Raw genomic sequence first — 116,376 nt, 5'->3', positions numbered from 1 at the left:
TCAAGTTTACTTAGTATTGAGGGTTTTGAAGGGTCTGAAAATACACATTAACATGAATCCAACATGAAACTGCAACATAACCAGGGGTTCTCAAACTTTTTCAAATCAAGGACCCCCAAATTGATATGCATTTGGCTGCGGACCCCCATCTGAAAAGGTTTTGTTCCAGGGACCCCCAGAAGAGAAGATTTGTGTTACATACATTCAAAATTGTTCCAACAATTCCCATACATTTTCAATTTTCTTCAAAGAAACTCAAAGATAGCAGATCGTGACGCGCTGCATGCGAGCTTGTGCATCTGCTATTTTTGAATAGCCAACATATAAATGGATAAAGTGGTTAAAATGATTGTGAAGCTATATTAACTATACTTTTGCTGGGGACCCCCTGGAGCCCCCCCCCCAAGGACCCCACTTTGAGAACCAATGCTGAATACAATGTAGTTAGTGGGGGGGGGGGGTCTCTCTCGGCTAAGGGGTCCTTGACCTGAAAAAAACGTTGAAGACCCCTGGATTAGAGTAAAAGCCTTGTTTTTAGGTCGTAGAGGCAAAGTCCTGGTTTCCATTGTGCCTCCGAAAACAAATCAGCCTGTGGAATGTCGTCTCAGTCAGAATAGCATTAACTTATTCAAGCCGGGAAAACGCAGAAGCGTCATTTTATAGATTTCTTTGGGCTATTCAAAAATAGCAGATCTACAAGCTCATAGCACGGAGTGCCACGCTATGAGCTTGTAGATCTGCTATTTTTGAAAAATCGTGAAAATTTGGTGCAAATCTTTGAATATACTGTATACATATTTAAAGCGAATATTTGTAACTCAAATCTGTGCTTCTGGGGGTCCCTGGAACAACATATTTTGAGATGGGGCTCCGCGGCCAAATACATATCTAAAAAGGTTTTCCAAATCCTAACAGTATGCTACTCCATCAGCTGTGGCCTGTGCCCGATACTGGCAGTACGACATCTAAGATTGCTATGGACTCGAAGAAGAAGAAGTGGCGCTCCAACTTTTCGAAGTAAAAAAATTTCACTTTAAAACATGTACTGTATATATATTCAAAGATTTGCACACATTTTCCACAGTTTTTTTTTTTTTTTGCAGATATACAAGCTCATAGCTTGTATATCTGCGCTATGAGCTTGTATATCTGCTATTTTTGAATAGCCAAAGAAATCTAAAAATTACAGAGATAATTTCCCGGTCTTAATGGGTTAAAAAAAGAGGATTGTTCGGGGCAAGCAGAGAATGTAGAATGTTGGCTTTTTTTTTTGTTCCTTCCAGATGAAAGAGGAGATAAAACTCTAAAGCTTCCATCATCCGACGAGGGACCTTCAACTGGTCCACAGAGGAGAAACCTCTTATCTCCATATTCTAACGTTTTGTGTTTTTTCATTGTAAATTAACGCCCTACTCGATCATACTACAGCGTCACACAAAAGCATCAAAAGTAGCAGATCTACAAGCTCGAAACGCGGCTCGAAACGCGGCGCGAAGCGACGCGTTTCGAGCTTGTAGATCTGCTACTTTTGATGCTTTTGAATTTGAATCCTGAAAAGTAACGGAACATATGAGGTTTCCACCCGACAGAGACGATTACAGTGCATTCCCTGGCAGCCAGCTCCTCAAACACTTTGAACCGGAGGTACACGGTTAACAGGATTGTGAGAAGAACTGAAAAGAGAAAAGAATGTTAGAATGCCGGTCATCCTGGATAAAGTTACCCTGTGGGCCCAAGAGTTCAACTTTGAATCCCCGCTATCCGAGTGGAGCAGATTTTTGGCCCGTTTTTTGGCCCCCCTCCTCAAAACAGGATCGGGATCGCTTTGATATCCTATCTGTTATTTGATTAATCAAATAACATTATCTTAAATGCCCCAAATACAAATCTGATCCACTCGGATAGAAATTAAATGTTTTGAACTCTTTGGCCCTGCTGAACTAGGATCAGATCTCGCTACGGCTCTCCTTTGGTGCAACTCCTACTATACTGTGTCCCTCTCAGCTGTCATACTGTCTGTCTCTCCTACACCGCCCCCCCCCCCCCCCAGAATAGGGACTCTAGGATTCCAGAAGTTAACAGTTAGTTAGGCCATTGACGACTGCAGAAGTCTGACATTTACACTTTGTTTGAAAGAAGAAAGATCCCAAGCTGATGATTAGAGACAGGATTTTCAAAGAAAGAAAGAAAGACATTTCAATGATCTATATCTTTATTTTCTGATTGACTGATCGATTGTACAGTTTCCTTGAATAGAACCTCTATAGTTAGGATAGAAGACTTAGTCATCAATGATACTGCCTGCTTGTTGAGTGTGTTGCATTTCTCTCGGTTGATGCCTGGCGCACGTTTTGTCTTTGTGACCACAAAAATTGTGCATAGTTTTCTTATCGTAAATCTGAAGTTTTGCCAAATTCTTGCATTTAATCCATTTCCGTTTTGTTCACATTTGTGAAGCGTCAAATGGCTTCAATAGAAATCGTATTTCCTCTAAAAACTGGGAGGCTTTCAAAATAAGTCTCTTATCTACACGATTGGAAAAGTGTAATGTGATTAGTCAACACAGGTTTTATTTTCAAAATCTACCTACTGAAATTTGGAAGTCGATCGATTAGTCTCGACTCACTTAGAAGTAGATGAAACGGATTGAGGGGTCTCGGACTGACGACTAGAATCGTTCATTTTCAGGTTACAATGGGCCCCCTTTGGCTCTAGGCACGAGCCCATTGTGCCCATTAATCCGTCATTGCTTGTCATGTTAACAGAAAACGACGTGTAACTTAAAGCTATAATCTGTAATTGTCACCGCCAGGCCGAAGGCGTGACAGAGACTATGTTTTGCACCCTGTCCATCCGTCCGTCCGCCCATGTGTGTGTGTCCATCCGTCCGTGTGTCTGTGACCAGCTAATCTCCGGCACCGTTGGCATGATGGCAGCGAAACTGTGCAAACACACTCCCTGGATGCCAGAGCAGAACCTCTGCCCCATATTTTTCACATGGGCCTGTTATAGCACCACCAGGAGGACCATTTTTGCAAAACTTGACTGTACAGATTTTGTTCAAACATCACGCAAATCGGTACACAGTATCTCTATAGTCATTAAACGAAACAGGTCTTTCGGATTTTTCATATTCCATCCTGATTGACAAAGATTGGCTTCCAAAGTTTGCAGGAGTGGCCCGTTTTGAACAAAATGCCTCAATTCATGAACACAGCGTGCGATTTCCGTGAAACTTTGCACGCACAGTCTCACTAGGCCGAGGAAGACATGCCACATGAATATTTACAAATCAGCCTCATGGTGGCACTATAACAGGCCGATAACACATTACTCAAACAGATTTTGTCCAAACATCACGCAAATCGGTACACATTATCTCTATAGTCATATGAACAAGATGCATCTGTCCGATTCTTCATATTCAATCAACATTGCTGTACAATAACCTACCTGACCTGGCGGAGACCCGTGCTCCGAGGAGCACTTTTTCTAGTTTCATGTCTGTCGTCTCCCTCTTCCAATGGAGTGAGATAACCGCAATGATGTCCCAACAACACAGATGGCGGTGGATCAAGTGTCCAATCCAATGTGCCTGTCTGCTTCAAATAACTTTATTGACATTGTCAACAAAGTAGGTGATCCACTCAGCACCACGGGGTCTAAATGTCTCAATAGAAGAGTAGGGAGACCGCCTCCAAGCACTGCAGATGTACTAGTTACTAATTATATTAACATATTCTACCATACAGATAGGATAAAATAAGGTTTTATTAATTCAAATACGTCTCTCATTGGTACGCTTTTAACCCATTTAGACCCGGAAAGCATCTTGTGTCATTTTAGATTTCTTTGGCTATTCAAAAATAGCAGATATACAAGCTCATAGCGCGGCACCGAGTGCCGCGCTATGAGCTTGTAGATCAGCTATTTTGGGGGGGAAAATCTTGAAAATGTGTGCAAATCTTTGAATATATATACACTTTTAACTCAAATCTTTGCTTCTGGGGGTCCCTGGAACTAAATGTTTTGAGATGGGGGTCCGCGACCAAGTACATATAATTTTGGGTGGTCCTTGACATGAAAAGGTTTGAAAACCACTGATTATAGCAACATAAGTGAATATATATAATTGAAAGATTTGCACAAATACTAAAAAAGAAATGCAGATATACAAGCTCATAACGCGGCACTCGGTACCGCACAATGAGCTTGTATATCTTAGCTTTGAATAGCCAAAGTATAAAAGAATAGTGGTTACACAGATGCGTTCCTGGTTTTAATGGGTTGAGTTCAACGATGGCTCTGTCTAAACTATAAAGATGACAGATAATAAAGTCGAAAAATAATGGAAAAAGTCACAAGGAGACATGTCACGCCTATTGAACACGTTCCCACAAAATGGCCGCCGTGGGAATGAGGTCTATCCACACTGGTTCTCAACGTGGGGTTTGGGGACCACCTGGGGGTCCAAATACACTGTTAACAGGGACTGCAACTCAGAGAGTGTACAAATGGGACCCTTATGAGGTCCATTTGGTTCCATTTGTACACTCTCAGAGTTAAATAAGCACTGAGGATTTTACAGAGTAGATTGGGGATCCAGTATTAGTTAAAGGAATACTACACCCCAAAAAATTACTTGAATTCATGGATTTTGTTTTTGTCGCATTCCTGACCCCGATAATCCAACATTTGACTAATTGAAGTTAATAGGAGACCAATCTTAACAAGAGCAACACCAAAACATTGCTTTTGAACCTGAATGATCAATAGGCTCATCACTGATGTGATTACAGAGTGAGAGTTGTTTTGGAGTTTATATTATTCTTTTACATGCTTTTGTCTCAATCCTAAGCCAATAATTTGATGACCGGCAGCGGTTCCGGTAGGAGACACAAAGAGTCTCCTTTGAGTCTCCTACCGGAACCGCTGCTTACCAGTCCGCCGGTCATCAAATTATTGGCTTAGGAATGCGACAAAAACAAAAAAAATATCCATGAATTCAAGTCTCCATGGAGTGACTAATCGATAGGAAAAAAGTGGGTGGACTATCCCTTTAAGTCGTCTTTTAAAATCTCTGGGGACCCCTAACCCCACACTGTAAAACACTCAGTGCTCATTTAACTAGTGGACCACTGTGTGGTCCCCCATGCCTGATGTTGAGAACCACTAGCTCTATATGGCCTGGCAGGTTGTGGGCTGAGCTGGCATCATGGCTATACGTCCATCATGGTCTACATCTCCGTCTCCACCGACGGGTGTCGTCTCTCCACCGGCTCCTCCCTCTCCCCCTCCTCTCCTCCTCCTATCTCCGTCTCCATTGGAGGACCCGTTGGCGCTCTGCTGCCGACAGGGCGGCTCCACGACGTGGTCTGGGTCACGTGACTAGAGCCACAAGCCGGGAGAGAGAAAACAGGGTTAATTGGGATCCGGAACCGGAAGGAACCAGATCCAATATGAACCCATTAAGAACGGAAACACATCTGTGTCATTTTAGATTTCTTTGGCTATTAAAAAAATAGCAGTAATAGCAGAAATAGATCAATTTTTTGAAAAATCTTGACAATTTGTGCAAATCTTTGAATATATATATATATTTAAAAATAATATATATATAGTATACACCTTGCAGCGTTCTCAGTCTCTAAACAATATTTTCAGTCTCTAAACTATATTCTGCAGTTAAACACAACTACAACACAGTTGTCAACAACAACTCAATGAATGCTCTAGTGTTTATATACTAACGGTATGTTATTATGTGTATTATCCGACAGCATTTCTGTTTGATTATGAGCTCAGATTATAATGGTTTGTAGGCAATTGCTTGATTCTGACATTAAGAATCAGGGGCTTTGTAGTTTGAAGGATCGTTTTTTGTGTTTAAAGTTTTTTTTTGTTTTTAGCAATTGTGAAAAACTGAAAACTTCAATCCCTTCTGTCCTGAGCAACCAGTCTCTTACTTGATGTAGTACTTCGCCCCTTCCATTGTGTACGCCTGTTCCCAACCATAAGGTAGACCTGAGGAGAGGAGAAAAGAGAAGAGAAGAGAAGTTTTGAGTTCTTTGATTGATTGAATACTTTACCAATCAACAATGTAAACGGCACAGAAGTACAGATAAAACACTTGGGCTAAAAGGATAACACACAAAAAGTCCCGTCGTCTTGTTTCCATTGTGGTCCTATGTATTCAATTACTCAACAGAGCATAAAATATAAACACATTAAAACATGTCATAAAAAAATACAAATAGCTATTATTTAGCCTGCAGAGGACAAAAAATTATCTTAAATACCAAGCCATCCCAAACTAGAAAAGTGAGTTGGTACGAGAAGAGAAGAGAAGAGAAGAGAAGAGAAGAGAAGAGAAGAGAAGAGTGTGAGATGTACAGCATGTAATTAAATCAACTAGAGGCGGTCATGTGTGACAGCCTTAATTGACAGAATGTGGAACATTGCGGTGAGTCGTGCCTGTAGTTTGAGAGACGGAACTTGGACCCCCGTCTACTGTGACCTCCAACTTTCCATTCCTTCCTCCTTCTCTCTCCGTCTCTGCCAGGGCAGGGGGGTGGGGGGAGGGGGGGGGGATCCTGCTAATTAGGCCACGGGATCTCAGATCATCGCCTTCCCTTGTATCACTTTTCCACTGACATCCCATGTTCCCAGGCCAGTGTTCTGCGCGTTGCCACGCCCAGGCTTAAACCCCCTATCACTCTGGGATTCCATGACCAGTTTCTCCGTCTTCTGTGGCGTACAGTAGTTTTCCACTTGTAACTCAGTCATAATATCTGAACTATACTAACTGTACCGCGTTGGGTGGCAACAGCTCGCTTAACCTTGTTCTGGACGAACAAAAGCGAACAGAGTTTCAAATGGCTCCCCGTGGGCATTTGTGAGGGTAAGGCGAGCCCATGGATTTCACACAATTACGGAAAACAGATTGGGGGTGGATGTCATATCAATGTCTAACAGGGATCTTGGCTTCCTCGTACACATTGGAGGCCCAGACCTTATTCTGAGGATAAACAAAGGTTTCAATCAACTTCTTCCCGAATAGGCTCTGCTCGGCGTCTTCCTTACTTCCTTCACAGGTGTTACCAATGATGAAAGCTCTGTTCCATTTGGTGTAGCACAGCGTGGTTCTCATACGTTTTAACTTCAAGGACCCCCATTACGGGTCCATTTGTACACTCTCAGAGTTACACACCCCGTAAGGGTCCATTTGTAACCCCCTCAAGGAACCATGAGGGTCCCTGGACCACACTTTGAGACCCACTGGTGTAGCAGAGTGTTTCCAATGAGCCAACATGCACAATATCAGCACCTTGACTCTGTTTGACCAGAATGGAACAGCGCCTTAATTAGCATAATTGGTAACACCTGTGAATTAAGGAAGTAAGGAAGAAGCCCAATTTCTTTCCAATATGGTGGCTGTGCATAGAGCCTATTAGACAGGTGTAGAAATGTGAGTTGAGTGATATTGAAGTGGTTCTTGTCACACCAGTGGTGATGCTCTCTACTGCCCCCTTGTTGTTGTTGGTGTTCTGCTCTTTGTGTTGGTTTTCGCAGAGGAATACATCTGGAGCTGAACGGTGGTGATTCATTCCAGAGTTGTTTTTAGAGACAATATGGCTCTGGGACGGGTTTACCAGCAGTCTTAAAAGAACAGTCCGCACTCACAAAATAAATGTTCTGAAGGTTTTTACTGTTTAATTTACGGACGCATTTCGTCTCCTCGTCTGCTATTCTTGGTTAATGTTCTACCCCAGAATATGGGCGCCGGGTTCAAGTGGTTTAATAAAATATACAAAAACTGTGCATTATACAGTGAGATTTTATCTTCTTCAGGTCATCCATAATTCTTCTTGTACATAAGGGAAGCCTGTCGCTTATTTGAATTTCAGGTTAGTTGTCAACCCTAACTCGGCTAGGGATTCAAAGCAACGTTACCATGTCCACTGACTTTCAGCTTATTTTTGGTAAAGTTGCTTAAAAATTTTGGTAGTTGCGGGTTGCGTTTTTTTGGGCTTGTTTCTTAGTGTTTTATTACTATTTAAACCAGTGGTTCTCAAATATGTCATGGACGCCCAACAGGGGTAATCGCTGGCTTGTGGTGGACATTTTGGTCAAAATTACATTTTTGCCATGACCATAATATGTTTGGTTATGACATTTGTGTACAAATGGAACATTTGGTTCCATTTGTACACTGGAACATTGTACAAACTGGAACATTTGGTTCCATTTGTACGCTCTCAGAGTTAAGGGGGTCCTTGCAAATAAAACATTTGAGAACTAGTCCTAGTGGACTCCTAATGAGCCATACATAGTGTCATGGTAAATCAGTGTCATACATATTCTGAGGAGACTTGACATTCAGTAATTGGCTCTTATGATCAAAATAAGAACATTATAATGGTGTAAAAAAGTCTTTGCCACGGACACATTTGTCCGTGTACGGACATATTGATGACCCCAATTTAATGTGTATTTGTCCGTAAACCACATGTGAAAATGTTTTGTGCCAGGGGAGCCCCGTACCAGATTTGAGTTGTTAGAATGTTTCAAAACTCTTCCAAATAGTCCACATTTTATTTCACGATTTTTTTGGAAAATAGCAGATCTACAAGCTCACAACGCGTTGCATCGCGACGCGTTGTGAGCTTGTAGATCGGCTATTTTCAAATAGCCGATGTATACAGTATAGCTACTGTAGGTTTTAAGTGCTCATGTGGCCTAGTCGCTTCTTTCGGCCTTGTTTTCCTATATTTCTCTCACAAAATCTGACAACACTGATTAAAAGTTTCAAACTCTTTGGGCTCCGGAAGATGGAGGAGCACGATTCCAAAAAACTCATGCCACCATGTCGGAGAGCAGTTGAATAGTTGTGGTGTTTCCACCTTCCATCTCCTCTTGTCACGGTATGATGTTGAACATCCTGACATGCCACGGAAACCAGGCATTTTATTTACTCAGTCCCGAGGAGGAGGAAAAAGGGACGTTATACCTAAACGATCCGTTTTCCTGTCCCGGATCCAACATGGCGGTGATCCTGTGTAAACCACTGCTTAAGTGCTTTGTGAGGATTCCGTGGCGAGGGCTTTGCATGACAGCCCCCTGCTCCACAGTGGTGGAAAGTAACTAAGTACATTTACTCAAGTGCTGAACAGGAGTAAAAATATTGCACTTTTTATTCCACTACAACTATTTTGAACTATTTTAACAAAAGTTGCTTTGTAGATTTAGATTATTATTACAAAACATACATTAACCAATTAAGCCCTGGACATCCCCCTATCAAAAATAGCTGATTTTCACATTGCGACGCTTTGAGAGCTTGTAGATCAGCTATGTTCTAAGTGAAATGGGCCATTCAAAGAGTACGTTTACTTTTGGTAATTTAAGTATATTTCCATCTAATGCCATTTATGACTTCAGTAAGATTTTGAACGCAGGACGTTGTAACTTTGTAACAAAGTATTTTTACCCTGTGGCATTGTTACTTTTACTTCGCTCCTTTCTTCCACCCATTGCATTGCATAACAGTTGATGCTCCGTGGAAAAAACCCATAAAGTGCGTTCCAGTTAAATCCCACCTTTTCTGGTGTGTCATTCCACTCTACATACGGGAAGGAGGGAGTCCCTCTTTGCACCCCCCCAAAATGTAAGTACTGTACACAAGCACGGACAATGGCGTTCTCACCCTCGCTAACAAAGACACACGATATGACACCGAGAGGTCTCCTTTGTGTCTCTCTCTCTGAATGTACAATGCTGTCGGGGCAGAAACCTCCTATCTCCATATTCTAACTGTAATATACTGGTGACTCTAAATAACCACACTTGGGTGAGCTGTCAAACATAGGTCTTTACTGGTAGACTTCGGTTGAAGTGACACCGACTGCACACTTCAAAAGCCTTTAACAGGTGCAGGGGATATCAGTAATCAGCACAGGTGCAAATAATGTTCCTAACGGTTCTTTCACCTAAAGACACTATCCTCCCATCCTCCTATAATTCGACAAAGCTCTGTGTGGGTGGTGAGGCCAAAATCTCTTCCGCCCGGTTCTCCTCAGTGGCTGGAGAAATTGATCTGAATTTGCACACAGCCATTGACTATTACCATGTGCATGGAACAGCGAAGCTCGTTTTTCGCTTTCCCCAAATGTCAGCTGTTTATTAGCGTTTTTGTGTTCGCTGCCTCCCGGGTTGCCAAATCATGTGCGCATATCCCCCCACAGGTATGGTCTAGTTACACTAATTGAATTAACGCCCTTGCTTGATCATACGACAGCGTCACACAAAAAGCACCAAAAGTAGCAGATCTACAAGCTCGAAACGCGGCGCGAAGCGGCGAGCTTGCAGATCTGCTACTTTTGCCGCTTTTTCATTTGAATCCTGAAAAGGGAACAGTTTTCTGGACATGTGAGGTTTCAACACCGACAAAGACGATCATACGATGTGTGTGTGCGATCTGCGATTACATTTCACCGGGCTGGGTTTCAAAGCTCGTCAATCTGAGTGTTGTTTGACAGGCGGCAGGCCCGGGCCGACGAGAAGGGCCGGGGGGTGTCGGGTTTGGTATAATGCAAACACAACCCTATAGTGTATATAGGCAAAGTGTACAGATACTGTACTGACTGACCTGAGTGCAGAGAGCGTACACAATGTAACCAAATGCAGTGGTCTAAAGTAACTAAGTACATTGTACTCAAGTACTGTACTTAAGTACAATTGTGAAGCTTTTTTTTTTTTACTTTACTGGAGTACTTCCAATTTTCAGTACTTTAACTTCTACTCCACCACATCTCGGGTCCAAATATTGTACTTTTACTCCACAACATTTATTTGAAAACTTTAGTTACTAGTAACTTTGCAGATTTTGATTATTATTACATTAACCGCTTCAGCACTTTATATACTTTGCAAGCTTGTAGATCGGCTTTTTTCAAAAGATTTCTATACATTTTGAAAACTTGTGAAATGGGACATTCTGCGCAATGAGTACTTTTACTTGTATATTTTGATGACAATACTTTTGTACTTTTACATAGTAAAAGTATGTTTTGAATACCGGACTTTTACTTGTAACAAGAGTATTTCTACATTGTGGTATTAATACTTTTATTGAAGTAAAACATTTTAGTACTTCTTCCAACACTGACCCTTATGGGTCCATTTGGTTACAGAACAGCCGTGGTCCATGATCCCTGTGACATCATACTGTTAACCTCATTGATTGATTGATTGATTGATTGATTGATTGATTGAACACTTCATTAACACGATGAGAACAGTATGGCATGTACAATTTAACGATGCTAAAAGGATAACACAAAGATTTTCCATTGTGGTCCTATGTACTCAATTCATCATCACGACAGAAAGACCAGGAAGACAGAAAGACACCATCAGCTTGCTGACAGAGTGCAATTGATGGTCAAGCTGGGGTCAAGCTGGGGCCAAGCTAGTAGGAGATAGAGTTATCTAAGTCCATAAGGCGGCGTGACTCCTGTGATAGTACAGATTATCTGCGCAAGCATGACACAGAATCGGAGATGACTAACCCCCCCTGAAGCAGAGCATAAGATACAGAGTTAATGCATAACATTGAACCCTTCAAGGGCTTAAGTTAATATACAGATTAACATAGAATCCACGGAAACAGAATCCACAGAAACTATTTAAAATTTAAATATTGATTATCAAAGGCATACGTTGAAACACACAGATATAACATCATACAACCCACAGAATCATACGTTTCATTAAGGCAGAGTCAGGGTTAGTTTAGCGCAGGGCTACTCAACTTAAGATGGCTCAGGGGCCACTCAGCAAAATACCAAAAGTCCAAGGGGCCGCCATAAAAATGACGGTCCTATTTTGGATTTTTCGATTTTGTTACACACAAGAAAATGTACATTTTGACATCATATTCTTTTCACTGTACCAGTTTATTTTGTGTTGTGTGTATGTCCAGTGGCAGACACCTATCCTGGGCGCGCGGCAAAGCCGCGCGTCCGGAAAAATTTGGGGGTCAAACCCCCCCAAAAACCCGAAATGCATAGAAAACTACTGTATGCATTATACCTGTAACAATTGACGCACCTGTATGTATGTCGGTCTGTTTTTGAAAAATGTTTTAGCAACCGATATATTTGAACGGAAACGTATATTTTTTATCCTGTGCTTAAAAAAAAGAAAAAAAAACTTTTTTTTTGGACCATGAGGGGGCCGCCAAGACGCTGCGATCGGGCCGCATGCGGCCCGCGGGCCGCGGGTTGAGTAGCGCTGGTTTAGCGTAATGGTTCTCAAAGTGGTCATTGAGGGGGTTCCAGGGGGTCCCCAGCTAAATTATTGATAGTTGGGAACCGAATGGACCCGTACAGGTCAGTAACTCTGAGAGCACAATTTGTTTTTAACCAAATGGACCCTTTCAGCGACTGGATCCGATCTTCAGACTGTTCTCAGAAAAATACACCGGCATTAAAGCTGCTTAAGATGAAAATCCACATCACAGGAAGAAGAGATTGCGATCAACGATTTAATTTAGTTTCTGTTGTTGAACATTAGAACATTATGAATAGAAATTACATTTCTGCTTGGCTTTTAGGTAGGCTTTATAAACGAAAGTTGGTTTTTTTCTAATTCTTTCAGCATGGAAATGATTATGACGATCATGACGATTATGAAAAAATAAAATTGCGACGATCTCAAATAATTGCGATTAGGCGATTATTATGTAATAATCGTGACAGGGCTATGTGTGTGTCCATATAGAGCACATGTAAAAAGGTACAGTGCCATCCCATGAGATTCCTCCCCTTCACCCGGAGGCGAGCAGAGAGAGGAGGCCTCTCTATCACACAATGCGATCGTCTACTCTACTGAGACCAGAGGCTGATACAACCTCTGTCTGAACACACACACACACACACACACACACACACACACACACACACACACACACACACACACACACACACACACACACACACACACACACACACACACACTGTACACTTTCTCACACATTATGTCACATGTCACCAGAAGTCCCCTCCCAAAAGCATGCAAGGTTCACCTGCACGTTTCACCTTTACCGTTTGCTCTGCACTTAACCCATTTTGGGCGGGAACCCCTATTTGTAACTCTACCTTTAAGGACGGGAACCCCATTTGGGGTTCTTGTTGCTATGTACTGTACAGTATATAGCAACGTATATATTTGTTGTATTTTTTTTAATACATATATGAAGTTTCTCAGAACACTTAGGTCAGGATTTAGAAGGTTTTTAGAATCGGCCTCAGATCTAAATGGGTTCATCCGTATTAGCGGGGAGGGCTTTCACAGGAAAATAGCAGATCGACAAGCTCACAACGACGCGTTGTGAGCTTGTCGATCCGCTATTTTCAGCGAAAGCTTTCCCCACAATAACAGAAAAGACCTGAGGGACTCTTCTCAACCAGATATGGGGTTTAAATGGTTTAGCCTAGTTCACACCAAAGATTCACAACAAGACGGAACCGTTTTAAGCCTGATTTATACTTATTTATATACTTTTTAACACATTTTTGAGCTTCTATATGTATTTTCGTCATTCGACGCCGTCGTACAACAAAGCCTAATTTAAAGGCATACTGTCTAACCGTTTCAATACAAGTTACTTCATCCTTCTTTCTTTTTTTATGCCCATTTCTCCCCAATTTAATCGTTTAATTCCTCCCCACACACATTTCTGTGCGCTGTCACTGCTGTTGTATCCCACGGACTCACCTGACAGCGAGGAGCCCCCACCGGGAGGACGTAGCGCCTCCGTCCTGCTCGTTCCCTGCTGACAGGTGCTGCCCAAGCCTGTAGGATTACATGCAGTGACAAATATGACCATCCCAACCCGGCTTCTCTGCCCCGAACACGGGCAAATGGCAGTGGTGTAGAGTAACAAAATATATATACTCAAGTACTGTACTTAAATACAATGTTGAGGTACTTTTACTTTACTGGAGTATTTCACAATTTTCAATACTTTTACTTCTACTCCACTACACCTCAGAGGCAAATATTGTACTTTTACTCCACTGCAAGCGAGGCGTTGTGAGCTTGTAGATCAGCTATTTTCACAATATTTATCTGTGGAACCGAGTCAAACTAAATGCAATGCATACAATTCCACGTGCTTATCAGGGTGGGGGGTCCCCAGTTCAAATATGATTATTTTCGGGGGTCGCTCTACAGCAAGCTATTACTTTTATTTCTTTGGATTCAATATCATTTTAGAGTTTCTTAAATGGTAAATGGTGCATTTAATTCATGCAATAATGTTTTCTAAAGACATCTGAATCTCATGAGAACCATACGGATTTGAAAAACGTGGTGTATTTCACATTGCACTGCACATAATATACAGTAGGCTACCATTAAAACCGGGAAAGCAGCTATGTCATTTTAGATTTTAGCTATACTGTACACTACAGTATATCGTTGCTGTCCGGCAGGAACCAGCTAACTCCGCTTTTCCGCTTTTGCATTTTTTCCCCCCATAAATCAGTGCTATTGAACACCCTTTACGTCTGTGTGTTGGTAAAACAAATATTGAACCAACAAAAATTATTAAAAAGCGCTTCTGACAAAAACAGCTAACTCCATTGGATCCTCAAACCTTCTGCTAAACCAGAGGCCTGTTCCTCAAAAGGTGAATTAGAGCTAAAGCCTGGCTTTTCCACCTATCCTGGCTTAATTTAGCCAGGATTAGAGCTGAGTCGGTTCCTCAAAAGGTGAATTATCTTGAAGATTAGTTTAGCCAGTTCACCCTGGCTAAGTTTAGCCTTATCCGATTCCTCAAAAGAGAATTGAAGCAAGCCTAGCTTAGTTACCATGGCAATTTAGCTGTGAAGTTAGCCTGGTCAGGAGCAGGCTAACAGCCAAGCTTACTTAAAGGAGAATACCGGACAAATTAAGTGTTGACTTTGATGTCTCGTTACTTACCGACCGACGTGAAAAGTGGCGTTCTTTTTTTCCATAGATTCCCGTGTCGTAATTTTTTAAACCCCCTCCGTTGTCAGAATGGGAGCGCGTGGGTCAGGGAGATTCGTCTATTATAACCGAGGCAAAGTTGTTTTTCTCTCTTCTCCTAGTCATTGTGGAGTCTCATGATAGTCAAACATGCGTTGAAATTTCCAGCGAGGCCACCGTCAATGGCGAACGAGTTAACACTGGTTGCTTGTTTCCAGAATCTGGCAACACGAGTTGCCAGGTTCTGGAAAGAAACAAGCATCTATGGAAAAAAAGAACGCCACTTTTCACGTCGGTCGGTAAGTAACGAGACATCAAAGTCAACACTTAATTTGTCCGGTATTCTCCTTTAATCTAGTGCCTTGTTCTTCAAGTTTTTCCACAGTTAATTCAAAACATGTGTTTGTATATGGACTCATTTTAATGACCCTGCATTCAAATAAAATGAAATAAATACAATAAGATATAATCAAATTAATTACTGAAATAGTGTGTGACCATGAATCATAATCATAATTGTTTCACAATGACTCATGTGATATGTAATTGTCACTCTGTTATAGTTAACACTATAGTTCATCTTGTTGTTAGATGTTTGATAATATATTACTTTTTTTTAAAAAATATTATAAAAAATGTCTGACACATACATACACACACATATACCCGTAACTAATCATTTATATATATATATATATATATATATATATATAAATTATTAGTTATGGGTTTAAAGGAGCCTCTTTGTAAGTCAATGAGGAGCATATTTTAAATTATCAATTTCTAGTCAATGGAGAAATTATTTTTTATTTCTTGTCCACCTTTGGAGTTACATCATGATGGCAAGGTAACTACACAACCCAAACCTCTACCAAAGTGGTCTTGCAAATGTGGGGTTATTTATTGCGTGTCTCGTCCCGTCCCGTCCCCCCCGCTCATTCCGTCACGGCCCCCTGTCGCGGTCAACCCCCCCCCCCGTCCCGTCCCCCGTCCCGTCCCGTTGTGGCCCCCGTCGCAGTACACCCCCCCGTCCCCCGTCCCCCCATCCCGTCCCCGTTCGTCCCGTTGCCCGTCCGTCTCAAACACACACACACACACACACACACACACACACACACACACACACACACACACACACACACACACACACACACACACACACACACACACACACACACACACACACACACACACACACACACACACACACACACACACACACACACACACACACACACACACACACACACACACTGTGTGTGCTTGCAATACTTTGCCATGCTTTCTCCCTGGATCTATTTATTGCGGTTGCGTTTCCTTTCTTGCTTAAATACATTTTACTTCCTTGTATGATTTCATGAGCTGCTGCAGTGCTGCTATTCAGCCACAGAGAAGAACGCTGCTCTGGTTTTGGACTCCGTGATTGGTCAAGTTCAAGGAATCTGCGCTCGAGTTCATGGTCTTTTATAGAAATACGTCGCCGGCGAGTCGCCGCCCATTCAGCCTGGCTTCATTATCCTGGCTGGACACAGCCTGTCTTGACATAGCCTAGCTCGACAAAGTTGCTCCTTTTCAGCCTGGCTTGGCGTCTGAGGAACGGAATAAACGAGGCTTTTCGGACCCGACTTTGTCAAGCCTGGATTTGGCTTAAGGCCAGGCTTTTTTAATTCACCTTTTGAGGAACAGGCCCCAGCTAAGTCCAGCAAAGGGGGGTGGAGTTAGCTGGTTTTGCTGACTCCAGGCTCCACCCCCTTTTGACCTCATTGTGAGCTTGGAGGTCCATTCAGCTGTACTTATCAATGATGAACAAAACCTCCTAACTCCATTTTTGTTTTGTTTTTTTCATTTCCTGAAAAATGAACATTTTGGAGTTAGCTGGTTCCTGCCAGACAGCAGAGATATAGCACATTGGTTGGCTATTAAAAAATAGCAGGTATACAAGCTCATAGCAAGTTCTTCTATTTTAGGAAAATTGTGAAATGTGTGCAAATCTTTGAATATATATATATATATTTATTTATTTTTTTATATATTTTTTACTTTTTTAATCTTTGCTTCTGGGGGTCCCTGGAACAAGACATTTTCAGATGGGGGTCGGAGGCCAAATACATATAATTTTGGGGGTCCTTGACATGAAACTATTGATCACAACATGCGTTTTTCAGAAAACTGTTTTAGAATCGGCATGTGTGCGTGTGTGTATGAACCATTTTAGAATCGGCCTCAGGTCTTAATGGGTTAACCAAAACACACTGAATGAAAACAAAACAAAAAGCAATGCACACAGAGCATAGAATTGCACGTCTAATTGGATAAAAACACGTTTTGTTTTTGTGCCATGTGATGTTCACATTATCCTGAGGACAGATGCATGTACTGTACTACGGGGATATCGGAGAAGACAGCATGTACGTGTGAGTGTGTGTGTGTGTGTGTATATGTGTGTACTGTATGTGTGTGTGTGTGTTGTGTGTGTATACGTGTTCTCGCGTGCGTGCGTACGTACATACATACGCAGATGCATATGTTTCCTAGCCTACTAACCACAACAACATATACAGCGTGTCTTGTTCCGGTCCCTAAAGACAGTGCTCACATGCATGTGTCTGTGTGTGTGTGTGTGTGTGTGTGTGTGTGTGTGTGTGTGTGTGTGTGTGTGTGTGTGTGTGTGTGTGTGTGTGTGTGTGTGTGTGTGTGTGTGTGTGTGTGTGTGTGTGTGTGTGTGTGTGCGTGAGTGTGTGTGATGCTCCGGTCCTGAGTCACTCTGGCCGGCACGTGGCTGACTGACAGTGCGCTTTAGTGCACAGCTGATCGCCTTGCTGCACCAAAACACAGCTGACACACGTGTGCGTGTGTGTGTGTGTGTGTGAGAGATAGAGAGAAAAGAGGGGGATTGGTTGTCGACCCCATGTGTTGTATTACTAGACTTGAGAGGGTCAAGTGTCCCCGCAAGTATAGTAGAATTTGACACAACAGAAATACATTGGGAATTTAAGGCCTGTACAAACCAGGAGTGTACTTTTTTTTTTGCGATTAATTCGCATTAAACTGAGTACATGCGCGTCGTTTTCTCTCTCGAAACGAGGTGACATTTTCGCAAATAAAATCCTCAACCTGTATGAATCACCGAAATAAAGGTTTGTCGTGAAATTATCGCGACACATTTTTTGCATTCTGTATTAGCGTCGCTCCTGGACGTGTAACGACCTTTAGGGTTAGGAAAACCGGTGGTGGTTAGAGTTAGTTTTTTTTTCTTCCTGAGCACAGCGCATGTTTTTCATTGTTTATATTATGACAATGGTAATCTCAACCTTTTCCGGCCGCGAACCCCCAAACTAATCACATTTTAAATGGGGACCCCCAAAAATAAACATATTTGAAATGGGGACCCCCGCCCCCTGACAAGCACATGTAGGAGTACTTGTGGGAGTTGAGGCATTATATATAGTTTGACTCGGTTCCACTGATACATTTTGTGAAAACAGCCAATCTACAATAAAATAAAAAAAAATCCTCTTTCTTATATTTGTTGACAATTTAGCCAACGTTTGACCAGTTTCTATAGTACAGTTTGTTTATTACTTTTGATACAGTAAGAATCTATTTTTTTGTATTAACTCTTTGACTGCGGACGACGCGATAACGCGTCAAGTGCTACTTTGTCCAGTTGGCCGTCGACGCGCTCGACGCGCTGGACGCGCTGGACGCGCGTTCATTGTTTAATCTCTGATTGCGCTATGCTGCTTAATATTCAATGTTATTCTCGAGTTCCACTTACTTCACGGACATCTGCATCCGGTTTCATGACCTGGATTCCGTTTCCGGTTTTTGATTCTTTTCCCCAGTCATTTTCGTCCAAAATAGGTAAATAAACGGTCTTTCACACGGTATGACGGACAAACGGACAGTTTCTCTTCTATAATCTATGGTCTGGGTGACGATCAGTCATCGCCGTCGTGTATCACGACGGCATTTTGGCGATCAAAACAATCTGGGACGACGTCACTTCCGTTTTCATGTTTTTCCTTGTCTAATCTATCAAGAAGGCTGAGAGAGACCCAACGACCTGATCAAGCAGTCATGTGCTGCACTCTAGTGGCGGATTTGTGCTGGGTCTTTACATTATGTCCCCTTAAATTATTTTCATGAGAAAAATTCAAAATATAAAAATAAAAAAACACGAAAATTGCTGGCACTGGGGGAGTACTTTATGAAAATACTCTGGCAGTCAAAGAGTTAAAAAGGTCTTATTAAGTCCTTAAATTGACACTTCACTGTCATCTGGGGACCCCCCTGGAGGTCCCGACCCACATGTTGAGAACCACTGGTTTATAACGGGAGTGCTGTGTTTTCCTTCAGGGTCGTGATTAAAGTTGACCAAAAATGTAAAAATGGCAATGATAAAATTGCCTTCCTAAAATGTTGATGTCCTCACATATGTAGTAATACAAACATATGTGTTTGTGTGTGTGTGTGTGTGTGTGTGTGTGTGTGTGTGTGTGTGTGTGTGTGTGTGTGTGTGTGTGTGTGTGTGTGTGTGTGTGTGTATATTCATGTCCAGTTGCTGACGAACAAATACAAATTATGACTCAGCCAGACTGTATTTATGCTCCAAGCGCCAATCTCTCTCACACACACACACACACAGACACACACAGTGGGAAGCACATGGTGAAAACGTGAGTGTGTGTTTTGCAGTGACACAAGGTGTGCACCACACGTTCTCAGACCCTATCTATGGCTGTCTAAATCCGTCTCCCAGCTTGCATTTCCTGTCCACTCTCTATTTCCTTCCTTCTCGTCTTTGCCTTGAATTAGCTTTCTTCAAATGTACCGTACGTATTGGTTCAATGAATAGTGTTTTATTCTCTCGCATCATTTCAGCCACGTAATCTCTCTCTCTCTCTCTCTCTCTCTCTCTCTCTCTCTCTCTCTCTCTCTCTCTCTCTCTCTCTCTCTCTCTCTCTCTCTCTCTCTCTCTCTCTCTCTCTCTCTCTCTCTCTCTCTCTCTCTCTCTCTCTCTCTCTCTCTCTCTCTCTCTCTCTCTCTCTCGCTCTCTCGCTCTCTCGCTCTCTCGCTCTCTCTCTGTGTATGGTATGTCTGAAAACTCCCTTTCTCTGTCTCCCTACTGTATATTGTATAAAAGATTACATTATTTTTCATAGATTTCATAGATAGTTTCATAGACTTGTTTGACAGCACTGTCATCAGTGCATGTGGATTCATGTTAATGTGCAGTTTCAGACATTGAACCACTTAAAACCTCAATACTTAGTAAACTTGACCTTTCACTCTGTACTTGGTCTGCTCTTTTTTCCCTCTACACCCAAACCTCTTTGCCGAAAATAGCTGATCTGCTATTTATTGGCTAATAGGGATACTATTTATTCAGAATAGGGATGCTAGGGTTCAAGTGGTTAATGTAAATAAAGTTCCTCTCACACCAAGATTTGGTGGACCCCCTGTAGTAACTCTGAGGACCGACCCCCTAGGGGTCCCGGACCCCCAGTTGAAGACACCTGATGTACTGTAGTGTCTTTATAGTATCTCTCTTTATTATATCAATTTGTCTGTCTGCCTGCCTGTCCTTTTCTCTGTCTTTCTGTCATTGTATCTTCTGTTATCTTGAGGTCACAGTGCAGTCCAGTGCAGTTGGTATAGGCGTGGAGGAAATGTGCTGTTGATACAGTAAACAACATGTTAATAAGCATCTGTTTACTCACGTATTCTATAGGAGGAGTCAATGTTCAGCAACGACACAAAACGACATCACAACGGAAAGACAGAAGAGCAGCTGGTCGTCTGTGTGTGTGTGTGTGTGTGTGTGTGTGTGTGTGTGTGTGTGTGTGTGTGTGTGTGTGTGTGTGTGTGTGTGTGTGTGTGTGTGTGTGTGTGTGTGTGTGTGTGCGTGCGTGCGTGCGTGCGTGCGTGCGTGCGTGCGTGCGTGCGTGCGTGCGTGCGTGCGTGCGTGCGTGCGTGCGTGCGTGCGTGCGTGCGTGCGTGCGTGTATGAATGCTTTTGTTGGTTTTATGGTTATAGAATATTTGGGGAGTTAGGCTAACAATTAGGAAAAGATTCTGGTTGGGGTTACGGGCTAGAATTTGGCATTCAGAGAATGTGTTGTGCATTATGTGTTGTAGCCTGTAGATTGGCTATTTTCAGCTTTAGGTATAGAGTTAAAAACGACCCCCCATGTTTACAATCGCATTCGTGTTTGCTGAAAATTGCCGTCCTTAAATGTTGATGCGTGTGTGTGTGTGTGTGTGTGTGTGTGTGTGTGTGTGTGTGTGTGTGTGTGTGTGTGTGTGTGTGTGTGTGTGTGTGTTTGTGTGTGTGTCTGTCTGTCTGTGTGCGACTGTGCGTGCAGTTATGCGAACAATGTTTAGAAAACATTTGTCAGCTTTTGTCAGTGTCTTGCTAAAAACAACAAGGTTAGCCAGGGGAGGATCATGTCAAACTAACTCAGTCTGCAGCTTCCAGGAGAGTGGTGAGAAGAAACGGAAAAGAACACAGTCATTTCATGACACACTTTGGCCATTACACAGTGATGGAAGAAGCTGTTTTACTGCTGCACTGCACTGTTTTACGCTGCACTGTTTTACGTCAAAATATCAATACTGCAATGTAGAAATACTCTGTTACAAGTAGAAGTCCCGTATTCAAAATGCACTTGAGTAAAAGTACAAAAGTATCGTCATCAAAATATACCGAAATACCAAAATACAGTATATACTATAGGGCTGAAGTGGTTAATGTAGGCTATGTTTTGTAATAATAATCTAAATCTACAAACAAACTAGTAACTAAAGTTTTTAAATAAATGTAGTGGAGTAAAGCATTCAATATGCATTTGAGACGTAGTGGAGTAGAAGTAATGGAGAGTAAAAAATCCTCCAAAGTGCACTTACAGTAAGTACAGTACTTGAGTAAATGTACTTAGTTACTTTACACCACTGCCATTCCTGTACATGACATGTATTTTTGGTTGCCACTTACTTACCAAGGCCGGAAAGTTTTTTCCGTGACCTCGTTTTCCTCCCTAGTGTGTGACTAACAAGGCTGCTTTTAATTAGCACGCTTCAAATCAAAATCAAAACGTATTTTTTAAAACAACCACAGATTGACCAAAGTGCTGCGCAAAGATAAAAACATCAACATCAACATAACATTACACTACATAACACACACATAAAATGAAATAAATACGATTAGATGTGATTAAAAGCCAGGGAAAAGAAGTGAGTCTTAAAGCTGTATTATGTAACTTTTTTTTGGGGTCCCATGTGTATGGTAGAGTATGTTAATACTTAACTTATACAATTGGGGTGGTTGTATTTGGTTTCCCTGCTCTTCTATTGAGACACTTACTGTAGATCCTGTGTCTATGACAATTTAATGACTTTAAAGAAGTTTTTAATACCAAATATTAAGTAAGAAAGAGGCACACATTGTGAAAAACAGCCGATCTACAAGCTCACAAGCTTGTAGTTCGGTTGTTTTCACAATATTTATCTGTGGAACCGAGTCAAACTAAACCTAATGTCTACAATTCCAAGTGCTTGTCAGGGTGGGGGGTCCCCAGTTCAAATATGATTATTTTGGGGGGTCTAAAACGTTTCGGAACCCTTGATTTTTAGAGGATATCAACATTGGAAGAAATAACATAATCCTCCAGTTAAACAAACAATCCCTATACAGCCTACTTTGTTGCACGACAAATAGTGAAAATGGTCGATCTACAGTACAAGCAATGTGACACGTTGTGAGCTTGTACATCTACTGTACGTATCATCTGCACAAAGAATAAGAAGAACACTTTCAGATGAGAAAAGCATTCTGAATACCACTGTTAGTGGAAACGCAGACAGACCATCCAACTCTACAGGCAGATGGACAGACAGACAGACGGACGGGCGCACGCACGCACAGCGTTTAGAAAATGTGCCACAAAAGACCAAACTGTCGCCTCTCTCTTAACCCCTGCCTGTTGCCTTGGAAACTGGATGTTACCAAGGACTGCAAAACTTTCTCTCTCTCCCTCTCTCTCTCTCATATTCATTTTATGAGATGTACCTGTATCCTGTCCTGGTAAACAGAGGAAGAGTTACAGTTATCATTTATTACAGACCAGAGGGGAAGTGACATTAACCACGTTCAACCTGGACACCCAAATTACGGCCTTGGCCCCTTAAAAAGTACCTCAAACTTGGACTTAAAGCTGCACTATGTAATTTTCCTCTTCTACCCCTGATTTGAACCCGGTTTCCTGCGCAAGTACTGACATTTTTAGTATTGAGGTAATAGAGCCTGCCTGCTTGCTCAGTGGCCTTGTGGTTAGAGTGTCCGCCCTGAGACAGGGAGGTGGGGGTTCGATCCCCGGCAGGGTCATATCAAAGACTATAAAAATGGAACCTCAGCATCAATGGTTGGATTAGGGGTAAGTCCCTGCGACTTACTAGCGTCATGTCCGGGACTGTCCTTGTACATCAAGCTGCCTCTAGCTAAGAACACAGGAGACAGGTTCCTGACCTATGGACTCGGCAAGGCTTACTTACTTGCTTGCTCAGGGGATAAATTGAATCTTGACCATGAAGTCAAAATTCGTGTCAGATCCTGTGCCTAGGTGAGACATGACCTTTGACACAATCTAAAAGTCTCAATAGAATACAAAATGCAACCACTTATGCCAGGGATAATTGTCAGCATGCTGGTTGTTGTTGAAAAATAACCGCCGACAGGATGATTAAACAATGATGATGAAAACAATGATCCTGAAGGTTTTTTTTAAAGGGGTTTTTAAACAACGACCAGCGCGCTGACGATTATCCCGCTTATTACACGGCTACTTAATAAATACATTAATAAATTGACCCAAAAGTAACAACAAAACGTAGTATGAAAGTATTTCCTTGCTTAAGGTAATGAAAGTATTCCATAAGTGTTGCGCTGGGCGGACACGTTCGCCTCGGAAAACAAGGAAGTGTAGTGGATCAATATAGAATACATTTTCGGTTACTGCATCGTCTATTTCTCGCTTCAAATGTTTTCAAAAACATTCTTGAGAGCAATGTTTAGCTGTAAATGACATTGTGTGTTTGTTTACATGGCTGTCATGTTGGATACAGCATACAATTCAAGCAGTGCAGCAGGTGCTCTGAGTATTTGATTAGACAGCGGTCTGTTATAGAACGGTCATTATCCAGAAATAACACACAGCTGAATTCAGCGATTGACCAATCAGAATCAAGCATTCAACCAAGCAGTGTAATAAATTGTATTAACATACTCTACCATACAGATTGGACAAAATTACATTTTATTCATAAAAAAGACATAGTGCCGCTTTAAGTACAGTACTTGAGTGCATGTTACTTTCCACCACTGTTCACAGAACAACGAGGTGCTGCGTTTGTGTTATTCCGGCAAGGCTGATAATCTTAGTTCTGCAGTGTGTGAGTGTGATGCCTCGTTAATTTAAAATCCTGTAGTGTGTGTACAGTACATATGTTTAAGATAATCGCATAAGAGAACCTTAGAAGATTATCCTTCAGTGTGTGATGCTAGCAGATTTCAGTTTAAGATTTTAAAAGTGCTGTAATCTGAGACCAGCTTCATCGCACAAGAAGAAACAAGAAGCCCGTCTGTATGCGTATCTTGTGTCCTTATGTGTGTATATTGGTGTGCATATACGCTTGTTGTGTCCATATGTGTGTATGTGGTGTCCATATGTGTATTATATTGGTGCCCAAAGATGAAAAAGAAAAAAAGAAATTGTCACTGTACATTTGTACATAATTTGTGAAAATGACATTGCATGTCTGTATGTCACTCGTCCCCGTATGTTTCCCCTGTCTCTCTCAACTGTCTCTATCGAACGAAGGCTTAAAAATGCCCCAATAAATAAATGACAGTTTAATAACCTCTATTCAATTGCCACACTTTTTAGCCATACTTTAACCACCTTAACCATTATTTTATACTTTGGCTATTCAAACATCGTGAAAATTGGCGCAAGTCTTAGAATTTACATGTATATTTTAAAGCGAACATTTTTAACTCAAATCTTTGCTTCTGGGGGTCCTTGGAACAAAATATTTTGAGATGGGGGTCCGCGGCTAAATAAATATAATTTTGCTGGGGTCCTTGACATGAAAAATCTGATCTTATATTAGTGTTTTTCCAATTATTTGGGGGCACACTTGCAATGTCCTCACGGCCCACCAGTGGGCCCCCGGACCACAGGTTGGGAATTGTTGGTGTAGAGGGGGAAAAAAGAGGAGGGGGGCGTAGGATAGACCCCTGTGGGACTCCGGCAAACAAAGTACATACTGTAGGGTTCAAGTGGTTTAAGGATGCTGAGACCCTTATCACATGTTGCTCCGTTGAATAACAGGTGGTGTGCCTGTGTGTGTGTGTGTGTGTGTGTGTGTGTGTGTGTGTGTGTGTGTGTGTGTGTGTGTGTGTGTGTGTGTGTGTGTGTGTGTGTGTGTGTGTGTGTGTGTGTGTGTGTGTGTGTGTGTGTGTGTGTGTGTGTGTGCGCGCGCGTGTGTGTGTGTGTGTGTGTGCGTGCGTGTGTGTGTGTGATTATATAAAGAGGAGTGGTACATCAGTAGGTAAGCTGTATGGAACCCTGTATCCAGGCAACACCAGCCTTAAGCCATTCAATCCGGGGTCGCATCTGTGTCACTTTAGATTTCTTTGGCTATGAGCTTGTAGATCTGCAATTTTGTTTTAAAGTCGTGAAAATGTTTGCAAATCTTTGAATATATCCATTTTGAACTCAAATCTTTGCTTGTGGGGGTGGGGGGGTCCCTGGAACAAAATATTTTGACAAATACATATCATTTTAGGGGTCCTTGACATGAAAAACGTTTGAGAACCACTGATATTATAGCAACATTAGTAAAAAAAAGGATTTAGAAGACTGTAGAATCCCCAGAAGCAAAGATTTGAGTTCCCTTTAAAAAACATATAGGCCTATATTCAAAGATTTGAAAAAAAAATCAGGATTAAAAAAAAATAGGAAATAGCAGATCTACAAGCTCATAGCGAGGCACTCTGTGCCGCGCTATGAGCTTGTAGATCTGCTATTTTTGAATAGCCCAAAGTATCCACAAGTTTCCTAGGGCATGATGGGCATCACTTCCTGTTGATTTGATCCCTGATACCTGATCAAATCGACAGGAAGTGATGCCCACCATGCCCTAGGAAACTTGTGGATAAAATATTGGTTATACTGTAGCAAAAAAAATAATTCTAAAATGACACATTATGCATTCCCGGATTGAATGTGTTAACACTATGAGACAGAGGTGATCTTAACCAAGGTATGGTTAACAAGCGCACGCACGCACGTACACACGCACACACGCACGTACACACACGCACACGCACACACACACACACACACACGCACACACACACACACAGCAGGAGCCCATAATCTCTCTGACATCTCACAAGCTGTGAGACCTGAATTGGATTGACCTACTTCTCTCTCTCTCTCTCTCTCTCTCCCTCTCTCTCTCTCGATATAGAGATCGATATCGACTGTCACTATTGGTCATCATGACAAAGTCAATAGATCTTTAAGCGGTTAAAACAATTACACCCGCACGGCCTTCACATGACCTCTGACAGCATCTGTCACAGCTGCTCTGTCGCCCACGATACACACAAAAACAACAACAACAAAAAAACTGAAGCTGCAAACAAAACTAAACAAAAACAAAAAAACAGGGAAATGATGAATTGCTGACGAACAGAAATGTGTGAGTTTATAGACATAGTTATACCTAGGCTAGCTGGTGACTTGCTGGATTGTGCTGAACTGTCTTTTTTTTCCAGTTGCTGCTGTACTGTCATTTCATTTCGCTGCTGTCAGGGGGAGAAACCTCTTATCTCCATATTTTTACTACTTGATCATACTACAGCGTCACACAAAAGCATCAAAAGTAGCAGATCTGCAAGCTCGCAACGCGGCTCGAAACGACGCGTTTGGAGCTTGTAGATCGGCTACTTTTGCTATTTTCGAACCCGACAGAGACAAATGATTATTTGCTAGTTTTCAGAAGCAATGCTTTTCAATTAACCACTTAAGCCCTATTTTATACGTTCAAAATGATTCACTATTTATTTACTGTCAGAAATGATATGTACTGTACATTGACACTATTGGATACCAGGTAATCAATGAACATAGCATCTGTGTTAAATAACATGCTATCTAAATATTATTTTTTACATTGTGGTCACTGGTCAAGATTACCTGCCGGACGCACACCACCGAGTGTCCAGGCGTGTCTTGGGATTTTATGACAACCTCACATTTGTTATTGCCATAGAACACAATGGGGCGTGTTGTACAGTATATCTGCTATTTTTAGTCATACCACATACATCGTCTCTGTCTGGTGGAAACCTCATATGTCCAAAACTGTCACTTTTCAGGATTCAATTTGAAAATCATCAAAAGTATCAGATCTACAAGCTCGAAACGTTGCGTTTCGTGCCACGTTTCGGGCTTGTGGATCTGCTACTTTCAATGTTTATGTGTGAAACTGTGGTATGATTAAGTATAGGCGTTAAAAGGATAGTTCACCCAAAAAAAGTCATTTTGGGGGCGAACTATCCCTTTAATGTACGAAACACAAAAAGTTAGAATATGGAGATAGGAGGTTTCTGCCCGACAGCAACGATTCCGTCATACGCGTTACAGGTACACATGACAGCCACGACCGTGGATCTCGAGATCCACATGATTTGGCTCTATTGAATTCCCTCTGGGACTCGGTGAAGTGCTGCAGCATGTTGAACTATAGTCCCAGCAGACTTCAGTGTCTAGAATCTGCTGTTGAGACTCAAGTCTGGAAGCAGGCCATACAATTTCCTAGACATGATTTATGAAAACAGCCAGCAGCACATACTGTATAAATCGTTTTCCATAAATCAGGGCCATTGAACACCCTGATATTGAACCAATGAAAAGCAAGTACCAGGTGGTCCCCAGCAAAATTAGTTAACATAGCCTGTTGATTTCAAATGGCCAAAATGTATATAGGGATGAAGTGGTTAATGTATGTTTTGCGATAATAATCTAAATCTAAAAAGTAACTAGTCACTATAGTTTTCAAATAAGTGTAGTGGAGTAAAAGTACAATAGTTGCCTCTGAGATGTAGTGGAGTAAAAGCAAAAGTACAGCAAATCGGAAATACGCCAGTAAAGTAAAAGTACCTCAACATTGCACTTAAAGGGTAAGACCACTTTGGTAGAGGTTTGGGTTGTGTAGTTACCTTGCCATGATGTAACTCCAAAGGTGGGCAAGAAATCAAAAATAATTGCTCCATTGATTAGAAATTGATAATTCAAAAATACGCTCCTCATTGACTTACATTGTATGGTAAAACAGCTCTCAAAGTCACTCTTTTAGCACATAAATGAACACAAACAAAGCTGATTCAGACAATATAGAGCATCAACAAACCCAGTACTGTTTTTTTTTTAAATAAAAATATCAACTTCCTGTTGATTTTACTATTTGAAGATCTGGATCCGCGGATCCAGTCCAGGTTTTCTACTTATTAAAAATGGCAAAATCAACAGGAAGTTGACATTTTTATTTAAAAAAAAAACAGTACTGGGTTTGGTGATGTTCTATATTGTCTGAATCAACTTTGTTTGTGTTCATTTACGTGCTAAAATAGTGACTTTGAGAGCTGTTTTACCATACAATGTAAGTCAATGGGGAGCATATTTTGAATTATCAATTTCTAATCAATGGAGCAATTATTTTAGATTTCTTGCCCACCTTTGGAGTTACATCATGGCAAGGTAACTACACAACCCAAACCTCTACCAAAGTGGTCTTTAAGTACAGTACTTGAGTAAAAGTAGGCCTATTTAGTTACTTTGCACCACTTATACAGACCTTGCTGCTGGCTGAGAGATGACCCCGGCCTGTTGTCAGCTGGTTAGTGTGTTTGTATTTATGCTGCCGGCTGTTTTTAGAAATGGTGTTTAGGAAATGCTACTGTCTGCACACAGACATTGGTATCATACCAGACGATTAGAGATACTACATACAGTCTGTCTGGGCCGACAGCTGGACAGGCACGCGGTCAAAAGTTAAGACTTCTACAATGCTGCGCGCGAGAGAGAGAGAGAGAGAGAGAGAGAGAGAGAGAGAGAGAGAGAGAGAGAGAGATTGGGGGGACGTTAAAGGGATAGTTCACTCGCAAAATGATCTTTACCAGCTTGCGAGCGGGTCTAAGAAGAGACTGAGCACTAGTCAACATGTGTTCGACAGATTCTCTACATGTTTTCGATCATTGGCTGTCCTTTAACACATTCCATGCCAGAGTTTAATATCATAATGTACTCACCAGTGCCAGCGATTTATTGTAGTTTTTTTGTTTTTTTCACGTCACCACAGACATCGCTAAATCCGTTAAAATCGCGCATTCAACTGTTTGTAAACACACAGGGGATCTGTGTGAAACGCCCAGCGAAAACCGTTTCGATCTGCGATCCGCCATCTTGAAGCTACAGCGGTTTATACTAAACAGCGATCAGCGATGAGAAAAACAACAACCGAGAAAATTGACATTTCGTTTCCGCTTTAGAGTGGAGGCGGATGGGATCCGGAATTTCCGGATCCCGGATAATTCCGTTTCCGGTGGTGCTACAATGAAATGTGTCGTAGCGAACGAGGCCTACAATGAAATGTGTCGTAGCGAACGAGGCCTACAATGAAATGTGAACCTCTGAGTAAAACAAATACAAAATAAAAGACCACTTCGCGTAAATCTACACGACTGGCACGCTGCGCAATTAAGTAGGTTTGCGTAGATCGACGCGGTGTGTTAAGCCAATGGGGATACTTTCCCATACTCTGAACGGGCGGTCTCGTCTCGTCCTCCCAAGCTATGGCGGCCTAGCAGTGGTGCCAGATTCTGCGAGAGAAATAAGCAACAGATCCAAGCCAATAGGGAGCCACTAGCAGCGTTGCCAGATTCTGCGAGATAAATCAGGAACCAGGTCTATGAAAACAAGCCGCGCATACACGACACACACACACGCACACGTGCACACACACACACACACACACACACACACACACAAGAAAGAAAGAAGAAGGCTGGTATACATGACTGTGTGTCATGTCTTGTTTTCTATAGTCACCCCATGGAGACCCAATAATCTGATGACCCGCATGTCAAGGGGTCCTTGACATTAAAAAAAAAAGATTAAGAATCAGTGACTTACAGTCGGCCTCCAGGATGCCTCTGACCGTCCTGGACAGCTCCTTGGCCTCCTGGGCCAGCGTGGAGCAGCTGGTCCAGGGACTCCTCTGGTAGCGTCCTCCAGGGGGCGCCAGGCCCTGAGACGGCCCCCCGCCCACCTTCACGTCTCCACAGCTGCATGGAGAGAGAGACGGTCAGTCTACCGTACAACACACAATAGGGTTTGTTGTGGATTTAATTGTCCTAAAGCACTGGTGCTCAAACATTTTCATGTCAAGGACAGCCAAAATTATATGTATTTGGCCGCAGACCCCCATCTAAAAATATTTTGTTCCAGTGACCCCCAGAAGCAAAGATTTTAGTAAAAAATATGCATATATTCAAAGATTTGCAGAGATTTTCACGCCGTACACGACTACATAATATTGTATAAGATTATGATCAGTCCCTCCATCTTCTGATTATTAATATGTTTTGTTTCTGAGAAAGCCTTCTATGCAACTTGGTACGAGGATTTCAAAGCCAGCTCACTATAGCACCAAATATTTATAGCTGATTGACTCATCAATATCTGTCGAGACGAGAGTCCACAGAATCTATAAGTAACTTTAATCCACAGGTGTTTGTGCCTAGAGGTGCATGGTCTCCAAGGGTCACAATGGGTCCCATTTCTTTTTTTGACAGCACTAACTGCTGACTGTGCCATCAAACTTCAACCTCAAAACCAGAGGGGATCGCTCTTTTGAGGTGGCAGCCCCACAGCTGTGGAACAATCTCCCCCTCCACATCAGAACTGCTCAGTCCATCCAGATCTTTAAGACCTTACTTAAAACTCACCTCTTCTCTCTGGCCTTTAACCACATCCAATCATAAATGTTCCTGTTTTAACTCTTATCTAATCGTTTCCCTACCCTCTGTATGAACCTACTGTACATAGGTGCAATTATACAACATACAACATGCTAAGCGTTTTACACTTCATTATGTGTTTTTTGTGTTCTTTTTTGATTTGATGTATTGTTTCTTTCTTTTTTCTGCTTTTACCTGTGCAGCACTTTGGTCAACTAAGGTTGTGTAAAAATGTCCTATATAAATAAGTTTGATTGATTGATTGATTGATTGATTGGTTGATTGATTGATAAAGATGTGTAAAATTGTAATGTTTTTCTTTATTTTTTACAAATAATCTTTGCTTGGATTCATTGTTCATGTTCACAATAATGCTCTCCTGATGTAGGTGTCTCTTCTCTGTGGGTGCTCACGCAGCAACTGACAGAGAGGCCTTGAGTGAGTGAGTGTGTGTGTGTGTGTGTGTGTGTGTGTGTGTGTGTGTGTGTGTGTGTGTGTGTGTGTGTGTGTGTGTGTGTGTGTGTGTGTGTGTGTGTGTGTGCGTGTGCGTGCGTGCGTGCGCGTGTGTGTGTGTGACTGTCAGTGGTGTAAAGTAACTAAGTGCATTTACTCAAATACTGTACTTAAGTACATTTTTGAGGATTTTTTTTTCCTTACTGGAGTATTTCCCATTTTCAATACTTTTACTTCTACTCCACTCCACTCCATCTCAGAGGCAAATATTGTACTTTTACTCCATTACAATTATTTGACAACTTTAGTTACCAGTTACTTTGCAGATTTAAATTAGTATTACAAACATGCATGAACCGCTTCAGCCCTATATACATTTCGTCCATTTGAAAATAGCCGATCTATGCGTCGCTCACTATGCGTCGCGATGCGACGCATAGTGAGCTTGTAGCTTGTATACATGTTGAACTTGTGAAATGGGGCATTCTGCATAATGAGTACTTTTACTTTTGGTACTTTAAGTATATTTTGATGCCAGTACTTTTACTCAAGTACATTTTTAATACCGGACTTTTACTTGTAACAGAGTATTTCTACACTGCAGTATTGATACTTTTACTCAAGTAAAAAATTTGATTACTTTTTCCACCACTGGTGACTGTGCGTGTGTTGCATGTGTGTGTGTGTGTGTGTGTGTGTGTGTGTGTGTGTGTGTGTGTGTGTGTGTGTGTGTGTGTGTGTGTGTGTGCCTGTGCGTGCGTGCGTGTGTGTGCGCGCGTGCGTGCGTGAGACTGTGTGTGCAACAGTCCGCATCACCACACAGCCGGGACATGGCCATCAACCGCGAACCCAATCACCTGCTGCCTGTACCGAGCCGCTCTGCTGCTGCTGCCCTGCTGTGTGTGATTTGAAGTGCATGAGGGTCTACGCTATGTTCCAGGCAGCGATGCGTGCCCTAGAAACACATGCACACCACTCAATGACAATGCAACGAGAATGGAGAGAAGGAGGGAGAGGAAAAAAAGGAGACCTCCACCACACATTGAGAGGAGGAGGAGGAGGAGGAGCAGTGTTGCCATGTCTGCTTATTGTAAGCGACTTTGGGCTTGTTTTTCTGTAAAGTCACTTAATTGTATTGGTAGTTGCGGGTTGCGTTTTTTTGGGCTCGTTTCTAAAGTGTATTTGCTTATTTGGGCTTTCTTCTTTCTTTCTGTTTAACCCAGTGGTTTTCAAATATTTTCATGTGAAGGACCCCCAAAATAATATGCATTTGTCCACGGACCCCCCCCCCCCCCCCATCTAAAATATATTTGAATATTTTATTAGGCAAAACGGTCTTTTCAGGGCTGTTTTAAAGCAAGCCAGCAATCTACTTTTATTTTATTTTATTTTATTTTGTGCCAAGGAACGTAAATTTCCATTTCCCCCCCCCCAAGATTATTATTCTTTTTTGAAAATAGCAGATGTTTAAAGTGCTCATGTTGTGGCCTATAGTGCCCTAGTCGATTCTTTTGACCTGGTTTCTTGTTTCTCTCGAAATATCTGGCAACGCTGAGGAGGAGGGGGGGGGGGGGGGTCAAGATTACAAAACATCTCATTTGAGGTGTCCCACTGACCTGGAGCCGGAGATAAGGAAAACCGCCAAGAGATGTGTTGTGCGTACGTGTGTGACACATTATAATAAAGCCACACGTGTATTGATTGACTGGTTGAACCTTTTTTTTTTTTTGTGCCTAAAAATAGACTTACATAACGTCTCTGTCGGTTAGAAACCTTCTATGTTCAAAACTGTTACTTTTCAGCAATGGGGGGAAAAATAACCTGTGTTCCAATGGATACAAATGTGCTATTATTTAGTGACACGCTCTTGTTGATTCTTTTCATTGGTTCAACATTTATAAAACCGAAGTTGGCCAGCAATTTTACAAACAAATGGTAAAAAGTTGAAATATGGAGAAACATTAATTATTATCGTTGGTTCAATATTTATAAAACCCACAGAAACACTTGCCCACTTTCATAATTTTCCCAAAAATTGAGGAAATATGAGACGCTTTGTGACCGTGTAGATCTATTTCCACTGCTTTTGTGCGTCACTCTTGTATGCCGAAGTTGGGCAGCAATTTTGCAAACAAAAATGTAAGAAGTTGAAACATGGAGATGCATATAATTTTGGGGGTCCTTGACATGCAAAAGTTTGAGAACCCACTGATATATTAACCTAAGTTTATCAGAAAACTGGATTTAGAAGACATTTGTAGAATGGGTATATGGGTTATGCTGGAGAAGCACACTGAGCTTACCCTCATTCACAGTGACGTAAATGGTAAATGGTGCATTTATATAGCGCTTTTATCCAAAGCGCTTTACATAGATTGTGCATTACATTCACCCATTCACACACACATTCACACACATTCATACACCGATGGTGGAGGAAACCATGCAAGGCACCAACCTGCTCATCGGGAGCAATTAGGGGTTCAGCGTCTTGCTCAAGGACACTTCGACACTAACTCTGGGGGAGCCCCCCAGCCCGGGATCGAACAGGGAACCTTGCGGTTTCCAGTTCACTCTACCCGGCCACTCTACCCTTGAGCCTCTGCCGCCCCACGCCCCACGTCAAGTGAGCAATATGAAACCGTTTCCCTTGTTTGTTTTGATTTTTGATCCCACGATTTTGTAACCCTTTTTTCACCCGGTGCCAATTTTCTAATCCTGGGCGCTACACTCCCCCCACCACTAGGGAGCCCAGGGCCGAGCTCATGCCTTCTTCAATGCATGAGAGCCAACTGACCTTCTTGTCACCTGACAGGGGGGAGTTTCCCTGGTTGGACGTAGCGCGTGGAAGGAACACGTTATTCCAACCAGTTCCTTTCCCCTCCATCAGGCGCCCCGGTTGTCATGGGGGAGGCGGTATAGCGACCAGGTTTACTTGCCCCTATTTACCTTGTTTGTTGACTACGCTTCCTGTTTACTCTACTTACTCTAGATCTCGCACTTCGTCGCTGTCAGGCAGAAACCTCGTATTTGGTCGTGGACCCCCATCTCAAAATATGTTGTTCCAGGGACCCCCAGAAGCTAAAATGTTAGTAAAAACTATTCACTTTAAAAATATATATTCAAAGATTTGCACACATTTTCACGATTTTTCAAAAATAGCCAAAGTATAAGATAATGCTTTTTTTAGCTGAAATCTAAAAGGACACAGACGCTTTCCCGGTCTTAATAAAGGGATAAATAAAGGTTTGAAATGGAAAAGGGGAAAATAAAAAAGTCACATAGGTAGAAAGAGAACAATATAGTGCTTCCAGGTAGCTTGGATACCGGGTAAACATCAAACCTATAGCATCTGTCCAAACAACACGCAAACAAGCAACATGTACTGCACCTTATATAATATATATCTGCATAGAAAACCAGTGGTGTAAAGTAACTAAATACATTTACTCAAAGTACTGTACTTAAGTACAATTTTGAGGTATTTTTTTACTTTACTGGAGGCTTTCCCCATTTTCTGTACTTTTACTTCTACTCCACTACATCTCAGAGGCAAATATACTTTTACTCCACTACAATTGTTTGAAAACTTTAGCTATTAGTTACTTTGTAGATTTAGATTATTATCACAAAACACACATTAACCGCACTTATGATTACCCCACTTACTTACATTAAGTATCTGGAAGGGGCCTGGGACAGACGGGCAAAAAGAACATACATGTGATGTATTTCGTGTCTTTTTTGACAAGACACGAAAATAAAAATTCATTGATTCAAATTCATTCATTCATTCATTCATTCATTCATTAAACACTTCTGCCCTATAAACATTTCGGCCAATACCGAAATATATATAGCGACACATTGTGAGCTTGTAGAACGGCTATTTTCAAAAGATTTTTATACATATTTTACATTTGAAAACGTTTGTACTTTTACTCATGTACATTTTGATTACCAGACTTTTACTTCTAACAGAGTATTTCTACATTGCAGCATTGATACTTTTAGAAATGCGAGTATACTTTCCCCACCACCGTAGAAAACTATCGAAAAAAGGTGCCAGGAAGGGATACAACAAATGGATAGTGTTTCTAGTGTTTTGCGTATCATGATACCGCCAAATGCTTTACTAAGGAGAAAATCTAAGTAAAATGTAAAGATAAGCATGGGAGAAAATAATAATACAAAATAAGGGTGAACAGGGGACAACCAGTTTCAACCTGGCGGCCCCATTTTGGGTATAGGGTATTATTATAGGCTAAACAATGTATTAAATGTTCATAATTAGATTGTTAGATAGGCTAGATCTTTGCTATTCGTTGCACGACGAAGCATGTACTGTTGGGCTTAAAGGGATAGTTCACCACCAAAATTACTTTATTTCTATCGATTAGTCACCCCATGGAGACTTGAATTCATGGATATTTTTTTGTTTTTGTCTCATTCCTAAGGCAATTATTTGATGACCGGCAGCTGTCGTCAAATTATTGGCTTAGGAATGCTAAAAATGCTAACAAATATCCATGAATTCAAGTCTCCATGGGGTGACTAATCGATAGGAAAAAAATGATTATTTGGGGTGAACTACTCCTCGTAGGGTCTTCGTGTTTTAGTCACACCCAGGGCCTTCGGGTCACTTTGACCCGAAGGCCCTGGGTGAAAATTTTCATTTTCATGAAAATTAAAATTTTCATTTTCATATCACATGTTTAGTACAGTAAATAAGGCAAATAGAAGAAGTTTCATAGTGAACAAAATTTTTTACATACTTTTAATTCATGTTGAAAATGTTAAACCGGGTTAAAAGGACCCGAGGACCCTACAAGGGTTAAGTGGTTAAAACAATAATGTCTGCAACATAAGAGTCTGTAAATCAATTAGTTGATTTGTCTATTAATAAGCAGGGGGTCATCAGAGTTACTACAGGGTAGGCTGCCAAATCTTTGTGTGATAGGAACTTGATAGGTTTGGTGTATGGGGAAAAAAAGAGAAAACCAAGTAAACGTTTTTCAAGTATTGAGGGTTTAAGTGGTTAACTGTCTGAAAATACACATTAAAGGAGGAGTTCACCCCCAAAAATTACATATTTTCTATCAATTGCACACCCCATGAAGCCTTGAATTCATGGATTTGTTTTTGTTTTTGTCGCATTCCTAAGCCAATAATTTGATGACTGGGTGTATTTCCGGTAGGAGACACAAATAATCTACTTTGTGTCTCCTACCGGATACATTAGCCGGTAGGAGACAGGAATCAAATTATTAGCTTAAGAATGCGACAAAAACTTTTTAAAAAATCATGAATTCAAGGCTTCATGTGGTGTGCAATTGATAGAAAATAAGTAATTTTTTGGGTGAACTACTCCTTTAACATGAATCCAACACAACAACACACAAGTCTAGGAATCTATTAAATCAATGAAAAAGTTACATTTTATAAAATATGGAGAGGGGGCAGTGGTGGAAGATGTACTCAGATATTTCACTTAAGTAAAAGTAGCAATACCACAATATAAACATACTCTGTTACAGGTAAAAGGCCTGTGTTCAAAATGTTACTTGAGACAAAGTACAAAAGTATTGGCATCAAAATGTACTACAAAAGTAGAAGTACTAATGTTTGAAAATAGCCGATCTACAAGCTCACAACGTGTCGCATCGCGCCGCGTTGTGAGCTTGTAGATCGGCTATTTTCGAACAGCCTAGGTATAAAATAGGGCTAAAAATAGGGCTAAAGTGGTTAATGTCATTTATATATGCAAAGTAACAAGTAACTAAAGTTTTCAAATAAGTGTAGTCCACTGCAATGAACTACAATTAAAAGTACAATATTTACCTCTGAGATGTAGTGGAGTAGAAGTAAAAATATTGCAAATGGGAAATACTCTAGTAAAGTAAAACATAACTCAAAATTGTACTTAAAGGGGAAATCCACCCATTTTCAATATTTAACTATGTCATTAATATAGCATAAAGGAGTTGTGTGGAAATAAGAAAAAATTAAAAAAAAAATTAACATTGCAAAAAAATTTAACATTGCAAAAAAATTAACATTGCAAATTACACCATGATGAGTCATCACAGTGTAATTTGCAATGTTAATTTTTTTGCAATGTTAAATTTTTTTGCAATGTTAATTTTTTTTTAAATTTTTTCTTATTTCCACACAACTCCTTTATGCTATATTAATGACATAGTTAAATATTGAAAATGGGTGGATTTCCCCTTTAAGTACATGTATAGTTACTTTCCACCACTGAGTGGGGGTCCCTGCGTCATCTCTCTCTCAGCTAAAGGGCCCTTGGCCTAAAAAAAGAAAAACGTTGAAGACCCCTGGCTTATAATGTAAGTCTGATAGATTGAATGTCATCTTATCAGGATGTAAAAGTGACCTACATACTGCATGTGCATAACAGCTATAATCTGGTGGCTGGTCGCATTTCATCAACACAACAAAAACTAAACACCAGACCTGGTACATCACGTGTACTGGTCAGCTCCCAGTTACTGATCACTATCACAATCAGCGTTGCCAGATTGCGAGAGCGTTGCGAGAGATATAAGCAACCAGGTCAATGAAAACAAGCCCAAAATTAGCAACTAGGCTACATGAGCACTTCTTCACTACACCAAACGTGTTGTGAGCTTGTAGATCTGCTATTTGTTATACAGTTTTATCTTTTTTTCTGGGCATTGCCTTATTTTTCTTAGAAATAAGGGATGCCCGGCTGGGTGTCCCTTATTTGAATTTCAGGTTAAGTTGGCAGATCTGCTAGTGGCATAGTAGCTGCTAGAGCTATTGCTATGTGTGGCTAATATTGCCCTCAGAATATGGATGCTGGGGTTGAAGTGGTTAATACAAAAACTATACATGTATCAGTGAGACTTTTCCTGGACGTCATCCGTTACTTTTCATGGAAAGTTGACAAACCTACATACAGCGACTTTAATCACTTAAACCCCCAGCACAGCAGCATATTCTGGGAAAACCTTCGCAGAAAAGACTTTGCTTCTGGGGGGGGGAACATATTTTGAGATGGGGGGGGGATCCGCGACTAAATACATATTATTCTGGGTGGTGGTCCTTGACATGAAAAAGTTTGAGGACCACTGACATAGAATTATTTTTTTTTCAAAAAACTGTCTTCTACTGATTTAGAAGACATTTGTAGAATCCCCAGAAGCAAAGATTTGAGTTACAAATGTTTGCTTTAAAAAATATATTCAAAGATTTGCACACATTTAGCAGATCTACAAGCTCATAGCGCAGCACTCGGTGCCGCGCTATGAGCTTGTATATCTGCTATTTTTGAATAGCCAAAGTATAACATAATGGTTAAAGTGGTTAAAATCCAAATCTTTCCTGGTCTTAATGGGTTAATGTACTGTAGAGCGAAAACAGAAAAGACACCGGTACAGTGCCCTGAGGGACTCCGCTTAAACAACGTAATGAGGTTTAAGTGGTTAAACACACGTTGTTGAGTGTGTGAACTGATGAGTCGTGCTGCAGGTGAAACAGTGGGTGGTCGTTAACAGCTCTTTAAATGCATGTTGTGGTGGAGACGCGTTTGTCGGAGCAAAGGATGCTGGGAGATGAGCACAGGCTAATGAGCTAAGCTAACGGCGGGGGCCCTCATTACGCAGCTGTCAGGGTCAGTGACACGTGCGCGCGGCACACACACACACACACACACACACACACACACACACACACACACACACACACACAGTATATAATACTATATAGATGTTCAGCTTGTACATCTGCTGTTTTTTGCCCTTTACGAAAACCTATACCTATAATGACATGCCCAAAAAACATCCTTTCCCCAAAATCGATTACCGTATTTGATTCAAATTGATTATCTTCTTTAATTCGTTTGAGTTGAATACCAAGGACATCAATGGAAACAAGACCGCAAGGATTCTTCTGAACAGACCTTTTAGACAAAGGGTTTTAACTGTACTCGTGCTGTTTTACATTTCTGCCTAATAAAATATTCAATCAATCAATCAATAGTTGATTGAATCAATTCGTGTGACCAGCTGTTGCACCCGTGCAAATGAGACAGTGCCAGCATTTGTGCTTATGCTTTATCTTCCTCAGATAGGAAGAGAACACAAAACAATTGCCTATTTCTCAAATTCGACTCTATTCTACTATAGTCGTGTGAACATTTTGCCGGCATAAGTACAGTAACAGACACACACACACACACACACACACACACACACACACACACACACACACACACACACACACACACACACACACACACACACACACACACACACACACACACACACACACACACACACACACACACACACACACACACACACACACACACACACACACACACACACACACACACAGTCTGAGAGCAGTCTGTTGCTATTACACACACACGTACATACACACACACACAACGTCTGAGAGCAGTCTGTTGCTATTAGCAACAATTGAAGTGGTTCATAGGGAGGCAGGAAGCCGCGAGGAGGCGGGGCCTCTCTAATGAACAGCACACTGTCAATCACACACCTGACCCAGGCTAACACACCGGCCAATCATAAACAGCTCCACTCTGTCACTGTTTCTCAACATTGGGCCCGGGGTCCACCAAAGGGTCCAAATCGACCCTTTACGTGTCTGTATAACCAAGCAGTGTAATAAACGTATCGTCGCTGTTGGGCAGAAACCTCTTATCTCCATATTTCAACTTTTTGTGTTTTTTTGTGAATTAATGACCTACAGATCCACAAGCTCGCAAAGCAGCGCGAAGCAACGTGTTTCGAGCTTGACGCTCCACTACTTTTGCTATTTTTGAATTTTGAATCCTGAAAACAGTTTTGGACATAAGAGGTTTCCACCCGACAGAGAAGATATTCAGCCAATGAAAAGTATTATCAAGAGCTAGGGCCTGTCACAATTATTACCTAATCGCCTTTTTAAAACATTTTCCAAAAATAGCAGAAATAGCTGATCTACAAGCTTACAACGCGTCACGAAGTAACGCTTTGTAAGCTTGTGCTTGTAGACCAGCTATTTCTGCCATTTTGAAAATGATTAAATATGTCAGTAATCTCTTCGTATATTTTAAGTTATTTGTCATTTCTGCCCTGTGCAATTTTTGATCATGAAGCCTAAAAGGCAAATTGAAATTTAGTTTTGTATTCATAAGTTCCGATTCAATGGAAAAAAAGACAATTAATTGAGTGACGATTAATTGTCATCTTAAATTTGTAATCGTGACCCTAACGAGCCCTAACGACAGCATGTAACTAATAACCTGTGATCCATTGGAACACTGCTCTTTTCCCCCCCCATTAAGACCTGGAACGCATCTGTGTCACTTTAGATTTCTTTGGCTATTCAAAAACAGCAGATCTACAAGCTCATAGCGCGGCACTCTGCTATTTCTGAAAAATCTTGATTTTCTTTTTTTCAGATTTCTTTAAAAAAACTGTTGGGATTTAGAACACATTTTTAAGAATCGCCTCAGGTCTTAATTGGTTAAAAGTAACGGTTTCGGACATACAAGGGTTCCAATCCGACAGCGACGACATTCTAACCATTACTTATTAACATAACATTATAGCGTTGTTCAGTGTATGCTGAAACGGTTTAACCCATTCAATCCGGGAAATAATCTGTGTCATTTTAGCTTGTAGCTATTGGTTTTCAAAGTGGGGTCCGGGGACCTCCAGGGGTCCTTAGGGGGATTCCAGGGGTAGTTAATGTAGCATCACAATCATCGACTTTAACCATTATTTTATACTTTGGCTATTCAAAAATAGCAGATATACAAGCTCTTGTAGATCTACTATTTTTGAAATACCATATTTGAATATATACTTTTTTACTCAAATCTTTGCTTCTGGGGGGTCCCTGGAAAAGAATATATTTGGAGATGGGGATCCACGGCCAAATACATATAATCCTTGACATGAAAAAGTTTGAGCACCGCTGATATAGCAATATAAACGTTTTTCAGAAAACTGTTAGGATTTAGAAGACATTTTTAGAATCGGTCTGAGGTCTTAATGGGTTAAGGAGTTTGAGGAGTTTGCCAGACAGTCGGTACAGTCTCTCTTACCTGTAGTTCATGGAAGGGCCTTGGTTTTCAACCAGAAACTCTTGAACTGTCTGCGAACAGAGACAAAAAAGTCCAACACGTCACTTGAGTCATCAGTACACACAATCCCATGATGCAACTGTTCATTGTTCTGCTCAAGGGTGAACACACCTGCGCTGACACATCACTTAGAAAGGTTTCTTTCACGCAAGTTTTTGTCGTCGTTATACAAATCCAATCTAAGCTCAAGTTTTGGAAATAAAATAACATTTTCGGAAAAAGTTTCCTTTGCAATAAAGCCCACAGTTCTCCAATAAAAGCTCAATATATAAATGTGTTCGACAGTCTTTATAACACACACAACAACAAACACAGAAAAGGATGACACATTCACCAACATTTTCAAAGGGAGCTGGCCATGAAAACCTAAATGCTAAAAGCTCACAACGAGATCTGCTACTTTTGGTGAATGTTCCCCAGACTAGGGAAGTTGTTTGGCGGCCCCATTGTATTAAAACTGAGGACCATCTAAGGGTCCCGGACCCCCTGGTGAAGACCCCTGGTCTAGATGATATCTACAGGCTGCATGTTGATTCTTTCTCTCACCTCCACGAAGCTAAGGAGTTTCCCTGTAGATATCTCAAAACCCTTTTTGGCCCCTTCGCTCTTCCGTAGCTGACATTCCAGGACGGCCACCTTCTTCTTCAGCTCCTCGGTGTCCTCCTGGGGAGGAAAACATGAAAACGAGAAGAAGAAGAACAAGAAGGTTTCTACTGGTTCTACCGAGTGAAAACCCGCCCTCGCTGCAGTTGCAGCCAATAGCAGTCGTTTCCGGTAGCATTTCCGACCGGATATAGAAAGATGGCGGACTTCAAATCACTGAAAAACAGGCTTCAAAACGAAACCAATGGCGCCACTTTGTCCATTCTTTTTTACAGTCTATGAGTTGTATCAACAGAATAATAACTATGGGGGGAAAAACTGATTCTGAATGTGGTGCATTTCTTTGGTCTTGAGACATCTGTAGCTCTTAGGCCTCTGTGAGCCAAGGGGGCAGAACAGTCCATTGTTGGCGTGACGATACTAACCCATTAAGACCTGAGGCTGATTCCACAAATACCGTCTAAATCAGCTAGTTCTCACACTTTCCCGATTTTAAAAAAATGTTCAAAAATTGCAGATGTACAAGCTCGCAGCGCGGCACGAAGTGACGCGCTGTGAGCTTGTGCATCTGCAATTTTTGAATATAGCCAACGCAGAAATCTAAAATGACAGATGCTTTCCCGAGCCATGCTTTATTATGAGCCAGGAGCCTTAACTTAGACTGACAGCGTAGAAAGACTCGAAGGAAGTGTGAAGTGATTTCTTTTTTTTGTGCGAACACATCACGTTTTTTTCCGTGAGAAAGGAGAGGATAGAGGTAGAGTTACAGCAGGAGAGAAAAGAAAACCAAAAGACTGAAACAGGTAAAATATCTTAAGACATACTATACATATATACAGATAATAATAAAAACAAGTCCCTTCATCGAGACACGGAACCCCTAACTGCTCCTATGAGCATGTTGGTGCCTTGCATTGGTTTCCTCCGCCGTCTGTGTGTGAATGTGTGTGTGTGTGTGTGTGTGTGTGTGTGTGTGTGTGTGTGTGTGTGTGTGTGTGTGTGTGTGTGTGTGTGTGTGTGTGCACGCGTGCGTGCGAATGAGTGAATGTAATGGACACTGTAGATATAAACGCACCATTGGTGCTATATAATTGCAGCATGCATTCACCCTTTATGAAGCTCATCAAGGATACCTTTCTCCTGAGAGTACAATGGCAGTTCATTAGACAACTGAGTCCATTAATGTGTCTGTGTGTCTGTGTGTCTGTGTGTGTGTGTGTGTGTGTGTGTGTGTCCCACCTTCAGCCCACTGATGTGATGTGTCGCTATCACCATGGGAACAAGTGTCCCTGAGTCCTCCACACAGTGTACAGTATTCTGAATGAGTCTATGGAACAATGCTGTTTTATTTCCCATCTATTCATTATTCCATTATAATGACATATAATAAGATATTATACCTTAGCAAGTCTTGTCTAAGTAGACTAATAGCATGCTAGATGCAGAGCATTGTAGGCTTAGACCAGTGATTCTCAACGGTTTTTAAATGTCAAGGACCTCCAGAACTCTGAGAGTTACAGACCTGTAAGGGGGCCATTTGGAACCGCCTCAAGGAACCCTAAGGGTCCCTGGACCCCACTTTGAGAATCACTGGGCTAGAAAATGCCACTTGTGTTGAAATGGTGGTTTTTAGTTTTGAAGTTTTATCTCGTTATTTTTTTCTTTTTCAGTGTGGTGTTTGATTTCAATTTGGTTTTAGTTAGAACTTGTCCATAGTTTTGTTTTAAGAATTGACTAATTTTCGTTTATTTTTCCATTTAGTTTTTTTCAGGTTTCATGAGGAAAGCCTTGATTTATCGAAGCTGGAAAAACATAGGATGGAAGAATGCCTGACATCATATATATGATGATAGTGGAGATAGTTTTGCATTGCTTGAATTTTGTTTGGATTTTAGTTTGTCGGAGTTTGTATTTAGTTTTGAATTTAGTTTGTCAGAGTTTGTATTTAGTTTTGATTATTGTTTCACTTAACCACAGAAAAATGCTTGTCTTAGTTAAACTACTGCACAATAACCCTGCGTCTTACCATCACCATGCAGCAGCTCAGCTTTTTTTCATGTATCTATTTTGTTTAGTTTGTATTGTTGTTTTGTGTGTATTTTTGTACAGCACACCCAGGTTGAAAAGTCAGGGAGGTGTGCGAAGGTATGAATAATAAATAATATCAAATCTGTGTAGCCTGAGGGCTAGTGCGGTGCAGTCACACTGCAGAGCACCCAGCGCTCGCCTCGCACGCACCAGGTGCTGGACGCCTACTCAGCACATCATCATCGTCAGCTGGTCATCTGGGAAACCTTGTATGTGCAGAACCCAGCGGTTCTTCAAACAGCTTTCACGGTACAGTAAAGCAGTGGGGTCCTTTGTGGGCAAAAGCAATGGTGTAAAGTAACTAAGTACATTTACTCAAGTACTGTACTTAAGTACATTTTTTTGTTATTATTACTTTTCTGGAGTATTTCCAATTTTCAATACTTTTACTTCTACTCCGCTACATCTCAGAGGCAAATGTTGTACTTTTATTCGACTACAATTATTTGAAAACTTTAGTTGCTGGTTACTTTGCAGATATAAATTATTACATTATAAAACATACATTAACTGCTTTAGCCCTATTTTACACAGGCTATTTGAAAATAGCAGATCTACAAGCTCACATGTAGATCTGCTATTTTCAAAGATATTAGTACATTTACTTTTGGAACTTTAAGTATATTTTGAAGCCAACACCTTTGTACTTTTACTCAAGTAACATTTTGAACACAGGCCTTTTACTTGTGACAGAGTATTTTTATATTGTGGCATTACTACTTTTACTTAAGTAAAACATCTGAGTGCTTCTTCCACCACTGGGCAAAAGTAGTTAAAGTAGCATCACAATCGTTTTAACCACTTTATCCATTTATATGTTGGCTATTCAAAGCACGTGCACAAGCTCGCAGCTCGTACATGTGCTATTTTTTTAAATATTAGAAAAAATATCGAAAATGTTTGGACGTTTTTAAATAATTTGGATTTTTTTTTTGTGCATGAAAATGATTGAGAACTAATACTGCAGTAAAGGACCCACAGATTGATATGTATTTGGCCCAAACACCCCCATCTGAAAAGATCTTGTAAAGAGCTGTTAAAATCTTTTCAAAATGATTAAAGATTTTTCAAATGGCTTTGTAAATAGCTTGTAGATCGGCTATTTTCAAACAGACTAAGTATTACAGTACATGGGGCTGACGTGGTTAATGTACGTTGTGCTTGTATATAGATCTTGCTCTAGAGCTTGTAGATCGGTTATTATCTAATAGTAAAAAATATAAAATAGTTAATAGTTAAAGTATATAAAACTGTTCCTCATTTTGCTGGGGACCCCCGGGAACCCCCTCAAGGACCCCTGGGGGTCACGACACGTTGCAAAGCGACGTGCTGTGAGCTTGTAGATTGGCTATTTCCGCTACTTTTGCACAATGATCTTGTGTGACGGAGTGTAAGGGCTTCATTTATACATTTATTTAAAACCTAAAGTTTAAATCTGGAGATAGAAGGTTTTCCTTGCTGATGTGCAGGTGGCTGTGCTGTTTCACACAGGAGGTCTCTGCCAGGCGGGAGGTTGCTATCCAGATTCTATATAAATAACCTCTGGTTGGACACGTCACTGAGACATCATTATGAGGCAGGCAACACAGAGACGCAAGCACGCTCACGCACACACAGACAGACAGACAGACAGACAGACAGACAAGAGAGACAGAGAGACATAGAGAGCGAGACAGAGAAACAGAGTCAGACACACAGACAGACAGAAACTCAGAGACAGACAGACACTCAGAGAGACAGACAGACAGACAGACAGACAGACAGACAGACAGACAGACAGACAGACAGACAGAGAGAGAGAGAGAGAGAGAGAGAGAGAGAGACACACACACACACACACACACACACACACACACACACACACACACACACACACACACACACACACACACACACACACACACACACACACACACACACACACACACACACACACACACACACACACACACACACACACACACACACACACACACACACACACACACACACACACACACACACACACACAGACAGACAGACAGACAGACAGACAGACAGACAGACAGACAGACAGACAGACAAGAGAGACAGAGAGACACAGAGAGCGAGACAGAGAAACAGAGTCAGACACACAGACAGACAGACAGACAGACACTCAGAGAGACAGACACTCAGAGAGACAGACACTCAGAGAGACAGACACTCAGAGAGACAGACACTCAGAGAGACAGACAGACAGACAGACAGACACTTTGTCACTGAATAATACAAAAGCAAACACTGACCTAGATTCACAAGGCTGAGATCAGGAGAGCACAGAAAACACGGAAAAGAGGAAAGAACAGAGGAAGGGAGTCAGCCTTGGGTGGACAGAGAAAGGTGAGCTAGCACACTGGTTCTCTAACTTCATCGTGCCAAGGAGCACACTGGTTCTCAAACTTCATCGTGCCAAGGAGCACACTGGTTCTCAAACTTCATCGTGCCAAGGAGCACACTGGTTCTCAAACTTCATCTTGCCGCGGACCCCCAAATTGATATTATATTTGGCCGCGGACCCCATCTGAAAACGTTTTGTGCCAGGGACCCCCAGAAGAGAAGATTTGTGTTAAAAAAAACACTTTCAAGATGTTTCACAAAAATTCAAAAATTTCAGATGAGCTTGTAAATCTGCTATTTTTGAATAGCCGACATATAAATGGATAAAACGGTTAAAACGATTGTGATGCTATGTTAACACATTTTGCTGGGGACCCCCTGGAACCCTCTCAAGGACCCGCAAATTGTGCAAATCTGTGCAAATTGTGCAAATTGTGCAAATATTTGAATACATATATGTTTTTTAAAATTTTTTTTAAACTATCATTGCTTCTGGGGGTCCTTGGAACAACATATTTTGATGGTCCTTGACATGAAAAAGTTTGAGTACCACTGATATGACTTTTTTTTTCAAAAAACTGTTTTTTAACAGATTTGCAAAAATCTTCATGAATTTTCAAAAATAGCAGATCTACAAGCTCATAGGGCGGCACTCGGTGCCGCCCTATGAGCTTGTATATCTGCTATTTTTGAATAGCCAAAGAAATCTAACATGACAGAGATGCATTCTTGGATTGATTGCGGGTTAAATGATATAAATGTATGAATGCACTGAATTTTACAATTGTCTGAGGGGAGAACTGTCAAGTCTTGCCCAAATATGGGAATGCGCCCGAATATGGAGTGTGTGTGTGCATGTGTGTGTGTGTGTGTGTGTGTGTGTGTGTGTGTGTGTGTGTGTGTGTGTGTGTGTGTGTGTGTGTGTGTGTGTGTGTGTGTGTGTGTGTGTGTGTGTGTGTGTGTGTTGAAGGGGGCAGAGGCGTCATTTCAGAAAATAAAAACTACGGGGGTGACAAATCTCTTTTTTTTTTAACTTAAACCCTATTTATTTACCCAGGCTTTTGGCAATTAATTTGTTATTTTGTGTACTATAAAGCGACCTTGGGTTTCTGAAAGGCGCTATATAAATCCAAGTTATTATTCAGTGCCTCTCAAACGTTTTTGTGCCCAGGACCCCCAAATTGATATATATTTGGCTGTGGGCCTAGCCTGACACAAATTTTCATTTCGTTTCACTCCATTATTCAGTCTGAAAGCCCTCTCAGTGGAGCCGTTTTCTGAGATGGGGGCGTGGCCAAAGTGGGACTCTTTGGCGATTGGTTCATACTGGATGATCCCGATCCCTATTGGGTCGTTTAGATTTGCAAACGAGAAAACCCCTCCTTCTACAGCGTCATGCACCAGACCCTGAATGCGAGGCTAGCGATTTTAGGGGCTGGAGCCAGGCTACCGCGGGCCCCCATCTGAACATGTTTTATGCCAGGAACGCGTGATTTGTGAACCTACCCGAGCGGTTGGCAAAACCCTGCTCCCAACCGCGCACCTGGCACGTTGTGAGCTTATTGATCGGGTATTTTCAGGGAAAGCTTTCCCCACAATAAGGATGCTAGGGTTTAAGTGGTTTAAGTTCTTTAAAGGACGACTTCACCCATTTTCAACCTATCTTCATATAACAGATCCTCACTAATGCTCCTGATAAAATGGTGTCATTTAGTTCTACTCAGTCTGTGTCTCATAGGAGGGCTGTGGACACTTCAGAAACCCGTCTACCAGTGACATCATCGCTAGGAAGGATTTTTTTCCCTTCATTATTTCAATGTTTTTATTTGTATTTGTATTAACGCAGGAAAGCCTGTAGTTTCTATTATCTTGGATTCCCCATCGATGATGTCACTGGTAGAAGGGTTTCTGAACTGTCCACAGCCCTCCTCTGAGACACAGACTGAATCAACCCGATCGCCAGAGGAAACGTTCTCATTGAACGTTTTTCAAATTCCGTGCATAGACAACTGGAAAACCCGAAAATCCGTGCATAGCCGCCTCACATCTCCCCCATTGTGACTAAACCATTTCGGAGGCGCGCAGTCTCAAGGGAACTGTCGCCACGTAAGGGACCACCGAGTGAGCTAAAGCGAGCGAGTTGCCGTCCCGAACGTTGCGACGTTCCCTTGAGCGTACTCAGCGCCGTTTGAGTTACGTACCGATAGGCACAGAATCGTAAATTTTGTTGTGGGGACTGCTCTGCTTCCGGGTTTTTCCGGGTTGCAACTGGTTACGCCCACCGTGGGACTCGCCGTACATATGCACAGATTTTCGGGGTTTCTAGGCGACTATGCACGGAATGACGTGCACTGGATCCGTGCAATGTATACTAAATTCTCTGGCGATCAGGCTGGACTGAATAGACAAAAATGGTGCCATATTATCATGAGCATTAGTGAGGACCAATTATATGAAGACAGGTTGAAAATGGGTGAAGTCGTCCTTTAAGTTCTTTTTCAAACCTGCTGCTGTCAACATTATTGTTTTAGACATTATTTTATCTAGGCTACAAAAAAAAACATTTATTTATTTTGAGAATTTTTTTTTTTATTTAGTTTTTTTTTTTACTCATGTGAACTAGGTTGCACTAATAATTTTCACTGAGTGTGTGAAATTACCCCCGGCGTATACCCGGCTCCCCCTGGGTTGGTGTCAAAGTATCCTTGAGCAAAGACACCGAGCCCCTAACTGCTCCCGAAGAGCAGGTTGGTGCCTTGCATTGGTTTCCTCTGCCATCGGTACGTGAATGTGTCAATGTAATGCACATTAGAATAGAATAGTCCCCAATCCTTGGGGTGTTGTTTTTGTTGTCACTATATATTTGCACATACGTGAAATTTGTCCTCCTCATTTACCAATCCTAGGAGCAGAGAGCGCTATTCTACGGCGCTCAGGGAGCAATTAGGCGTTAACCCATTAAGACCGGGAAAGCATCTCTGTCATTTTAGATTTCTTTGGCTATTCAAACATAGCAGATATACAAGCTCATAGCGCTCCGCTCATATGAGCTTGTAGATCTGCTATTTTTGAAAAATCATGTAAATGTGTGCAAATCTTTGAATATATGTATTTTTTAAAGCGAACATTTGTAACTCAAATCTTTGCTTCTGGGGGTCCCTGGAACTAAATATTTTGAGATGGGGGTCTGTGGGCAAATAGATATCGTTTAGGTCCTCCTTGACATGAAAAGGTTTGAGCACCGCTGACATAGAAACATACGCTTTTCAGAAAACTGTTTGGTTTGATTTAGAAGACATTTGTAGAATCGGCCTCAGGTCTTGATAGTCCTGCTCATGGGGACATACATCGACACATTGCTGGCCTGGCCTGGAATCGAATCCTGGGACAACCAGGGCCTCTGGCTTCCCAGGCGGGCTCACTAACCACTCAACTACATTGTGAAGCACTTAGGATAAAGGCGCTGAATAAGAAAATGCTTTATTTGCTTGCCAGTCCCCCATTTTGTTTTAAGTCACTTAGACTTAAAACAAAAAAACCCATGTTGGACTAAATGTGTTTAGCAACATGCTAGCAAACGTTGCTAGCCAGTGATCCACCTGCACGGTGCATCGTCATGTCTAAAACACCCTCCAAGCCGTTTACCTTGGCCTGGGGCGTCTGCTCGAGCCTCTGGGTCTTCAGCTCGGCGATCTCCGCCTCCAGGAGGTGGATCACCTCCTCGTAGTCCATCTCCATCCCTCGAGTGTGTCTCTGAGCCTCCTCCGCGAGCTGGATCCGGCTCCGCAAGGCCCGGCTCTCCTCCACTCCGGCTTTCACCTCCTATACACAGGGGAGAGAGACATTGTAAGAGAGAGAGAGGGTGTGAGAGAGGACGTGAGTAGCAGTAAAATAAGTAGTTCAATTTTCTTTCTTCTTTTTTTTTTAACTTAAAGTGGCACTATTAAATGTCATTTTTGCCCAATCTGTATGATAGAGCATGTTAATACAATATAACTTATACAATTGGGGTGGTTGTATTTTGTCTCTCTGCTTGAGACATTTAGATCGTGTCAAAGGTCATGTCTCGCCTAGACACAGGATCTGACCAAAATTCAAGTCAAGATTAAATGTATCCCCTGAGCAAGCAGGCAGGTTCTATTAGCTCAATGGTAGGAATGTCTGCACTTGTGCAGGAAACCAGGTTCAAATCCAGGGTAGAAGAGGAAAGTTACCTACTGTAGTGCATAGTGATGAGCGGGTCGACCCGTAACCCGCGGGACCCGCGGGTCAACCCGCGGCGCGGGTAGGTCGAGTCAGGATTTCAGAGGAAAGTATGCGGGCTACGGGTGAGCGGGTCAGCCGCTCTCACACGCAAAAAAAAAAAAAAAAACCCTATTTTGAACAACATGCTTGTTTATTCAGCCCATGACAATGTTGTGCTACTGTAGACATTTAAAGGGACTTTGGGTACTTAAAAGAGCGCTATATAATATATATGTTACAGGGTGAATGGAGAACCAGGGTGATTGAAGAAGGCTCGCTCGTTTTTACCCACCCAGCAATTCTGTAGAAGAAACACTAGAGGGAGCCACAAGCCAGGCTTGTGCACAAGCACATATGGCCGTGACCACCCACACACACACAGTCACACACACACACACACACATGCGCGCGCACGCACACGCGCTCATGCTTTCAATGGACTGTTAAGATACTTTTATTGTGTTCTGCTGGCTTTTGTTTTAGTTTCTCCCTGACACACACACACACACACACACACACACACACACACACACACACACACACACACACACAGTGATCCATGAAAAGAACTATTCTGTCCCTATCGGTTTACAAATCAAACGGCGCTGAGTCGACTAGTGGAGCGTCGGCCGGTCACCGCGGGCACTCGCGCCTGGAGGCGCGAGGGCGCGCTTCCTCGGCCTCAAGCTCCACTAAGTCGGCGCGCCGTGCGTGTGAACGCGTGTTCAGCGTTCCCCTCATAGATATTATGGTTCCCCTAGCTTAGCTTCCTGGTTGCTATGTGGGGGGGAACAACAAAAGACAGGTCTCCGTCGGCGCATCAAAGCCCCGCCTCTCCGCGCTCTCCTTCTCCTCCTCGGAGGAGGAGGAGAAGGAGAGAAGGAGAGGACGGGACGGTTTAAAACGCGAGGAGGAGGAGGAGGAGGAGGCTCCTCTTCCTCGCGAGCCTCGCGTAATAACCCCCCGCCTCGCAGCGCCGTCCTCCTCCTCCTCCTCGCGAGCCTCGCTAATAAACCCTGTCTCGAAAAGCCCCGCCTCGCCCCGAAGGAGCCCCGTGCCTAAAAACGAGCGCTCTGTCTTCAATCACCCTGGATCTCCATTCACCCTGTGACATATATATATATTCCCACCGCGGGTCGCGGGGCGGGTTGAGCCATAGATTTATATATGGGTTCGCGGGGCGGGTTGAGGCGGGTTGGGTTCCGTGGCGGGTTGGGGCGGGGCGGGTCATGAAAAAACCTGACCCGCACATCACTAGTGCAGCTTTAAGTGAGTAGCAATGTATGTTTTGTCCTAATCTAAATCTGCAATCTAACTAAAGTTTTCAAAATTGTAGTAGTAAAGCATACAATATTTGCTTCTGAGATGTAGCGGTGTAGTAGGAGCACGACACTGATAAATGGACACACTCAAGTAAAGTAAAAGTACCTCATTAACTGTACTTAAAGGGATAGTTCACCCCAAAAAGATATATATTTCTATCGATTAGCCACCCCATGGAGACTTGAATTCATGGATTTTTTTTTGTTTTTGTCTCATTCCTAACTCCTAAGACAATAATTTGATGACAAGCGGACCGGTAGGCAGCGGTTCCGTTAGGAGACACAAAGGAGACTCTTTGTGTCTCCTACCGGAACCACTGCCGGTCATCAAATTATTGTCTTAGGAATGCGACAAAAACAAAAAAATATCCATGAATTCAAGTCTCCATGGGGTGACTAATCGATAGGAAAAAAGTTATTCTGGGGTGAACTATCCCTTTAAGTACAGTACTTGAGTAAATGCACTTACTTTCTACCAATGGTTGTGAGCAGGATAGACAGACGCTATCGATACTGTGAATTCAATGCTCAAAGTTCTCAAACGTTTCGAATTCCTTCCAACCAGGACCACCAGTTTGGTAGGCATTAAAGGCCACAGACCCCCATATAACCCTGAGAGTGCACAAATGGAACCAAATGGACCCGTAAGGGTTCCGTTTGTAGACTCTCAGAGTTACAGACCTGTACGGGTCCATTTGGTTCCTAACTTTCAATCGTTTAGCTGGGGATCCCCTGGAACCCACTCAAGGACCCCTCTTTGAGAAACACTGGTTTTAAAGTTTACATTCACAGCTAGATCCCACAACCGTATACTTATATAGGCTATACAGCTACAGTACATTTTCTGTAGCTGCAAAATTACGATCTCACGTAAAAAATTAAATAAAATCACCCACTCTGTTACAGTACACCTGTAATGGTGTGATCACAATAAAATAGATTCTGATATTCAAATGTGTGACGGTTAATGTGTTTATATAAAAGGAGTGGGCAAAATTATTTTGTGCAAGCTTCCTCCAACATAGAGCACATTAAGCCATTCAAACCGGGAACGCATCTGTGTAACCACTTTATCCATATTTTATACTTTGGCTATTCAAAAATTACGCGCACACACACACACACACACACACACACACACACACACACACACACACACACACACACACACACACACACACACACACACACACACACACACACACACACACACACACACACACACACACACACACACACACACACACACACACACACACACACACACACACACACACACACACACACACACACACACACACACACACACACACACACACACACACGTTTCTCAAGGCCATACTCCTCCTTGAGTTTTCAGTGACATCTGACTCATTCCAAATGAGCAGCTCACCAGCATTCACTGTAATAACTTCTCTTCAACAAGGACTTGATAGTGTATGACTCCCGGGAATTCAAATACTCTGAGCTGGGTGTAGAGGCAATACTGTACATGGCTGTTTTTGATGTATTTTTTTATCCCTGCTCTTGCTCTATCTCTGCTTCTGGTCAGATTGAATTCAATTCAATCGGGAACATTTTACCCATTTAATTATTGCAACACATGGAATACAGTTCTACTTGGCGCTAATTGCTCCGCTCTCAAGATGTTCCCTACATTTTGCTAAGCAGCATGCTAAGCAAAATCAGGGAATGCTATGTAAAAAAAAACATACTATAGGTATACATGAGCCGGCCCATGGCAAGACATTTAATCAGATGAAGTTGAGTCATACAAACTTGAAATTCAGTTTAACATTAAAGCCATAGAACATTGAATTCAGTTAACTTTAGAGCCGTGCAAACACTGAATTACATTTTACTTTAGAGCCATGCACACATGAATTTCAGTCACTTTTGAGTCATGCAAGATATAAAGTGGAGTCTGGGGTGGTGGAGGAAAGCTTTGCCAGCAGCAGCAGAATGTGGCAGCAATTGAAGAGCAGAGATCCAGTGAGAGAGTCTATTTAAATGGGCCACCTTGTTGAATGAGCTGTGATTGGTGTGTAGACTGACAGCTGATTATAGCTGAGGCATGTATGACTCCAGAATCTATGGACATTTAGGTTTTTATTGAGTTATAGGCCAAAACGTGTGCCACGATGTGACACGTTGTGAGCTTGTAGATCGGCTATTTTCAAACAGCCAAAGCATGCAGTATATGGGGTTGAAGTGGTTAATGTATGTTTTGTAATGATAATCAAAATCAAAATAAATAATAATAAAGATACCTCAACATTGTACTTAAGTACAGTACTTTGTTGTTATTATGTGCTTAGTTACTTTCCACCACTGCAAATAAACCCCTTGATTCTCTCCTTTAGTGTTAGGTAAAGTAGAATGAATAGGTGAATGTCATGACTCATGACGTTACTGCTGACATTAAAAAATAATACAATGCCTCTCACCAAGACAACTGCAGCTGTTCTCTTTTCATATTCGCTTATGTAACACACAATTAGTGGAAGAATGAGAGCAGGCTGGCAAACCTGCTGTCTTCAGTGTTTAGAGAGACTGTACTGCACTATGAAAACCACGAGTAATGTACCACTGCTGTCCTACTGTCTGTCTCTCCTACGCTGTCTCCCTCTCAACTTTCCTAATGTCTCTCCTACGCTGTCTCCCTCTCAGCTTTCCTAATGTCTCTCTCCTACACTGTCTCCCTCTCAGCCTTATTACCGTCTCTCCTATGCCGTCTGCCTGTCTCCCTCTAAGCTTTCTGTCTGTCTCTCCTACGCTGTCTGTCTCTCAGCTTTCCTATTGGCTATCTCTCCTACGCTGTCTGCCTCTTAGCTTTCCTAATGTCTCTCCTACGCTGTCTCCCTCTCAGCTTTCCTAATGTCTCTCCTACTCTGTCTCCCTCTCAGCTTTCCTAATGTCTCTCCTACGCTGTCTCCCTCTCAGCTTTCCTAATGTCTCTCCTACGATGTCTGCCTCTCAGCTTTCCTAATGTCTCTCCTACGCTGTCTGCCTCTCAGCTTTCCTAATGTCTCTCCTACACTGTCTCCCTCTCAGCTTTCCTAATGTCTCTCCTACGCTGTCTGCCTCTCAGCTTTCCTAATGTCTCTCCTACACTGTCTCCCTCTCAGCTTTCCTAATGTCTCTCCTACGCTGTCTGCCTCTCATCTTTCCTAATGTCTCTCCTACTCTGTCTGCCTCTCAGCTTTCCTAATGTCTCTCCTACGCTGTCTCCCTCTCAGCTTTCCTAATGTCTCTCTCCTACACTGTCTCCCTCTCAGCCTTATTACCGTCTCTCCTATGCCGTCTGCCTGTCTCCCTCTAAGCTTTCTGTCTGTCTTTCCTACGCTGTCTGTCTCTCAGCTTTCCTATTGGCTATCTGTCCTACGCTATCTCCCTCTCAGCTTTCCTAATGTCTCTCCTACGCTGTCTCCCTCTCAGCTTTCCTAATGTCTCTCCTACACTGTCTCCCTCTCAAGCTTTCCTAATGTCTCTCCTACTCTGTCTCCCTCTCAGCTTTCCTAATGTCTCTCCTACACTGGCTCCCTCTCAGCTTTCCTAATGTCTCTCCTACGCTGTCTCCCTCTCAGCTTTCCTAATGTCTCTCCTACACTGGCTCCCTCTCAGCTTTCCTAATGTCTCTCCTACGCTGTCTCCCTCTCAGCTTTCCTAATGTCTCTCCTACGCTGGCTCCCTCTCAGCTTTCCTAATGTCTCTCCTACGCCGTCTGTCTCTCCTACGCTGTCTCCCTCTCAGCTTTCCTACTCTCTCTCCTACACTGTCTCACTCTCAGCTTTCGTACGGTGTGAGTTAATAAAAAAGATAACAGAGTGGTATATTTACTGTCCACTCTCCAGATAAACATTTCAGTAATGAGTGTCCGCCCTGTCGCAGAGAGCAAGTGTCAGATACAGAGACCACCTCATTATATCCACTATTTTCTAAACATTTAGAAAAATTGTGACAAATTGTGAGAAAAAAAAAGTCACTGGCACAATATATTTTCAAATGTTTGAGCGCCACTGCTGATTATACTGCATTATTCAGGGGATTAAATGCACAGATTCCGAGAGAGAGAGAGAGAGAGAGAGAGAGAGAGAGAGAGAGAGACAGACAGCGAGAGAAACAGACAGCGAGAGAAAGAGAGAGAGAGAGAGAGAGAGAGAGAGAGAGAGAGAGAGAAACAGAGAGCGATAGAAACAGAGAGCGATAGAAACAGACAGCGAGAGAAAGAGAGAGAGAGAGAGATCCGCCTCTGTGACAGTGGTGCTGAAAGACAGTCTGACAGATTAATTACAAGGAGGCGAGGTAGTTGTACCTGATGAGGTAATGGCAGCTAAATTACCAGGTAGCTTTATTCTTTATAACCGTCTCCTCATCTCCGCTAATAACAAAACTTGGGTGAGTGAGACCCGTTGCATCCCAGATGTCCTTCTGATGGATTTTGATTGGCCGTCAGTGTTTCTATCGTTCATAAAGTCGCTCTGAACGTGATCCACACACTATTGTTGTCATTACAGTTGGGGTGTGGACTCTGCCATCCACTTCAGTTAGAACGATTTTTAAATGACATGTTTATCGTTATCATTATAGTTATCGTGGTTGGTGTGAGCAGCCCTTAACTGAGTAAGAAGACAGAGAGACAGGGAGATCAATAGAGGAGAGCGAGAGAGTGAGAAAGAGCTGAGACTAGGTCTAGCAATTTAATTGATAATATCGATAACGATATTTAGAACCAATAACCCACTTAATCTTGGGTCATGGGCTAATCGAATAGCCTAATTGAGTTTTCTTTTTATATATTTTTCAATTGCTTATGTCAACGAATCGACATGAAACAACTCAAATAGATTTGTATCAATAATTGACTTAGTCCGATTACCCACTTAAGCCAGTATTATACTTCGTTGTACAAAAATGTGCAATTATTACACAATATATACAGTATTTTTTAAATATTTTTTGTAAATCATAATCGAGGCAAACGTTTAAAATAACAGTGATATTGATTTGAAGTCATATCGCTCAGAGACAGGTATATACTGTACTGTGTAGAGACACAGAAAGACAAGAGAAAAACACACACACACACACACACACACACACACACACACACACACACACACACACACACACACACACACACACACACACACACACACACACACACACACACACACACACACACACACACACACACACACACACACACACACACACACACACACACACACACACACACACTCTCTCTCACATAACTCCTGCTAACATTAAGCTGCATGTCTGGGATCATCTGAGGTAACACTTCACTATTAGCCCTCAAAGTAGCGTGCCGGCTGATCCCGGGTCAGTGTTAAGGGTTAAGGCCCAGGTGTCAAGATGTCTGTTAGTGTAAATGACATCAGAGGAAAGGCTGGTAGGAGTTACAACCTGCCTCTATTAGAAGAGCTCACCTGAGGAAACATACACTGTTCCATTGACACAGCTTCCTAAACCTTTCAGCTCCAGAACCACATCATACATTTAATGTCTTCCCCAGGACCCAAACTTACAAAAAAATACATTATGAATTAACCACTTGTAAAGTAACTAAGAACATGTACTTAACACATTCACTGGCAGGTGTTATTCATTGACGGACATATCCGTGATTTTAAATCCACCCGTTCAACGCCATTCACGGATATGTCCGTGATTTGGGGGGAAAAACGTCCAGAACCCAAGATAACGTGATCCGAAGATTTACTGCTCCCTTCACTTCCTGGTTAACTTATGACTTTAAAATCCTGTATCTCGGCTCCTGTGTACTTTTTTACTATGCATTTTTGGCGAAACATGCTATTTTCAACTGGTTATAACAAGAGAACGGGATGTCACTATGACATTTTTTTTTTCACGGAAGCACAGTGATTTCCTCTGTGATTAGCAACCATCAGGGGATCGATCATACTGGAGATACATATTCTGTGGTTCTTGAACAATTAGTCAGAATGCTTAAAAATGCTGCCAGAAGCTGCCTGCCATACATTAGAAAGCCCCTGGCAGTGAATGTGTTAAGTACTGTACTTAAGTACTGTTTTGAGGTATTTTTACATTACTGGAGTATTTCCAATTTTCAGTACGTTTACTTCTACTCCACTACATCTCAGAGGCAATTATTGTACTTGTACTCCACTACAATTATTTGAAAACTTTAGTTTTTAGTTACTTTGCAGATTTTGATTGTTATTACGAAACATACATTACCCACTTCAGCCCTATATACATTTCGGCCATTTGAAAACAGCCGATCTACAAGCTCACAATGCGTCGCATCACGACGCATTGTGAGCTTGTTGCCTGTTATTTTCAAAAGATTTGTATACGTTTGAAAACTTGAAATGGGATATTCTGCAAAATGAGTACTTTTACTTTTGGTACTTTAAGTACATTTTGATGCCAATACTTTTGTACTTTTACTCAAGTAGGTTTTGAATTCCGGACTTTTACTTGTAACAGAGTATTTCTCCATTGCAGTATTGATACTTTTACTTAAGTACAAGATTTGAGTACTTTTACCACCACTGCCACTTAAGCCCTATTCATTTATATATTTTTAAACGGCAGATGTAAGCTATTTTCACCATTTCTATTTTCCCCCCATTAAATCTGAGTTTTGTTTTTGAAAATCTTTTGAAGGAAACATACTTTTTATTTTTACCTACGGCTGATGAAAATGGGTCCGTGAATGGGTGACGACATATTGCTTGGGAAACGGTGTGTTAGTGTGGACATTACATAAGACCCAGAGCTTGTAAAAGTTACACCCTGCTGCCATTAGAAGAGCTCACCTGGGGAACTAACCACTGTTCTATTGACACAGTGGCAACATGAACCCTGACATAGATACTACGAATCCCATGATGCCGCGGGGGACTGAGATTGGGTGGCAGCAGCCCCCCCGCCTCTCCTCCACCAGGAAACAGTGGTATAAAGTAACTAAGTGCATTTGCTCAAGTACTTGGTACTCACTCGCAGTATTAAATTCATTTCCTCATACATTCTTTGTGAATTAACCTGAGAGAACATGAAGCTGCTTTAAAGGGATAGTTCACCCCCAAAATGACAATTTTTCTATCGATTAGTCACTCCATGGAGACTTGAATTCATGGATATTTTTTTGTTTTTGTCGCATTCCTAAGCCAATAATTTGATGACAGGCAGCGGTTCCTCCGCTTATGCAATACCTGTTGTACACGTGGTCAGAACCTGGTGGTGTACCCATCCGTCTGTCTGTCTGTGTCCCTTTTATGCCCATATGGAGATCTCTGTATCTGTCAGTCAGTCTGTCTGTCTGTCCGTCCATGTCCCTTTTACTCTGACATATGTAGATCTCTGTATCTGTCTGTCTGCATCAAGCCCCCGGGGGGAATGAAATAAGCGGCTAACCCATGGTGGCCGACTCAGGTACTGTCAGCTGGGGCCCACTACATGAACGAGCGAAAAGGGTTTCGACCAATGTTTCGTGACATAGACACATAAATAAAAGGACACTACTGCGCATGTGAAGGGGCATTTAAAGTAATTCAATGGAACGGTTCTCGACATAATGTGACACACACACCCACACACAGAGATTTTGTACACTCATAGATAGGTTTGTCAAAGTTGTCAGATAGGCATGTCCAGAGATCATCCATGAGAATGGTTTTAAAATACAGGAAATAACTCCAGCGGGGAACAAGGCCCAACTGAAGCCTCGCGGTCTCCCCTGAAAAACCAATCCCTAGTTGGGTGATAAGTTACGTGCACTGACGGAACTGTGGTGCCATTTGTGACACACACACACACACACACACACACACACACACACACACACACACACACACACACACACACACACACACACACACACACACACACACACACACACACACACACACACACACACACACACACACACACACACACACACACACACACACACACACACACACACACACACACACACGTGATGTGAGAGGGGATGTAGGTCACTCTGTGTGAAATGTTTAAATAACACACATCACACAGTGGACAAAACACACACACACACACACACACATGTTTGTATTACTATACTTGTGAGGACATGAACATTTTAGGAGGGTGATTTCATGAATGGTGTTTTTTTTTCGGGGATCAAGGAGGTCACACACATCCACACACCTTTAAAGACTGCCACAATAAAGTTACTGATGGGAGCAGTGGTGTAAAGTAACTAAGTACATTTACTCAAGTAATGTACTTAACACATTGAGTGGCAGAGGTTTTTAAAACAGGGTACAGCCAGTGCTTTTTAACGTTTATTGGCGATCTGCCAATACGAGCTGCGAGCTGCCAATACAAGCTCACAATGTGTTGCGATGCGACGCATTGTGAGCTTGTAGATCGTCTATTTTTCAAAAGATTTGTATACATTTGAAAACTTGTGAACTGGGACATTCTGCATTTTATGAGTACTTTATAGTTTTGGTACTTTAAAGGGTTAGTTCGGATTTTTGGACTGTAGGAAATACTTGCCATGAATGTAGTGGTTGCAAAGGTATCAATTGATTGCCTGTGGTCAGAGTTCTGGTCCGGTTCTGGTCCGGTTCTGATGAATATTAAGTAGTTCCGTGATTTGGTGGGGGCCGCTCATTAAAAATACATGAATAAAAAAAATTGTGTCATTCGTATTGTTGACCTATTTCTACCATATAGTGCAGGTTCCGTTCAACTTCGACCCCTCTGTCACATGTGTTTGTGTTCAGAATCACTGCGCTGCGGCAGCCTACTCTCCCACAAAATATATGACATGATTATGTGAAATGGGACATTCTGCATAATGACTACTTTCTACTTTTGGTACTTTAAGTGCATTGTCATACCAATATTTTTGAACTTTTACTCAAGTAATTTTTGTATTCAGGACTTTCACTTGTAACAATACAAATATTACTAAATAGTATTAAATAGTATTTCTATAATAAAAAATACGATTACTTTTTCCACCACTGGATGGGAGCTACTCTGCACAAACTCGTCTATGCCTTTGATGAATGGCATTTTTTTCCTTTTTTCCCCTTATAACCCTAACCCTGAAGCCGGAAATAGCTGATCTACAAGCTCACAACGTGTTGCACTTCCGCTTCAGCGCGTTGTGAGCTTGTAGATTGGCTATTTTGTGTATATATATATATATATATATATATATATATATATATATATATATATATATATATATATATATATATATATATATATATATATATATATATATATATTGTACCCAACACTGGCAATTTCTCTTAGGAGGAATCACGTCTATTTCTCAAATTATACTTGTGGGGAACATTTGGCCCTCTCTAGTATGGTACACACAGTGTGTGTGTGTGTGTGTGTGTGTGTGTGTGTGTGTGTGTGTGTGTGTGTGTGTGTGTGTGTGTGTGTGTGTGTGTGTGTGTGAGTGTGTGTGTGTGTGTGTGTGTGTGTGTGTGAGTGTGTGTGTGTGTGTGTGTGTGTGTGTGTGTGTGTGTGTGTGTGTGTGTGTGTGTGTGTGTGTGTGTGTGTGTGTGTGTGTGTGTGTGTGTGTGTGTGTGTGTGTGTGTGTGTGTGTGTGTGTGTGTGCGCGTGCGTGTGTGCGCGTGCGTGTGCGTGTGCGTGTGCAGTGTACAGTATGTGAGCGAAGGCCATCTGTTCATGTTGTTGCTCTCAGCAGGTCTACAGGCCATTGTGTGAAGGTTCTGCTAACCTGTAATTCTGAGAAGAAACGGGGTGTGTGAGTTCAGAGAGAGAGAGAGAGAGAGAGAGAGAGAGCCAGGGATGGATGGAGGGAGAGAGAGAGGGAAAGGAAGAATGAAAACAGAAAGAAAGAACAGACGTGACATCACCCAGACAGACAGACAGACAGGCAGGCAGACAGACAGACAGACTTATTTGCACTCCATTTACATTTTAATTTTTTCAAACTGTGGCCTCCAATATCTGACCCGTTTTCCTTATTCTTTTGTCATATCTCTAATCTCCTTACCTTTCTTTAAAACTGTAAATGATGGGAGTTTGTTAGAAAAAATAATTTCCCCCACTGTGTTACACCTGTAAACCTGGGAGGTGACAATAAGGCTGAGTCCTTTCTGCAATCAGTGGAGTTACCCCCCCCTGCTGGCCATTAGACAGAATGCCGGTTTAGGTCCCCCAGTAACTTAAACCAGCGCCTGTGACACATTGTAAACTTGTAGATCTGCTATAAATAATAATATAATTCTGAATATTTTTGAAAAATAATTTAAAACACAAATCTGTATTCAGGCCGTTTGTGTGTTTGTGTGTGTGTGTGTGTGTGTGTGTGTTTGGGCATGTATTGCCAATGCACACAAACACACAATACGTGTTCCATTTATTTTCATTTGGACTTGACATGACAGAAGAAGCAAGGCATTGATCTTGTATCGTTACTGTCACGATCATATGAAAGACAGACATTACACCATCAGCTGACCTGATCTAACTAGTAGTGGTGAGTTAAAGAATATAAGAACTAAACCTGATACTTTATTGTCGTTTTACATCTCAAGTTCGATTCTGACATTTAGAATTGAAGATTCTGAGCGAGAGAGAGAGAGAGAGAGAGAGAGAGAGAGAGAGAGAGAGAGAGACATACAGACAGGCAGACAGACAGACAGACAGACAGACAGACACACACAGATGGAGAGAAATAAATAGTTTTGTGGTTCAACTTTACAGTCCATTGGATCTATTGGACAATGAATCACAAAAACAGAGGGAACTATTTCAGGACTGAAAGCTTTCCAGGCACTCTGTTAAAGAGTGTTCTTATGGCGCATTGTGTGGGCTCACCCCACAGGAGAATTTAGGGAGTTTCTAGATCTGTTTCAAACTGCTGTTGTGCACCCAACCCAACCCACCCACGGCCTTCGCTGTATGATGACGAATACCGAAAGTAGCAGGTCACAACATGTGACATTGTGAGCTACTTTTTTTTTTTGGTGAAATTTTGAAATGTCTTTAAAATGTACGCATTGCAACATGTGAGATTTATGCTATTTTTGAACATTTAGATTTTTTCCCAAAATGTTTTTAAACTTTCTGAATGTTTTTATTTTGGAGATATAATGCCAAACTCCAGGGTGAAAGTGGTGAAATAATAGTGACAGACAGACCGACAGACAGACACACACGTGTGTGTGTGTGTGTGTGTGTGTGTGTGGGTGTGTGTGCGTGTGCTCGCACGTGTGCGTGTGTAGTGTACGCACTGCGTGGATGTACCCAGAGCTCTCCCTAGTGAATGATCACCAAAGAGCAATTGCAATATTATGAAAGGCAGAACTACACACACACACCAAAGGTATGTTAAATGACAAAATAACATTCTGCACATATCTGCCAAATACTATTCTGTGTGTGTGTGTTGTCACTGACCATTTTGATCTTGGTCAGTTCTTCCTCCAGGTGATGGTGACGTTTCTGAGACTCAACCAGCTGGTCCTGACACACACACACACACACACACACACACACACACACACACACACACACACACACACACACACACACACACACACACACACACACACACACACACACACACACACACACACACACACACACACACACACACACACACACACACACACACTGATTAATCGATTGACAAATTCATGTTCTCCTTTGTATTTTCCTATACTACCAGTTTATTTTTCTTTCCAAATTCTATTATGTTACTGCCATGTTATTTAAAAAAAGAAAAACACATTTTGGAATATATGGGGGTCCCTGGCACAAAATCTTTTCAGATGGGGTTCCACAGCCAAATTACAAGTCAATTTGGGGGTCCTATGAGGAAGCAGAGCTCTACATGTAAGACAGGGGAAAAGGTACAGTATGCAGACAATCGATGCCCTTCTCTGGCAGCTTGTTTGTAAACGACATCTTAGGTAAGAAATAGGCCATGCAGGGAAGGCAGACTGATCACAGTCCGTTCAGTCCATTCTAGTCGTTAACACGCTGCTCTACAGAAGTAATAGCCTGACGCTCAGCCTGAATTTTCATTTCGTTTCAATCCATTATTCAGTCTGAAAGCCCTCTCAGTGAGGCCATTTTCTGACAGTGGTAGAAAAAGTGCTCAAATGTTTTACTTAAGTAAAAGTATCAATACTGCAATGTAGAAATACTCTGTTAAGTAAAAGTCCGGAATTCTAAATTTACTTGAGTAAAAGTACAAAAGTATTGGTATCAAAATGTACTTAAAGTACCAAAAGTAGAAAGTCATTATGCAGAATGTCCCATTTCACAAGTTTTCAAATGTATAAAATGTATGGAAATCTTTTGAAAATAGCAGATCTACAAGCTCACAATGTGTCGCATTGTGAGCTTGTAGATCTCCTATTTTCATAGGGTTATATCACTGTTAACTTTTGTAATAATCTAAATCTACAAAGTAACTAGTAACTAAAGTTTCAAATAAATGTAGTGGAGAAAAAGTACAATATTTGGATCCGAGATCCAGTCGTAGTGGACTAGAAGTAAAAGTATTGGAAATTGGAAATATTTCATTAAAATAAATAAATAAAATTGTACTTAAGTACAGTACTTAAGTAAATGTACTTAGTTACAGTTTCCACCACTGTTTTCTGAGATGGGGACGTGGCCAAAATGGGACTCTTTGGCGATTGGTTCACACTGGGTCATCCCCATCCCCATTGGGCCGGCTAGATTTTCACCTTGAGAAAACCCCGCCTCTGACAGTGTCACCAGACCCTGAATGCGTGGCTAGCGATTCAGGGACTGGAGACCATGGCCGCAAAAGTAACCCATAGAAAACGTATTGTGTACCTGTAGTTTCTTGATCTCTCTCAGGGCCTCGATGTGGTCTGTTTTCAGTCTCTCCATCTCCTCCACGTCATCAGAGTCTAACAGAGATGGCTTCACATATTCACACGCACGCACACATACATACATAAGTAAATACTTTCTCACCAATCCTACGATGTGAAAAATCTCTGTCCGTCTGTCCGTCTGTATGGGACCAACAAGCATCAAACTCGGCGTGCGTATCGGCGAGGACCTCGAGGAAGTGATGCACCAAGTGGGAAGAGGGAAAGCCTTTTATGGGCATTGGAGTGGCGGCTACCTGTGCTAAATTGGCACAAATTGGCACAAAACTGGCACACCCTTTCAAGCTACGAGGATATGAGATTCATCATTAGAAGAACATAGTTACGAACAATTCTGACCTTTAAGAGGTACAAGAAATACAAGAAATTTGAAGTAGCTGCACTAACATGCTGGCTTAGGGGGGATAAAAAAGGCTTTTCTGTAAAAAAATAGTTTTTTAAAAGAGATTTAAATTAAAACTGGTTAGTGAGCGAGCTAATCTGAGGTCCTCTGGCAGGCCATTCCATAGTCTAGGGGCCTTAATGGCCAAGGACTGGTCACCCTTACGGTGCGTTTTAACAGCGGGCGATCAGGATAGTATTTTCCGGAAGTGCATTATATGTCTATGAGAGCCGGCAACTACTGGCGATAGGGCGAAGTGGGCGGGGGGGCGATGAAAGATGGATTTTCTTTATCTTTTGGACGATGTCGCCCGGTGATTGCCCGAGAGTCGCCCGCTGTTAAAACGTACTGTTAGTCACCAACATATAGGCCTTGGAACAACCAGTGGACCTGAATCAGAGGACCTCAGGCTATGGACCGGCACATATAGGGCTTTAAAAAAAAAATTCCAGACAAAAAATGTTATTATTTCTCTTACACAAATCCAGAATTTTCTTCTCTCTTTTTTTTTTTTTTACAATACTGTGTTTTCTCTTATCGTGTGATGCGTTTACATTTGTAATGTAACTAGTAACTACTGTAGTAACTAAAGGGTTAGGGTTAGTTGTGGGTTAAGGCTAAAGTTATAATACATGCAGTGGCGTTAGAAGCCTCTTAGATGTCGGGGGGGGGGGGTTAAAAAGTATCAAGAAATGGACATACTCAAGCAAAGTAAAAGTACCTGAAATTGTAATTAATTAATTAATTAAGTGAAAGTGACTGGCGAGTAAATGTACTTGAAATGAAGGTGTGAATGTAATGTCATGCAGTGCTTTTTAGCTCGAGACCTAAATGAGGAATGTGAGGTTTCCCCGGGAGGGACTCAAACTAGTGAAAAGAGCCGTCTACAAAACGATTTACTCGCGACCCCCCCCCCCCAAAAAATGGGTCCGCGACCAACAAATGTGTCCCAACGCACTGTTTGAGAAGCAGTGATGTGATGTAGTGCTTGTATTGTTGTGTAGTGGATATACCTGCAGGTTGGTGGGAGACTCCAGCAGATTGAGAAGCTCATCAGAAGCGAACCTTGACCCCTGGCTGACCTCCGACTCCTCCTCCCACTGAAGCCCAAACAGCTCTCTGGTCAGACTCTCAAAGTCTGCACACGACCACACACACACACACACACACACACACACACACACACACACACACACACACACACACACACACGACTAGAGATTTTTACAGGTCGACTAATTTGACCCAGTGGGACTAGTCGAAATTTACATTTAAAAAAATAAAAAAGTAAAAATAAAACATTTTCTTTCTTTTTTTAGGGGGGTCATTGTTTTAATGCCATCCTACTACTATATTACTATTATTATTATCCTCCTGCCCTTATTTTTATGGCGTTTTAAGGGAAGCGCTTCTGGCACAGCAGCACAGCACCACAGCAGCGTCTCCAAGGATCCCCATTGCCCAATAATAGGCTTTTATTGGGCATACTTTTGACCCCCTTTTAATAAAAAATAAAGTAAGGAGGATAATAATAATAGTAAGATGGGCCATTACTATGGCATTAAAACTTTTTTATTTTTTTTTCAACTATTCGACTAGTATCATATCAAAGAAAAGTACCTCTGGTATAATACTGCATTATTTCCATGAGCAATACATTTTGTTATATACATTTTGGAGATCACCATTTGTCTAAAGTCCAAAAAATAACTTTTCAAAGACTTGATGGCACAGGTGAACAGCTTGTACTGTAGATCAGTGGTTCTCAACCTTTTTTATGTCAAGGACCCCCAAATTTGTATTGTATGTATTTGGCCACGGACCCCCATCTCAAAATATTTTGTTCCAGGGACCCCCAGAAGCAAAGATTTGAGTTCCAAATGTTGGCTTTTCACGATTTTTCAAAAATAGCTTAAGTACACAATAATGGTTAAAGTGGTTAAAATGATTGTGACGCTATATTAAATTATTTAGCTGGGGACCGTCTGGTACCCCGCCAAGGACCCCTGGGGGTCCCCGGACCCCATTTTGAGAACCAATGCTGTAGCTATTTTCGATGTGCAACACCAGCATGCAACTAGACTGGCTAATTGTCCGGTATGAATACAGGTGTGCCTTGAGATTTTGACTTGCCCACTGGTGTTTGAAACGCCATCTAATAGAGAAGATGGATATCGTTGTCTCCATATTACAACTTTTTATGGTTTTTTTTCGTAAATTAAAAGGGATAGTTCACCCCCAAAATGACGTTTTTCCTATCGATTTGTTACCCCAGGGAGACTTGAATTCATGGATTTTTTGTTTCATTCATGTCACATTCCTAAGCCAATAATTTGATGAAAGGTGGCGGTTCCGGTAGGAAGACACAAAGACTCTCCTTTGTGTCTTCTACCGAAACCGCTGCCTACCAGTCCGCTGGTCATCAAATTATTGGCTTTGGAATGAGACAAAAACTACAAAATATCCATGAATACAAGTCTCCATGGAGTGACTAATCGATAGAAAAAATAAAAAAAGAATTGGGTGAACTATCCCTTTAATGCCCTATTACTTCATCATACTTAACTACAGTGTCACACAAAAGTAGCAAAAATAGGCTATTTTTACTTCCACCCGACAGTGACAATATGAGAGAATCAAACCCAGTCATGCATTGCTCAGTGAGCGGATACAAATAAGAGTTAACGTCAGGTGACATTTGTTTACAGGGTGCGAGGGGAGAGGTTACAAAGGTCACAGAGGTCATCAGGGATGGATGGGTGGATGGAGGAGGTTCTTACCTGCGTAGTCCACCGTCCCTGCTGGGTCCGTATGGAGTCCACAGCACAGTGCCCGCCACTGGCACTCTGTGGGCTTTAAGCCAAGGATGTCCAGAGCCTGCAACACACACACACACAGGACACATATCACGTGTGAGCCTGTATGTTAAAATCACTTCTCTGAAAATGAAACATTGACAAACACGTACGTTCGCGCACACACACACACACACACACACACACACACACACACACACACACACACACACACACACACACACACACACACACACACACACACACACACACACACACACACACACACACACACACACACACACACACACACACACACACACACACACACGTGTGACATGACTGAGTGCACTGGATGGGATATCAACTATTGATCCTCTCAGGGTCACACTAATAGATTATTGATCCATTAGATTTTTCTAACCACAGAAGACAGACAGTGACAGACAGACAGACAGACAGACAGACAGACAGACAGACAGACAGACAGACAGACAGACAGACAGACCTGCTCCAGTCGCTCCAGTTTGAGGCGACTGCTGGTTGTGATGGAACACTTCCTGTCTGGGGACTGACTGTCTACTGGCACACCACAGGATGGAGAGACTGGAGACAGGGGGGTGGAGAGAGAGAGGGAGAGAGAGACCCAGACAACCAGAGAGATAGAGGGGGAGGGAGAGAGATAGAGGGGGAGGGGGAGGGGGAGGGGGAGGGGGAGGGGGGGGGAGAGAGAGAGAGAGAGAGAGAGAGAGAGAGACAGAGAGAGAGAGAGAGAGAGAGAGAGCAAATGCATGAATAAATGCATTTTATTCATTTGACGATTTAGTAATTGTGTGCCTGTGTGCACGTACAGTATGTCACTCTGTCTACAAAGCTGTCCACCGGAGGGCGCAGTGGCTAAACTATGGACATGTTCTTGGTTTAGCCAAGATTTAGCCTCTCAGACCCAAAACTTTGAATATTTTGTTGTCGCTGAATAAGATGTTGTCCACAATTCCATGCTGTATTTCTTTAATTAAGTAATGCAGATGTTTAACAATAATTTAACTCTTGAGAGCATAAAATGAAACCAAATGGACCCGTAAGGGTCCATTTGGTTTCATTTTACACTCCCTTTGGTTCAATGCTATTTTAACCTAAGCCTGTTCTTGGTTGTCCGGCACCCCCAAGATCTTAAAAAATAGGCTTCAGACCGCCCAAAAGTTTGAGTTTGGCCGGCATCTCCAGGCCGTTTTGGTTCTGTGTTTGACACCTGCTCTGCCTTTTGACTTCAAAGGAAAGTATGCGGCTCTAAAGAGCAAGGAAGTTAAATGTATGAAGTGAACCAGCAATTTCCAATATGGCTGCTGTGCATAGAGCCTATATAGTTTGTTTTCCAGTGCATTGTGAAGCGGGCCCCACAGTCTGCCCGGTGTTGTCCCTGGCTAGAGGGTCAGGTCGATGACATCACAGAAAGACAGATATAACGTCAGCGGGGCCGCGTTTCGCCACACGCTCACACCTCCTGGGCCAATCAGAGGCCAGACCTCCTGCTGGCCTCTTTTCCTTCCGCCACAAGGCGAGCGCACCGGGCCCCATCTGGCATCTATCTGCCTCTCTATCCCTTTGTTTGTCTCTTTCCCTCTCCTCTCTTCTCTCTTCAAAACAAAAGGTGTAGTTGCTCCCAGTGGTGTAAATAAGTAACTGTACATTTACTCAAGTACTGTACTTATTAGTACACTTTTGAGGAATTTTTACTTTACTGCAGTATTTCCCATTTTCAGTACTTTTACTTCTACTCCACTACATCTCAGAGGCAACTATTGTACTTTTACTCCACTACAATTATTTGACAACTTTAGTTACTAGTTATACTTTGATTATTATTACAAAACATACATTAACCACTTCAGCCCTATATACATTTCGGCCATTTGAAAATAGCCGATCTACAAGCTCACAATGCGTCGCATCTTTTTATTTATTTATTTCATTGGCACTGAATGAGTTAAGACTTTAGGATGAAAAACGTTTCTGACGTTTAAAAAAAACTAACCAAAACTGTGATTCACCTTTCTAAGAATAGACCTTGAACAATGAAAGCGCTCTTGGGTGAAAGGGAGTGTCCAGTCCAGATAAAACATTCTTTTTAATTAGATGAGGTAAATACTTTCTAAGTGCAAAGGTTATAATAGTTTTGGACTTTTCATTATAGTTTATTTTTTGTTGACAATTTGTTTTCTAATCCAATTCGTTTTAATACGTTTTTAGAGCGGGTTTGCTTGTTTTTATTAGTTTCGTTTTAGTTTCGTTTTTATTAGTTCAATTTTAGAATAGTTTTTATTAGTTTTAGTGTTAGTTTTAGTTTTTTTTCATACTTTGTGTTATTTGTCAGGTGCAGGATTTAAAAAAGGTCAGAGTAAGTATTGTGTAATAAAAACTCAACAAAAGATACCATTTAAAAATATATATTCAGTTACTGTTGGACAGTCAACGAGAAAAACGAAAACAAAGGGCATTTTGTCTATAATTTCAGTTTGTTTAAGTTAGTTTTGTAAACACAATACATTTTCTGTTAGCTATCGTTTTCTTTTAATTCTAGCTTTTATTTAGTTCAGTCAACTAAAATGATTTTTTAATTTATTAGTTTTCGTTATTTCATTAGTTGTCTTTAACTATAATAACCTTGCTAAGGCACAGTGCCTTCTATCTACACGTATCGTCGCTGTCGGGCAGAAACCTCTCATCTCCATATCCTAACTTTTTGTGTTTTCTCGTAAATTAACGCCCTACTTGATCACACTACAGCGTCACACAAAAGCATCAAAAGTAGCAGATCCGCAAGCTTGTAGATCTGCTACTTTGGCTACTTTTGAATTTGACATACGAGGTTTCCACCCGACAGAGACAGTGTAATACTTGATTACACACACATTTCTACCAGCAGTTACACCACACACACACATCTATTTATTAACTTTTATAACAATATAGGTATTGTATATTATTAAGGTGGTTTGTCACATGTTCCCGGTCCTAAATTAGCCCCTTGATTAGGTTCTGGCCCACCATCTAATGCAGGGGTCTTCAACAGGGGGTCCGGGACCCCTAGGGCTATTCTAAAGTAACAGATCTACAAGCTCACAGCTTGTACATCTGCTATTTCTTTTTAAATGTTTGAAAAATATTGAAAATGTTTGGAATTATATTATGATATTTTTTTAAAAACATAAATCTTCTCTTCTGAGGGTCCCTGGAAAAATGTTTTCAGGCCCGGGCGGCTGGCGTAGCCGTCTGGGCACCTAGGCTGGTAATCCAGCCTGACGGCGCGTCGCGGGTTCGAGTCCCGTTCCCGACGACCTTTGTTACGTGTCATCCCCCCCCCCCCCATCTCTCTCCCAATTTCCTGTCAGTCTACTGTTCAACCATCAATAAAGGCATAAAAATATAATAATAATTCAGATGGGATTGAGAACCCCTGAACTAGACTACCGTAGTTCTCTGTCCGTCTCTCTGGCTGAGGCTGACTGCAGACCGGGTCTGCGGTTTGGACCGGATGGGATTTGGGGGACCACCAGGGTGAGGCTGTGTGTCTTACCGGAGCCCATGGTGCTGGTCTGGGCCCCCCGCACGGCAGTAGGAGGCCCCTGCAGAGAGCTGGGGCTCTGGGGTCCACCGCTGGAACCGGAAGAAGACGTCCGTCTGATGAAGGCAATCTCCACCGTTGGGTCTGGTCTGGGGGACGATGCGACACGCACGCGCGCGCGCACGCACGCACGCACGCACGCACACACGCACACACTTAGTGTAACACCAACACCAGGGGTCTTCAACAGGGGGACCCCCTGTTGAAGAGGCCCCTAGAGGGTCCTTAGAGCTACTACAGGGGTCCACCAAACCTTTGTGTAATGGTGAACATTAGCCGAAAATAGCCGATCTACAAGCTCACAATGCCTCGCGCTGCGAGGCGTTGTGAGCTTGTAGATCGGCTATTTTCGAAGAGTTGATGTGGAGGGGAAAAAGAGCAGACCAGGAACAGAGCCAATGGTTGACTAAATATTGAGGGTTTAAAATGTTAACTATCTGAAAAAACACATTAACATGAGTCCAACTATATATGAAAAAAATGAATCTGCAACACAGTTTTATAGAATATGTAGTGGGGGGGGGGGTCCCTGCTACATCTGTCTCTCAGCTAGGGGGTCCTTGGGCTGAAAAACGTTGAAGACCCCTGATGTCTGTCTGTCTGTCTGTCTGTCTGTCTGTCTGTCTAGCTGTTGTCCTACCTGAGTGTGGTGCGTGTCAGGACGTTGCGGGCCTCCTCGTACGTCAGTCCAATCAGAGACTCCTTGTTGATGGACACCAGCTGGTCCCCAGCCTGTAGCCTGCCATCCTGAACACACACACACACACACACACACACACACACACACACTCTTGTATTACTATACTTGGGAGAACATCAACTTTTAGGAAGCCGATTCTATGAACGTTTTTTTGCTATTTTTAACCCTAAACCATTATCTACAAGGCGATCTTCAAGCTCACAGCTTGTACATAGATCTGCTATTTTCGGTGCACAACTAAGTAGAAATCAGGCATAACTCCTAACCGTAACCCCCAAACCTGTGTCTAAGTGTCTAATCCTAACCCTAACTGCAACCTGAATCTTTTCTTAATTGTAATAGGGAATTTTAGCAAGATGTTTGGACCATCTGTGAAAAAAATTACTACCAATAGCTTTCTTCACCAATGTGTTCTTATAGGTGTCTAGAATCATCTCTCAATTAATGCAAACCCAAATCCTCGTGGAAAATCCTGGAGAGCCAATCAAAGTTAAGGCTCCTTAAGTCCCCACATGCAGACAGTGTATCCCACTGAGCATGTGCACAGTAGGTGTACATTCTTATCAAGTGTTTAGCAATATTTTCTTAATTTATTTTTCAGAATAGAATCAATTCAACAACACCCCAATCCCTACTATTGATTATAAACTGTGCTGTACATTACAAGGTTCAAGGTCTTTATTAATGTCCCAAAAGGGCAATTAGGTTTACAGCAAGAGTAGTGGTTTAAAACATACAGACAGTACAGGACAACAACAGACATGAAACACCATAGCATAAAACAGAAGTCTGGGCGCATCTAGTGCAAGAGATAAAAATAAAAGGCTACATTCAGAAAAAAGTGATAGGATATAAAGTGCCGGCATAAAGTTCTTGTTTCAACATCGTCATCATCAGTAACATATCCTTTACCTGTTACTGGCAGCGTTGATTGCACGAATTGAGGCAGGGACAAAGGAGTGCTTGTATCTGTTATTTTTGACACCAGGGGCACCCAGACGACGGCCAGATGGCAACAGCCTGTACTCTGGCTCGAGTGGGTGGGCACTATCTTGCCGAATGGACCTGGCCTTCATGAGCAGCTTAACAATAACCAATATACCAATAGTATATGGCCAGGGAGACATTTTTACTCAAACATAATGGTTGGAATGGATTCAGCACCCCTGAAAACCCCTAGTTCAGGGGTTTTCAACTGGTGGTCCGTGGACCACTGGTGGTCCGTGGAGGTATTGCATGTGGTCCCTAATCATGCATTCAGTATTGTAGGAAAGTGAAGATTTTCTTTTAAGTTTCTTTTATTTTTTTAATTTTTTGAGAAACTTAGTAACTTTGTATTTGAGGAATTAAAGACATTATCATCATCATCAGTGGTCCTTTGAGGACGCTTATGCTTCAATTCCAAAAGTACTTCAAGCTTAACCACAAAAGAGGATCAGCTCATTGCCATGTCCACAGACTCTGTCAAGAGGTAGCCTGGGACCAGACGAATCTGCGAGTGCAAAAATAAATTGCACTCTGCGATTTGGGTCTGGCACCGCTCCATAGAGAATCCATTTCCTGCTCCAGAAGACGTGTGTAACCAATCATGGCCCAGTATTCGAATATGGGAGACTGTAATTGGTAGTTGGTTGTAGGTCTAACCAATTGCGTCGAGAGCCATTGTTTTGATCCTGCCCCTTGGGAAAAAAAACGTCCTCATGGAAGCACCAGACTCATATCCACTCAGTGATATAGTCTAGCTACGCCAGGCTAGTCAAGAGGCACATGTATGAAACACATGAGTTGTCAGGCACAATTCCCAAGGCTTACAGTAAAAGCAAAATGTATTTGACCTTTTGTAACTACGCATCTCTATGACAGTAGCATTTTCATGCTGGCATACTTGAACAATATGTACAGGGCAAGGTTTGAGCCAGAAAATGACATGAGACATGAGACTCCACTATAGCCAAGATGAGACAAACATGGACCACCCGTGATCATGTCATGGACCACTAGTTGAGAAACAGTTCACTCAATGACCTAAGATGACACTTCAATGTTGTTGACAGCAGTTACTGGAACTTCCACAGAAAAGGGAACTGGAATCTCAAGAAGTGGAAGTGTGGCCTGGTTGCGCCATCATTATTAGGAAATGTGCCCATATAATAGCATGTGTCTGCTCACTCATCAGTTAACATGAGTTTAATAGAGGGCTGGATGAAGTAAGAGAAATTCTCAAAAACACTCAAACACTCAAACACTCAAAAACGCTCTGCTCACTAGCATTATATTTCAGTTAAATAGTGACTGTTAATTAAGGGCTTGATTAAAAGTGTTGCGCATAGTATCGTGCAATGAATTATATCAAGCCCTTAACAGTCATTATTTAAGAACATGTGTCTATGGACAATTGGTTGAGAAACAGTGTTATAAAGGGTTATGCATATTTTAGTTCTTATAACTCTAATCATACAGAGTTATAAGCTGATCAGAATATATTATAGACCTGGGATGCATAGTGTTAAGGCAGGTACAGACTGCAGGATATTTGGTCCGATAATGCTGTCGGCGACCTTTTTTGGCGCTCGCTGACAAAACCTCCCGATCTGACGCAGATCAGCCTTTGATCGGCGAGATAATGCTCGCTGTGTGTGAAAGGCTCTGCGACACGATCTAGCCGCGATTATCCGCTCTGCGATGGCTTTCCGACCGTTTTCAGATAACTACCCTGTTAGATATTCAGCTATGTCGCCGACTAGACATCTCACAGTATCATACAGTATGAAAGGGGTCTGCGAGGAGATCAGCGCCACAGCCAATGAGAGCACATTACAGCCACAACAAACAGATCCACCGCATAGTTACTGTCCAGTCCTGTATTAAGTTAAACATTATTATAAAACAGAATGAGAGTGAGCGAGTGTGCTCGAAGGGGGCTGTTTATTTGAGACTATTGCACAGAGATAGAGAGAGAGAGACACACACAGAGAGCGAGCGATCTGTATGTATGTGTGTGTGTGTGTGTGTGTGTGTGTGTGTGTGTGTGTGTGTGTGTATGTATGTGTTTGTCTGTGAGTGTTGCCAGATTTTGCGAGAGAAATAAGCAACCAGGTTTGTGAAAACAAGCCCAACAAGCGACTATGCATGAAGCCTATATACAAATACATTGGATACTTGAAAATAGACGATCTACAAGCTCACGTTGTATTAAAAGAAGAAATCTTGGGGGGGAATTTGTTTTGGAAATATTTTCCAAATCCACGCAGATCTTGTATGGGGGTCTATGGCACAACATATTTTCAGAAGGGGGAGGTCTGCGCCTCTGCGGACAAATATTAATTTGAGGGTCCTTGCCATGAACATTTTTGAAAACAACTGGTTCAAACAACATTAGGAAACAAGGCCAAAAAAGCAACTACACTTTCAAGCAACTTTACAGAAAAACAATCCCAAAGTCGCTTATAATAAGCGGACATGGCAACTCTGTCACTGACTGCTTCTGCGCACTTGCCGTGCGAGAGAGTGAGAGAGAGAGAGAGAGAGGGAGATCGAGAGGCATATCACGGGATACGTCGATTAAAATGAATTGGAATAAACACAAATGTATGTATTGGGTCTGACTCTGGAGATCCTCCATCCTAGTGAACTATCCTACAGTGTGTAATCCCTGGTCGGGGATCAATCTATAGTGTGAAAACCACAACGATATATGACAGCCGATTTCAAGAAATAAACTCCTGCAGTGTGTAATGCTTAACGATCAGATGGACCCCCCGAGCACTTAAAGGTCCTGCAGTCTGTACCTGCCCTTAGTGTTACCAAAAAAACTAATCTTAGCCCATATCCCCTCCCAACACAACAGTGGTCCCCAGGTTGAGTCTTAGTCAGGGTGGTGGTCCCTGGTTCACAATCAGTTGAAAGCCCCTGCCCTTATTAGACACCTCACAAGTTAATTTTAGACTTTTATTTATTTTTTCATATTTTTAAACCCAAGCCCTCTGGGCTCCTTAAGTTTGTCTCTCCAGGATTTTCCACGAGGATTTGGGTTTGCATTAATTGAGAGATGATTCTAGACACCTATAAGAACACATTGGTGAAGAAAGTTATTGGTAGTACATTTTTTCACAGATGGTCCAAACATCTTGCTAAAATTCCCTAACTATAAGCCTAACTCAATTTTGTTTTATCATAAATGAGGACCAGGAAAATGTTCCTAATAAGGAAAATGGGTCAAAATTACATTTCTCCCCAGAGCAAGCAGGCATTAGCTCAGTGGTAAAAACGTCAGCACTTGCGGAGAAGAAGAGAAAATACATATACCTAATATAATATAATAAATACATATTTTAAAAGAAATCCACAAAACAAACTGGCGACCCCCATGTAGTAACTGAGGACGCCCTAGGGGTCCTGGACCCCATGTTGAAGACCAGTTTTTTATATTACTATTATTAAGCTAGAGAGTGAAGCAATTCACCTTCTGACAGTCACCTCCGGGAACTATTTCCTGAATGAACACCATTGGTCCTTCAGAGCGATTGGCTCCACCCTTGAGGAGGAGTCCCAAGCCTGTTCCCTTGGAGACGCAGATCAGCTGAATGACACCGTCACTGGACAAGAAAATTATAAATAAGAAAATAAGAAACAAATCAATAAAGTCATCAATCAATCAATACTTCTAATCAGTTCATCCATGAGTCCAAGTGGACGTTTGTTCCATCAAGGTGTTCCTGAGATATCACATTCAAAGGGATGCAGAGGAGACAGAAAGTGTGGGAGATGTGGAAAGGTGGAATGCAACAGAAAGGAGTGTGAAGAAGACCAAGTACCAGTAAAATGTAGTAACTGTAAACTGCACTAGGGGCGGAAATTGGTAGGTACCTGAGATTCAATTCGATTCTGAGGGCTACGATTCAATTAAATTGCGATTCGCGATTCATTTACTTCCATTATCTTTTATTGATAATAAAAACTAATGGAAGAGATGTGTCACTGTCAACTGGAAGGTTATATTTGCCAACATCAACAATTGCAGAAAACCAACAAGAAAATAATACTGACTTATAACAAAGGCTTCTCAATATTCTGATAATCAACCAAAATATGGCTGCTGCTCTATGCAATTAGCGATATGATGAAAACAAATCTTTTGAATATATATATAATTTTTTTTTAGCTATAAGAGGGTTTAGGACCCATTCGTGGTGAAAGTTTTTCTTTCCGTCATGAAAATTTGTCTTTCGCTGTGACGCCATGCTGTGGAAAACACGGCCATAGGCTAAGCTTTGCAGGAGGTGCTGTGATTGGCTAGCGAGACACATGATGAAATTAACTTCAAACTTCGCAGACGCGCTGTGATTGGCTAGCGAGACGCATGATGAAATTAATAATAATGTAAAAAATGTAAGCACGTCACTTTGCAGGACGTGCTGTGATTGGCTACCGAGATGCATGATGAAATTAATAACTCATAAATAGCACCGCTCACTTCACACTGGGTGTGATTTTTTTTAAATAATCGATTTTTGACATTTGTGAATCACGATTAATTGCTGAATCGATTATATTTTCCACCACTAATCTGCACAATGCCCTAAAAGAATCAGGGAAATCAAGGTAAGGAAAGAAAATAAAATGTTGTACGCGGAAGCTGTGAAGAGACTGGAGGGGAATTAAATGGTGCAAAGGGAACCAGAGGAAAAAAGGAAAGGAGCTGAACAAAACAAAACCAAAGATATAACAAAGCAGACATAAGTACAGTAGGTGGTAGTAATGCAACATAAAGGCTGCTGTTAAAAACCACAGAAGACATTCACAGGGAAGGAAGGAAGGACAGACGGACGGACGGACGGACAAGCAGTACTAGAGCAGTAGTCTTGCGTCGCCAGACAACTATTCCACAATCTCCGAATGCTATATAGAGTCTGGAACTACACCTCCCGAAATCCGAGTAACGGAAGCTGGCATTTCCGGTCACGAAAACATATTTTAAAATATATTTACATTTTATTTTTTAATTTCCTTTTCTCCTCAGCAGCAAGCTATAATATATGCTTAGATGATTTTGATTTATATTAGGAGACATTTGCTCGACTGTAAAGACGAAACGGAAGTGGGGAGGAGGCTTTACATCCGCTTTATTTTAATCATGATCAGAGCTTCTGAGTCCCAGACTGTATGACCGGAAACATTGTGGGAGGCAACAGTCTGGCCACGCGAGACTACTAGAACAGTGTTTCCCAAACAGTGTGTCGGGACCCATTTTTGGGGTTGCAGGTAAAAAGAAAAGTTTAATCTTCATTAAAAAATCGAATCAAAAAGGAATCATTAAAAAATGAAATAAAACTAGAAAAAGTGCTCCTCGGAGCACAAGTCTCCGCCAGGTCAGGTAGGTTATTATGGCCTCCTGGTGGCGCTATAATAGGCCAATGTGAAAAGGGTGCCATTTATTCCTAGGCCGTGCACGGCAATCGGACACTTGCATGCATGATTTGAGGCATTTTGTTCTAAAAATGTGTTTTGCTAAATTTGACCTGCTGGTGGCGCTATAACAGGCCAATGTTAAAAGGGTGGCATTTGTTCCTCAACGTAGTGCAAATGTGCATTCAAAGTTTCACCGCAATCGGACGCTGCGTTCATGATTTGCTGCATTTTGTTCAAAACGGGCCACTCCTGCAAACATTACATGTCAATGTTAGCCAATCCGGATGGAATATGAAAAATCAAACAGATCCGTCTTGATCACATTACTATAGAGATCATGTGTACCGATTTGCGTGAAATTTTGATAAAATCTGAAGGCTTAATATAAAAAAATGTGTTTTACATAAGTCTGCCTCCTGGTGGCGCTATAAAAGGCATATGTGAAAAATGCAGGGCAAAGGTTTTTCCTTGGCCTCTTGAGAGTGTGCATACAAAGTTTTACACTGATCGGTGCAGTTATAGGTAAAAACACAAATCGGCCTGTTACAGCGCCACCATGAGGCTGATTTAAACATTTTCAAATGGTATTTCTTCCCCGGCCTAATGGGAATGTGTGCGCAAAATTTCACGGAAATTGCATGCTGTGTTCATGATTTGAGGCATTTTGTTCGAAACGGAGTACTCCTGCAAACTTTGAGAGACAATTTTTGCCAATCAGGATGGAATATGAAAAATCTGAAATGAGCCGTTTCTTTTAATGACTATAGAGATACTGTGTACCGATTTGGGGGATTTTTGGCCAAAATCTGTAGGAGTACTGTTCAAAAATGTGTTTTGCACAAATCGGCCTCCTGGTGGCGCTATAAAAGGCCCATGTGAAAAAATTCTGGCATCCAGGGAGTGTGTGTGCACAGTTTCGCTGCGATCAAGCCAACGGTGCCAGAGATTAGCTGTCCACAAAATGACAGAATGACACACACACACACACACACACACACACACACACACACACGGACGGACGGATGGACGGACAGGGGGTAAAATATACTCTCTCGCCATGCCTTTCGGCCTGGCGGAGACAATAAAACGTTTAAGAAGTACTGAAGCTTACTGGCGCTTGTAGATCTGCTATTTTCACTAGTTTGACAATAAAACGTCTCTTTTGGGTCTCGAGCTAAAAGGTTTGGGAACCAGAGCATAGCAAACCAGCAGTACCAGGGATCGTTAGGACAAGAGCAGTGATGAACAAGTGATGAACCTCCAGGTCTGAGAAAGAGCCAGAGAACTTTACCAAATAAATCCTACAAACAGGAGTAGGATTTTATTCCTTTTTTCCACAACCAGTGATGAACCACCATGTGAAATGTGAATGGGAGATGTGAACCACACTGGTCTGGGTTCCACTTACCTGAAAACGTGCGTGGCGCGGGCGCTGTGCAGGGTGCTGAAAGTGGGGTTGGGGGTGTAGGGGGGCAAATGCGTGGGAGTCGTCACTGCCTCCTTGGGGCAGAGGAGGAGCTGGGGGCTTTCCGACCGCGAGGAGCACGCAGAGGAGGAGGCCTCCGCCAGCTTACCTACAGTATAGAGAGAGAGCGCGATAGAGAGCGCGAGAGAGAGAGCGAGAGAGAGCGCGAGAGAGAGCAAGAGCGAGAGCGAGAGAACCATCATCAAAATATTGGCTCAGGAATGCGACAAAAACTAAAAAAATCTCCATTAATTCAAGGCTTCATGGGGTGTGTAATTGATAGAAAAAATAAATAAAAATGACTGTCCCTTTAACAAAAATTCTATATATTATATGCAAAGACAATATGGAAACAAACAAACAAACAAACAGTCACCTTCGTAAAATAATGGCCAACGTCATTTTTTGAGGAAAATTATGTTTTTGCCTAAATCAGCTATATACACTGGCCACCTCTGGTAAAATCGCCTATATCCATATCGAAAAGATCATGCTGTTCCCATCCCACAGTATAATGGCTTGTTAAGAGTGTGACCTACAGGGGACCGTACCTATGTTCCCCAGGTTCTATGTTCCCCAGGTTCTATGTTTCCCCCCCCCCCCAAAAAAGGTTCTATGTTCCCCGGGTTCTATGTTCCCCGCTCAACCAAAAAAGGGTTCTATGTTCCCCACTCATCCAAAAAAAGGTTCTATGTTCCCCACTCAACCAAAAAAGGTTCTAAAAAAGGTTCTATGTTCCCCACTCAACCAAAAAAAGGTTCTATGTTCCCCGCTCACCCAAAAATGCAGGAAATGGTGAGACATTTAAAAAGGTTTAAATACATGTATTTATACCCATTAGTTATTTGTAATTTTTCAGTTTTTAAAATATCATGTTTTGAAAACTTCTTTGACATGACTCAAAATCTATTTAAGGGTGTCACGATACATTAATTTCACGGTACATATGATACGATACACGATATTGGGCTCACGATATCGATACGATATTATTATCATTTTTACTATCATCAACATTGGCCATCATCTTCAGTTTCAAAGTGCTTAATTTATAAAGCATATAAAAAAAGTTACAAAGTTTTTTACACACAAAAATAAATACAACTAGAAAAAGTGCTCCTCGGAGCACAGGTCTACGCCAGGTCAGGTACGTTATTGTGGCCTCCTGGTGGCGGTATAATAGGCCAATGTGAAAAGGGTGCCATTTCTTCTTAGGCCTTTCACAGCAATCGGACACTGCTTTTATGATGTGTGGCATTTTGTTCCAAAAATGTGTTTTGCTAAATTAGACCTGCTGGTGGCGCTATAACAGGCCAATGTGAAATGGGTGGCATTTCTTCGTCGGCCTAGTGGGAATGTGCGTGTGAAATTTCACGGAAATTGCAAGCTGCGTTCATGATTCGAGGCATTTTGTTCAAAACGGACCAATCCTGCAAACTTTGTAAGCCAACCTTAGCCAATCAGGATGAAATATGGGATATCGGACAGATCCGGGTTGATCACATGACTATAGAGATACTGTGTAACGATTTGCATGACGTTTGGATAAAATATGTAGGAGTAATGTCAAAAAATGGGTTTTGCACAAATCGGCCTCCTGGTGGCGCTATAACAGGCCCATGTGAAAAATTTGGGGCAGAGGTTCTGAATTGGTATCAAGGGAGTGTGTGTGCACAGTTTCGCAGCGAGCGGGCCAATGGTGCCGGAGATTAGCTGGTAACACACGGACAGGACACACACACGGACGGACGGACGGACGGACGGACAGGGGGTAAAACATACTCTCTCGCCATGCCTTTCGGCCTGGTGGAGACAATTATGCAAGCTTAAAGGACAACCCATTTTCAACATATCTTCATATAATTGGTCCTCACCAATGCTTATTATATATGGTACAATATTTGTCTACTCAGTCTGTTTCAGAGGAGGGCTGTGGACAGTTCAGAAAACCACCTACCAGTGACATCATCAATAGGGAATCCATGCTAATAGAAACTGCAGGCTTTCTATTCATGGAAAGTTAGCATGCTATAATGAAAGGCATTGTTCTCACGTTAATAAAAATATATATATATGTTTAAACAAAATCTTGTTAAAAAAAAAATAACCTGACGATGATGTCACTGGTATGATGAAACAGAGATGTTAGTAATAATTGGAAATTAAAAATGTATTTTTCCTGCATTTTTGGGTGAGCGGGGAACATAGAACCTTTTTTTTGTTAATGGGGAACATAGAACCTTTTTTGGGGTAAACGGGGAACATAGAACCTTTTTTTTAGGTAAAAGGGGAACATAGAACCCAGGGAACAGAGAACCTTTTTTGGTAAGTGGGGAACATAGAACCTTTTTTGCAGGGAACATAGAACCTGGGGAACATAGAACCTGGGGAACATAGGTACGGTCCCACCTACGGTAGGCCATTTTATGTTGCCTAAGTCAAAGACAACGTAGCCTCAGGAACCCATGCGTTTCTTTTTTTGTTAAAGACAACGTGACTTTTTAGGCAAAAACAAATTGGCCTAAGTCAAAGTCAAAGTCATTTAATTCTCTTATGTTACGAAACTGACAGACAGCGTTATTTGTATGTTAATAGTCATATTGACATACAAAGTCACGTTTTGGGTGAAATTATTACATTTGTTTTGGTTCAGTTATTTCTGTTTTCTGAAAAGAAATTACATAGGCCATTATTTCAAGGTGACGAAACAACATTTAATGTACACAACACTGATGATAGCGCCGCCGCTGTCAAAATAATATACAAATCCATCAAAGCTGCAGCACCACTTGGAGGCAACCCATAGTCTCTTATAGTCACTTAACCCATTCAATCCGGGAACGCATATACTGTGTCATTTTAGATTGGTTTGCTGTAACCATTATTTTATACTTTGGGCTATTCTTTTTTTTTTTTCGTGAACATTTTAGCAAATCTTTGAATATATATATATTTTTAAAGCGAACATACTTATGTTGCTATAATAATATCAGTGGTTCTCAAACGTTTTTCATGTCAAGGACCCCCAAAATGATATGCATTTGTCCGCAAACCCCCCTCCCGCGCCGAGGGACCCCCAGGAACAAATTATTATATATTCAAAGATTTGCACACATGTTTAGTTTTTTTTAAATAGCAGATCTACAAGCTCACGGTTAACAGACATTAATGAGACAATCAACCAAATATTGCTGAAGACGTTGAAGACCCCATAGACTCTATGGGGTCTTCAACGTCTTCAGCAATATTTACAATACATCGTGACAAGTGTTTTTTTTTAAACATATTTTAGTGGTAGATCACGGCTTACAATTGGAAATAAAATGGGCTCTTGGGCTTGAAAAGGTTGGTTACCACTGCTAGAGGAAACAGAGTGAATGTGAGCTCACCTGTGGAGATCTGTGTAGGGGAGACCCGGCCTGAGTGTGCGACGTTAGACCAATATTTCTCCATCAACTCGGAAAACTCCTTCCTGATGGATGAAACACACACACACACACACACACACACACACACACACACACACACACACGATTAGATTCACAGTATTAACCACGACATGTCGCTATTTTACTGGGCATACTGTATTTTGCCATTATAGGCAAAAATGTTCGGCCGCTCCATGTAGTAGTTTGAAATACACATAACAGACAAACATATGTAATACATACTACAAACTAAGATGCAGCAGTTCAATTAATATATAAATAATAATAATACATAATTATAGATGAGAAAAAGAAAAGAAAAAAGTTTTAGAAGATACATACGTATATAAGTCAGGGTCACCACAGTACCAGATGACCAACACACTATGCTCATGTTTTCACTACAATACCCTGAGTTCAATAGGTAAAAGCAGTGATGGATGCTCCGTATGTGCGATGGGGCAACGCACACCAGGGAGAAAATTATGACTACAGAGAGAGAGAGAGAGAGAGAGAGTGAAAGCATTTCTTGCTGATTTGTTTCTTTGTACCATATGAAAATCTCTTTATTCTTTTTTGTTTTTACTTTTGATACTTGTACTTTTACTTTTTGATACTCTACATTTTAGCACCAGTTACTTTTGATACTTAAGTACATTTAATGTGAGCTATACTTTTATACGTCGACTCAAGTGATTTTCTTATGGCTGATGGGTCATTTTAATATGTATAGGCATAAACACTACGGCACATTAGGAGTCCAATAGTGTACATGTAGGGATAGGTCGGTGTTTGCAGTAATATTTATTATTTAATATTTGACTGCTCATGTACATTGGGTTAAATAGTATTTAACCCATTATAACCCATTAAAACCTGGAACACTTCTGTGTAACCACTTAAACCATTATTTTATACTTTGGCTATTCCAAAATAGCAGATATACAAGCTCATAGCGCGGCACCGGGTGCTGCACTATGAGCTTGTATATCTGCTATTTTTGAAAATTCTTCAAAATCAGTGCAAATCTTGGAATACACATATATTTTTAAAGCAATGATTCTTTTACTCAAATTGTTGCTTCTGGGGGTCCCTGATGGAACAAAACATTTTCAGATGGGCGGCAGCCAAATACATACGGTATCATTTTGGAGGTCCTTGACATGAAAAAGTTTGAGAACCACTGATACAGCAACATACTTTTTTTTAAATCTGTTAGGATTTAGAAGACGTCATAAGCTCAGGCCTTAAAGGAGTAGTTCACCCAAAAAAATACGTATTTTCTATCAATTACGCACCCCATTTTTTTTGTTGCAATCCTAAGCCAATATAGTAATAAGACCCTAATGTATCTGGTAGGAGACACAAAGGAGACTCTTTGTGTCTCCTACCGGATACATTAGGGTCTTTATCATCAAATTATTGGTTTAGGAATGCGACAAAAAAAAAAAAAAATCGTGGGCGGTGTCTTGCTAGCTAATCACAATACTGAATGGAGTCGATCAATCATGTACAAAGGATAAATACATTTATTGAAACACTCTTTATGATGGACGAAACCATAACTTGAAAAAAACCAATTTATGTTTTTTTTCAAGTTATGATTGCTTATATAGGCCTATGCACATGTGTCATGTGACACTGGCCAATCACAGTCCTGAATAGGCTGTGATTGGCCAATCACAGCGCAGGATAATTGTACAAATTTCCAAACCTCACTTTTAGGGGCGGTTTCACTGCCCAAGATATTTGTACATTTTTCCAAATCTCACTTATAGGGGCGGTTTCACCGCCTAAAAATCACACCCAGTGTGAAGTGGGCGGTGTGGTCACAGTGGTCATCACAGTGATGGAAGAAGTGATGGAAGAAGTGATGGAAGAAGTGATGGAAGAAACCATAACTTTAAAAAAAACACATTTATGGTTTTTTTAAAGTTATGGTCCTATTTATAGGGCTATGCACATGTGTCATGTTTCCCTAGCCAATCACAGTCCTGAATAGACTGTGATTGGCCAATCACGGTGCAGGGTTAGGGGGGTACATTTGTGGCCAATCACAGCGCAGGATTTGGTGTGCAAATATCCAAACCTCACATATAGGGGCGGTTTCACCGCCCAAAAATCAATGCTTCATGGGGTGCGTAATTGATAGAAAATAAGATTTTTTTGGGGGGAACTACTCCTTTAATGGATTAAGCATATTTTTACACATTTAACGTTTATAAACGTCTTTGAGAAATTAGCTGTTGCCTGCCAAAGACGTTTAAAAACGTCCTGAAAAAAAAAAAAAATCTAAAAAGATTCTCTAATTATTTAGTATTGACACCTTTTCGATATTCCAAACGAATAAGGAGATAACAATTCCCAAAGATTTGCTGCTCCATCCACTTCAATGTTAAAATTGAAACGGACAAACAATTCACAATGTTTTTTGGTTTGAAACCACTGGTTTTGAGCTATTTTCAAACATCAAACAACACATGACAACAAGGTCAAATTGACCTCGTTGACATTTGTGAAACCACACCTGAATCTCATCTGTGATTAGAAATTTTCTGGGGATCAATCATACTTGAGAAAAATATTTTGTGGCTATGCGAAAAGGTACCAAAATCGGTCAAAACCCTGGCAGAGGCTACAGACTGTTCTGAAAAAACTCTGGCAGGGTAAGAGTTAACAAAAGCCCCAATTTGAGAACCCCTGAACCAACGGAACCCCCGGTTCTCTCCTCCTGCGTGTTTCTCAGAACCTCCTGGGAACGCACAACCTGGGCCGCGTGCACTACGAGCCCATCAAGGACCGCCACGGCAACGTGCTGCTGGTCACCATCCGGGACATGGACGGACCCTAGTCCTTCTTCGGCGGCAAGTGGATGCAGGTGACCAAGCTGCAGAGCCAGAAGAAGTCTCTGTCCACGCCCGAGGAACCCTACGCCCTGGACATCGTCATCATCACCATACAGGTCAGAAAATAAGGGGCTAGCATCCGGCTTGTAAATTGAGGCTATATAAGAAGTGTGACAGTTCATATGAATGGCCTTTAGTCTCGCTGTTTCACCCCTGCTGGTTGCAGAAGCAATTAGGCTCTATTTTTAGGTTTTGGACAAACTTTACACTTGTTTGTATTACCTTAACTCTTTCACTGCCAGAGTATATACATTAATAAACTCACCCACTGCCAGAGATTTTGGTGTTTTATAACCTTTTCAACTGGTCAGTTTTTTTCCATAAATCAGGGCCATTGAATACGTGTGTGTGTTGGTAAAACAAATATTGAACCAATGAAAATCATTAAAAAGCGCTTCTGACAAAACCAGCTAACTCCATTGGATCCTCAAATGTTCTGCTAAACCAGCGACGTCCACCAAAGGGGGGTGGAGTTAGCTGGTTTTGCTGACTCCAGGCTCCACTCCCTTTTGACCTCCAACCTCATTGAGAGCTTGGACGTCCATTCAGCTGTTCTTATCACTGATGAACAAAACCTCCTAACTACACTTTTTTTCATTTCCTGAAAAATTAACATTTTGGAGTTAGCTGGTTTCTGCCGGACAGCAGAGATATGATAGTAGTAGTATTGTATCTATCTTATTAAGGTTTTATATTTATCTACTATATTATCTTTTTAAAAAAACTTGAATTCATAGATTGAGCTGCACATTAAGTCATTATCTAGTACTACTATTATCCAAGTCTAACTATTCCATATTTGTATTGCTTTTAACTGATATACAGTACATCTCCTTTTAATGTTTGTTCTAGCTCTGGTAATTACTCTCATACCATAAGCCAAGCTTATTCCTTTAAAATATCTCACAAGTATGATACATACTAAAACAGATCAGTTCCACAAAACTTAACCCTTTGGGGGCTGGTACATGGATCGTGTTTGTTTATACACACGGCCAGACGATGGATTATAATGGATGAACCTCTCTCTCTCTCGACCGACCGACCGACCCAGGCAGATTGCATTGTGAACAAAGACTTAACCACCGACCTCTCCAACAGGGCTGTTCACTACTCCTAACCAGAGGAATATGTGACCATTTTCGACTGGAGGGCAGTCATCTCGCTGGTACCCATTCTTCAGGAAAGCAGAGAAAAACATTTTTTAATCCAAAAAGAGTTAATAGAAGAAAAAAGGAGACCACTTCAGCCCGATTTCAAATAGAGGGACGCTCTCCATATATGGGCACAAAAGGGGGCATGCCCATATATGGGCATATACTGATGACATCAGGGATCTCCATAGGGATATGAAAGGGACAAAGGACAGACAGATACAGAGATCCCCATGTATGGGCATATCAGTTGGATCTGCGGTGTGACGTAGGTGTGACGTCGTAGCGGCCAGAACCTCTAGTCATATAAAGTGTTGCAGGCACACCATGAGGTCAGATGCGATCTAGCGTTACCCGGAATCTCCCACTATCTCCAAGACTAGAACCTTCAAAACCATCAACCAGATAGAAGTCGCTGCAGTCAGCCTGCTAGAGTCGAGTTAAAACCATGGCCTGGCACCTGTGGTTTCTCTACTGCTTAGCCTTTGTCGGCACTGCGTATGGCTGTGGGTCGCCTGCCATCACTCCAGTAATCACTGGACACTCCCGTATTGTGAACGGTGAGGAGGCTGTACCCCATTCCTGGCCTTGGCAAGTGTCGCTGCAGACTTCCACAGGCTTCCACTACTGTGGCGGATCCCTGATCAACGAGAACTGGGTTGTAACCGCTGCCAGTTGCCGAACTATTGTGCACAATGCGTCTGCCCTTGTGATCCTTGGAGAACACGACCGCACATCCAACGCTGAGGACATCCAGACCATGAAGATTGGAAAGGCCTTCAAGCACCCCCGCTACGGATATCCATATCTAAAGTATAACATCCAGCTGATTAAGCTGGCCAGCCCCGCCACGTTGGGCCCGCGTGTGTCCCCTGTGTGTGTGGCTGAGACTAGTGACAACTTCCCTGGTGGAATGATGTGTGTGACCTCTGGATGGGGCGTGACCAACGTGACCTGCCCCTCTAATGAGACCCCCTCTGACCTGCTCCAGCAGGCGGCTGTACCCCTCATCACCAATGAGCAGTGCAAGAAATACTGGGGCAATTGGATCGGTGACCAGGTGATCTGTGCTGGAGCCTCTGGAGCCTCTGCAGCCTCTCCCTGCTATTTTGACTCTGGTAGCCCCTTGGTCTGTGAGAAAGATGGAGCCTGGACACTGGCTGGTATTGTCTCCTGGCACAGTTGCAGCATTCTCGACGCGCCTCCTCTGTACAGCCGCATCACCGAGCTGCGTTCCTGGATGGACCAGACCATCGCTGTTAACTAAACCTGTCAGCGTTGGCATATCCACGATCATAAAAAGAAACACTGTACAACAACTATAACAAACTAAAAAAAGTGCTCCTTGGAGCACATGTCTCCCCCAGGTCAGGTACAGTAGGTTATTTTGGGCCAGCAATGTTCGAAATGCGTCTATCAGGATGGAATATGAAAAATCGAACAGATCCGTCTGGATCGCATGACTATAGAGATACTGTGTACCGAATTGTGTGATGTTTGGACAAAATCTGTATGCCAAAAACTTTGTTAGATTTGGGGCAGAGGTTTTGCTCTGGCATCCAGGGAGTGTGTGTGCACAGTTTCACACCGATCGGGCCAACGGTGCCGGAGATGAACTGTTCACAGACTGTCTGTCTGTGAACAGTTAATCTCCGGACACGGACGGACGGACATGGTGCAAAACATAGTCTTTGCCATGCCTTCGACCTGGTGGAGACAATTAACACATAGTACAAACAATGAAACAAAACTGAATTAACTAAAAACAAGAGCTATCGCCACTGTTGTCTGTTCAACAGCCCCATAATGTTGTATGATTTTATAAGACTTTAGTTTTTTGGGGAAAATAAGAACAAATCAATAAACATGATATATATTAAAAAAAGGAAATACCGTATCACGTTGTATGCCTCCGCCTAGTGCACATAGTGAACTGTACTGCTGTACTGTGATTGGCTCATGATTAGTACACCCCTAGCATTAGTACACCCCTAGCTGTACTGTGATTGGCTGACTCTATTCAGCACTGTGATTGGCTGGCGAGACACATGATGAAATCAATAACCTATAAATAGGACTATGCATTTAAAAAAAAACTTCTTTTTTTTAAGTGAGCTTACATCACTGTGATGACCACACCGCCCACTTCACACTGGGTGTGATTTTTCCAAATGGTCCCTTGAGCTGTCTATACCATCTAGACCACTGTGCTGCATCTATATCCTGAATCTATAAACCACTGTACTGCAGCTATAGACCATTGTACTGCAAAAAAAAAGGTGACAGCTCAAGGGACCATTTGGAAAATGGTGGTCGTTTTTCCCTCGCCAAAAAGTTGTCTTAACTCTGAATCATTAGGTATTTTTTAGGTAGCATGACAAGGTTGGTCCCATTGGAAACCTGAGGTTGTCTGGAATCAAATGGTATCTCTATCTTTGGGCTACGTCTAAATTTGAGCGTTCCACAGTCTCCGAAAGACAGTCTCGCCGGCGTTCCAGCCAGCCATCCCGTAGGTCTCATAGGGGTAATAAAACATTGAAAAAAACACTTTGGACCACTTTTTTTCTTGGGATTTTGATGATCCCAAGAAAAAAAGTGAAAAAAAATATTTTTGGAAGTGCATAATCCTATTTATAGGCTTGAACAGGTTATTAATGTCATCATGTGTCTCGCTAGCCAATCACAGTGCTGAATAGAGTCAGCCAATAGTCAGCCAATCACAGTACAGCTAGGGGTCTACTAATGAGCCAATCACAGTGCAGGAAACTAATACTAATGAGGTGTCCCAACCCCACTTATAGGGGCGGCTACACCGCCCAAAAATAAGCAGTTGCGCGTGGACCCCTCCTAAAAAGGTGACAGGGATGTGAACGGACAAGAGGGATGATAGAGAGGATGATAGAGAGAGAGAGAGAGGACCACTTTAAAAGTCCTACAGTGTGTACCTGCCCTTAGTCTATTTAAACCTCCCTGTGTTCGGTGTTCCCCTGTCAGATCATATCAATGTTACTGTGTTCCTGTCTGCTACTTTGTGAGTTTTGTGTAAATAAATCATCATTGGACATCATCGGCTGCTTGGTTCTGCTTCTGGGTCCTCACCTGACACACCGTGACATTATCTCTGAAAAAATAAATAAATTAATACATTAAATCATTGCTCTCAAGCCACAACCCATGCCATCTCCTCATTCATATCCTTGGAAGAAATCCCCCTTTTGTTTAATAATTAATAAATCAATCATCAATCAAAATGTCCCTGGATTTCTTCTTTCTTCTGTAGAACGCTATGCCTCCTCCTCCTGCTCCTACAGCTATTACGGACAGAACCGAGGCCAGGATAGTGGGAATGTTAACGCCAGGTGGAATAGCTGGCGGGGGAGTTGTTGGGACTGGCCTGGGCCTCGGAGTGGCCCCTGGAGTGACGTCGGGTCCAGGGGGAACGGTGACGTCAGGCAGCATGGTTACGGTGGTGGTGTCGTCAGGCAGCATGGTTGCGGTGGTGTCGTCAGGCTCGGGCACAGGGCTTGGAAGAGAGGTAACGTTCAGTTGGAAGGTGATTGTGGAGAAGACGGTTCCACGTTCATCCTGCAGAGAGCATTTATAAAATCCACTTTCATCAAGACGTAATTCAGATCGCTTCAAAGACGATTCATACGTCTCCTTGAGAAGTTTAAACGCACCGTCGGCCGAGTTGTTGCTTTCCGCGATCCAGTAGTGGTACTTGGCTCTTGGCACCAGGTTGTGACAAGATAAAGAACAGTTCAACACGGCGGTCTCACCCTCCTTGGCGTGCACATAGCGGTGTCCGCAGGCTAGCTGGTCAGCAGGAAACAAGCACTTGTATCGTAGTATTTTAAAGCAGATCCCACACCTTATCACGTCCTGATAAAGAACTCCACACCAGTTTAGACATAACCCGTCATCAATATGCTTCTCCAGAATCTCAACACTATTATTCATCAGCTCGTCAAACTTTGTAACCAAATCGACAGCGTGCGAAACATTCTTGAAATTCATGGAGGAATTTAGTGGTTATTTTGGACAAAGTGCTTGGAAGGATTACATCTCTGTGCATTTTACCTACAGCTTCATATTTCAATACTTTCTCATCATATATATCATTCAGTTGTTCTCTAATGTCGTCGTCTCCTTCTGCATTAATGAAGTCATGTATTGGGTCTAGGAACTCTGATGGGTCAGAACACAGAAAGCATGCCCTAGCCAAACAGATAGTGTAGAGTAAAGACAAGAACCTTGCCATCAACCAAACAGAAAGATGGACTCTCATCGTATAAGAACTCTAATTAAGCTATACTTAGACTGTTAAATCTCTGCCTGTCACCCAGACTGTTAAATCTCTGCCTGTCACCCAGCCTGTAATCTAACTGATGGGGACGCCTGGTTGCTTTTATGCAACCGACTCCTGGCCAGGCAGCGTTGTATGCGGTGCAAGCCTGTGTTCCTTTGTTATCGCCGTTTTAATGCAAAAGTAGCAGATCTACAAGTTCAGACCAGTTTCTTTTTTTGTATTAGTACCAGACACGGTAAAACTTAGGATAGCCTATACTATTTGTCACATTTCTCATGTAGGTACGATGACGTCATCGCGCATTCGCACATGTTCATTATAATAATAAATAATAATACATAAACACCGGACCGCTCATGGTCATTATAATAACAAATGGAGAGAGAGAGAGAGAGCAACACTTACGGTCTATGAAACAAGGCACGCTCAGCTCATTTATGGCAAAAGTACAAAAGTATTGGCATCAAAATACACTTAAAGTAGAAAGTATAGGCTACTCATTATGCCGAATGTCACGTTTTTCTTGTATTATTATGAAAAGGCTTTGAAACATGCTGTAACTCATTCACTGTGACGAAACCCCTCTTTCTGCGCCGAGTAGCGCACATGGGTTAAATGCGGGGTCTGTCGTCCTAAAACACAATCGCCCCGGGTGAAAATCCAGCGACCATGGAGCTCAAAAGGTGCGTGGGGTGGGGTGTTTTGGGACGACCGTTCCGGCTGCCCATGGAATGAATTGATGAAGTAAAACTCATCTGTTTTCGCTGCAGCTGCGCCCTAATAATGTTGTTTTCATTTATTTTTGTTCACGTATGCTATTAAAATAATGCAGCTATTGCAGTATTGGGCCTTAACATGTGATTAAAAATGTATATGTATTTGGCCCCTCATATATAAAATAAATGTAAAATCTGATCTAAAATTGAAACTTGCAGCTGATCAATGCGTTTCTGCCTTTACGTGTGGACAGGGATTTTTTTTTAATCTTTGTCATGTGGCCAGGGATTCTTTTTAAAAACTGAGGACTAAAATACCTGTTTAGAAAAAGATCCATATACAGTAAGTGTAGCCTAGGCCAGCAATCCTTGGAGCGTCCGTTCTCCTGGACAAGTCTGGGCTAAACCATGACAGGCTTATTAAATGACGCTATAGAATAGAATCATTCATTTTATCCCGCAGGAGCGAGCGCTTCTCAGCACCAACCGTGGCCGAATTAGAGATTTGATAGGTAATTTTTGGACAATTCTGACAGCACTACTAAGCACGGACATGCGCAAAGGAATGCATGTATTCCAAACAGAGAGGACCGTTCGGAATAAGGTGTTCACATGGTCAATTCCGATTGGTATATACCGATTCAAACAGTCTATACCACCCCTCCAAACCCGAATGAAAATTAATTCGGGTCAGACTGGAATGGAATATTCTATTCCAATTGAGGTGTCTACATGAGCATTTATATTCTGAATGAATTCATCCATTCATTCATTCCGAATAGAAGTGTATTCATTCCGAATAAAACTGTCCATGTAACTGCAGCCACTGAGGTTTTGCCATTTCTTGACGACAGGTTGTGTTTATGCACGGTCACTCAGAGATCCCAAATGTCTTCCTACCTACCTATGGTACATTAACCACTATACACTTAGTTGACCGGGGTCCATCGAGGCTCTGTACTAGGTCTTATAGTATTTCCATCTACATGCGATGCGTTGTGAGCTTGTGAATGTACAATTTTGAGGTATCTTTGGGCGGTGAAACCGCCCCTATAAGTGAGGTTTGGAAATTTGTACAATTATCCTGCGCTGTGATTGGCCAAAAAGTACCCCGCCTAACCCTGCACCGTGATTGGCCAATCACAGTCTATTCAGGACTGTGATTGGCCAGTGTCACATGACACATGTGCATAGCCCTATATAAGGAAACATAACTTAATGGTTTCGTCCATCATAAAGAGTGTTTCAATAAATGTATTTATTTTTTGTACATGATTGGTTGACTCCATTCAGTATTGTGATTAGCTAGCAAGACACCGCCCACTTCACACAGGGTGTGATTTTTGGGCGGTGAAACCGCCCCTATAAGTGAGGTTTGGAAAATTGTACAATTATCTTGGGCAGTGAAACCGCCCCTATAAGTGAGGTTTGGAAATTTGTACAATTATCCTGCGCTGTGATTGGCCAATCACAATCTATTCAGGACTGTGATTGGCCAGTGTCACATGACACATGTGCATAGCCCTATATAAGAAACCATAACTTTAAAAAAAACCATAAATTTGTTTTTTTAAAGTTATGGTTTCGTCCATCATAAAGAGTGTTTCAATAAATGTATTTATCTTTTGTACATGATTGGTTGACTCCATTCAGTATTGTGATTAGCTAGCAAGACACCGCCCACTTCACACAGGGTGTGATTTTTTTACTTCACTGGAGTATTTCTAATTTTCAGTACTTTTACTTCTACTCCACTACATCTCAGAGGCAAATATTGTACTTTTACTCAACTATAATTATTTGAAAACTTTACTAGTTACTTTGTAGATTTTGATTATTATTACAAAACATACATTAACCACTTCAGCCCTATATATATTTCCGCCATTTGAAAATAGCAGATCTACAAGCTCACAATCGGCTATTTTCAAAAGATTATTTATACATTTTGAACTTCTGAAATGGGACATTCTGCACAATGAGTACTTTTACTTTCGATACTTTTAAGTACATTTTGATACTAATACTTTTGTACTTTTACTCAAATACATTTTGAATTCCAGACTTTTACTTGTAACAAAGTATTTCTGCATTGCAGTATTGATACTTTTACTTAAGTAAAACCACTGCCAAAAGGTAAGGGTTGTATTTGACAAATTCTAGTTACCTGGCCAGCCTATAATGTCTCTCACTCAGGTCCCTATATGAACAGTCATCGGGCTGTGGCCCTATTGTGTCACTGTGCATTTGTGGACCTGCGGACGGGCCTGACGGTGGAAAAGCACAGGGCACAGCAGATGCCATGTCCTGTGACGTCCTGACCGCTATCCGACAAGACACTGTTCGTTTTTCGGTGACAACGCGTCAGCTGAAGGGACACGGGCAGAGCCCTGGCATCAGCATTTGTACATGTCTGCTCGAATCCCAGCACGTGCCCTAGTGTGTGTATATAGATATACCGTATATATATATATAATTATATATACCGTATATCTAGGTGTGCCCTGGGATTTTTTGGCTATGCCAGGTGTGCCTTGGCACAAAAAAGGTTGATAGACACTGTACTAGAGCACTGCTTCTCAAACATTTACATGCCAAGGACCCACTAACTGAGATGTATTTGGCTGCGGACGCCCATCTGAAAAGATGTTGTGCCAGGGACCAACCACCATAAGAGAAGATTTGTGATTTTGTATTTTCAAAATTATGAGTACCGTTTACTAAAAACTAAGCTTCAGACCTCCCAAAACAAACTGATTCGACTACTTCTCGGCCTAAAGCTCATGACAATCCTAATTCCAACACACTTTGCTAGTCTGGTATGGCTCAGGGTAGAAGACAGGTTTAGCAATTAAAATAGGTTTGGTATTGAAATAGCTGCTTTTGAATAACGCAATGAGGAATAAAATAAGATGAAACCAGCTGTCTTTGGTCAATTTATTAAATCGTTTGGCGATCAAACAAACGGATGCCTCTCAGCCCCTCCCAAAGGAACTCTATCGGGGGGGGTCAGAGGCACTACCCAGGTGGCCTTGAGCAGAGCACACACAGACAGTCCATTGTGAGATCATGATGCTATTTTCGGGCACAAGATGTTCAAACTTAAATCAGATGTCAATTAATGTCAATAAAGACAGATCTTACTTATATAGAGGTTTAGCATGGAAAGTTCCTCAACAGTATTTAAGATAGTCAAAGGGGTGCCCTCAATACTCTCATATATGACTAACTACTTCTCCAAAGTGACACCCACCCACCCACAATACTAAAGGGAGCGACAATGATCTGGTACTATACCCAAATATAGAACAAACATGGGAAAATTCTCATTCCACTACTCTGCCACCAAAATGTGGCGAAATCAGGAGACCACAAGGGGGGGTAAATGCAATTTCCAACAGAAAGTAGGTGTCATTCACTGCTGACGTTTTCCCCTTTTCTCCTTTGTACATATAGTGTTTTGTATTTGTTGATGATATGCATTAGTGTGTTATTTTTTGCTATGTTGATTAATTGAATACATAAGACCACAATGGAAAGTCCCCAGGACTTTTGTGTGTTCTCCTTTTAGCCTTAATGTCTTGCTGTACCTCGTGCTGTTTACATGTCTGACTAATAAAGTATTCAATCAATAATTTTGTACCTTTACTCAAGTAACATTTTGAATACAGGACTTTCATTTGCCTGTAGTATTGCAGTATTGCTAGGGATAGTTCACCCCAAAAAATACTTTTTTTCTATCTATTAGTCACCCCATGCATGGAGACTATATGTTTTTTGTTTTTGTCACATTCCTAAGTCAATAATGTGATGACCAGAGGACCGGTAGACAGTGGTTCCAGTAGGAGACACAAAGGAGACTCTTTGTGTGTCCTACCGGAACCGCTACCGGTCATCAAATTATTGTCTTAGGAATGCGAAAAACCAAAAGAAATATCCATGAATCGATAGAAAAGGTATTTTTGGAGGTGAACTATCCCTTTAAGTAAGAAATCTGAGCACTTCTTCCACCACAGTGCTGAATATAGACTCAGACTCACCACACTGAGTCAGCAAGAGTCACCACAAAACACAGTTACCTGCCGTTTACTGGTGGTTGCTATGCCAACTTTTGTGGTGATAAGAGAGCCAATCTGCAACCTTTCTTGTTTGATACCTGTTATGTAAACACCAAAATAACCTAACCTATTCTGTTCTTTACTGTCATCAGAGATGAAAGGAAAAAAGTGGCCAAAAAGTGACCATTAAAGCCCCATTTCAAAAACTAGCTTAAATAGCTGATCTACAAAGCTCACAACACGTTGTGACGCGTTGTGAGCTTGCAGATCTGCAGTTTTCACTATTTTTCTCTTTAACACTTTTTTAGTTTGTCATAAACATACAAATCTGTAACAAGACATGTAAAATAAAAAAATATGTGTATATACTTTTATATGTTGCTGAAACAATTATCTTATTTTGTATAACAAACAAATAAAGAGAGAAAAATAAGGAAACCACGCCTACTTAGGAGACCATTTGTAGGATTTGTGTACCATTTCGCCTCTAGTGGCTTCCATAATACGAAAAAACTAGACCATATCACACCAAAACTAGATGCCCTTCATTGGCTGCCTGTGAGCTCCAGGAGCGATTTTAAAATGTTACTTATTACTTATAAAGCCCTGCATGGGCTGGCCCCTGCTTATATCTTTGATATGCTGTCCCCTCCTAAGTCTGAGCGCATTCTTAGATCCTCAGATAAGGCCCTCCTGGAGGTACCATACACTAACCTAGTAACCCGGGGTGATCGGGCCTTCGCTGCCCGGGCACCTAGGCTGTGGAACGCACTGCAGGTGCAGCTGAGGTTAGCACCATCCGTGCCTCCGTTTAAGTCACTACTGAAAAACTACCTCACCACTAAGTGTTTTTCTTAATTGTTTTGTATATGACTGTACACACCCTAATGTTGTTATTTGTTTAATCAAACAGTTTTTCTATTTTTGTTTTGCTTTGTTGTCGTTTTAGTTTTTTTAACCTTGCTCTGCTCAGCACTTTGTAACTTTGTTTGAAAAGGTGCTATACAAAAAATAAAATAACATGCTTGGGATGGTGTATCTTCCTAAATTAACAATCTTTGGTACGACTACCCACTGGGAACAACAGGAAGTGGTTTAAATCACACAGGATACCCCTTAGGGGTGCTCTACTGGCTCACACAAACACCTGACTCAAATGATCCCTATGAAGGATATTTTTTGGATTGCAGACGCTCATCATCCAGGGCAATTCATAAGTGCAAGATCAGAGTATAAGCAGAGTGGGTATTATCTCTAGCCAACAAACAAGGTAAATAATCACATAAGCAGAGCGCAGAGACAACAATGCAGTGCCTCAAAGAAACTGTAGGATACCAGGTAAAAATGAACCTGCAGCATCTGTCTAAATAACATGCTATCTCAATCACATTCTTAAGATTTTTGGTTGAGAAAAATAAATCTACTAAACAAAACATGAGAACAAATTACCAAGATAACGTCTGCATACAGAAGTAGCCATATCTTGGTCATCCACGAGCATCAATCGAAAGAAAAGGTGTCAAGTAGGGATATACAGAGTGATATAGGGGTTGGGGTAAAGTCTTTAGACTCACCTCAAATGCATGACAAAATGTGATAGATTTTGCTAGACTGATAATCTCCATTTCACAGGGACAACATTGTGTTACGTCTAATCCTACTGCAGTTTTGGTACTCGATGGTGGGGCTACATTTACGTACCGGTACATGCCCTAATAGGTCATTTATACCCCAGACATAGAACAAGGGAACGGTGAGAATTTGTTTGAATTTGATGAACATAACTACGATGTGCAAAAGCTCTGCATTTCTAATGTATTTCAAGTAAACACTGTATTGCGTATTGTGCAGTAAGAACAAACTGTGAACAGTACATGAGCCTAATAATAATGAATGCTTAATGGGTGGTGTGCATAGATGAATAAATCAAAGTCGGATCATTACCTGGATTCATCGTCCCTGGCAATCAACAGAGACATGTGATTGGAGAAGGACGCGGTCCGTAAGATCTCCACCGCCCTATCACGAAACAGGAGAGAGATGTTAATCGTCTCCAGCTGCATGCCTTGACTTGCTGGCCATTGTTCCGGAGTACTGTTGGTCTGACGGCCTCACACAAAAAAACTATGCCTTACCCTAACCTCACAGTGATCTAACATTTGTCTGACTATTGAGACTAATACAGTCCCCGACTTGCCTTGACGATCTGAATTGTAAACCTTTCGCTCGTTTATCAATTCTTTTTTTAAATAATTGATGAAATTGATTAGTTGGATTAACTGTTGCACCCTACTCCTCACCTGTCATTGGTGACTCCAATCAAGCTGATGTCATTGACGTCCAAAAGCAGGTCACCGGACTTAAGCCTACCTAGAGAGAGAGAGAGAGAGAGGGAGGGGGAGGGAGAGAGAGATGAGAGCTGAATGAAAAAATGAAACAAAAGAAAAACAAATAGACATACAGTATGAAACACAGGGAGGGATATGCTTAAAACTGAAATGCTGCATGTCCTGTGTGATACCAAACTTCTACCGCTGCCTCCACCAACAGACAATCCCTACTTGGCAAGACAAGATATTGTGTTAATGAGCATCAGGCAGTACTACTTGTCAACATGTAGGTGTCCTACCTGGGCACCAGGGTCTAAAATGTCTCAGTGGAAGAGGCGGGAGACCACTTCCAACCACTGCAGATGTTCTGTATGTATTGTATTAACATAGAAACATACTCCATCATACAGATTGGCAAAAACTAACATTGTATTCATGAAAATAATACGTTCCGGATTGCAGCTTATCCTCAATCATACAATGAAAATAACAGATCTACAAGCCCATAATGCGTCACCAAACAAGTAGGCCACAGACAGACAGACAGTAATGTTCCTACCGTCCAGGTCGGCCAGTCCACCAGGTATCACCCTCTTGATATAAATGCCAAACTCATCTCCGGTTGAACCTCTGTAACCTCCGATTATCTTCACACCTTTCATGACAGAAAGATCATATGAAAACACCCTGCATGGAATCTACAGTAGAAGTAGTAGTAATAGCAGTGGAGGAAAAAGTACTCAAGTTTTTTACTTAAGTAAAAGTATCAATACTGCAATGTAGAAATGCTCTGTTACAAGTACAGTAAAAGTGCGGAATTCAAAATTTACTTGAGTAAAAGTACAAAAGTATTGGTAACAAAATGCACTTAAAGTACCAAAAGTAGAAAGTAGTCATTATGCAAAATGAAATGAAAGTTTTCAAGCATATAAAATGTATTGTAAATAGCAGATCTACTAGCTCACAATGCGTTGCGACACATTGTGAGCTTGTAGATCGGCTATTTTCAACTGGCCAAAATGTAAATAGGGCTGAAGTGGTTAATGCTTGTTTTGTAATAATAATCCAAATCTACAAAGTAACTACCGTAGTAACTAAAGTTTTCTAATAAATGTAGTGGAGTAAGTGCAACATTTGGATCCGAGATGTAGTGGAGTAGAAGTAAAAATATTGGAAATGCTCAAGTAAAGTACAAATATCACAAAATTGTACTTAAGTACAGTACTTAAGTAAATCTACTTAGTTGCTTTCCACCACTGAGTAATAGTAGTAGTAGTAAGCCAAACGTTAATTCTTACCAAGTCCCGTCTTACAATCACACAACTCCAGTCTCTGAACGGCCCTGTAGATCCCATGAGGGGCCATGATGGTCCTGGGACAAAGAGGCAAATAACACACAGTCAATACATTAACCACCCATTGTACTTTAACGAGCGAAAATAGACGATCCGCAAACTCACAACGCACCGCGGGTACGACGGGTTGTGATTGCAAAGAAACAAACGGTTATGGAAGAGGCCTTCAAAGAAGATGAACCGGGAGCACGCTGGGCGAGACCATAGACATAAATAGTAACCGGAAGATTCGCCCCAAAACTCGTCCCCATGTTTTTTCGCGGACCAGCGGTTCTTGTATTCTGGTATTTGTTTTACTGAGGATAAGGTTAGAAATATGTTTAGGGTTGGGCATAGTTTTAATGAGGTTACGTTTAGGAATAAGGTTAGGTTTGGGCATAGTTTCACTGAGGTTACGTTTAGGAATAAGGTTAGGTTTAGGCATAGTTTCACTGAGGTTACGTTTAGGAATAAGGTTAGGTTTAGGCACAGTTTACCGAGGTCACGTTTAGGAATAAGGTTACGCTTAGGCACAGTTTATTGAGGTTACGTTTAGGAATAAGGTTAGGTTTAGGCATAGTTTACTGAGGTTACGTTTAGGAATAAGGTTAGGTTTAGGCACAGTTTACTGAGGTCACGTTTAGGAATAAGGTTACGCTTAGGCATAGTTTATTGAGGTTACGTCTAGGAAAACAAGGTGAATACCACCGGATTTGCCCCGAGGCGACTGTGTTTTGGGGCAAGCTTCTTTTGGTGCGGTATACACATAAATAGACTGGGGTCGCACGTCAACACCGCTCCCATATTATGCAGGGCAGCTTGCTATAACTCCACTGCAAGAAATGAACTGAGTTATGGAAGAACCTGAGACTAAAACTGTTTTATAACCATTACAGTTACTATCTACATAAGATATGGTGTGTTTTTTTTTTACCATGCAAGCTATACCATAACATAACAGCATGTACATTTCTAACAAACCAATCCTCGGGAAAATCTGTGGAGAATTCAGCGAGTTATACGATTATTTTAATAGTAGAGACCTCCTGCTTCAGTAGACATACATGGGGCAAACGCATGCATTACAACAGTGGTTCTCAAAGTGGGGTCCAGGGACTCGCGGGGTTCTTTGAGGGGGTTCCAAATGGACCCTTGAAGGTCTGTAACTCTGAGAGTTATGGAGGTCCTTCGAATTTGAGAACCACTGCAATAGAAGCCGAAAGCACAGCTCTCCCCTCAAAATATGGCGTTCTTTTTCCTTTTCTGTCATGCAATATTAAAGCAAACAGAACAGATATCAGAATTGCCAGGTACTCTCTAGGCTCCCCCAGTGGTTCACCTGGTAACACAGCACAACACCCACCACATAAATAAGAAGCAGCAGATATGAAAAATAAAATAACTTAAATATACAAAGCCTCCTCCCGTTGCCTTCAGCCTACATGGCGGAGATATTTAACCTGACACTTTCAACAACATGGCAACGTCCCATTACTCTGAAAATGACAGGGCCTCCCTTCCTTCCTTCCTTCCTTCCTTCCTTCCTTCCTTCCTTCCTTCCTTCCTTCCTTCCTTCCTTCCTTCCTTCCTTCCTTCCTTCCTTCCTTCCTTCCTTCCTTCCTTCCTTCCTTCCTTCCTTCCTTCCTTCCTTCCTTCCTTCCTTCCTTCCTTCCTTCCTTCCTTCCTTCCTTCCTTCCTTCCTTCCTTCCTTCCTTCCTTCCTTCCTTCCTTCCTTCCTTCCTTCCTTCCTTCCTTCCTTCCTTCCTTCCTTCCTTCCTTCCATGTCGGGTGTCTGCTCTATACTGTATAAAGTGTCTTGAGACAACTTTTTGTGATTTGGCACAATAATAAAATTGAATTGAAGATTGAATTGAAAATGTCTCTCCGTTAGACTGGACCACTTTTTGTACATTCTGATTCTCAGAGTTAGATTAATACGTACTGTGGTCATTAAAAGAAAAATCAATAGAATAATGGCTAAGATAATCGATAGTTATAGCCCTAAACTGTGCAGAGGTTCAGGCAAGCCAGGAAACAACTAAACGGCAAGTTGCAAATTGGCACAAGGAGGTTCTCAGGATCCAGCCAGACATTGAGGACACAGAAACAAACAATGATGACAAAACGCAGACCAGGAAAAGAGACACGGATTCTACTTACCAGTAAACAGCCCATCCAACCTCTCTGTGTCCCAACGTAGGAATGATGGCATCTCACTGGCAGAGAACACACACACACACACACAGAACAAGAGTGAGTTGTTTGGAGGGAGACAACATGAGATGAGATAAGATGAGACAGCAGCAGCAGTTTAAACCAGGTGTGTGTGTGTGTGTATGTGTATGTGTGTGTGTGACAGACACACAGAGATGGAAATCCGACTAGACAGTCAGAGAAAAACACAGGCTACCTTTCCTTGTTAATCCATGCTGATAGTCACATCACTGAGCTTCACACACACACACACACACACACACACACACACACACACACACACACACACACACACACACACACACACACACACACACACACACACACACACACACACACACACACACACACACACACACACACACACACACACACACACACACACACACACACACACACACACACACCTCTCCATTCTGCTGCATGAGCTGTTAAGACACAGTCAAACCACACATAAACTCTCAAGACAGATTTTTTGTTGTTTTATTTTTAACAAATGAGCTCCCAGATTGCACGACACCTAACACATGCATAGGTTGTGTACTTGTCAACACTAAAGCATGATTTTTTCATGCGAATAATATGGTTTTTTTTAAAACCTTATAAAGTCAATGCAAGCGTACATGGAGCGAAAAAGCGTCTTTTAATTATTCGGAACGAGTCCGAATTTTGCGTATATTCGCCGGTGTGTAACCGCCTTAAGGGGTCGCAACATCCTAGGTTGATTGTGTAGTTTGTTTTCCACTTCAGGTGAAAAAACTACAGCAGAGCAGATTAAAAACATGGCAGACTAGTAAACAACACAGCTACACCAAATAAATGAATAATGAGTGTGTTATATAATAATGAGATTGTCATAGGTGTGTCCAGAGCCTATGTCAATCCCCTAGTGAAAAGTTGATACTTAGGAACCCAGTGGACCCTACGGGTCAGTAAAAAGAGTGGAGCGCACACACAAATAATGGAACCAATTGGGGGGTCATTTGGTTACATTATTTGTGTGCACTCTCAGAGTTAAATGAACACTGAGGATTTTTGTGTAGTTTGGGTTCCCAGAGATACAAATAATATCCATCAGTGGTGGAAGAAGTACTCAGATATTTTACTTAAGAAAGAGTAGCAATACCACAATATAAAAATACTCTGTTACAACTAAAAGGCCTGTGTTCAAAATGTTACTTGAGTAAAAGTACAAAAGTATTGACATCAAAATATACTTAAAGGCATACTGGGTAACGTTTTCAACAAAACTAAAGTTAAATTGTATATCTTTTGTGAGTGGCAAAAGTTTCACAACACCCACTCCATGAATTTCACCCCCGGAAGCTTTTTATTTATATATTTTATATTGAACGTGGACTGGGGGGACTTTCCCGGGGAAATGACGTCATCTGGCCGGAAAACGGAGGTGGAAATGCACTGGTTTCCTGTTTGGCCAGGAACTACCGCAACGGTTTCCTGTTTGGCCAGGAACTATCGCGCTAATAACAAAAAGGAACCTCACGCTGATTTTAAGAGAATGTAGGATTAGAAGATCGAAAAAGAACAGAAAAAGAAAGCACAGCTCATGGTAACTAATGCTCCACTGGCTAAGAGAAACGATCCGTAGATAGTATAAAACAATTAAAAGATCGCTTTTTGAAACGCTTCCGGCTTCCGGTGAAAACGAATGGAATTCTGGGTAATCGAGGATTACGGAAATTCTATGCAGTGACGGTAGTGACCAGCAGAGGTTGCTAAAAATCGTTAGTTGTGATTTTGCATTGTACAACTTTAAAGTACCAAAAGTAAAGTACAAAAATGTTTGAAAATGGCAGATCTACAAGCTCACAACGCTGAGCTTGTAGATCCGCTATTGTCAAATAGCCTATGTATAAAATAGGGCTAAAGTGGTTAATGTATGTTTTATAATATATTAATTTATATCTGCAAAGTAACTAGTAACTAGTAAAAAAAGTAAAAGTATTGAAAATTGGAAATACTCCAGTAAAGTAAAAATACCTCAAAAGTGTACTTAAGTACAGTACTTGTAAATGTACTTAGTTACTTTACACCACTGGTGTCCATATACAGTAATGAATACTCACTGGACTAGGACAGGAAAGTCCATTAATCTCAATAGGATGTATCACTCAAAGCCAACATGTATCTCAATAACACAGCATTTACATAGCTGGAGCATTTCAATTAAAACCAACTCTCTACTCACACCCACAAACAAGATGTACACCTATAAAACAAAAATGGGTCACATATAGGCTAGCAAACACAATATTCAAAAAGGGGAAGTCTTTATAAGCCTAAATTAACCATAAATCTTACCCTATGCAATGTTCCCCCTCTGCTCTCTGTGAAATCCTCCATGATATCAAAATCCAGTGTATCTTGAGTCCATTTGGTACGGCTGTAGCATACTCCGATTCCTGAGGAATAACAATAATAACAATTAGCTTTTTTCATTTGTTTTTTTCAATTAAACAAGTATTTTTTTTCGTTCACTGGTGTAGCCTATTTTCACAATAACCATTCTTGTGTTTTAAGACAACTTCTTTAAACAGTATTCCTCTCTTGAAAGCATCAATAGACTGGAGCTCTTAGAGTGAGTTCCACAGTCGAGGAACTCTGTGGATGTCTGCAACCGAAAACACATGACATGAAAAATTTGAGAATAATTCTGGATGAGCTGATTTATACTACTGTGTTGTGTTTTTATAAGAGAATAAGAACAATTTTAACATTCAGCCATTAAATAATACAGCTCTCCATAGAATTGTTTTTTTTTTGTTTTTATCCCGCGATTTTTGTAACCCATATCTTTCACCCGGTGCCAATTTCCTAAGTGATCCTGGGCGCTACACCAGCCCTACACCAGCACTACACCAGTCCCCCACAGTAGGGAGGCCAGGGCCGAGCTCATGCTTCCTTCAGGCATGAGAGCCAACTGACCTTCTTGTCACCTGACAGGGGGGAGTTTCCCTGGTTGGACGTAGCGCGTGGAAGGAACACGTTATTCCAACCAGTTCCCTTCCCCTCCATCAGGCGCCCCGGCTGTCATGGGGGAGGCGGTATAGCGACCAGGATTACTACATGTTTTTGTGAGGGTATTAACTACCCTAGGAGACACGGGGAGAACATGCAAACTCCACACAGAGTAGGCCCTTTCGCCAACCCCACCTAGGGTATGGGCGCTGATGACGCGGAGGAGAAGACACGCCCTCAGCGCCCACAGCGTCCCCGGCGGGAATCGAACCCAAGACCTTCTAGCTGTGAGGCGACAGCGCTACCGACTGCGCCACCGTGCCTCCTCCACAGAATTGTTTTAGTAACAAAAAACTGACAAATAGAAACACTTAACATTACTCCCACCCATCCACAAACCCACCCACCCACCCACTCACGTAAACCCTACATGCCTTAGAAATGAATAAATAAAATAAAAAACTACAAGCTCAAAGCGCATCGCGATGTGATGCGTTTTGAGCTTGTAGATCAGCTATTTTTACTACATTTGTGTGACACTTTAGCGTGACGAAGTAGGCCATTAAATGACAAAAGATGTTAAAATATGGAGGAATTAAAATGCAAACATACAAAATGAAATGTTTAAACTGTCTGAGAGAGGGTGTCCTGCATTACAAACATATTGGCCCAAAGCCATTTACTGTAACCCTGAAAGCAGATCTTAAATTTCTTCTCAGAAACACCATATTTCATATTTTCATCTCTTTTCAGCGGACTCTCTTCAAGTGGCCATCCAGAAAGAGAGAATACTGACTCCTACAAGCTACTCACAGATGGAGTTGTACACTCTTTTTACTGTGACAGGAAGTTTGCCTGCATCCTTTAATTTCAGAACAACACACTCCAAAAAGGTCAGTGTCTTGTTCAGTCCTTTAGGGCTGGAATCTGTACACAAAATATACGCACAGTAGGAGTCCCAGTGCCATGGAGATGTCATCACAGTCATCTGTGCTCACCTGGCCATCCATTGTGAGCACGATGTAGTTATACTGCATGAGGCGACCCTCCTTGCAGCCTTTAAGCACCATCTTTGGTGTTGACAAGCCGGACGTGCTGGTCTGAGCTTGGCCCTGGGGAAGAGGGAATAGCATTAACCATCTTGTCTAACATTTATTTGAAAGGCAAATTCAACTACTTTCCTACAACTACTCAAATTAGCAATGCAGGATATTACAATTTAGGACGATATCTGATTAACGATGAATTGCATGCTCAAATCTACCGATAAAGATACCGGTATTGCAATATAAGTGTCCAGTAAGGTTTACCTTACACCCGTTACAGTAACTAATACTGGGTGCAGATGCAGATGCAGACTTCTTAAAAACACTGCATTCGTTGATTCGTTAGGCCTGCTGATGCACATTAATTTCGAACAACTTCAACTTAAGAAAAACATTTATTTAGCTGCTTTTAGCCGATATAGCTGCTACCGATATGATGACCGATTAATCGTGCATTTCTATAGCTCAAATACTTTATTATATTACCATTAATTGGAAAATAATGCTATTTTCTTTTCACTTTGATAGAATAGGTACAAAAAGTAAGTAATACATTCTGAAACATGCACTGATTGGTCATCGGTTTGTGAGATAGCTCAAACAGACACACAGACACACACCCTCTCCAAATGGCTAGTCTCCAGCAGTGCTGCGTAAAAATAAAAAAAACAAGCATACAATAAAATAAAAACTAATGCATGCATTTTATTATTTGTTTTTTACAATAATAAAATGTGCAAAAAGTGTAGTGCTTCGATTACATTGTGCTTCTCACACTGTAGTGAACTGTTCATAGCTCAACTCAACTTCAAACATAAACTCTGGGTTCTCGAGAGAAGGCAAGAGCAGATTTGCTGTTTCCAATTGTAGGCCTTAATACAAAAAAAAAATACAATAGCAATTAACAATAATAATAATATTGTTATTATCCTTATCTATATTGAAAATCACATTTTTCCAAATTTGATTCATACAATTTCCTTTTTTCTGTAAAGGAAGCATCACAATGTATGAAATCCACTATAATATAGCTTATTCTTCCAGAAACCAATGAAATTAGAACTAAACCTAATATGTGAGCATGTGTACTGTAGTTCTCAATCTAGCCATGGTATCTCAGTTTAAACACAATGGATAAAATAAACACTAGCCTAAATAATCTTGATGTGATTCATTAACACTTTCATAATACTCAACAGTCATACATCACTAATGTAAATAGATCAATGAAGCCACTAACTTCACATTACTAACTGTAATGTTTGCTATTCAACATAACATATTGTCTCAAGTGCGTGCCAACGACTCGTCACCATGGGGGGTGTGGCATAGCTGCAGACATACTTGAGGGGGGCAATGTTAAGTCAACCTGTTTTATACCCCTCAAAGATGTCCGCCGCTACCAAATGACACTTGTTGACGCCCCCTTCAGGAATTTTGGCACGCTCTATACTTCAGTGGTTCTCAACCATTTCATTGTTTGCCCCAATTTTGTGCCAGGGATTCATATAAGAGATTTGTGGTGTTAATTCCAAATTAATCATGACATTTCAGGGAAAATAGCCAATCTACTTAACTTACTCACAACCTATTGCAATGCAAAGGGTTGTGAGCTTGTAGATTGGCCATTTTCGAATAGCCAAAGTATAAAATAGGGTTAAAGTGGTCAAACTGATTTTTTTGCAGGGGGACCACTGAAAGCCCTTCATGCCCCCGGACCCCACTTTGAGAACCACAATAGTACTAGCTCTGTTACATAGCCTAGGGCATATTGGTTCCAGGGTCCCCACACATTTTTAGCAATGAATTTCCAAAACTTTTCCAAAACTTTTCCAGAATATTTAGCCCAATTTCCATGCCTATATAACAATCATTCAGCGCAATAATGTGTCTCTTACTCCTATGTAGAATGCCCAAAGATAGGCAGTGTAGCAAAAATAAAGCATAGAATATAGAATAGTACAATTTCATTCAAAATTTCGTGCAAAATTAGGGCATAGCTCACTGGAAGACTCATTATGGCATCCGTATGACTTATTTTATTTAAATAATATATGCCATCACACAGCCCGTTCGGCAAAAATCTACTTATGTTACATATTTCGTGTAATGTTATACATGTTTATGAAAATGTTTTGTATTAACAAAATCAATAGCCAAAAACAATGCATAGCCAAATATTTTTCCAGGACCCTTGATAAATTCCAGGACCTTTGATCAATTCCCAAACTTTTCCAGTACTGGATTATTTTTTTTTCAATTTCAAAATATTTCCAGGAATTTCATGACCGTGGGGACCCTGTGGTTCTCAAAGTGGGGTCCGGGGACCCCCAGGGGTACTTGAGGGATTTCCAGGGGGTCCCCAGCTAAATTATATATAGAAAATAGGAACCAAATGTCCATTTGTACCATCTCAGAGTTAAATTAACATTGATTTTACAACATAAATGTGGGTCCCAGAGATAGAAATGCCATTAAATGGGGGTCCGTAGCCTAATGCATGTTAAACTGGGGCTCCTTGAAATTAAGTTAAAAAAAGGTTGAAAATCACTGCTAGAGCCGTAAAAATCTTCTCTTATGGAGGTCCTTGGCATATCTTTTCAAATGGGGGGGTCCGCGGGCTAATAAGTGTCAATGTGGGGGTCCTTGACATGAAAAAGTTTGAGAAGCACTGGCCTGGGGGAGGAACTCCTTCTAGGCTATGTAACAGAGCTATAGAACTATATAGCCAAATAGATTATGTACCAGTCACTATCCGACTGTTTTGAGATTTAAATAGGGTATTTTCGCTATTTTCACTTGTAATGACATGTCCAAAATAGGGACGCCAGGTTGACAGTTGTTAAACTCTGTTGACAGCCACAAAATGGTTGTTAATACTATCATTTGGGCACATAGAGTTAAAAAGGTTTGGGCAACTGTACCCCTGAAGATACGTCATTATACGTACTAGAACGTTTCTAGTTAAAGGCTATGTTTTCACTAGCCCTGACTGTCATACCATCACCATGACAGTCATGGAACCGATTGTTCCTGGTTTTCGATTTTTTTTTACATTCACAACTCTCACATGTACATAAACGTTCAGATTTCAAATATAAAATGCTTACCCCCATGCCACGGATGTTACAAGTTGAGCCGGACAGGTCCGCGATAAGTACCCATATCTGCCGTATTGTTCAATGAAAAGCATTTTTATCCGATCGGGGCCATTTTCTATTATGTTTTATTTTATTTTTTGTAATGTATCAGAGTGCAATACACCTCCCAATCAGTAGTGTCGCGTAGTTGAAAGCATCGTAGAAAATTCGGATAAAATGGCCGGCAATCGGATTTAAAATGTTTTAATGAACAATACGGAATATACAGGTACTTAGACATTTTGCGGCTCAACTTGTTACATCCATGGCATGGGGGTCAGCACTTTATATTTGAAATCTGAACGTTTACATGTGAGAGTTGTAAATGTAAACAAAATCGAAAACCAGGAAGAAACGGTTCCCTATCGCTTGTGACAGACTAGCGTCATGTGAACCATGGCTATGTTTTTGCCACGTGGGAGGCTGGCTCATATTGTTAAAATACTTAATATCCATTATCACCGTCTTAAAGCCACCGTAGCCTAATACACGCCAAAACACTGTAACCTACAAACATAGCAAATTACCAAAATAAAGTTTCCCCAGTAACGTCAAAAGCCAAATTCTTTGCCATTAAACACTCACCTCAACAAATGCCCTCTTCGCTGCTTTCTTCTATTTTTCTTAATGAATCAACGATGACGCAGTTGTATTCTTTTATTTCCAGGAGGATTGTAACGTTCCCTCGAGCCGAACTTTCAAAGCTCGCGCTGTCTCGTTGAGTGAAGCCCAGTGTACCAGCTGTCAGCTGTGTCGCTTGTCAAAAAGGACAAATCTACAAGCTCACAACGCGTTACGATGCGACGCGTTGTGAGCTTGTACATCTGATCTGTTCTTGTTTTGTAACATGACACCCTGCATGGTGAGCTTTGAGTTGGAGCCAACCAATGGGAAAGAACGAAGCACGGTGCGTTTACGTCACTTGGCAGCCATGTTTGTAGTTTTCTTCAGTTTCCTGGAGATTCCAGGAGATACATATGGCTGTAGGCTATTAATAAGCTACTTATTGATGATGATGAACTAAAATGGCTCATGTATTTGACTGACATGTGTGCATGACTGTTTTGTTTGAATTAGACATTTGGGCAGGCCCCATATTTATTAGATGAATTAGATAAAGTGTGATTATGAGAATGTTGTATTCAACTACTAACCCTAGGGGGGCACACACACACATACACACTATATATATATCAGCTGTTACAATTCCAAACATGCAAATGACCCGCTTTAATTACTTCAGTCTATATTAGTAGCTTAATGACTAGTATACAAAATCTATTGTATTGTATTTTTGTGTCCAATGTATTTGTATTTAAGTTCATAAAGTTAACGTATTATAACTAAATGCATTTGAAATTACATATAAAGTAACTTTTCAGGATTCCAATTCAAAAATAGCAAAAATAAATCAGCAGATCTACAAGCTCAAAACTAGTTGCACCGTGACGCGTTTTGAGCTTGTAGATCGGCTATTTTTGCTACTTTTGTGTGACATGGAATGGCGATTGTGAGCTTGTAGATCTGTTCTTGTTTTGTAGACATTTGGTTTGGGCAAAAAAACCACACTGCAAGCTGTCTAGCATGAGCATATTTGATAAAAAGGGGAGAAGGGGAATTCCATGTATAAACCACCACCATGCTCGCTCTCTCTCTCTCTCTCTCTCTCTCTCTCTCTCTCTCTCTCTCTCTCTCTCTCTCTCCCACACACTCTCTCTCCCACACAATAGCATGTGATGTATTATGCTATAAAGTATCTTTTCTTATCTAACCATGCACCAATCACCGGAGACTCACATATTCGTCATAAATCTCATGGCATTCATTTTTTGCAGAGACTTCATTGTGGACCCCTTCAAGCCGAGCTAGCAGACACTAAAGGATTTCAGGTAGGCTAATTCACCACATTTTTCTGCTGTAATCATTATGGACTCATGGAATCATTACGATTGTTACAATGATTGCTAATGTTAAAAGAACAGGTATAAATGGTTTGGCTGATTGGGTGTGGAATTGACCAATCTGCCGTACTTTAATGTTGTTTCCCAGTTCGATCCCGGGCTGGGGCGCTCGCCTAGAGTTAGTGTAGAAGTGTCCTTGAGCAAGACGCTGAACCCCTGCTCCCGATGAGCAAGTTGGTGCCTTGCATGGTTTCCTCCGCCATCGGTGTATGAATGTGTGTGTGAATGGGTTAATGGCACATCAATGCACAATCAGTGTAAAGCACTTTGGATAAGAGCGCTAATTTACCATTTACATTCATGAATGAATTATGGTATGTGGAGGTAGCATCCTGGTGGCTAAAATAGTGGCTAACATTTTGTGCTGGATAAACACTGTGTTATACAAATAACGTGGTTGTGTCACAGATGTCTGGGGCAACGATTGAAAACCTATGGTCCATGACACTTCTATCCTGTGGGAGATAAGTCGCTTTGTATTCTATATTTGACTCTAAAACGAACTTGAAAAAGTTTATTAAAGCTGCGCGACTCTGTTGACAAAACAGACTATGGTGTATACGTCATCACGCTGCGAGGGAGCGCATCAAACGCCGGTTGGCTCAGTAGTGGTCACGTGCGGGTTACCCGCCCCCGAGTGGAATGAGGAGATTTTAGACTGCAGTAGCAGCTCTGTTAACCCCCGCATCCCTGTGTGATAATGATATATAGATTATAGATGATTTATAGAATATATTGAGATAATGATTATTCTGGAATTGGTCGCTTTCATTGCTGTTTCCTCAACAGAAAACCCTCCGTTCCTTTTTATTAATTTCAATGGATTAAAGGGATATTTCACTTTTTTTTTAAACATTTCATTTTTATCGTCTACTCAGGCTTTTGGTAGCACCCGAACAGTTTTTAAGTTGCTTGATTCAGTATTTAGACAGTGACATGTGCTCTGTCCTCCATTTTGGGCCACAGCCATTTTGGCCTGCGACGCTAGTTACACCCGCGGCCGCACTCTTACAGCACAACCCGCCTCTGGTGTAAGGTTACAAGGGCCGCATTACAGTGGTCGAACTGTGTAATTGCAGCTGTGTTCATCGTTTTGCATTTACACTCGCTTGCTGTGTACATGTAAGAGCCATTTGAGCCATGTATATGATTGCTTGTTATAATTGCTTGTTAATTGATGATGTCACTGCAGGGCTTGGTCAAGGCCAAGTTGCCTAGGTATTTAACAGGGCTGTAATCAGCAGCAGGTGTTGCCAGTGGCAGAGGCAAACAGTTTTCGACTGTGTTACATGACAGCTGGAGGTCTGTGGTGCGTTTGACTGTTTATTTATTTATGTTATTATTTACTACATTGCGCAATGTAGCGCCCAAGTCCTATACTTGGGTGTACTTTAAGTGTAGTGTCAAAGTCCTATACTTCTGGCACTATACTGGTTGTCGAGGGAGTTCTGACGTGTGGTCCATATACAAACTGATGTCCACAAGTGTCCGTTGAGTTAATAAACAAACGTTTTATTCTTAGTAGCCTTTGTGCCAATCACTCCAGCATACAGTAAATAATAACATAAATAAATAAATAGTCAAACGCACACAGACCTCCAGCTGTCATGTAACACAGTTGCAACTGTTTGCCTCTGCCACTGGCAACACCTGCTGCTGATTACAGCCCTGTTAAATACCTAGGCAACTTGGCCTTGACCAAGCCCTGCAGTGACATCATCAATTAACAAGCAATTATAACAAGCAATCATATGCATGGCTCAAATGGCTCTTACACCAGCCCCTAATTGCTACTGGCATAAAAACAGAGCAATTATTAAAACAAAAATTACAAAGAGCCATAAACCAAACAAAATACAAATACCATTGTAGGCAATAATAATTCAGGGCAATATTCAAAATTGCATTTCCAAAACTCAAAGTTTTAATCTGCATCTTGACAAAAGGCAGATTTTAGAGAGAGGGGTGATGAGTCAGAGACCTGCCCGAACTCAGGTTTTATCCTTTTCTTTCTGGAGCTCTGCCACCTTCCTTTGCTCCTCTTTCTTGAGCTCTCCCATATTTCTTTCTTTCTCTCTTTTGAGCTTTTAGCTGCTACCTTCTTGATGTATAGGCTTCTTGGCTTCCTTGTCTGCCACCTTCTTTGGCTTTCTAGCCGCGGTGGTTTCTGCATTGAGTGGCTCTTTCACCACTCTGTTCAGCCTGGGCTTCTTCCCAGCTGATAAGCCGCTAATCATGGCACGGGCCTCTACATCATAGCCACCAGCAGCCAGAGCTTTCTTGACCGCAGCCTTGGAGGTGGAAACAGCCTCGACGACAAGCTCAGCGCCGCTAGGGCCGGTCTTCTTGGGTCGTGGAGCTGCTGCCTTCTCAACCACCTCATTGTCAAAGTCATGAGCAGCAATGGAACCCTGAATATCAAACACCTCATTGTTCAAGTTAACATCAGGGCGACTTTGAGCATAGAACCACCTGTCCATTTCATCCATAAAACCTATATTCTGCATTATTTCCCCTCTGTATCCTAAAAAACACAATGTCTGCTTGGATTTACATATCAGTTTCACTCTAACTTTTCAACCCTGTTCATGACTAAATCAGGCTCTTGCAGTCATTGACACTAAACCAGCAATGCATGAAGGGGTGATTAACTCACCAAAGTCTGTTGTCTGTGCATAGTTATAACACCTTTCAATTTATGATCCATTGTATGCCATTACAGCAGAGGTGTGCCTTGTGGATCTGCTATTTTTCAATTATGCTATTTTTGGTGCTATACTTAACTAATTAATCAAAGGTTATTATTTCACACTGATTAGTAGGTTATGACGAATCTTGCATTTATTAATTAGAGTTTAATGTTGGAATTTAAATTACAATATTTAATTTCAATATTTCGCTTTATTCACTATTATTATTATTATTCATGTGCTGTTTGGTGTAATTGCTTGTGTGAGCACTGCTGGTAGGCCTATCCACTTTGTCATGAAAGGATCTGCCAAGGATCTAAAAAGTACACTTTGGCTGCTTGCAACTTGCTTCTCACCCAAAAGTTCATATCACACGCTGCAATATGGGGTTTAAAAGGAACTATACAAACATTTGACAAAATCCAGATCATTGAAATGCAGGACATGTTTCTGTTCATGCAAGGGACAAACTCCCATCTTCAGGACAGTCTATAGTCACCAACATGAAAATGTTTTTAAGTATAGATGATTAGAACATGCTTAAACATTCGACAATTAAGGTCACATTTTATACAATTGCTATACATTGCTACAAAACCATATCCAGTCATTTTGGGGCATAACAATAAGTTGAAGGAAACATTTTGGACAAAATAGCCAATTTTACGTGGAGGTGCCCAGATGTCCTATAGTGCCCACATATCCTATCCAAATAGCCTTCCCCATTACCTGCCTATGTTTTCTGGTAATATTTTATATGTCCATGGCAAAAATCTAAGTTTGAAAAAATGTCGGGATTACACACACACACACACACACACACACACACACACACACACACACACACACACACACACACACACACACACACACACAGAGAGGTTCTCAACCTGTTGGTCGGGGTCCCCACATGATTGGGGGGATCTCCAGATGACAGTAAAGTGGCAATTTAAGGACTTTGAATACCTAATTGTCCTATACTAATTTAATACCTAAAGAAAATAAACGAAATTAAAAAAGTCCATTACTGCATCAAAAGTAATCAACAAACTATATTATAAAAACTGGTCAAGACCCTCGTTTCTCTCTCTCTCTCTCTCTCTCTCTCTCTCTCTCTCTCTCTCTCTCTCTCTCTCTCTCTCTCTCTCTCTCTCTCTCTCTCTCTCTCTCTCTCTCTCTCTCTCTCTCTCTCTCTCACGCACACAATAGCATGTATATTGTGAGAGCAGCACATGGAGAAATGTTATGTTCATTTTCTTATCTAGCTTCCGATGTCTCACCATGACAACGGATTAGTCACACATTTCATTGTATCACGAGACTTCATTTTGCTTTCCTCCGACTCCGAGCCAGCCAGAAGACATACGAAACTGATTTCCGGTAATTCAGCTAATTTTGTTTATCTATACTATGAACAATATGGACATTTCCATATAGGCCTTTAAGGCTTAAAACTCGTCTGCGTCTTACCAGGTAAAGAATAATTATGGGGGGCAGGGGGGACTTTA

General features: G+C 41.6%; 2 protein-coding genes and 1 long non-coding RNA gene across 3 annotated transcripts; 1 reads left to right on the top strand and 2 right to left on the bottom strand.

Moving 5' to 3' along the window:
- Positions 1-4,882: 4,882 nt before the first annotated feature.
- Positions 4,883-105,234, bottom strand: stxbp4 (syntaxin binding protein 4; the record flags this gene model as incomplete). Its single annotated transcript, XM_080455566.1, has 24 exons — positions 4,883-5,388; positions 5,967-6,024; positions 13,780-13,857; positions 30,281-30,432; positions 41,663-41,712; positions 42,248-42,364; positions 50,396-50,572; positions 63,754-63,819; positions 65,167-65,256; positions 66,624-66,748; positions 68,391-68,487; positions 68,914-69,011; positions 71,983-72,119; positions 72,671-72,777; positions 77,193-77,325; positions 80,547-80,712; positions 83,993-84,075; positions 99,119-99,193; positions 99,475-99,544; positions 99,804-99,864; positions 100,017-100,159; positions 100,803-100,876; positions 102,999-103,050; positions 105,222-105,234. 24 exons carry the CDS (start codon positions 105,232-105,234, stop codon positions 5,238-5,240), a joined length of 2,373 nt encoding a protein of 790 aa, XP_080311692.1. The 3' UTR covers positions 4,883-5,237.
- Positions 88,540-89,358, top strand: LOC308104335 (chymotrypsin A-like; the record flags this gene model as incomplete). The annotated part of the gene is made up of 1 exon (XM_080454751.1): positions 88,540-89,358. The coding sequence occupies one exon, from the start codon at positions 88,540-88,542 to the stop codon at positions 89,356-89,358; it is 819 nt and encodes a 272-aa protein (XP_080310877.1).
- A 159-nt stretch (positions 105,235-105,393) lies between the features above and the next one.
- Positions 105,394-110,854, bottom strand: LOC308104219. The gene is made up of 3 exons (XR_013934803.1): positions 110,803-110,854; positions 107,030-107,143; positions 105,394-105,475 (listed from the first exon to the last, which is right to left on the bottom strand). It is a non-coding gene; the product is annotated as an uncharacterized lncRNA (long non-coding RNA).
- Positions 110,855-116,376: the final 5,522 nt, after the last annotated feature.

This window comes from Gymnoscopelus braueri (assembly GCF_963280865.1).
Source record: "Gymnoscopelus braueri genome assembly, chromosome: 17".
In the NCBI taxonomy this organism is placed as follows: Eukaryota; Metazoa; Chordata; class Actinopteri; order Myctophiformes; family Myctophidae; genus Gymnoscopelus; species Gymnoscopelus braueri.
Note: the sequence above shows the minus strand (reverse complement) of the source record. Positions and strands in the feature narration are given on the sequence as shown.